General features: G+C 44.6%; 1 protein-coding gene across 1 annotated transcript; it reads left to right on the top strand.

Annotated features, from left to right (window-relative positions):
- Positions 1–64,533: 64,533 nt before the first annotated feature.
- SMO (smoothened, frizzled class receptor) lies at positions 64,534–137,347 on the top strand. Its single transcript, XM_069229353.1, has 12 exons — positions 64,534–65,940; positions 85,328–85,533; positions 87,240–87,449; positions 89,310–89,482; positions 103,419–103,638; positions 104,184–104,307; positions 104,951–105,043; positions 105,288–105,396; positions 111,682–111,867; positions 117,876–118,024; positions 132,529–132,663; positions 133,843–137,347. Exons 1-12 carry the CDS (start codon positions 65,571–65,573, stop codon positions 134,448–134,450), a joined length of 2,583 nt encoding a protein of 860 aa, XP_069085454.1. The 5' UTR covers positions 64,534–65,570; the 3' UTR covers positions 134,451–137,347.
- The last annotated feature ends 6,832 nt before the right edge of the window (positions 137,348–144,179 follow it).

Below are 144,179 nucleotides of genomic sequence, written 5' to 3'. Positions count from 1 at the left end.
TCACTCATGATGTAGCGTAGGCTTAATCAGTCACTGGAGTTGAAACTGAAAGTTGATGAATATCAAATTTGAACAGGCATAAACCAATTATGGAAGCCATATGAAGTATGAACCACTTGTCTGGGTCATAACAGTTGTCACATGGCACAATATTCTCAATGTGAACAGAAGTTAGGAAAGTAAAGTGCGATACTAGGGGAGGTGACTGAGTGGGCACTGGGGCGGAAGAGAAAGACACCTTGTTTTTGTTTCAGTTTGCAATCCATTGAAAGTGTTGTACATGCTACATTAAAAGAAGCAGACACACATTGCACAGCAACACTGCAGCGCCAGATTGAACCATGGCGGAGCTGGCTGGGGTCATCATCAGCACGTCATGGCCCATGGTCCGGACTTGCAAAGTTTCTTGGGCAGGGAGGTCATGGATGATGATGGATGGGTGGGATCTGCCTGACTTAACAAATACAATGGGTATACTAGTAATTGTCAATAACCAAGCAATGTGACTTACAATCACCCCTTCAACTGCTGCATCTGGCGTACAGGTGTTGGCCCGACCCTGGTGGTCTCTGCGGCTAGGAAAAACAACATTGCACATTTTAGATGCCACATACACCTCCTCCTTTTTTCTTTAACAAAATACAACTGTAATACATATCACTACAGTTGAGTTTGCAGTATCTCCTCTCTCATTTAAAATATGACTTTGGGCATTTTGCTGGTTTACGTTACAAAAGCCAGTAGTCATACCAACCGTAATGGAGGGTCAGAGACAGGATGATGACTGGAGTCATCCGAAGCACAATGAAGGGGTAGAATAAATTGGTCAATGAAAGACATATGGTTTGGTTTTGATAGGCAATTATGGCAATGGGACCGTCCTCATACTAATTTACTGCCATGCTGTACTGTCATCGAAACTGCTGGGACAAAACAGCACAGCATTGGGGGGGTCACCATAACCTTCACCACTCTCTCATCATTTGAGCATGAGCAGGAAATAGAAAGCCTTCTCAACAAACAATCGTAGAAGAGCTTGCTTGGGTCTGCAAACTCTGCATTCTTCACAGAAGACTGCCTAATCTAGTGGCTTAATCTTACAGTACCAGTCCACTAGGTATATTAAGGTTAGGGGAGAGGGACAGCATAACCAAGCAGAAGAAAGCATAAGCCACAGATAACAGAAACAGGAGGAAGTCATCTACAGAAACAAGAAATATAGAAAAAAGGATAAAGCAGGTTGGGATAACATGAATAAATACTGAATTGAATGAAAAACATTTGTAAAATAAAGAATCACAGCATAAAATATGGAGGAAAATTAACATAATGAGGTAGAGTTCGAGAAATAAATATTAACAAGAACTTACTGGGGCCAGCAGAGCCATCTGCTGCAGCAGCAGTGCTGCTGGTGGAAGTTGAGCTTCCACCTGCAGTGGCACTGGTGGTGGCACCCTCCTCAGCTCAACCCTCTAATGCCCTCTTCTTGCCCTTGGGTGCTGATGTAAGAAATAAAGAAGATAACAAAAACAGATTAGTGGTATAGTTAATCTCCTAGAAAAATATTTTGACAAGCAAACGCATTGACATTATAGTTTTCTGAATCAGATTGCCTAGCACCTACATGATTGAGTTGACCTATTCCTAATTTCTGACACTTACCTAAGCCCTATTTCAAATTTCCTCAACTACACTTGGAAATACCAATGCATTGCAACAAATGATCTTTGCTTCACAAGTCACATTTGCAAACCCCTTTTCATGGGCCAATTCAGTCAGTTTCCATTTTCAATGTATAAATGCATGCATACATCAGTGGAAGAATGCTTTGTACTGTACCAGCTACATAAAAAGAAAGACACAGAGAACGCTAACTCATTGATATATATTACTTACCTCTATTACTACTACCACAGTACCACTATCTTACTGACAGGAAGAGAGAGGAGTCAGCATAACCAGCATAATCAGCCCAAGCGATCACCTACAGCAACAAGCAGAACTAGGTAGCAAAGAGTTCCTGGCTCGCTCAAATTGCATCACATAATATTTATAACGTTACATGAACTTAATTTACATCTGAGCGTGATGCAATTAAAAAAAATATTTGCATTATAGGACAGGACACAACAAAACTAATAATAATTCATTACTCGTACTCACCAAGCCCGCAACCTTGACGCCCAGCAGGTTGATCAGGTCCCTCTCTCAGTCAATGATATCGGCCCAGTGGTGCTGCTGGGTGCGCTGAACTCCAGTGCATCGGCGGATCCAGTGGCACACCCTTCCCCACAGCAGCCATGCTCCCACAGGCCAGACCCACTGCCAGGCGTGCTGTCTGCTGCCAGCATGTAGGGGAGGTGGCGCTGCACATTAAACAGTGAGGCCACCTCCTCCTCACAAAAAATGGCACGAGGCTGCACTCCTTGGCGGCACTGATGCACGCAAGGTGTGCAGTTCACTGCACCCCTGAAATGGCATGCCTTGCCTCTCATGGTGCTGGGGGTGATAATCAAAAAAAAAAAAGACAGGGTGGAAAGAAAGAATAGAGAGGGAGAAATTAAATTAGGACAAGTTAGAGGACAACTAGTAAAGGGACAAAAAAGTCACAAAATTTAAAAAAAGAGGTAAAAACTTAAAATACACAAACACAAATACACACACTAAAGAATAAATGTAAAACAGGGGAGGATTTGTTTGATAAAGACAGGATAGTTAACATAAAGTAGGGATTGAAGTAGGTCCAGCACCACGCACAGAATAGGAAAAACAAGATGAAACCGCACCAGTGACGTCGTGGTGCCATTGGCGCTCGCATTTGCAATGCAGAGCAGGCAACTTGCACCAATCAGGGTGAACGGTCAGCAAACACAAATCCACCAGCTTGTGCGGAGTGTTTTCTTTACTGTGCAGAGTTCCGCTGCCCAGGCTTAATAAAATGGCCTTTTCCCATCCCCTGTAGCCTTTTAAAGATTAGGGTTTTACCATTTTGAATGGATGGGCTTTTGCAACTTCTCAATAGTTAATGGATAGAATCTTGACCCCACGCCATACCTATGCAGTTTTCTACCTTGACAATGTTGTTATTTATAGTTATGACTAGACTTCCCCTCTGCACCATTTGGAAGCAGTATTGAGGCCCCTTCAGTTAACCGGACTGAATTCCACCACTACCAAATTATCTTGGCCTCTGCCCATGCCCCGTGCTTACAATAGCCGATAGACAACGGGTTAAAAGCCCTGGATGCTATTCAAGAGCACCAAACTACCCACTGCAGCCTTCTCCTTAAGTCTCTATTAAAGAATGCCATCCCAAACAACATACCATGGAGGCCTAATCAAAAAAGCTTTTGTTACCATCCAGAAGGTTTTACCTTCACCTTCATTTCTCAGCTGGCCGGATTGTTCCAAACCTTTTATCCTCCAGACAAATGGCCCTGAGGCCAAGCTCAATCCTGCCCTTTCTCAAGATCATCTTCATCTGGTACTTTTTAACCATGATAAACTGCTGTTGCACAAAATGGCTTATGCCACTGCTGTTTCACTGGGCTCTTGAGGCACTCTGTTATTACCTGCTGGGTTGCCATTTTTTCTGTTAAGAATACCAAACTGAAAGCGCTTTGCTCATTCCTGACACTACATCAGTATTCTTTTACAGTATTACATAGTCCAGGAGGACCTGGCCTGGCAGTTCGGGTTTGACTGTTCCCACTGGGGCAGGGTCAAGACCTGATTTGCATGTGGCTGGGTCCAAACTGTGGTGGCACAGTGTGCAAAATAACGATGGACTGAGAACTTGCACCAGTGGCTGAGCATTCCATTCATCAATTTTTGTAGGCTTCAGTGGGTCGCCATGTGTGGAATGGATATGGCCAGACGTGGGCCCCATGCATGGTGTCCCTGGAACAAAGCAATACCTAGCTGATGAAACCACACCTAGAATGCTTGTATTCTGGTTCTGGGAGGACCTGGCCTGCCAGTTTGGGCTCAACTGCTCCCATTGGAGCACAGTCAAAACTGATTTGCATATGAGTGGGTCCAAACTGAGGTGGTATTTACAAGTACCAGAGCACATTGAAATGGTAATAATAAGTCCATCAGTTAATAGTTCATGATTCATAGAAATTCTGGTCTATTTCCCAGACCAGAGTTTGACAATATATTCACAGAGCAGCAGCCAACACTTGTTTTGCCTTTGGACATTCTCAAGGCTGTTAAGTCTGATGTATCAAAAGAGTAACAAAGTATCCAGGTCATAAAATTGATGAGTGAATTGTCTGTTTGCATGCATGGAGTCGAAATCTGTTGATTCAGGACCTTGTGTGTTTGCAAAAGGCTAGACATTACACAGGAAGGAAGGCCATGATAATGTTTGTAGAAGTAGCTAGAATATGTGTCAGATTTCTCTCGTACTCACTTGTACTTGACCTGACAACTTTGTTACTCTTTTGTTACATCAGACTTAACTGCCTTGAGAAAGCCCAAGGGACGAAACAAGTGTTGGCTGCTGCTTTGTGAAGATATTGTCAAACTCTCATCTGAGGAATAAACTAGCACTTCTATTAATCATGAACTATTAACTGTTGGACCTGTTATTACTACTATTTCAGTGTGCTCTGGTAATTGTACATATTAGTCTGCCCGTTCTGGCTTGTCAGAAGCGATATCTTTCCCCTTAAGTGGCAGGGTGATCTACACCAGACTAGCACCTGTTTCTACTGTGTTTTTGGATGTTACAGGAGTCCTTCGTTTAATACTAAAACTCACTATACTATGCTAATCCTGGATGTGCGAGCACTTCAGCATTGCTTCTAAACTGAGGTGTCATGAGGTGCAAAATAAAGATGGACTAGGATGTGGCCCCTAGTAATTACCAGTGGCTGAGATTAATTCAAGAATTCCACTCATCACTTTTTGTATGTGTAAGAGGCTGTATAGTGGCAGGGACTCTGGTTAGAGAAAATGCTTGTATGGAGCAGCAGTATGGAGGATCGGGACACGATTTTCATTTGAAGATCAAAATGAGTAGGAGTATTCCCTCATAAAGGGTACCCTGGGAGGAAATCAAATTACCCAATCTGGGAATTGTGAGTGACCACAGGGTGAGGATTCCCTCACACACAGACAATCCCATGTCGGTTCTGGTGGGAGGGAAGGAAGTTGGTCCTAACATTTACCTATTTAAAGCAGATACACAAGGCCATCAGTGGAGAGCAACTGTAAGCCATGTCAGCCACTTGACTGATCTTTTTAACTCCAGGCAAGTGCAGCACTGATACAAGATGTGCAGTGGAACTGTAAACTTCGTACTTGCATAGCGCACTACTCACCCGTTAGGGTCTCAAGGCGCTGTACACAAACCGCTGTGGAACCCCTCCTGGCTTTTCCCTGTGTGGTGTCCAATCCTGGACAACCTCCAAGGTGAAGCCAGGTATCCCAGCGCTGATGGGGCCGTTGTGAAGATTAAGCAAGCTATTGCCCAGAGTTACAGAGTGGGACCCATGAATTAGATTAGGCACCAATGCGAGAATTATCAGGTCAGAGGAAATTGAGCCCCAGACATGCCGAGGCAGGAATTGAACCCTGGTCCCAGGCCAGATTTCTGCATCAGGGTCTGCCGCTCTAACCATTAAGCCACACTTCTCCTCCACTGTCCAGTGGAACAGACCTAAGGGGAGGTGTGAAGAAATTGAGGCTGGACTAGACACTTAATTGCTCTTTCCTTCCCCTCTAAGCTTTTGTCCTCTGTCGGCAACATCACACTAAAAGACTAAGATCATACAAAGTGGAATGTTGAAGACTTCCAAAAGGGACTAGAATGTCTGGAACTGAATATACTTACTCAAAGGGCTAAGGGCCACATGTACAAAGGCTTTTTATGGTTGCAAACTGGATGATTTGCAAAATCAGTCCATTTGCGGACGCAAACTGGCTTTTTCACAAGTACAAAGCCCTATTTACGATTCCGTAACCCATTACCAAATCACAAATTTGGTTTGCAATTTGGTATTAGGAAGAGACGTGCTTAGGGCATCCCTTCCTAATACCGAATTGCAGTGGTATGTGTGAATGTTTTGCGACCAAAATGCAGTCATAAAACATTTGCATTTTACCACCTACTACAAGTAGGTGGTAACGTATTCGCAAATGGAAACATTCCTCTTTGTGAATGTTTATAAAAACATTTTTTAGGAGCAAACAGTGGTCTGGGGTCCCATTCCTATATGCAAATGTTTTTTAAAATATTTTTTAAGAACAGGCAGTGATCCCACAGACAACTGACTGCTCTTACAAAATGTTTTTACAAACATTTGAAATGGGAAAGGGTTCTCAAGGGACCACTGCCTACTCTTAAAAAATTAAAAGAAACTTTTCTTTTTGAAACGGACTGTGTTTTCCTTTAAGGAAAACGGGCTGTATTTTAAAAGAAAGATTGCTTTATTTAAAATCAATTGCATACATAGTGGTCTGCTGACCACAGCAGACCACCATTCGTGTGATTTTAGTGATTTCTACTGGGTCGCAAACCGAGGCCTACCTAGTTAATATTCATGAGGTAGGTCTATTTGAAGTCCACTGGGAACTGCCAAATGTCTCAAAGACACATTTGTACATTGGTGTTTGCGATTACCAAGGAGCGAATCGCACAAATTTGATTCACAATTTGGTAATGGCAAACAAATAGCTTTGTACATGTGGCCCTAGGTCTTGCAATTTGGAATCAGCCCTCAATGGCAACACTAGCCTAGACACCAAATGACCTGTTCTTTAGCAAAGGTAAGAGACACATGTCTTGCTAACAAGTTGTTATATTCTTTGTGAAGTAGCAAAGCCAATTAAAGGATTTCTTGCTTCACAATATCAATAGAGAGAGTACTCCTCTGTACCCAATTGTTCCCATGTAAGTTCCGTTGATGCTATAGCGCTCATGTCTCAATCATCCCTCTTGGTTTTTCACAGCTAGTCACATAGCTGTAAGCGCAGTCTCAACAGTGTCTGTCTTTCTAGAGGGGACTCAGAAAGTAAGACCCGCCAAGACATGTACTGAACAATGAGCTAGCCTGTAACTGCAATGTGAGTGCACTCAATTGAACCAGGAGTTAGACATGTCGTGTGTGGCAGAAATCAGGTCCATTTTATTTCTGATACATGTGGTATGAATCCAATGACTTTCAATACAGCAATGACCTGGTGGAGGTGCATGCTCCTTGAGATGCCAGCAGCATGTCGATCTGTGGTCTGAAATGTTGTTGGTGCCAGGATGTGCAAGAAAGAATAATGTGTGGGTATATCCTCCCTTTTGCAGGCTGCTGGTGGTTTCTAGACCTCCAGGACTGCCCTACTGAATTATCCCAGTTTCAAATTTATGGAGCAGATGAATCTGACACAGTACTTCTTAAACGGAGGTTTCTGGCTCTGCCTTCCACTTGGCACTATTTGTGCTCCTGTAGAAAGGTTTAGACATGGAAATTTTCCTTCTGCTATGTGTGGTGTGTAATGTTGTTTTGAAGCTTCCCGGGTATTGATACAGCTGTTTTGTGCCCCTTTTTATGACCAACTTTCAGCCAGCTGTTTTTGCTGATTATTCTGCATTTGTATAGTATGGCACTTGCACTGGGTTTTGGCACAAACGTTCTGTAATTAGGGTCACACTGTAGGGTTTGTTCTTTAAAACTAGATGAAAAAGATATTCTGGTACTTTATGTGCTCTTGCAGTGCTTTTTTTTTGCTGTTGGCACTGGTGTAGCGCAACTACAGAATTGCCACCATAAAAAGAACGAGCACTCTTTGGAAACAGCAAGAGTGCATATACCTCCCACGTTGCTGTTTTTTCAAAGCATGCAATACTTAATAAGGTACGGTGGAAATATCGTATGGTACATTAGCTGAAACTTCCCTTTCTGCTTGTTAACAGAGAGGAACTACAGAATGGAATGGTGCGCTTTTTAAGTTAAGGACGCATTGCAACAGGAATACGTCAGGCTTGCTCTTTGAGATCTAAAATAGATTTAAATGCCTGTTGCAGTTCAAACACAAAAACCTGTTCTCTGTATACAATGCATCTATGAGACAAAGCCTTCCTGTATTGCAATGCAAGCACTTCTTAGAAGTGGAATGATACACTAAGCAGCCAATACCATGAAGTGAAAGGAGTATACACTTTAGAGAGGAGTCAAAACCCACACAATTTATATTTTAAAGAATTGGTTGCAATAGCTATGTAGGTAGCATTGGAGTTCTCTAGTAGCCAAAAAAATGAAGATACGGTCACCCTGAAAACAAGAGGCTTAAACTAGATGTGGGGGAGATAGAGGAGGCGGGGGAGTAGGACTTTATCCTTGGCAGAATGGCCTGGAGGGTGCTACCCCTAGGGAAGAGTACAGCTGTTTGTGTTATTTTTCTGTGACTTACCTTTCTTTTTTCTCTGCTTATTTGGATAATATGTTACTGAATCTTATTTTTTGTTTGTGATTCAGTATTTGGAAGGTGCGTTTTTAGGACTTCCCTTTCAAATATCAAATCTGAATGGGATATATGTCTTGCGACTGAATTATGGTTGCAAAACATTTATATTTTACTGACACCTTGAAGGAGGTGGTAATCCATTTGCAAATGGGAAGGGGTTTTTAAGAGCAGGCAGTGGTCCCACAGACCACTGCCCACTCTTATAAAATAAACTTCAAAGTTTAATTTTCCTTTCTTTAAAAGATACCCTGTTTCCTCTTTCCTCTCTCCTCTTCTTCCCCCTCCCACCCCCAATAAAAAATTATCTCATACATTTCTAATCTTGTCTTTAAAGTTGTGATTTTATAACACACAAGATTTGATATTTTATAGGCATGCCTCTATCATGTTGATGTTTATCATGTCATTTTGTTTTCCTTATTTAATAAAGTATTTTTTAACTTAAAGGCATCCCGTTTTCCTCTGAGGAAAACGGGCTGCATTAAAACAAAATTGCTTTATTGAAAAATCGCAGACATGGTGGTCTTCTGACCCTAGCACGCCACCAGTCCTGTGATGGCCATTATACCTAATGGATCGCAAATGTTGACCTACCTCATTAATATTCATGAGGCAGATCGATTTGCGAACCATTACGAACCGCTTGTGGGAAAACTTTCTTACATTACGAATTGTGATTTCCTAATTGTGATTCGGTAAGAACCGCAATTAGGAAACTGCAGCTCCTAAATTTTGGACATGTTGCATTAAGCTATCTAAATATAATGGATGATCTTGTGTTACGTAATCTGGTGCCCTCGACAAACGCTTTATTGCCACTGGGTCTGTTTTGCGCTATATAACATTTTCAAAAAATGATTGAAGTTTAAATATGGGACGTTGGTGTTTGGAGCAGTTAATAGAACGATTTCAAAGTAAAGCATAAGGATTGTGAATTTCGGGATACTAGGAGTACCGATTTTATCCACTACATCTTATCGTTTGCGCTAAGGTTTTTCTTTCACAATCACACATTTTGCAAACTCTTCTGATAAAATCATGTCCTGAAAGCCAACAAAAAAGGCTTTCTTCGAAGCTCTCCTTTATAATAGTTTCTTCTGGCGTGTTCTAAAAACCAGTGTTGTTAAACTCGCCACTCAATATATTCCAAAAAAATACAGCATCGCCGGTGTTCCAATTTCCTGGCTGGTGCTTTTCAAAGTCGTTCTTGCAAGACCTCCTGGTTCTACCGTGGGTCTCGTGACGCTTTCCCAAAGCCCAGGGAGGAGTTGAGGCCTCCTCGGGCACCGATCCAAGCAGGAAGCCGCCAGCGTGCAGCGGTGTGTGTGGTCCTCCTGCGTGTAACGTTGTCTCCCCCTGTGAGGCCCAGCCTTTCCCGGCCCCACCCCGGCTGCACCAACAGGGGAGCGGTTGGGCGGGCGGCTTGGGAGCGCACCAGGCCCGGCGGAGCCGCCTGCTGTCTGAAGAACTCTGCTCCTCTGAGAAGCCTGGGATGTAATCCTAAAGCTAAAGAACCCAGTTCTTTTAGATAACCCCAACTATTCAATACTGTAGCCCCTCCCCAAAAGCATGCCTTAGCGCCAAGAGGCCGTTTGTGGTATAAGAAGTGCTTTCTTTACAAGACGTGTAACAGTAAAGTATGGGCAGCATGACAGGTCTGAGGAGAATTTACTCACGTGCCACCATGGGCGAGGAGGTGGAAGGCCTTGAGCGCTCTAACGCCTCGTCAGGAGTAGTGAGCGCTATATACATGAAATTACGATACATTAGAAGGAGGCACTCTGGGATTTACCTTTTTATTTTCTTTGTGCTCGGTGTTGAGGGACACAGTTCTGGAACGCGTGTATGGAGCCTTTCCCCTAGCCCCAGAGGATAGGGCAGGCTGCCAAAGAGTATCAAATGACTCATGTCGTTAGGGATACTGTGAGTCCAATTTTACCTTTTGCAAAATATTGTAAACTAGACCTTTAGTGCCACTGAGTCGAAATAACACGACAAGTACCAGAATGCATTTGGATTGTAAAAGCCCAGACTCCAAGCTGGACTTATCTGGAAACCATACTGCTATCTCTGAACGAGATGACGTCTCGCTCATTGGTTAAAATAAGCATTGGAAAAAGCCAATAGATCGTGCCTATGGGAGAGCTAGTGGCTTCGTCAATTTCTTTTAGCCATGGTGTACAGCAGCCTGGCTGAAAGTTAGAGAAAAAGGCAATATGATGCCTTCACAAAAAGTTTAGTTATCTTACATCTGAGCTGAAGTATGGCATTTTGGCCCTGCATGAAAACAGCACCTAAAAGACCATGCAGAGCAGGGATCACAGTGCCATTTGCATCTTTGTAGAATCTTGAAACCTGTTGGTGTGACTTTTGGGTGTTTTTTTTCCTCGTAGGGGGACAGAGAACAAGCAACAAAGAGGGTGGGATTAGGTGATGGATTGGGTAAGCAACAACAGGGAGTGGGCAGATAGAACAAGCAACAGCGCAGGGGGAGGGTGCGGGGGAGGGCAAGCAACAATGCGGATGGGGTGTAAGTATAAAGAAAAAAAAGTGCTGTTGAAAGCACTGAGCAGCGAAGGACACTGTGAAGCAGTACTTAGTCAGTGCTCCGAGGAAGGGATAAACAGATGAAGAGGAAGTGAAGCCGGCACTCGCTGACCAAAGAGAAGTATTTAAATGGGTGACAGTGAAGCCAACCAATTATGAGCAATGCACTTGCTCTATTGCACCAATAAATAAACAAAATATCTTAGGTGAGGCCTAAAGTATAGGGTATGGTGAAGGGAAGTAGGAGGGGCAAACTATCAGCGGCAAAGATGCCCACCAGAGATACTGAAGGGCATAAAACAACTGAACATGCCCTCAAACCATTTATAGATGCTAGGCTGAAGGCAGTAGAGTTTAAGCAAAGGGTGGGGATGGGTCCTGCCTGAGGGGAAACACTCTTTACCACGCAGGTAAAGTTTTTTTAAACAACATACTTATTATGTTTTAAAAAAAAATGATATCAGGGTTTAGGATTGGGTATAGGTAAAGGGAGGTGAGGGTGACTTGAGGGTTCATGGGTGAGTAAAGATAAAGTGAGTTGAGGGTGACTTGAGGTCTTAGGGGTGGGTAGCGGTAAAGGGAGGTGAGGGTGATTTCAGGGCTCTGGGGTGGGTAGAGGAAAACGGAGGTGACGGTGACTTGAGGGTTCAGTTATGGATATAAATAAAGGGAGACAAGGGTGACTTAAGGGGTATGAGATGTGTAGAGGTAAAGGAGGTGAGAGTGACTTGAGGGCTCAGGGTGGGTATATGTAAATGGAGGTAAGGGTAACTTGAGGGTTCAGGGGTTGGTAGAGGTAAAGGGAAGTAAGGGTGGCTTGAAGCCTCAGGGGTGCATAGAGGTAAAGGGAGGTGAGTGTGACTTGAGGGCTCAGGGGTGGGTAGAGATACAGTGAGGTGAGGGTAACTTGTGGGTTCATGGGTTTTTAGAGGCAAAGGGAGGTGAGGGTGACCTGAGGGCTCAGGAATTCGTAGGTGTAAAGGGAGGCGAAGGTGACTTGAAGATTACAGGGTGTGTAGAGTTAAGGGAGGTGAGGGTGACTTGAGAGCTCAGTGGTGGATATCAGTAAAGGAAGGTGAGGGTGACTTGAGGGCTCTGGAGTAGTTAGTGTAACACCGCGTGTAGACGCAGCGTCTCTTTCTGTCCTCGAGGATGGAATGCGCTTCTGATACTCGGAGCGCCGTTCCCCACGTTTTTTGATTAAACATCCTGGGAAGCATATATTTCGCTCCCGGTCGTGCTACACTTACCTGTAGCCCTTTTTTCTTCTTTTTTGTTGTTAGTGGTGGGTTTGTCTGGGCTTTTTTTCCTGTCTCTGTCCATGTTGTGTCCATCTTGTCTTCTTTGTATTTTTGTCCCAGCATGCTCTGTTTTTCTTTTATACTACTTTCTTTTTCCTATTCTGGTCTGTGAGCTCTTCCCAATTCAAGATGGTGTTCTTTCCTTTTCCTACGATGTCACTTCCCTTTTCTCAGTATATAAGTCAGTCAGTCTTGTTCCACCTTGCGTTGCAAACACTTCCTTCTGGTTGTGCTGTTCGCTCCTGTTCTTTGCTCCTGCATAAACCTTTTGAAATTACAGAGTGATTCTAAAAGAGGTAACCAACAAATAAGTAAACTTGACACAGTAGAAAACGGTAATTCAGAAAAACACACACTGTATGGCAATAGTTTTAAATGTATTGCGTATTTTAACAGATTCATGATCAATAAAAGTGACAGATGGCCCGAAATGTATGTTTCAGAAATTGGTCACATTCCATAAAGTTTTTATTATTGCTAGTTGTTTGCTTCAGCTCTTGAAAATGCGGGATAGTGCAAGCTTCAACTATGACGATTTTAAGTTTTCCTGCAAGCAAAAGCAACATAAAAGTACCACAATCCAAGGGCAAGTAGTGCGGAAGAGCACTAATCAAGAAATCATTCAGCACATGGTCTATGCTCCAGGGAAGAAAAGAAACACAGGGAGACAAATTGAAGGAGACAAGCACTGACACATGTACACCAGCGAAAAGGAAGAAAATAGGATTGACAATGAAGCCAACCAATGGTTAGTAATGGGTGGGCTAAAAGCGTCTTTTTAGAGGTTTTCTTTTCTAGAATCAGTAGACCATCACAAGCAACAACACATACATTGTCTCACGTGAGATCTAGAAAACTATCCAATCACTATTTTGTGAAGGAGATTTCCTGAAATTGACATGTATCACTTGCGCCACAGAAACAGAATAATCCATTCTGGAGTGGCTAAATTTGGTCAAACTTTGTTACGCTTATTGCAAACCTGGGAAAGCGAAGGATATTCTTAGTTGGTAAGATTATGTAAATAGACTGTAGGCTTCTATCGCTCATTAAATCCTCTTCTGACAGAACTAGAAAAGTGTATAGGTAAACATGGCTCTAGGGCTGAAAATCTGAGTCTCTGTAACGGTGTGGCAAGGTGCTCAAGTTTTTTGTGTGCAGGGGACTTGTCACAAACCTCATAATAAGTGTTCTACATATATTAGAGGTTGCTCATTAACATAGTGCTGGACCCTGCTGGGTGAGAGAGCTCACCTATCCTTGTTGACTGCAACCCCATTAGCCATGTCTTATATGACTAACTGCTGGTGGCAGCTTATGAGAAAGCTATTCTTGTACTTTTATGTGCTCTTGCAGCAGGCCAAACTTCTTTTTCTTATTGGCACCTTACTAATAGTTGAACAACACAAGAAGCATTTTGTTGGGTGCCCAACATGCATGTAGCCCCTGACATTGTAAGATGTTCCATAGGGCTAGTTGCAGTCAGGGGTTCTGGCTCTTATTTAATTGCCTGTCCCCATCCACTGCCTTCTTTTCAAGAAGATGGAAAGAGGTCTGGAGTGCCTTGTGTTCCCATCCAGATGGGATCTGGTCTGGCAGTTTTGGGATAGACTGTCCCTATTATAGCACAACCAGGTTCGATTTGCATATAGGTGGTTCAGTATGGCGTGATATAGTGGGCAAAAACATGATGGACTAGAAAGCAGCCACATAATTACCAACATCTGAGACTAACTTAAGCAGCACACCCGTCACTTTCTTGTTTATATAATTGAGAGCAAGTAAATGCCTGCTCTGTTTTTGTCGTGCACAGTCTCGTTGGTGTTTAGGTGAAGTACCAAGTCATTGGCCTAGATGGCTATGCCTATCTAACTTTGAGGGAACGGAGGGGGACCTGATCAAACATTTTAAGTTTTCTTCTACTTATGGAGAAAATATTCTTTCTGGCCCCTGGTGTCCGTTGTTTTCTTAACAACATATTCATAAAAGGTAAATAAAGACTAACCTTTCTTAATTCCACTTAATGCCTAATTCAGCATAAAGTCTAAGAAAATGTATTTTCAAACCCACTACTCCAAAATAAACACTGCCTTAAAAAGCATAAAGTCTAGCATGTGGAATATGGTGCAATGCTGTGTCTCCCAATAAACTAGTAAAACAAATTCTGACTGGAATCTATGGCACTTAGTTTGCACTTAGTTTGCTTCCGTTTCAAAAATCGTTATTTCCAAGTGGCAATGAAGCTTTTTTTAAAAATAAATTCCATTATCGCAGGGGGTTCTTTAGGGTTCCTCTCTGAGCCCAACTCTTTTTAATGTCTACAGCCTGCCCCCAGCAAATATAATTAAATCTTATAGTTGCATCTTACTCACATATGCGGATGACACCCAACTCATTATTTCACTCACCCAAGATTGTGGTCATAGTGTGTAGCAAATTAAAATCTGCCTCTCAGGAGTTGTTAGGTGGATGGGCCCTAATTGCCTCAAGCTCAGTGGTGGACAAATCAAGGTTATGGTAGTAGGGAACCACTCCAATGTTTGGTCCTCTTTGGGCATGTTCCCCCATGTGAAAACAAAGTTGAAAAATCAAGGCATTTGACCCAACCAAATCTGAGCGTTGACCATTATTAGCCCAAGACTGCATCTGCCAGATGCTTTAGAATTCTGGGAAACTTGAAGAAAGGTGTCTGGTTTCTTCCATCATTGGCCCAGAAAACCATAGTCCAGGCTTTGATCAGCTCCTGCCTGTACTACAGTAAAGTACTCTGTCTTGGTGTATCACAGACACTTCTTAAACAGCTTCAGACAATTCAAAATTCTGTTGCCCACTTACTTCTGAACCTCCCCAAATTTGTCTCTGTTAACGGCTCACCTTAGAAACTTACAATGGCTGCCAATTGGCAAGCGGACCCAATTCAAGGCCTTGTGTTTTGCCTATAAGGCTTTCTTGAATATTAGACTAAACTATCTCTGCTGCCTGCTTGCACCCTTCTTGCCTGTATGGCTTCTCCGTGCTTTCAGTTCTCTATTGCCCATGGTTGCCAGAATCAGTAAAGCATTCCTTCAGATATTTAGCCCCAAAACTGTACAACAGCTTGCCAATTCAACTTCGAAAATGCACAAATGAAGGAATCTTCAGGAAAAAAATAAAAACCTGGCTTTTTAAATTTATGTCCCTCTGCATCTCTTAGCGCCTATCTAGATCCAAATACCGAGATGCTACATTTTGTAGCAGCTATACGCTTTACAAACTTTAAAGATTATAAATGACATATTTTTATGTCACCAGAACCCCTCAATGGCAATATTGTACTATAAATATATATGTGTGTGTGTGTATATTTGTCACCCAATGGGTAGTTTAAGCTTGGATTTTCTTTTCATGAGAAATGCATTTTGTTGTGTTGCTAATAACTTTGGTGTCGTTTGACAAATCTCCACAAACCTTTCCAAAAAATGCTCTTTCTTACCAAGTTTGCACATGGAAAGTTTCATGGGGATCCATCAAACGGGGGGCCCTCCCCTTTCACAAATGCAGCCGTGCCCCATGGAACAAAATCAGCCCAGGGAGGGCCTTCCATACCCCCTTAAATATATTGCCAGGTCCTGGGGATGGGATTCCGGGGGCCAAACTTAAACTCAAGCCCTAAGGTAACTATAATTCCCACCCTCGCTATGCCATGCTAATTATCCCATTTATTACATAACTCATGACATCTTTCATAACATCATTGTTAACTTTCAATATAACATTTTCAGTAAAATTATTGATGGGAAAACTGTGCATGGAGGGGGCGCAAGTTATATCTACCTTAGGGCGTGAGTTATAGTTACTTGAAATAACTGTAACTATAACAGCTGAATTTCAATGGTTTTGTGCATGTGAATCCAGATCCTAACTGTAACGTCCATCTAACCTTTGTTAGAGGGACGTTAGATGGATGTATTTATATTACTTACTGGCGATAGCCAGTAGGTATTATAGTTAGGACCTAGTTTTCACAGGAAAAGCATTTTTTGTTTTGTCTAAAACTTTAGCGCCGTTTGATGAATCTTCATGTTATTTTCAAAAGTAGTATGCCAGTCATTTTTGATGCTATGTGGAAAGTATCAGGGTGATTCGTCAGTCGGGGCAGAGAAAAATGGGGAGGGGCCCAAACTGTGTTTTCCTCATGCAATTTCCCTTAGGGATTTTAGACACAACTACAGACTGAACTGCTGGGCAGAATTACAACAAATTTGGCGGAAAGCTTTCTCTTAGTCCAGAAAGAACGCTTTTTGTTATTTAGTGTAAATTCATTTAGAAGTAGTTTTGGAGTTACTAAAGGAAGAAGAAATGTGTATATCTAGGGACACAGATCCTTCTCAGATCTGATTCTGGGGGATCCGCGGAACCTGGGGAAAAGGAAGGCCCAGATTGGCTGGCTGCAACCTGCGAGGAATGCTGTAGCCACCATTTTCTTTCTTGCATCGGTTTGGGAGAGATGGAGGGGTCCCTGAGGGACACATCCTGGGCAAAAAATGGGCAATTTTTTGGGGCCAATCCATGGATCCACCGCGGGGCTCAGCGCAGCCCCCATGTAAACTTGCAAAAGATCCGTTGATCCAAAAAACAATGGGGAAAAAACCTAATCACCAACATCAAAACTTGCTGCGCACGGTCAAAGGCTGTGCACAGCGTGGGGTTGTGTGCATGAGGGGGGTTGGTTGCAGGGCCTGGCCACAGGCCGTCCCCTGCAGCCAAACCTGGCTGTGCACGGCAGTTATTGTATTAACATGTTGTAATTAGATATTACTGTACGCTAAAAAACAAAATCATAGAAAAACCAAAGGTTTCAGGGACTTTATATCTAGGTTGATGATTTACCCATACAAAACCATATAAATTCAGCATATTGATAGTTTTACTTATCTGAAAAAACAATACCTTGTGCCACTAAGTAACCTTAGGCCACTAGTTATAGTTTCTTAACAAAAGTATAACAATAAGTATAACTGCTGAATTTCTTTGGTTTTGTACGGGTAGAAAGGCAATCTAACTATAATATCCCTGTAACCTCTGGTTTTGTCAGAGGAAAAAAAAATATATATATATATATATAAACAAAGGTTACATGGACATTATAGTTAGGCTCACATTTTAAATGTACCAAACCATAGAAATTCACCTGTTATAGAGTTATCTCAGGTAACTACAACTCTTGTCCTAAGGTAACTATAACTCTCGCCCCCACCATGCAAGTTTTTTAAGCAGAAAACTTACTGCAAATATTACATTGATATTATCAATGATGTTATCAAAGATGTCCTGAAGGCCATAATTTATGGGGTAATTAGCTGTGCACGCAGGAGCGCGAGTTATAGTTACCTCAGGACATGAGTTGTAGTTATTTGAGATAACTATAATTGGTGATTTTTTATGGTTTGGTAATTTTAAAATGTGAGCTATAGCTATAACATCACTGTAACCTTTGATTTTTTTAATTGAATTTCTATGTTTTAAACAAAATTTATTTCCTAACTATAACGTCCCTGAAGCTTTGTTTTTTTCAGTGAATTTCTTTTTTGTTAATTACTGTACATTAATCTAATCACCACAGTGCACAGTATTCCCTGAGGCACACCCCCTATAAGCACCCAACCCCATTCTGCGTACGGTCCTTTGGCTGTGCGCGGTGGGAGTTGGCCATGGAAGAGAGAGAAAGAGACAGTACTGCAGTGGGAGCCTCGTGGCCCCTGCGGTCCTAGCCGGCTCCCCACATCCTTGCGGCATTGCTCCCACAAGCAGGGAGCTGCTTTAAATAGCAGCTCCCTGCTTGTGGGAGCAATGTTGTCATCTGTTTCCCTGCACGCATATTTGTGTGCAGGAAAACAGAGGAAAATCAGCTTTCTCACAGTGTGAACGTGGACTTTGTTTGCTTTTGCTTAGTGTTAGCTGTGCCCCAAGCTGCACTCTAGGGTAACTATAACTTGCACCTTCACCATGTACAGTTAATTCCTCCACATTTTATATCACTGATTACACCTCGTATGGCATCTCTGATATTGTCGCTGCAAAATCTGCAGTAAAATTACTGATCTAAAAGCTGCGTGGCAACGGCTCGAGTTATAGTAAGTTGCATTTGTATTCATCGATGTGGAGTTAAGAATAGTAAATCTACATGTACATACTTTGACAACACAACATTTTGATCTATTTGATAGTCAATAATTTGCCCACAATATTCTTTAAGAAAAGTTTAGACATACAATCCCTGTGTTGTGCAGACCTGTAACTGAACCCTAAAAGCATTGCCTGCAGCGCTTGGATTTCTGTTAGACCTGTCAACTCTTGCCGTGGTTTCGCCAGTCTTTTTAGCTTCTGACCTCCTGTTTTTGATCCTGTGCTAGATTTCGGTTGTTTTTGCTGGCTTTAGGACTCTGGGTACTTTACTACTGCTGACCAGTGCTAAAGTGCAAGTGTTCTCTGTCTAAATGGTATTGGTGATTGGTTCATCCATGATTGGCATATCTGATATACTAGTAAGTCCCTAGTGTAGTGCACCATGTGGGCCCAGGGCCTGCAAATCAAATGCTACTAGTGGACCTGCAGCACAGATTGTGCCACCCACATGAGTAGCCCTGCAAACATGTTTCAAGCCTGCCATTGCAGTGCCTGTGTATGCAGTTTCAAACTGCCATTTTGACCTGGCAAGTGCACCCACTTGCCAAGCCCAACCTTTCCCTTTTACTACACGTAACTCACCCCTAAAGTAGGCCCAACCAAGGCAGCCCCATGGGCAGGGTGCAGTGTATTTAAAAGGTAAGACATGTACTAGTGTGTTTACATGTCCTGATAGTGAAATACTACTAAATTGGATTTTCATTATTGCAAGACCTATCTGTCTTATAGGGTAACATGGGGATTGCCTTGAAATATCTTGCAAGAGTAATATCCCTTTGAAAGTAGATAACGATATGTAGTTTGGGGTCTCTGAACTCACAATTTGAAAAATACATATTTTGGTGAAGTTGGTTTTTAAATTGTAAGTTTAAAAATGCCACATTTATAAAGTGGGCATGTTATTGCTTAACCATTCCGTGCCTCTAGCTGTCTGTGGAATATACATCTGGGTTAGGATGACAGTTGGTCTGTTTGTGAATTCACTCTAGACAGTCACACAAAGCTGAGGTGTGTCCTGCATTTCCTGATGATTCTACCTGAGCTAGAGTGGTGGGAAGAGCTGACGCTTGGACCTGAATAGGGCAGTGCCTATCCTTACACAAAGTAGTCTGCAACTCCCTGGGGTGTGTCTGAGGACAGGGCAGGAAAGGCAGGGTCTTGTGTACTACAAAGACTTTTCTTTGAAGTTTGCCTTCTTCAGGGGCACAAATGATTATAAGTGCTGGACCTCTGACCCCACAAAGTTAGATTACGTCTGGACTGAGGACATTCTGCCAGGAAGAAGAGCTAGATGCCATAGGAGGGGCTGCCACTCTGCATGTTGCTTTGTTGTGCTGGCCTGCTGCTTGCTGCTTCTGTCCTGAGAATGAAAGGACTAGACTTTGCTTTCTACATCCTGCTTTCCAAGGTTCTCCAAAGGCTTGAACTGAGCTTGCCTCCTGTTAGGAAGTCTCAGGGACATCAAGTCTTCATTTGCCAATGCTTGGGCTCTTCTGCTGAGAGTCCTGACTTGAGAAGTGGTACCTTCTCTAGTCGCTGGGCCCTCTGAAGTATAAGCTGGTGACCTGAAGGAGAAAATCCATGCACCAACACACCTGGCAGAAAAATAGACACAGCGCCTGTCTCGCGGTTGGAGAATCGATGCATCGCCTGTCTCACAGCTGCAGAATCGACACAGTGCCTGTTTCACTGGGGCTCTGTCAACACAGCGCATCTGGATTTTCCACGCATCATCCCCATGGCGTCAATTTCTCATTGACTCCACACCACAGTAAGGAGCCGAGGCTGTGTGTCAGGAAACAACACATTGTCGTCGTGCTAGGAGAGAATCAACACATAACCTCCCCTGCTAGTAAGGAACCAATGCATCAGCTTTCCTGTGAGGAAAGAATCAACTCATTACCTCCCATGTGCCATACGGAACCACTGCATTGCTTTACTTTTCAACACCTCACCTCCCCTGTGGCCTGCATTGACTTTGGATTTGACGAATCCCATTTACTTTGTGCTAAAAAGATCCAATCGTTGATCCATATGCATTAAAATTAATTTCCAAAAAGTGATATCTTAACTTGTGTATGTTGGATTTGTGTCGTTTTGGTCTTGTTTAATTCAGATAAATACTGGCTATTTTTCTAAACTGGTTTGGAGTACTTTGTTGTGATGTTTTCACTGTGTGATGTGTGTGTGTGTGTGTGTGCGTCTGAACAAAATCTTTACACAATGCCTCTGAGATACGCCTAACTGCTCATGCCAAGCTACCAAGGGAGTGAGCAGGGGTTGTCTTTTTTGTGTGACTCCCTTACCATGACTAGAATGAGGGTCCCTACTTGGACAGGGTCCAAACTGCTACTAAATAGAGACCCCCATTTCTGACAGTTTCCTTTTAGGAATAGGTCACATAATTGTACTAGTGGACAGACATATTTTGGGATCTGGTCCCTGGGAGTTTTAGAAACCTGTGTAAAAATTGAAACTAAGAAATCCAATGTGTTATATTATTTTGTTTAGGCAACGTGGATTGCCCACCATTTCTAAGACCTCCTAGGTTTTGTTTGTGTTGGATAGATTACTAATGGGTTTTTGCGGGCTGATTATTACTCTTATGGTGAATCATCAGGTTTCTCACTCAAGTGACCTGTGTTTCCCAAACATCTTAGCATGTTGCCTTGGGGATCTGGAAAATGCTCAAAATGTTGCAGATTTGAGTGTTGTTCTGGGTCACGAATCTTGGAGCAGTGCTGAGGTTCCATGAAATTATTTGATGGGTGAATCTAAAAAGCATAGGCCTAATTCTTTATATTTCAGCAGCGTGACAAAGATTAATTCAGAAGATCGACTCAATGTGCTCCAACATTCTATTGTATTTACCGACATTTATAAAGTGCATGGCTACCTAAGCGGGCCTCCTGGTGCTAAGGAAAGCAGACAGGTCTTCCCTCTAAAAAAGTAGTCTTTAAAAGCTTTCTGAATATGGATTATGACTCAGATTTCCTTTCCAGCAGTGGGAGAGTGTTCCAGAGTTAAGGAACAAGGAAAGCAAAAGCACGGCCACCACCTCTAGCCCTCTCTATTCTGGGAACTGTTAGTACTTTCTGGTTTGTGGATCGTAATGCTCATGCAGGGCATTAGGGTATTAGCAGTGTCTGAATCGACCTGAGTCTGTTTTTTAGGGTTGAGCGCTCAAGTGCTCTCGCCCCTGTTGTAATCTCTCTGTGGGCTTTTAACCATGCCCATGTCACGCCCATCAGTTTGGTTGGTTCGTGGGATGGCCTTTTAAAATTCCCTTGATTTCATTCATGAAAGGCATGCATACGTGTTGCCTTTTCCAGTGTTTAGCCCTCCTCAAGCGCACTGGCCAACTTCTGAAAACATACGAGGTTCCATGTTTTCTGCATGGTTTCTGGACTACTTTTTATTTTTATTTCCTACGCAGCATGATCTTGCTGAGCAGTAATCGAGTGCTTTGCATGACTACCAGTTTACTACTATTGTTTATCCTAGAGCTGCTTGGCGAATTCAAGGTTTTACACAGCGTGATTGTGCTCAGTTTTTTCTTTTATTACTATGCAAAGGCGGAACCGGACCGGTCTTTTTTGTTCTAATTAGTCTCCTTCTCGCACATGGCATGGTGCTTTAAATCTGCTCCCTTTTGGAAATTGTATTACTTTTCATTTTCAGTTGATGTGGCAAGAAAAGTCTGGTTAGGACTTTACAGCGCTAATAGCTCTAACTCGAGCAAACGCGAGATCCATTGCATTGCAAATGCTTGTATATATTGCTCTATGAGCGATACAAAGTGCCTTGAAGTGTATTCTTTTTGGTACTGGAAGCCAGTGCAGGATTCCTAGGGATGCAGATACCGAGTGTGCTTTGGGGTTTTCAGCAATATTCGGGCTGTGGCATTTCGTAATACCTGAAGTCTTTTTATGACTGATTCTTAGGAGCCAAAACCCAATTCCCTCTAAGATGCACCTAAAAGGCCTCCATTTTAATACTGCTTTTCAAACGTTGCCCTGCAGATATGGTATCACAGGATACAGTACCACATGCCTTTGTACTACATATACATGCAAGCACCCCAGTGGTACTCCAGATGTGTACTAATAAAGCAACAATATACCAAGGAGCTAAAAGAGTGCCAATGGTACAGAGAGCATAATAAACACAGGAGAGTGCTTCCATTAGTGTCTCAGAGTACCGAGTGCTGCGCAAAAGTATCTAGCAGCAATGGAGAGCCTGGCCCCATGGACTGCAAAGCTAATAGGGCCTCGTTGCCAGTAAGCATCCCCTGGCCAGGGGCTTTAAGAAATGATACAGAGCCTTTTCTCCTGTGATATTCAACACGACTTTTTACATGTTAACTGTGTGTCTGACTCCAAGGGTGCCACAGACATTTGAAATGTATCTTGGAATAGAGGAGACTAAATAGAACGTCTCTCCCTCTGATCACAGTTTGGAAATTGGGGTTCTAGACAAGCTAATCTTCATATCCTCAGCAGAGATTACATTTAAGGGTCGGTTAACACTTAGGGCCCCTTAGTCATGTGACAGCCTTCTTGGTGGCTTTTTCACTCTACAGGGCTGCTGCCTGTAACAAAAGAAATTACATTCTTACCCTTTTCATGAAGGTCCTTTATCTCTTAATGAAATCAATAGCGCCTTGCCTCTTAATCTCAAATAATGAGGTTAGAAAAAAGAACTCTTGTTCTTGAAGTTATGGCCTGTAGACACCTAGGCATCTACGACAAATGTTGTCATCCTAAAGTGACTAAAATATAACTGATTTGAAAAATGTATAGCAGCAAATAGCTCTGTGCAGTAAATGGCCCCAATGTTTTAGATTATTCTTCAGGGTTTCTATTGTGTGCCATAATAATTATTAATGGTTCCGTTTATACATGAATATGTATAAAGGTTAAATTGAGTAATTGCAGTTGAAAAACATGTGTGTGATGTGTAGAAGTGTGTTTATTACTGTGTTTTATCTATGCCACATTTTCCTATAAAACGCCATTTTAGACAAGATGGATATCATCTCTGTCACTTCTGCTTCCCGCACTGAATACATCTTCTCCTCACAGGCTCTGCAAAACACAGTCAATCTGATGTGTGTGTGCTATTGTATCTCCACTGTTTTGATTACGGTGCTTTCAATGTACTTTTCCCTGTTCCCTTTGGCTTGTAGCGTCTGTCAAGGTCCCTTCCGCTGCCCACCGTTGTGATCACTAATATATTTAGTCGCTGAAAGTTTCACTGTTCAAATGTTTCGTATTAGAACATCTGCATGGCATTAGCATACAGGGTGTTGGTAAGTTTTAGTAATGGCATGATGCGTTTGTGTTAAGGTAATGACGTGTATTTTTCTTGAGTTTTGATTTGCTAAAGAAATGAAACTTTTGCTCAAACCTCATGGTTTCGCAGTTACTCTAATTAGGTATGTAAGAATTATGTATAAGAACCCCCTGATTTAGGGCTTGGGCCATATTTTATGCTGCTAGGGATGCTGTCTGATTTCCTTCTAATTTTGCTGTTCATTTGGGATTTTGGCTAATTTCTAATTTTACATGCTCTGTATAATGTTGTATTTCGGAACCTTTGAGGCATTGACTCTGTACCGCTTATTTTTTATTTTTTAATATAATCATTTACCTTTTATTTGATCTAGGACTCATTTATCTAGAAGGCCTCATTACTTATCTAAACTGTTTTAATCTGCTAAATTGATGCTTAAGGGGGTGGCCTGATGCGCAATTGAATCTGAGGGAGAACCTTGTGAAGTAAACTTTAAGACTGTTTAATTTTTTGAGATGTCTGAATTTGGGGTACCCATACATGCAAACAACTCGAGAGTATCAAAGTAGTTTTTATCATATGCCCTGGCGAACAGGAAGAGATTTCCTACTCCACCCAAGGCAGAGTTAAATCCGCCAGGCCTGGTGCAAGGCAGGTTTTTCTGCGGCAGGATGTCCTACTATGGACAGAGGCATCTTGTGTGAGGAAGGCATGTGGAGTTCTGAACCATGTCCCAGCATCTGTGAGGTGGGTGGAGTGAATAGTGGACTGTGTGAGTGTGATGCTGCAGAGGGCAACTTGGTGGTGGGCTACAGGGGTGGTGACAGAGCTTGGGACTTTTTCTGAACAATGGAGACAGGAGACAAGGAACTCCATCTGCTGACATATGCATCTCTTCACTGTAATGGGTCGGTTTCCCAGTGCAGTGAAGGACTGCTAAACCGTCCTTTTTTAAGCTTTGGACTTCATGAATTTCACTAAGAATAAAAAGTGGGAAGTATCGAGTCACCTTTGCACAACCACACTCCGTATTCCAGTAACAGGTTGTTCTAAACAGACTCTTCTTTAATAGTTATGAGTCAGATCAGACTTGATTCACCAGGAGCACACACCTTCCAAGCTCAGTTTCCCTTGGCGGAAAAGCAGACCGCTTGTTGCCTCTTCAGCCCTCTCACCACCTTCTAAAGCGCAAGCCCTGACACATGTGGATGGATAAGACATCAGCGGGGTGTCTCGGTGCGCGCCTCAGGATGTCATAATCCTTGTCATTCACATTGGGAAAGTGGTGCCTCAACTCACGCTACTTTCCCAACTAAATTGTAATCAGTGTTCAATTCACAATAAACAGGCAATCGTACGTCGTACTTTAAATGGTGTAATATTGTGTTGTAACAACTATAATGTGTCTCATACCCCTGACAAGGCCTAAAGTACTTCTGAGTGTTCATGTATTAGGGCATTTTGTTTGCTGGTTTGGTTGGTGTACTCTGTGTTAACAAAGCGGCTTAAGTGTGAAGATAACGAGATTCAAAGACATGTTGTGGCTGTGCTTTTTCATGGAATGAGGCAGAGAGACGCAAGAGGTAGGGCCTGATTTCGAATTTGGCAAACAGGGTGCACTACAAGTGGTTTCTGCCAGTGGTGCCCCTGTTGGCTCCACCAATGGAAACCTTACACCAACAGCTGGACTGACTTTGTTGCAAGTATATCACAACATCTGCTCTATTTAGAGCAGACAATCTGATCTACTTTATTTTCTCTTTAAGACTGCCAGAAAAAGGCAAGTGGTCTTGGAGAGAAAAAAAATGACCCCACACCCAGGAAGAAAGCTCCTAGGGTGTGAGGGTCATTTTTTATTACTTAACAGAAACAAATTTCCGCTTTGGGAGTTTGTTTTTGTAAAAAAAAAAAAAAATCTGCAGAGTAGCTGCTTGAAATACAGTGGCCCACAAGCAAACTTTTAATGCCTTCAATGGAGCCGTCATGGTAGCAGCTCTTCTGAAAGCATGGGGATCTCCACCAGGCAGATGGTGATCTATAAATGTGGCTGGCAGTAGTCCCCATGTGCATTGGAGGTCGTTACCTCTGCTCGTCTGGGAAGCCCACCAGAGCTTCAATCAGGCTGATAGTCACATTTCTATATACTTACCATCTTTGTGTAGTTAGAGGCTGTTCATAATGGGGTTTCTGGTTGCCAGAATATGCATCCTGTATAAGCAGGAACCACCACTCTAGTCAGGGTAAGCTAGATACACACTTAGAGATAACCTGTGCTCACCCTTTGGTAGCTTGGCACAGATCAGTTAGGCTTATCTAAAGAGGCAATGTGTAAGGTATTTGTGTAGCACACACGCACACACACACACACACAGTAACACAATGAAAACACCACAAAAAGACTCCACACAGATTTAGAAAAATAGAGAATACTTATCTGAGTAAAACAAGACTAAAACAACAAAAATCCAATCAGTAGAAGTCAGCAAATGAATTTTTAAAGAATAAATCAAAAATAGTGCTTAGAAGTCAATAGCGCTAAAAGGTTACTCGAGGTCATGATAGACCGGGGTAAATCCAAAGCTCAGGTCGACCGCGATGAAGGGCAGGTCGGCTACAGAACTCGCACAAAGCCCGCTGAAAGAGTTCCTAGGGTGGAGTAAGCGTCGGCATCGAAGACTTGATGTGTCGGTACCAATCCACACAGTCAGAAAGATGTATCGGCGTCAAGCCTTGCAGTCGGGTCCTGCGTCGGCATCGAACCCCTCATGATGCGCTATCGTCAAGCCATGCATCAACGTCCTCGCCGCTGAGTCGGCGTCAAAGGGCACTGGGTCAGTTCTGAGCGTCATAACGGCCTAGATATATCAATTCTTTCAGAGAAATAGCTGCAAAACCCACTTCTGAGGCCCAGGTCTGGATTGGCACCTTGAGCACATATAGGACTCAAGAATGGCAGAGTCCAGCATTAGAAACAGAGTTGTAAGAAGTCTTTAAGGGCCCTGAAATTTTAGAAACAGGAAGCAAGCCCTTGTAGTCACTCTGGGGGTCATTACAACCCTGGCGGTACAGGACCGCAAGGGCTGAAATGACGGAAGCACCGCCAACAGGCTGGCGGTGCTTCCCTGGTCATTACGACCGCGGCGGAAGCGCCGCGGTCGCACCGCCGGGGCCGGCAATAGTAATCCGCCAGGGCAGCGCTGCTAGCAGCGCTGCCCAGGGAATTACGAGTCCCCCTACCACCAGCCTTTTCCTGGCGGTTCGAACTGCCAGGAAAAGGCTGGCGGTACGGGGAGTTGCGGGGCCCCTGTGGCCACTGGCATGGGCAGTGCAGGGGCCCACTGACAGGGCCCCATGCGGCTTTTTACTGTCTGCTATACAGACAGTGAAAAGCGCGACGGGTGCAACTGCACCCGTCGCACGGCCGCAACACCGCCGGCTCCTATGCTGTGGCCCAGCGGGGGTGCAGCCGCATTGGCGGCCATCTGGCGGTCAAGCCAAGGTCACAATGAGGGTCTCTGTGTTCAAGGGATAGGGACCAGTTCTTGTCATCAGCAGGGCAGAGATCAGCAGGCAACAGGGGCAGCTCAGCAAAGCAGTTCCTTCAGAACAATCAGTCAAGCAGAGTGGGAATCCTTGTAGCACAGCAGTTCTTACTTCTGACAGAGTTTTTCACAGGTCCAATAGTGTACTGTTTTGGTGGGGTCAGAGCCACAGAACTTATACTTAAATGTGCCTTTGAAGTGGTGGTGACTTCAAAACAGCTCCTTGAAGTGCACAGGTCCCTCTTTCATCTCAGCCCTGTCTCCAGACTATCAGTAGGGGGTAATTAGCCCTTTGTGTGGGGCGGAGGTCGTTGCCTGTTGAAGTGTGTCAGCTCCTCCTCCGTCTTCCTGCCCAAGAAGAGCTATCAGAATGCTGATGAGTTCTCATCACACCCACCCCTCCTGTATTTGTAGCTGTCTAGAGGCAATGCACAAAGTGTAGCTGTCACCTACCCCAGACTTATTTTGTAGCCAGGCTGCAAGGCACACAGAGCAGAAAGTGCAGAGAAATAATCAGTTTCTCAAAGTGGCATTTCTAAAATAGTAATGTTAAATCGAACCCATTGAATATAATCAGATTTAGATTTTGGTGGACGGGACATCTGTCACCATTGTGACAGAGTAATCTGTCTGCTGAGTTATAAATCATGCCTTTAGTGTTAACATGCCCTTATAGGGTCTAGCATCCAAAAGCTATTTTTCACTGTGGCAGGCCTAGCTGTCATGTCTAGGAAACCAGAGTACAGATTAAAAAACCTAATACTGTATCTCGGGGATAGCACTAGCTATAAAAATAATTAAACAGCTATTTTATCAGTTATTTAACATTCAATTGTCAATACTTTAATAAATATTAAGGAAAGGTAATTTATTGAAAGTTTCCTTTCCCCTTCCTGAAGTTGCTAGAGGCTACATTTGCTCTCCTACTTCTGCCATGCAGTGACTACCACTTGAAGGGATGTGAAAACTGTTTTTAGAGAGGAATAAAAAGGCCTGGGTATGGGGAGGTATTGTTGTTCCCTTGACAGGGTGACCAGTGTGCTTGTGCCCAGGAACTGGATAAACTTCAAAGAGGCCTTTCCTGTTACAGACAAATGTTAGCTGACACCTGGGCAGGTCCCTTCCTTTGTTCCCCCAGCCAGACAGGGTCCGATCATGGTGGGCCTGTTTTTGACATGATAGTGTCAGATCCTACTGGAGTGTCAAATCCTGCAGGGAATGCTTGACAGGTCTGCTGGGGTTTTACATATAAACATTGAGAGCACACTTGAAAGGCAGGGAATCAGATGCCAAAACAATTCTTGTGTAGCTGCTGTCTGGTTGCTGGAAAACCCTGCTTTGTTCAACAAGACTTTTGCCACTGGGTTTATTATTGAGGGGGTACAGTGACTGCCCCAAACATGATTGTTGTGGCAGATACAGGAGTGCACAGGATTTCCCACACAGACCCCTAGCCCTCTGAGTCTGTTTAGTGTGGCTGAAAAGATCCACTATTTTGAAAATGGCCAAATTGGGTAGGGTTGGCCCCGGAACCTCTTACCCCAGTGGTTAGGACATGTAAGGGAGTCATTCCCACCTACTATCTCGTGCCTGGTATAAATGTGGTATGTCCAGGCATTCACTTCAAAACAAAACACACTTGGACCTGAGGAACATCCAAAGAAGACTGACCCTGCTGCCTGCGACCTGAGAAGAGTCCTGGAGGACTGGACCTGCCCTTTCCTTTACCCAGCAGAAAGACGTGGACTCCAAGGGTCATAAGGCTTATCTCCTGTTAAAGCTACAGGTACACAACAAACTACAAGAGGCTTTTCCTGCAACTGCCTGGCTGACTAGTCCCTGCTGTTTGGTCTCTGCCTGACTCCCTATGAGTCTTAAGTGCCCCTCCACCCTGCCCTCACCCCCAAGGTCTGGTGGGCTTTAGAAGTGCACTCCTGTATTTGATTGAAACTAAAGGACTACCTTCAGAAGGTAAAATCTTTGACAGGATGAACCCGGTTGGTGTATCTGACCTTTGTACCTTCACTATGAATGTCAAACTGCACCAAGGTCCCGGCCTCCCATGACAATTGACCATCATTGGCACTTTATGCTTTTTGTCTCTATTCCTGCTTAAAAATAAAACAAAATCATATCTTTAGTACTCCTTATTGGATTCTTGACATTTTGGTGTCATTTTGTTTCCTAACTTTTCTAATTGGTGTTGGTGTTTTTAATTGTGTTGCATTTCAACTTTATTACTGCTTTCATACTGAATAAATATTTTACACATTGCCCTACGTTAAGCCCGTCTGCTCTATGCCATAGGTACCACGGGAATGAGCTCAGGTTAATTTAGTGGCTTTGAGGGTTCACCTTGATAAAGGTTGTGATTATTCCTTGAGGAGGGTAATAATCGTATTTCTCATGTCTATCCTTTTGTGTAGTAGGAATCATATAGTTTGTTGTCTGATATGAATAGAAAACACCAGATTTTGCGCAGAAGGTTCAATAGGGGTCCTAGTTGTGGTACATCAATCTTGAAGCCACGTGTATGCCTCAAGTTCGATGATAAGTGTAGAACGTTGACATTATTTGAAAAGCAGCCATTTGGACTACTATGCACACATTCTGTAAGTATTATTATTGATTTCAATGTTAAGGCAATGCTCATGTCTGTCAGACATTTAGTTTTTGGGGGGCTTATTTCATTTTAGTCATTACAGTTGACACATCTGCTTTGCTATTTACTATTGGAAATCATGCCATGTGCTCTAATGGAAGAGGGCATGGTGATAATTACTACAGTGACTCCTAATTTCTAAGTCCATAATTCTCCACTCCATTCACTACACACCACACAACATCCCTCTGGTTCATTTCTATAACTGTATCTTGTTGGACATCGGTGCTGGTCACGAGAGAGATGTGTATGCATACAGTTCCTGCCCACTAAGAGCCATTTCATATTTTGTGGAGGGGCTTTAGGACCAGGGGTACACGAGTTACCTTGGTTAGTACTGTGTTCAAGTACTTTTTCTGCTAATTACAATTATCTTGTCCAGTGCACTCCTCCATCTTCACTTACTATGACACTTTAAGTTACAACAATATGTAAGAATTTGAGTGAATGAAGGGATGATGTCACTCATGCTTTTACCAAAATCCAAACTCTTTAACATCAACATGAGGCTACTGAGAGATGGTAAAAGGAAGTTTCTGGCTACATGGAAAATTGGGTAGTGGAGGGACATGCTGAAAAGTGTGATGCAATTCAGATATGATTCTATGGTCTTGCTTGACAGCACACCTGTTTGCCAGACCAATTGTTAATAATTCTTTAAAATATTGGAGTGAGATTTGGTTCTACTCAGAGGAGCATTTCTTTCTCACCTCATGTGATTGGCTATTTGATGTAGTACAACACCTGCATGAGGGACTATTTCCCAATGGAAAGGTACATAGAACCATCACACATTAAATTCATCCACACACTATGTATACAGAGAGCAAACCTTTTTTGTTTTTTGTTTGGTTGTGTCATTTCTACAAGCTTTTTTAAAGCTTTAGCTATGGATTGTGTTAAATTCACATATACAAGTATGTATATATATACAAAACACACACATTTATATGGGTGCACAATCCAGCTGCTTAAAGCAAGACATGCACTGGCATAGGTAACAGGGCTTGTTTAATTTGGCAATAGATAGAAACACAGGCATGCACAAAATGCTGTTTGCATATATTAGCATTTTAAAGTCAACCTACTTGCATTGCCATTGCTTATTCCCCTAGTGGTAGTCTGTGGGAATCATGCAATTGTGAATTACATATCCACCTGCCCCAGGTGGAGAATGTTTTACATTTGGGGTGATTATTAGCAAGTTGTGGTGGCTCTATTCTGCACAACATGAAAGGATGTAAATAGAGTATCCAGTTTTTTGTTTTTTTGCAACCATAGATATAGTTGCAAAGTTCAACATTTTTGTCTGGGCACGTTATGTGGGTGAGGACATTATGTCATGAACCAGGGTATTTTAGTCTCAGGTAAAGCTCATTCAATTAATAATGTTTGTGTTTGGATCCTTAGACGCTGGCTCGTGTATTTTATGTGGGGAGAAAGTCTGATTCTAGGGTGGAGTGTGATGTGTATCTTCAGGTGGAATCTACCCTGTGTCATAAAGATGAAGTGTTAGAGCGTTTAGCTCAATGTCGTGTTCATCATTCGGGTGTAGTATTTTAGTCTTAGTTCCAGTATTCTTATACAAGGGGGGTAGAGTGTTATAGTTATAGACAAAGGATTGTGTACAACTTGAAGGAAGCCCCAGGTTGAGTCTCATGTATACCACAAGGGTATACAGGGAGTGCAGAATTATTAGGCAAGTTGTATTTTTGAGGATTAATTTTATTATTGAACAACAACCATGTTCTCAATGAACCCAAAAAACTCATTAATATCAAAGCTGAATATTTTTGGAAGTAGTTTTTAGTTTGTTTTTAGTTTTAGCTATGTTAGGGGGATATCTGTGTGTGCAGGTGACTATTACTGTGCATAATTATTAGGCAACTTAACAAAAAACAAATATATACCCATTTCAATTATTTATTATTACCAGTGAAACCAATATAACATCTCAACATTCACAAATATACATTTCTGACATTCAAAAACAAAACAAAAACAAATCAGTGACCAATATAGCCACCTTTCTTTGCAAGGACACTCAAAAGCCTGCCATCCATGGATTATGTCAGTGTTTTGATCTGTTCACCATCAACATTGCGTGCAGCAGCAACCACAGCCTCCCAGACACTGTTCAGAGAGGTGTACTGTTTTCCCTCCTTGTAAATCCCACATTTGATGATGGACCACAGGTTCTCAATGGGGTTCAGATCAGGTGAACAAGGAGGCCATGTCATTAGATTTCCTTCTTTTATACCCTTTCTTGCCAGCCACGCTGTGGAGTACTTGGAGGCGTGTGATGGAGCATTGTCCTGCATGAAAATCATGTTTTTCTTGAAGGATGCAGACTTCTTCCTGTACCACTGCTTGAAGAAGGTGTCTTCCAGGAACTGGCAGTAGGACTGGGAGTTGAGCTTGACTCCATCCTCAACCCGAAAAGGCCCCACAAGCTCATCTTTGATGATACCAGCCCAAACCAGTACTCCACCTCCACCTTGCTGGCGTCTGAGTCGGACTGGAGCTCTCTGCCCTTTACCAATCCAGCCACGGGCCCATCCATCTGGCCCATCAAGACTCACTCTCATTTCATCAGTCCATAAAACCTTAGAAAAATCAGTCTTGAGATATTTCTTGGCCCAGTCTTGACGTTTCAGCTTGTGTGTCTTGTTCAGTGGTGGTCGTCTTTCAGCCTTTCTTACCTTGGCCATGTCTCTGAGTATTGCACACCTTGTGCTTTTGGGCACTCCAGTGATGTTGCAGCTCTGAAATATGGCCAAAATGGTGGCAAGTGGCATCGTGGCAGCTGCACGCTTGACTTTTCTCAGTTCATGGGCAGTTATTTTGCGCCTTGGTTTTTCCACACGCTTCTTGCGACCCTGTTGACTATTTTGAATGAAACGCTTGATTGTTCGATGATCACGCTTCAGAAGCTTTGCAATTTTAAGAGTGCTGCATCCCTCTGCAAGATATCTCACTATTTTTGACTTTTCTGAGCCTGTCAAGTCCTTCTTTTGACCCATTTTGCCAAAGGAAAGGAAGTTGCCTAATAATTATGCACACCTGATATAGGGTGTTGATGTCATTAGACCACACCCCTTCTCATTACAGAGATGCACATCACCTAATATGCTTAATTGGTAGTAGGCTTTCGAGCCTATACAGCTTGGAGTAAGACAACATGCATAAAGAGGATGATGTGGTCAAAATACTCATTTGCCTAATAATTCTGCACTCCCTGTATTGTTGCACCCTCTGACTCATGTGTCCACTCTCAGGGTTGCATGCTTTTGCTACACATTGAGTTTTACATACATCACAGGGTTGAGTGTTGTAGCCCTATGTCATATCTTGTGTTTATCATTCATGAGGTTGAGTTGCTCTAGTCTCCAAGTCTTATAGACAATATGAGGGTTTGGTGTTCTCTTTTAGCTCTACGTAGAGTTTTATTTACATAAACAGAGTGGAGAGATGTAAACTTAGATTACCATGCTAGTAAGATGGGTCAGTATTCTGCTCTACTTCAGACTGAGAGGGGATAAAAGAAATGCCAAAAATGCAGCATCTTAGTCTGAGTAATGAATTTTTTAAGACACTTCTCAAGTCTCATGCACAGGAAAAATAACATGAGCTTGTATTTCAAAGGCTGTAATGCAAGTGCAATTCTGAAAATAATAATCACAGCAGTGACATAATAATGAGCACAGAACTCAGCAATGGCATATATATATATATATATATATATATATATATATATATATATATATATATACATACACACACACACACACACACACACACACAGATCTACGTATTCATGCATGCACAAGACAAAGCTAAACATAAGAATTAAAAATGCATCACCATGGGGCTTGACATCAACATCATCCCTTTGTTTGCCAGCATCAGGCCGTGGAACCCAGACGACCGGAAAGAGAGAACTACCCACAATGGGAATAGGTTCTGAGCAAGTCGTCCCTCCTCAGATGAGCACTGCCTATCCAGTCATCAAGCTCCCACTAACTTATATACTTTAAACTAACTGGAGAGGAGAATTATAGAAACTCCCACTCCCATCCAGTAAGTTATTGTTCAAACGCCAGCTGTATCAGGTCAGTGTTGAAAAGAACACGCTAGAGACTGGCTTAATCTCACTGTGTTTTCCAAGACCGAGCTGTTCCCTGCCACACCATAAGCATTCTGTGCCTGTTACATCTTATCATCATTGCTCCTCACTCCCCTATGTTATGTACCCATCCTTCAGAGAGTGAAAACAGGTTGCACAAGCTGTGCACAGAAAAATACCTGCACCTGCCATGTGACGGTGTGTGAAGCTAAGCTAAGCACAAAATAGAGTCAGTGGTCAAGATGGAGCTGGTGGTTAAATACAAATAGCATTACAGTCAGTAAGTTAACTGCTCAGTGCTGACATTTAGGGCCACATGTACAGAGATCCAGTTTTGCAACTCGCAAACTGCGAATCTTCGAGACTTGCAATGCAAAACCAGATGTACAACAGTGTACTTTACACTGTTTGCGATTCCCAGTGGTGTCACAAATGACCCACCTTATGAATATTCATGAGGTAGGTCGCAATTTCCAACCCCATTGGGAATGGCCACCCTCACATTGATGGTGGCCTGCTGGAGACAGCAGACCACCATGTCTGTGACTGCTTTTAAATAAAATAGTTGTTTTTTTAAATGCAGCCTGTTTTCCTTAAAGGAAAACAAGATGCATCTCAAAAACAAAAATGAAAAGTTTTCTTTTAATTTTTTCAGAGCAGGCAGTGGTCCCTGGGACCATTGCCTGCTCTGAAAAAATATTTTCCCTCCCATTCACAAAATATTTTCCCTCCCATTTTCCCTCCCATTCCCTCCCATGGGGACCCCTTCCCGTTTGCGAATGGGTTAGCACCAGTTTGAAACTGCATTTGCTGTCACAAAACAATCATACATACCATTTGGATTCGGTATTAGGAAGGGATGCCCTTGACACGCCCTTTCCTAATACCGAATCGCAAAACCCAAACTGTGATTCAGTAACAAGTTACCAAATCGCAGTTTGGGCTTTGTACATCCCAAATAGCATTTTTCAAGTCGCAAACGGGCTGATTCTGTGAATCGGCCCCTTTGCGACTTGAAAAATGCTTTGTACATCTGGCCCTTAGTGTACTATGCTTAGGTTGTATGTCATATTATTGAGTCCTCGTGCGTGGCTTAGCTGAGAATGGAGTGAGAGTGAATCGACTGAGATCCGATCCCCGTGGGCCATACCACTACCAGAAAGCACACTACCTGCCCTGAAAGTGCCTTTAGCAGAGCCACGCTGCTCCTCACTAGTGCCTCACTCTCTCCAGACCTGAGTGGTGACTTCAAACTGAAACTAGGAACCAGACAGCAGCGGTGGCCTCCAGCATGCCATGAACACCCGGCGTCATTTTGTGCTAACGGAGTTCTCCCAGGGTGATCACTCTTCTCCTGGGGAGAGCTTAGACACCCTGTGGCGGCTGAAGACATCCAGTCGAGTGGCTTCCCCTGCTCCTACCCTCCGAGCTCAGAAGTGCCACAAGGGGCAGACTGGTGGCAGCGGTGACAGACGACTCTGTGTCACCTGCGGGGTGCACGATTGAGGCCGGGACTATACGGAGGCAGCCCACCTTTGGGCGAGAGTGGGGGACATCCAGCGCTGGAGTTAGTGCTGCTGGCCAGAGTTGTGCCTCAGAGGTGGCACTGCCTCATGTACCAGGGACTTGAGAGGTGCCTGGCTTGAACCCGCAACCGCAGTTCGCAGGCCTGGAGGCCCTATAAGCACCTCTCTGACCCCGCATCGCTTAGAAGGGCCCAGGTGCCAGTAGAGACAGGCAACTCCTCATGAGTGCCGAAGAGGCTCAGAGATGGGCCTCCTTCCTCCCCAGCTCACTTTCAAGGGCCCCAGGAGTGGAATTGTGCACTGGGCTGCCTGACCTTACCCCTCCCCCAGAGACAACATACCTACGTGACCACCGAAAGCTGGAAGCCACAGAGGATCCATCACCCCTTCATGATCTGGAGACCTGGCAACTTCAGCCCCAACCATCGGGCCCCATTTCACCCACCTTCCACTGGGATAAACTCCGAACTGGGACGAGTGTGAAGCCCGGAGGCCAGGCCAGTTAGCGCTCTCAGCAAACTGAGACTTAATACACAGCCGATGGGCCCCCATTGGAACCAGTGAAGCAGCGCCTGTGGAGACATCTACTTCTGCGACACACCAGGTGAGGGGCATTTCTCCCCCATCTGGAACTGACTCTCTCAGGGCCTCAAGTCTTCTCCTCTGCATTGGACCCCCCCCCTCACCTGCGGAGGGCAAGTGCTGCAAGGACACACCCAATACACCCTTTCCAGCTTTGACAGCTGATCAGACACACCCTTAACACTGGTGGCATTTTGGGAGAACGCTTGACCCTCCGGGGAGAGCCGCGCTCACGTAGGCCACTTCAGCATAGCCTGGCAATCTGCCGCGCCACTTGCCCTAGGGACACACCAATGCCTCTTGCACCCTGCTTCTGTGAACCTCAAGATATCTTTATGCATCAGGGCATACTCCTGCTTATTAGGCCCAGAAGCAAACCCACGAAGGACAGTTCAGTAACCTCCTTCTGGGGAAAAACCTCATCAGCTGCTATGAGCAGAAAGGGAGACTCCGCCTACCAACTGGTACTGACTCCTTCTGCCCTCTCCATCACGCAGGACTACATGGAGAAATTCCTGGCTGACATTCACCAGGAAATAGGCTCTCTAAAAACAGAAATTAAAATCTGCCTTAACGAACTGCGTCAGGATGTAACAACAATAGAGGAGAGAGTGGAGTCTCTAGAACGCACCGTGGACTCCCGAGCAGATGACCAGGAGAAGCTCTGGCACCGGCTTAACACTCTGAAAGAACAACATATCGGACTCCGGGCAAGGCAAGAAGACCTGGAAAACAGGTGCTGTCGTAACAACTTGTGTATCAGAGGTGTCCTGCGGGGGGGGCAGAGGGGAATGATGTTATGTCATTCACCAGAGACCTCTTGGGGCACATCAGGGGTATGGCGGAGGGGACACCTTTAGTCTTAGATCGAGCACATAGATTGACCTCAGTGGCTGGGAGGCCTAACATGCCCCTTATAATCAACACCAGGGTCTACTACTTCCAGATTAAAGAGGCGATTCTCTGAGCTGCAAGGGGGAAAGCTGACATAACATTTCAAGGACACTCCTTCCGGATATTCCAGGATTTCTCCCCACTGACTCTGAGGAAAAGAAGAGACTTTAAGCCTGTAACCAAGAACTTGTGAACTCACAATATTAAGTACCAATGGCTCCACCCCTTTGGACTTCTCTTCACCTGGAATGGATAACAACACATAACTTGCACCTTAACAGAATCTCGGACAATCCTGGGACTGGCGGAGAATCCCACCTTGCAGAGATCACTCACCCCCTCCTGCATGCTCTGATCCCTGGCCACCCCAATGGCGAACAGTCCAGTGGCACACCAGTGGCCGCAAATGCACAGCTGTCCAATCCTCCTGTGTGGCAAAGGCTGATATCATCACACACTTTCAAAAGTTAAAGGCAGAACTTCCAAACTCCTCGGCAGAGGAGAACTAGCATGGTGAGACCTATGCTCCTTCACTTCTCGGACACGTGACCTGGCTCCTGATGGCCTATAAATCACCCATATTTACTGCATGGCCCATGGCTTGGGGCTTGGACCTTTACGACTAGCAAGATATCATTTATATCTTTACTGCTTAAGCTAATAGGCTATGCACACTCTATGCTGAGAAGGCAGGTACCATTCCTGGCCTCCTCCCCTCTCTACTGAGCTGCATTTCCACTGAGGGGTACCCCTGACTGGGTCAGAATGTTCCTCTGGCCCCCTTTGGATTGTCACTTGGTTGCGTCCTGTTGGCCCTTTGCATTCTTCCTTCCCTTATATCTCCCAGATCTTTACCTGCCAGATCTCCAGCCTTCTTTTACACCTGTCCGGGGCAATCACTGCAACGGCTTGGGCCACCCTCACACACTCCCTATCTTGATGGCGAAAATACATCTTCTGTATAGGGACTGTGTCTGTGCCCCTACATGACCAGCTCACCTGATCTGAAGTTACTGTCCCTCAACGGACGAGGGCTCAATTCCCCCAGTAAGCAGCTTCACATCTGGCGTTACCTTCTACAACAACACTGTGATGTAATTTTTGTGCAAGAAACGCATCTGCTTACGTTGGACTCGCACTGCATGGCTTACCCCATATACCTGCAAAAACACAGGGCATACACAGATTCCAACACCCTGTGAGTCACTATCCTTTGCAAAAAAGTGTTCTGCACTACAACTGTTAATACAACCAAATACCCTGATGGGCGCATCCTCACACTAACTATACGAAGGGGAAAAGACACACTGACACTTCTTAACGTTTATGCCTCTAATCAAGTGCAGGACACATTTATATGACAGACACTCAGGGGGCAATATGATTGTGGGTAGGGACCTAAATCTGGTCAGGGATCTAGGATTAGATAGGAACACTGTACACACACAGGGCATAGGGGCCATGTCTAAATTGCTCAAAAAAGAGCACTCCGATGCTGGACTCTTGGTGTTACCTCTATCCTGGCACGAAAGACTATTCCTTCTACTCCCATGTCCACCTTTCTTATTCTCTCATTGACTACCTTTTTGTCACCCCTTCTTACTTACTCACTTTAACATCTGCCCGAATTTCCAATATTTCTATATTGGACCATACACATGTTGAAATTTCTTGGGAACATTGCACAGGCAGAGCTCCCATCCCTCCATGCTGGTGCCTTCGCCCCCCCCCCAGCTACTGTGTGACCCACAAGACAGACAGACCACACGAGAGGCTGTCTCTGAATATTTCAGACTTAATGTTCTCCCCGCTACGACCCCCCACACTCTATGGGATGGTTTCAAAGCCACTGTCCAAGGAGTCATCACATCTAATACCATAGCTAGAACTCGAGAAGCTCGCCTGTTTGAGGCAAAGCTTACAGAAAATATACTCACCCTAGAGTGATGCGACAAACACTATCCTGCATGATGCATGAAGCGCCAACTCGCTTTTCTGTGGGGGCAACTTGGAGCATACAGAGTCAATAAAGCAGAAAGCTCCCTCCTGGTGCTAAAACAGTGATATTATGTGGGTGGATATAAAGTGGGCACTCTCCTAGCACACAGGCTTTGTCAAAAGCAAGCAAGGGCCCTCATTGCCAAACTTCGGACACAGAATTCTGTGTGGGCTATTCGAAAATCAGACAAACAAGAGGCCTGCATGGCCTTTTATCAACACCTCGGGAGGGGAAGACCAAGCCACAATAGATTCCTATCTTCAGCCCTGTCATTGGCAGACATTGCCATCCAATCTGTTCGAGGACTTGGAGGAGCCCTTTACAATAGCAGAGCTCTAAGGGGCTGTAAAAGTCCTTCCCAAGGGCAAATCACCCAGCCCAGATGGCCTCATGCCATCCTTCTATATTAGCTTCTTACCGCAGCTCCAAGACCAACTGCTTAAACTTTACAGTTCCTTAACACATCCCATGGGCCGCACTCTGACCATGTCAAATGCGGAGATTACACTCATCCCCAAATCCGGCAAAGATCCCACAGTTTGCTTCTCCTACCGTCTGATAGCCATACTAAACATGGAAGCTAAGCTTTACACCAAAATGCTGGCTTATCGTCTGGTGCCTTTCTTACATGGCCTAATCGACCTTGACCGGGTGGCTTTCATACCACACAGACACGGGCCAGACAATGTCCGGCACCTGGCCCACTTAGTTGAGAAGGTACGTAGACATGCCATCCCTGCCCTCCTTCTATCTCTCGATGCCGAAAAGGCCTTTGATAGGGTGAGTTGGACCTTCTTGAAGTCTGTCTTGCAAAACCTGGGACTGCGACACGTTATGATCAGTAGAATCATGGTTTCATATACAACACCCACTGTTTCCATCCAAGTTAACGGTTGGACTACTCGATCATTCCCTCTTGTCTGAGGCACTCAGCAGGGATGCCCCTTGTCCCCCCCACTTCTTTCTGCCCTTTCAGTTGAACCCTTGACTAACTCTCTTTGATTATTCCCCGAGATCAAGGGCATTCCATTTGGCGGACAAGAACACATAGCTCTCCTCTATGCTGAAGACCTACTCCTCACTTTAATAGAACCAGACACTTCCCTCCCTGCTGTAGTTCATGCCCTCCACGTATATGAACATCTCTGGTTACAAAATTAATCTGTCCAAATCCCATGCACTCAACCTCACACTAACTCCACTACATCTCCAACGCTTGCGGGTGCTCGGCCCCTTTTAGTGGTCCTTGCTCTCTATACAATACCTGGGCCTCACCATCACAAATTCCCTGATCACGTGGACTAAAGTCAACTGATCACGCTATTGTAAGTCAGAACTGGAAGATCTCCAATGTTGACAGCTTCTCCAAATCTCTTGGCTAGGGCGCATTAACATTATAAAAATGAATGTTCTTCCAGACTACTGTACCTCTTCCAATTATTGCCCACCTATATCCCTTCTGATGATATCAAACAGATGTAGGGCGACCTACGGTCCTTTATCTGGAAGGGCAAAACCCCTAGGATATCCACCACACTCCTAATGCTTCCCAAAAACCGGGGCAGCCTTGCCTGCCATGTCTTACATGATTATTATTGGGCATCCTACTTGCGGTACCTCTCATCGTGGGTGGTGCGTGAAAGTGAGAAGCATTGTATCCACATGGACAGAGCTGTGGCTTGCCGCCCACTATGGGACCTTTCGTGGCCACCGAAACAGCATCGTCCTCGTAGTGCGTGCATAGCCACTTCCACACACACTGTCCTGGAGTTATGGGACAGACTAGCCACAACATGGGGATTGTCCACATTTCCATTTCCACACACCCCTATTGCCCGCAATCCTGATTTCACACTAGCTCTCCCCCAGGAGTCTTTCCCAGATGGAGTGTGAGGCGAATGCAGGGTCCTCCAAGACTTATTTCAAGGTGAAACTATTAAATCATTTGACCGGTGTAAAGCTGAATTTCACCTCCCCAGTTCTGCCCTACACCAGTATTTCCAACTAAGGCACTGGGCTTTACAACCCCTCAACACAAGAACTGCCACTCACCCCCTCACACCTTTTGAAACACTTGTTAGAAGCTTTGATGGCACAAGGGGCTTAATATCCAAAACATATGATGTCCTCCAGCGATTACACCATCTACCTTCTCACCCTTATCAGTGAAAATTGGCCTATAGTGCCCTGCCAGATATCTCCCAATAACAATGGGACCAATTATGCAGAGACATCCTGTGTATCCATAAAAGCTGTTCCCAACACGACACAGCATACAAGATTATGCTGCAATGGTATTATACCCCTGCTCGCTTACACATTATCTATTCTGCGGCGTCTTCTCTGTGCTGGCGTTGTGGCATACAAGAAGGTGACTTTCAACATATTTGGTGGACTTGCCCCTCTCTCTCCAAATTGTCGAAGGAGATCTTGAGTCATAACAAGGGCATACTGGGATACCTAATACTGGCAGACTAGCATACAATCACACTGGGACTCCGCCCAATCTCCTCACTGGACATGATACATGCAGACTGGTACCTTGCAAGCCACATGACCGGAGCAGCTAAGCAACTCATAGCCCAAGCTTGGAAATCTCCCACAGCTCCACTGGTTGCATCCTGGTTCACACAGCTTTGGCATACCATAGCCATGGAACAAATGACACATAAACTAACTTTTACCAATCAGAAGTTCCTGCGCCTGTGGACACCCTTCATCACTATATGCAGGATGACCAGATGTTTCTAACAAAAAAAACGGGACAGCCATTTACATAGAAATAGGACTAAATGTTGATATATATCAAGACAGCCATATGGAACACACCACACCAAGGGCAAGGAAATCTAATTTTCATGCTACAGAGGTGTGTGTTTTGGTAGCATGAAAATTAAAGACTCCCTCGGCCATGCTCCAGTCTGTTGCAGTGAGAGCTTTGTTATTCTGGCCTTGGGTGATGGGCTCTGCCGCAGGGGTTTATTCACCTCCCATTAAATCCTGCAGTGCTGCTTGAATTAAGCCAGGCAGCACAGCAGCAGATCTTTTAAACAATACTCTGTCAATTATGGCATTAGAGGGCCGGTGTGAACGCAGTGCACAGTGATAAATGTGCGTGCTCACCTAACCCTCTCCCAAAACTGGACATTTGTATATTCTTGAAACAAGTGTGGGGACACTTGGGTCAGTCATCGGAAAAACGAGACTGTCCGGGCAGTTCCAGGACATCTGGTCACCCTACCTATATGTCCTGCCTAGATTACCTATGTTTCCAACCCACTAGGCTCCACACGCTGCACTTGTTTGACACACCAGATTAGAAATACCCACTCCATTTCCTGATGGGCCCTCCCGCGCCTCCTGAGCTATAATGCCTCAAACCCCGGTCTCTCTTCAAAACCCCCCTATTAGAGGGGATACTAGCCAGAGACCCTCCCTCCTCCTCTCTCGTTCCGGTTTTCCCTTCTACTTGTTAGTTTTACCCCCATTTACCATAGCCTGCTTCTCCCTATATGCGCGAAGAAGCTTAGACGCAGCATAAAGGTTTCTACGTAGTACTTTGCTACCACTGCACTGACAGCGTACAGATCTGCTACTGAAAACTTTTCCTCTTTTTCTTCTTTTGCTACATTTGAGACAGTATGAACCACTTTTAATGTCACTCTGTAGTACCGTTTTGTTGAGTCTATTGTTGTCAACGTCCCATGGACCACTGCCTATTCTGAAAAAATGAAAATCTTTTCATTTTTCTTTTTGAAATACATCCCATTTTCCTTTAAGGAAAACGGGCTAAATTTGAAAAAGAAACTGCTTAAACTGCTTTATCGATAAGCAGTCACAGACATGATGGTCAGCCATTCCCAAATGGGTAGCAAATTGCGACCTGCCTCATGAATATTAATGAGGCAGGTCCCTTGCGACCCATTTGGGAATCACAAACAGTGTACTTCACACTGTTGTACATTTTGTTGTGGGACTCGCAATTTGCGATTTGCAAATGGCTCGAATTGCGAGTCGCAAAACAAAAGGCCATGTATTGGGTCCACAGTGCGATACTGGGGGAGTGCCATTAGACCTACAATATATTGAAGATAAACTGATGCATGCAGGCAGTGGGGTGGTATATCGAGCGTGCCTTGCGTACATTTGAAAAGGTGTGGGGACCATGGAAAGGGATCGGGAGGAACTCAGAGCTTGATGAGGTATCCTAAGAGGTCTGGACATAAGGCAACAGCATGACCATATCTGACAGAGGGAGTCCTGTCTGGCTGCGTGGAAGAATATACTTAGACTGGCCGAGCACTCTGAGGGTGTGTTGGAGAGGGGAGAGCTGATGCACGGCAGGGGTAAGTGCTGCAAGGGGATTGTCTGTATAGGTGTACTTTGTTTTAAATCCTAATAAAAAGATATTATGAAAAAAGTAGCACCACCCTTGGATTTCCATCATCAGCCAAAGGTGCAGCTGAAAAAAAAGGAAAGCAGCTGCCAAGCAACATGCTCCCAGCCCTCCAACCAGTGCTTAATTTGTGCTTGTTGTTTCCGGTGCTGAGCACCGGCACTTATTTTTGGGGGTGGGGCTTATTCTTCTGCCTAAAGCATTTGCTGTGAGCAAAAGTCACAAATGGGAAAGACGGAGGATGGGAAAAACGAAAAAGCGTCACAAAGGGAGAATATAGAAATCTGCAAAAGTGAGCTGTAGGTGCAGCGAATGGCTTTATATGGATTGAAGAGGCCCGAGATGGCTTCAGGATTACGCCGCGTCAGTATTCCGTGTTCCCACATTTAATTGCAGTAGCCGCGTGTTTAAGAGGAGGGCTTTGAGCACCGACACGTTTTTATTTACAAATTAAGCACTTCCTCCAATGCTGCAGAAACTATACCACTGTACAGAAAGACTCCCAATTCCCCCATTTTTAACGAAATTCGCTAGATTAACAAAGCTGACAAAAAATCTCACAAACATGGTTATTTCAGAACTTCCCAAATGTTTCCACCCTTAGTAATCTGAATAAGGAGAAAAAGGATGAAAGAGATTCAAAATGTCGGCTTGCATCTGGTAATTGTTTTTTTTTGGTGTGTGGGAATCAAATTACTAGTAGGCCAAATCAAGGTTTTTCATCATACTGTTTGTTTAGATCGTTTACATTAATGCACTGCCTTTCTATGCAGAATATGATCTCAAACCTTCTGCTATTCACTTTTCTTCTTTCATAGTTCTTCTGTGACCGAAAATGAGGCTTTCTTTTCACTCACTTCCCTCAATTGGTGTGAATTTCCCTGCTCTGTAGCTCTCTAAGCATCTTGAAGAGTGCCACCTGCTAGGCAACGGCCTGTCAGGCTATATGACAGGCTTAGGTGTAGAGATTACCCTGGTAGCTATGTTGAACGATCTAAAGAAAAAGTTGGATGATGATATTTCCACGTGGTTCGGGTGGCTTGTTCCCATAAGAAGCAGGTTCAGTACTGATTTGCATGACGGGAGACTCTAACTAGAGTGGCACGATGGGTGAAACACTATGACTTATAATGCTACCCATAGCGATTGTGGTGGTTCACATTATACACAAGCATTCCTTCCATCACCATTTTGTGTGTTTGACATTTCCACTTGCCTCATTTTGCATGATCTGTCTACTGCTTTTTAACTGGTGGACAAAGCTATAATAGACTTGCATATTGAAGAGGAAAATCTGCGGGGAAAGAATGTTAGGAAATGATTTGTCATCTTCCCGTCCTGTAGAAATCACAGGCACTCTCACACTTTTTGTTCAAAATCCTATCTGTACAACAATGGTGTTCCATGAAGGTTCTCCGTATCACCTATTCTTTCCAACATTTATCTCCAGCCTCCCGCCAACCCAAGTGGGTCTTTTGGGGACAACAACTTTTTTTGTGCCAATCACCCAACTGATTTTGAGGCTGATAAGATCACCTTGGAGATTCAAGATTAGATTTCAAGATGTCTAACTGCATCCTATGATGGATAAAGGGGAAGTTTCTCAGGCTTGATGCTTCTAAAACCGAGGTTATTCTCCTGTGAAAGGATCATCCATGGTCAACTCACTGTCAGCCTACCCTACTTGTATGGGTGATCCCCTTCTCCCCCACCCACTCCTGTAGCTCACCAATGTTAATACTGCACTGTTATCTTGCTATTATCAAATTAATATCCTTAAAATATTCTCCCTTTCTTTCAAGCTTCTGTTGCCATTGTTCTAACCATTTCTTGGCTTGACTATGAAAATGCCTACACTCTAGGCCTTGTAGAGGCAGGCATATGCAAGCTCTGAGGAGTACAATATACAGCAGAATGACTTGTCATGAACCTCAAGAAAGTAGATGGCCTCCGAACTGACTGTAAGAATGCCAGACGCTTAAAGGATTCGGAATAAGACACTCTGCCTAGCCCACAAAGCCTCCTATGATACAGAGCCAGGCTGTTGCAGTGTTTGCTATCAAGACACTTGTCACAGTAATTTCACCATTGTGGTTTTTCTCATCTTTTGTCGGATCGCCTCATTAGAAGGTGTTGGTGCAGGGTGTTACTTCTCTTTTATTGCCTCCTCCCTTAGGAATGCTATTCCCCTTGTCCTGTGCAATATTTAGTAAGGCTCTCAAAACCCATGTGTTTTTCTTGTGTCCTCTGTTGTCGCTGTCATTTAAGTTAGCTCCAGCGCCAAGATGCCTTGGGATGAATGCTGCAGTTTATATTTATTGTTTCAACTCAAGTAGGCTAGTGGGGGCTTTCCTTAGTAGAGGTATTAACATGTACCAGACACTATCTTGGTTATCCAGGTAAAAGCAATGTTGAACTGGGAGCCAGTATGAGAATGGATAATAAGATCTGATATCAGCATGGGTTTTTCAGAGTTCTGTATAATCTTTAGCACATGGTGTCCACTTTCCTGGTGGCTTAGCCAGAACAAGATACAGGCTTGTCGTAGCTGCTGTGAATTCAGGTTTTATGACTAGTCCAAAAATATACTCTGTGCAGGTAATGATTACTAAGCAAACGCAAGGTGTATATCAGTATTACAGATATGTTTTGTGATATTTAGAATGGCAGGGGTGTTCAATTAATTGGCCTCTTGGTGCAGTTGGGCTTGGAATGGCAGTATGTGAATTGTGATTGAAGATTTTTCTACAGAAGACTACCAAAGATGGGTTTGGGTGATGCAATCTTTGTGTGACCTGGGTTTGTACTGGTGATGTGGTCTGCGGGTTTCTCTGATGCTTTTTAGAGGTGATAGTGCCTTCCAATATTTTACCTAACCCAGGCCAGAGTGATCTGTGCAATGGGTTTCCTTGTTAGGTGTTACTTGGAAAGAATGTGGATCTTATGGTTCTCTATTTACCCTGTGTAAGTTATTACTGTTTTATTTTTTAAAAACATGTAACACTTTTCCAGATACTTTTCTGAAATTATGAGGCAGAGAGACTTTCCCATTCTTGTATATACTATTTGAGTCAAAACACAGGTCTATGAGTTTTAAGGTGTAGCTCCACAGCGCAGGTGTTTCCAGCCGAATTGGCTATAGGGCGGTGCGACCGGTGCAGCTGCACATGACGCTGACCAGAGCTCTATGTTTAAAATAACTTATGGGTTTAAAAATCCGTGCTGCAAACTTTCTTAATTGTTTAGCAGTTTTCAGGCAACAATAGAAATGTTAATATAACTCTGGTGAGTAATGTTCCTGCTGGAGAGAGATCGGAGTTTTGTCTAGTGGCAATTCTGACTCACCATAAAGTAGTACAGAAGATTAATATGCCTTCTGCAGATCACAGAACTTTGTGTAAGGGAACGATTAGTAGTGCTATGAAAAAATGAAATGTACATCAAGGAGGAACTATGAAGTGAAGAGGGGCATATTTGGAGGGTAATAGTGAGGGAATTCTTGGAGAAGGGAGTCATGGGGGTGGCAAAAAAAGATTGTTGCACCGGGTGCCACCAGCGCTAAAGCCAGCCCTGGTTGCCAGTTGCTATTTGCTTGCCAGAAAAAGAGTTTAACCAAGCATCACTGAGAGAGGGGCTTATGCGCTGCCCACATGCTGATCTTTTGCTCTACACCTTTTTGACTCAGTGGCATAACAAAACTGGAAAGGTCACCCCTGCTAAGTACCTGGAGGGGGCCCCTCTCCCTGGACTGAGACATGGGCCTGCTTCCTGTGCACACTTTACCATTCTGATAGGGCCCCCTAGGGCTCGGGCCCCCTAGAGCTCGGGCCCCCTGGCACACCAGGGGCTGCTGGAGCCTTTGTTATGACACAGTTTTGACTGGGCAGAAGGTGTATGCTTCTGCTGAAGAAGTGTGTATTTCACTTTTGGCCAGATTATGACCAGCAAAGTAGAATTGAGTTGGGCAAGGGGAGCAATCAGAAATTTATAGAGCATGGCTAACCACCAGCGAGTGTATCCAGGCACTGAGGGCCTTGCTGCTTTGGGTGGTTCCAGTTGAACAGTCAGGTCTTGAGTACCTTCCTGAATTTTAGAAGAAAGGATGAGGTCCAGAGGTGAGGGAGGAGTTTGATCTAAGACTTAGCAGTGAGGAAGGATAAGGACTGACCTCCACTGTTGTGCAGCGAATGCAGGGTGGTGAGTGTGAGGGCGAGGGAGGCGTAGCGCAGGTGGCTGGAGGGTTGGTGGAAGTTCACACGGTGGTTGATGTATGCTGGTCCTTGGTTGCGAAGGCCTTTGTAGGTGTGAAGTTGCATCTTGAATTGACATCTCTTCTGGATAGCAAGTCAGTGGAGTTTTTTGAGGTGGGGGGTGATGTGTGTCCATTTGGGGAGGTTTAGGATGAGTCTGGCTGCAGAGCTCTGTTTGGGCTGTAGTCTCTTAACCCCTTCTGTGCCTTGGACGAGATGATCTCGTCCAAGGCTACAGTTCCCCTGTGCCTTGGACGAGATCATCTCGTCCTAGGCACAGGGGAACTTGGGGGCGCGCTAGCGCGCCCCCATGCACCCCCCTCCCCCCCCCCAAGTCGGGGATGGAAGGGGAAGACCTGGGGGCAGAAACCTCTAGGCACCAGGGACCATTTTTTTTTTTTTTCATTTTTTTTTTTTTCATTTTGTTTTTTTTTGGGTGGGGAGCGACCCCTTAGGCAAGGGTCGCTCCCCTTGGGGTAAAATTATATTTTGGCCATTTCTGCCCCCCTTGGGGGCAGATTGGCCTATTTTGATGAGGCCAATCTGCCCCCAAGGGGGGTAGAAACCACTAGACACCAGGGATTTTTATTTTTTTTATTGTTATTGACAAAAGGGAGCGACCCCTTGGGCAAGGGTCGCTCCCAGGGGGGGCATATTTTCGGGAAGGCCTTTTCTGCCCCCCCGGGGGCAGAAACCTCTAGGCACCAGGGACCTTTTTTTTTGTTTTTTGTTTTTTGTGTTTATATTTTTTTTTTTTGGTGGGGAGCGACCCCTTAGGCAAGGGTCGCTCCCCTTGGGGTAAATTTATATTTTGGCCATTTCTGCCCCCCTTGGGGGCAGATTGGCCTATTTTGATGAGGCCAATCTGCCCCCAAGGGGGGTAGAAACCACTTAACACCAGGGATTTTTATTTTTTTTATTGTTATTGACAAAAGGGAGCGACCCATTGGGCAAGGGTCGCTCCCAGGGGGGGCATATTTTCGGGAAGGCCTTTTCTGCCCCCCCGGGGGCAGATCGGCCTACTATTAGGCCGATCTGCCCCCAGGGGGGGCAGAAACCTCTAGGCACCAGGGACCTTTTTTTTTGTTTTTTGTTTTTTGTGTTATATTTTTTTTTTTTTGGTGGGGAGCGACCCCTTAGGCAAGGGTCGCTCCCCTTGGGGGAAAATTATATTTTGGCCATTTCTGCCCCCCTTGGGGGCAGATTGGCCTATTTTGATGAAGCCAATCTGCCCCCAAGGGGGGTAGAAACCACTAGACACCAGGGAGTTTTTTCTTTGCGTGAATTTCACGCAAAGGGAGCGACCCCTTAGGCAAGGGTCGCTCCCTGGGGGGGAGGGCAATTTATTTTAGGCCATTTCTGCCCCCCCTGGGGGCAGATCGGCCTATTATTAGGCCGATCTGGCCCCAGGGGGGGAAGAACCCTCTAGGCGCCAGGGCAATTTTTTTTTTTGTGTTTTTTTTTTTTTGTTGTTTCTTTTTTTAGAGATGGAGAGCGACCCATCAGGCAAGGGTCGCTCCCCTGGGGGGCAAATTGTATTTAGACCATTTCTGCCCCCCTGGGGGCAGATTGGCCAATTTTAGGTCAATCTGCCCTAAAGGGGGCAGAAACTACTAGGCACCGGGGATTTGTTTTTTGGCGCCAATGTCACGCAGGGGGAGCGACCCCGTAGGCAAGGGTCGCTCCCGGGGGGGGGGGTGGGGGTTGGGGGTGCAAATTTATTTTAGGCCATTTCTGCCCCCCACGGGGGACAGATCGGCCTATTATTAGGCCGAACTGCCCCCAGGGGGGGGCAGAACCCTCTAGGCGCCAGGGCAATTTTTTTTTGTGTGTTTTTTTTTATTTTTTTTTTTTTTTTTTTAGAGATGGAGAGCGACCCATCAGGCAAGGGTCGCTCCCCTGGGGGGGGAAATTGTATTTAGACCATTTCTGCCCCCCTGGGGGCAGATTGGCCAATTTTAGGTCAATCTGCCTCCAAGGGGGCAGAAACCACTAGGCACCGGGGATTTGTTTTTTGGCGCCAATGTCACGCAGGGGGAGCGACCCCGTAGGCAAGGGTCTCTCCCGGGGGGGGTGGGGGTTGGGGGGGCAAATTTATTTTAGGCCATTTCTGCCCCCCCCGGGGGACAGATCGGCCTAATATTAGGCCGAACTGCCCCCAGGGGGGGGCAGAACCCTCTAGGCGCCAGGGCAATTTTTTTTTTTGTGTTTTTTTTTTGTGTTGTTTCTTTTTTTAGAGATGGAGAGTGACCCATCAGGCAAGGGTCGCTCCCCTGGGGGGGCAAATTGTATTTAGACCATTTCTGCCCCCCTGGGGGCAGATTGGCCAATTTTAGGTCAATCTGCCCCCAAGGGGGCAGAAACCACTAGGCACCGGGGATTTGTTTTTTGGCGCCAATGTCACGCAGGGGGAGCGACCCCGTAGGCAAGGGTCGCTCCCGGGGGGGGGGGGTGGGGGTTGGGGGGGCAAATTTATTTTAGGCCATTTCTGCCCCCCCGTGGGACAGATCGGCCTATTATTAGGCCGAACTGCCCCCAGGGGGGGGGCAGAACCCTCTAGGCGCCAGGGCAATTTTTTTTTTGTGTGTTTTTTTTTTGGGTTGTTTCTTTTTTTAGAGATGGGGAGCGACCCATCAGGCAAGGGTCGCTCCCCTGGGGAGGGGCAAATTGTATTTAGACCATTTCTGCCTCCCTGGGGGCAGATTGGCCAATTTTAGGTCAATCTGCCCCCAAGGGGGCAGAAACCACAAGGCACCGGGGATTTGTTTTTTGGCGCCAATGTCACGCAGGTGGAGCGACCCCGTAGGCAAAGGTCGCTCCCGGGGGGCAAATTTATTTTAGGCCATTTCTGCACCCCCCGGGGGACAGATCGGCCTATTATTAGGCCGAACTGCCCCCAGGGGGGGGGCAGAACCCTCTAGGCGCCAGGGGAATTTTTTTTTTTTCTTTTTTTTTTTCTTGGTTTTTTTCTTAGAGATGGGGAGCGACCCATCAGGCAAAAGTCGCTCCCCTGGGGGACAAATTGTATTTAGGCCATTTCTGCCCCCCTTGGGGGCAGATTGGCTGAGTTTAGGTCAACCTGCCCCCAAGGGGGCAGAAACCACTAGGCACCGGGGATTTGTTTTTTGGCGCCAATGTCACGCAGGGGGAGCGACCCCGTAGACAAGGGTCGCTCCCGGGGGGGGGTGGAGGTTGGGGGGAGAGAAATTTATTTTAGGCCATTTCTGCCCCCCCTGGGGGCAGATCGGCCTATTATTAGGGCGATCTGCCCCCGGGGGGGGCAGAAACCTCTAGGCGCCAGGGCAAATTTTGTTTTGTGTTTTTTTTTTGTTTGTTTGTTTGTTTTTTTAGAGATGGGGAGTGACCCATCAGGCAAAGGTCGCTCCCCAGGAGGGCAAATTGTATTTAGACCATTTCTGCCCCCCTGGGGACAGATTGGCAGAGTTTAGGTCAATCTGCCCCCAAGGGGGCAGAAACCACTAGGCACCGGGGATTTGTTTTTTGGTGCCAATGTCACTCAGGGGGAGCGACCCCGTAGGCAAGGGTCGCTCCCGGGGAGGGTGGGGGTTAGGGGGGCAAAATTTATTTTAGGGCATTTCTGCCCCCCCCCTGGGGCCAGCTGAGCTACAGGCCAAACACCACAGGTAGGCACCTTGCAAAAAACACCTCTGTTTTCTGTGAAAAAATATGTTGTGTCCACGTTGTGTTTTGGGCCATTTCCTTTTGTGGGCGCTAGGCCTACCCACAGAAGTGAGGTACCATTTTTATCGAGAGACTTAGGGGAACGCTGGGTGGAAGGAAATTTGTGGCTCCTCTCAGATTCCACAACTTTCTGTCACCGAAATGAGAGGAAAAAGTGTTTTTTGGGCCAAATTGTGATGTTTGCAAAGGATTCTGGGTAACATAACCTGGTCAGAGTCCCGCAAGTCACCCCATCTTGGATTCCCCTGGGTTTCTAGTTTTCAGAAATGCACTGGTTTGCTAAGTTTCCTGAGGTGTCGGCTGAGCTACAGGCCAAAATCCACAGGTAGGCACTGCTTTTTATAAAAAAATGTGATGTGTCCACGTTGTGTTTTGGGCCCTTTCCTTTCGTGGGCGCTAGTCCTACCCACACAAGTGAGGTATCATTTTTATCGGGAGACTTGGGGGAACGCTGGGTAGAAGGAAATTTGTGGCTCCTCTCAGATTCCAGAACTTTCTGCCACAGAAATGTGAGTAACATGTGTATTTTTAGCCGAATTTTGAGGTTTGCAAAGGATTCTGGGTAACAGAACCTGGTCCGAGCCCCGCAAATCACCCCTCCTTGGATTCCCCTACGTCTCTAGTTTTCAGAAATGCACAGGTTTGGTAGGTTTCCCTAGGTGCCGGCTGAGCTAGAGGCCAAAATCTACAGGTAGGCACTTCGCAAAAAACACCTCTGTTTTTTTCCAAAATTTAGGATGTGTCCACGTTGCGCTTTGGGGTGTTTCCTGTCGCCGGCGCTAGGCCTACCCACGCAAGTGAGGTATCATTTTTATCGGGAGACTTGGGGGAACGCTGGGTGGAAGAAAATTTGTAGCTCCTCTCAGATTCCAGAACTTTCTGCCACAGAAATGTGAGGGACATGGGTTTTTGTTAGCCAAATTTTGAGGTTTGCAAAGGATTCTGGGTAACAGAACCTGGTCCGAGCCCCGCAAGTCACCCCTCCTTGGATTCCCCTAGGTCTCTAGTTTTCAGAAATGCACAGGTTTGGTAGGTTTCCCTAGGTGCCGGCTGAGCTAGAGGCCAAAATCTACAGGTAGGCACTTCGCAAAAAACACCTCTGTTTTTTTCCAAAATTTAGGATGTGTCCACGTTGCGCTTTGGGGTGTTTCCTGTCGCCGGCGCTAGGCCTACCCACGCAAGTGAGGTATCATTTTTATCGGGAGACTTGGGGGAACGCTGGGTGGAAGGAAATTTGTAGCTCCTCTCAGATTCCAGAACTTTCTGCCACAGAAATGTGAGGGACATGTGTTTTTTTAGCCAAATTTTGAGGTTTGCAAAGGATTCTGGGTAACAGAACCTGGTCCGAGCCCCGCAAGTCACCCCTCTTTGGATTCCCCTAGGTCTCTAGTTTTCAGAAATGCACAGGTTTGGTAGGTTTCCCTAGGTGCCGGCTGAGCTAGAGGCCAAAATCTACAGGTAGGCACTTCGCAAAAAACACCTCTGTTTTTTTCCAAAATTTAGGATGTGTCCACGTTGCGCTTTGGGGTGTTTCCTGTCGCCGGCGCTAGGCCTACCCACGCAAGTGAGGTATCATTTTTATCGGGAGACTTGGGGGAACGCTGGGTGGAAGGAAATTTGTAGCTCCTCTCAGATTCCAGAACTTTCTGCCACAGAAATGTGAGGGACATGTGTTTTTTTAGCCAAATTTTGAGGTTTGCAAAGGATTCTGGGTAACAGAACCTGGTCAGAGCCCCGCAAGTCACCCCTCCTTGGATTCCCCTAGGTCTCTAGTTTTCAGAAATGCACAGGTTTGGTAGGTTTCCCTAGGTGCCGGCTGAGCTAGAGGCCAAAATCTACAGGTAGGCACTTCGCAAAAAACACCTCTGTTTTTTTCCAAAATTTAGGATGTGTCCACGTTGCGCTTTGGGGTGTTTCCTGTCGCCGGCGCTAGGCCTACCCACGCAAGTGAGGTATCATTTTTATCGGGAGACTTGGGGGAACGCTGGGTGGAAGGAAATTTGTAGCTCCTCTCAGATTCCAGAACTTTCTGCCACAGAAATGTGAGGGACATGTGTTTTTTTAGCTAAATTTTGAGGTTTGCAAAGGATTCTGGGTAACAGAACCTGGTCTGAGCCCCGCAAGTCACCCCTCCTTGGATTCCCCTAGGTCTCTAGTTTTCAGACATGTACAGGTTTGGTAGGTTTCCCTAGGTGCCGGCTGAGCTAGAGGCCAAAATCTACAGGTAGGCACTTCGCAAAAAACACCTCTGTTTTTTTCCAAAATTTAGGATGTGTCCACGTTGCGCTTTGGGGTGTTTCCTGTCGCCGGCGCTAGGCCTACCCACGCAAGTGAGGTATCATTTTTATCGGGAGACTTGGGGGAACGCTGGGTGGAAGGAAATTTGTAGCTCCTCTCAGATTCCAGAACTTTCTGCCACAGAAATGTGAGGGACATGTGTTTTTTTAGCCAAATTTTGAGGTTTGCAAAGGATTCTGGGTAACAGAACCTGGTTCGAGCCCCGCAAGTCACCCCTCCTTGGATTCCCCTACGTCTCTAGTTTTCAGAAATGCACAGGTTTGTAGGTTTCCCTAGGTGCCGGCTGAGCTAGAGGCCTAAATCTACAGGTAGGCACTTCGCAAAAAACACCTCTGTTTTTTTCCAAAATTTAGGATGTGTCCACGTTGCGCTTTGGGGTGTTTCCTGTCGCCGGCGCTAGGCCTACCCACGCAAGTGAGGTATCATTTTTATCGGGAGACTTGGGGGAACGCTGGGTGGAAGGAAATTTGTAGCTCCTCTCAGATTCCAGAACTTTCTGCCACAGAAATGTGAGGGACATGTGTTTTTTTAGCCAAATTTTGAGGTTTGCAAAGGATTCTGGGTAACAGAACCTGGTCCGAGCCCCGCAAGTCACCCCTCCTTGGATTCCCCTAGGTCTCTAGTTTTCAGAAATGCACAGGTTTGGTAGGTTTCCCTAGGTGCCGGCTGAGCTACAGGCCAAAATCTACAGGTAGGCACTTCGCAAAAAACACCTCTGTTTTTTTCCAAAATTTAGGATGTGTCCACGTTGCGCTTTGGGGTGTTTCCTGTCGCCGGCGCTAGGCCTACCCACGCAAGTGAGGTATCATTTTTATCGGGAGACTTGGGGGAACGCTGGGTGGAAGGAAATTTGTAGCTCCTCTCAGATTCCAGAACTTTCTGCCACAGAAATGTGAGGGACATGTGTTTTTTTAGCCAAATTTTGAGGTTTGCAAAAGATTCTGGGTAACAGAACCTGGTTCGAGCCCCGCAAGTCACCCCTCCTTGGATTCCCCTAGGTCTCTAGTTTTCAGAAATGCACAGGTTTGGTAGGTTTCCCTAGGTGCCGGCTGAGCTACAGGCCAACATCTACAGGTAGGCACTTCGCAAAAAACACCTCTGTTTTTTTCCAAAATTTAGGATGTGTCCACGTTGCTCTTTGGGGTGTTTCCTGTCGCCGGCGCTAGGCCTACCCACGCAAGTGAGGTATCATTTTTATCGGGAGACTTGGGGGAACGCTGGGTGGAAGGAAATTTGTAGCTCCTCTCAGATTCCAGAACTTTCTGCCACAGAAATGTGAGGGACATGTGTTTTTTTAGCCAAATTTTGAGGTTTGCAAAGGATTCTGGGTAACAGAACCTGGTCCGAGCCCCGCAAGTCACCCCTCCTTGGATTCCCCTAGGTCTCTAGTTTTCAGAAATGCACAGGTTTGGTAGGTTTCCCTAGGTGCCGGCTGAGCTAGAGGCCAAAATCTACAGGTAGGCACTTCGCAAAAAACACCTCTGTTTTTTTCCAAAATTTAGGATGTGTCCACGTTGCGCTTTGGGGTGTTTCCTGTCGCCGGCGCTAGGCCTACCCACGCAAGTGAGGTATCATTTTTATCGGGAGACTTGGGGGAACGCTGGGTGGAAGGAAATTTGTAGCTCCTCTCAGATTCCAGAACTTTCTGCCACAGAAATGTGAGGGACATGTGTTTTTTTAGCCAAATTTTGAGGTTTGCAAAGGATTCTGGGTAACAGAACCTGGTCCGAGCCCCGCAAGTCACCCCTCCTTGGATTCCCCTAGGTCTCTAGTTTTCAGAAATGCACAGGTTTGGTAGGTTTCCCTAGGTGCCGGCTGAGCTAGAGGCCAAAATCTACAGGTAGGCACTTCGCAAAAAACACCTCTGTTTTTTTCCAAAATTTAGGATGTGTCCACGTTGCGCTTTGGGGTGTTTCCTGTCGCCGGCGCTAGGCCTACCCACGCAAGTGAGGTATCATTTTTATCGGGAGACTTGGGGGAACGCTGGGTGGAAGGAAATTTGTAGCTCCTCTCAGATTCCAGAACTTTCTGCCACAGAAATGTGAGGGACATGTGTTTTTTTAGCCAAATTTTGAGGTTTGCAAAGGATTCTGGGTAACAGAACCTGGTCAGAGCCCCGCAAGTCACCCCTCCTTGGATTCCCCTAGGTCTCTAGTTTTCAGAAATGCACAGGTTTGGTAGGTTTCCCTAGGTGCCGGCTGAGCTAGAGGCCAAAATCTACAGGTAGGCACTTCGCAAAAAACACCTCTGTTTTTTTCCAAAATTTAGGATGTGTCCACGTTGCGCTTTGGGGTGTTTCCTGTCGCCGGCGCTAGGCCTACCCACGCAAGTGAGGTATCATTTTTATCGGGAGACTTGGGGGAACGCTGGGTGGAAGGAAATTTGTAGCTCCTCTCAGATTCCAGAACTTTCTGCCACAGAAATGTGAGGGACATGTGTTTTTTTAGCTAAATTTTGAGGTTTGCAAAGGATTCTGGGTAACAGAACCTGGTCTGAGCCCCGCAAGTCACCCCTCCTTGGATTCCCCTAGGTCTCTAGTTTTCAGACATGTACAGGTTTGGTAGGTTTCCCTAGGTGCCGGCTGAGCTAGAGGCCAAAATCTACAGGTAGGCACTTCGCAAAAAACACCTCTGTTTTTTTCCAAAATTTAGGATGTGTCCACGTTGCGCTTTGGGGTGTTTCCTGTCGCCGGCGCTAGGCCTACCCACGCAAGTGAGGTATCATTTTTATCGGGAGACTTGGGGGAACGCTGGGTGGAAGGAAATTTGTAGCTCCTCTCAGATTCCAGAACTTTCTGCCACAGAAATGTGAGGGACATGTGTTTTTTTAGCCAAATTTTGAGGTTTGCAAAGGATTCTGGGTAACAGAACCTGGTTCGAGCCCCGCAAGTCACCCCTCCTTGGATTCCCCTACGTCTCTAGTTTTCAGAAATGCACAGGTTTGTAGGTTTCCCTAGGTGCCGGCTGAGCTAGAGGCCTAAATCTACAGGTAGGCACTTCGCAAAAAACACCTCTGTTTTTTTCCAAAATTTAGGATGTGTCCACGTTGCGCTTTGGGGTGTTTCCTGTCGCCGGCGCTAGGCCTACCCACGCAAGTGAGGTATCATTTTTATCGGGAGACTTGGGGGAACGCTGGGTGGAAGGAAATTTGTAGCTCCTCTCAGATTCCAGAACTTTCTGCCACAGAAATGTGAGGGACATGTGTTTTTTTAGCCAAATTTTGAGGTTTGCAAAGGATTCTGGGTAACAGAACCTGGTCCGAGCCCCGCAAGTCACCCCTCCTTGGATTCCCCTAGGTCTCTAGTTTTCAGAAATGCACAGGTTTGGTAGGTTTCCCTAGGTGCCGGCTGAGCTACAGGCCAAAATCTACAGGTAGGCACTTCGCAAAAAACACCTCTGTTTTTTTCCAAAATTTAGGATGTGTCCACGTTGCGCTTTGGGGTGTTTCCTGTCGCCGGCGCTAGGCCTACCCACGCAAGTGAGGTATCATTTTTATCGGGAGACTTGGGGGAACGCTGGGTGGAAGGAAATTTGTAGCTCCTCTCAGATTCCAGAACTTTCTGCCACAGAAATGTGAGGGACATGTGTTTTTTTAGCCAAATTTTGAGGTTTGCAAAAGATTCTGGGTAACAGAACCTGGTTCGAGCCCCGCAAGTCACCCCTCCTTGGATTCCCCTAGGTCTCTAGTTTTCAGAAATGCACAGGTTTGGTAGGTTTCCCTAGGTGCCGGCTGAGCTACAGGCCAACATCTACAGGTAGGCACTTCGCAAAAAACACCTCTGTTTTTTTCCAAAATTTAGGATGTGTCCACGTTGCTCTTTGGGGTGTTTCCTGTCGCCGGCGCTAGGCCTACCCACGCAAGTGAGGTATCATTTTTATCGGGAGACTTGGGGGAACGCTGGGTGGAAGGAAATTTGTAGCTCCTCTCAGATTCCAGAACTTTCTGCCACAGAAATGTGAGGGACATGTGTTTTTTTAGCCAAATTTTGAGGTTTGCAAAGGATTCTGGGTAACAGAACCTGGTCCGAGCCCCGCAAGTCACCCCTCCTTGGATTCCCCTAGGTCTCTAGTTTTCAGAAATGCACAGGTTTGGTAGGTTTTCCTAGGTGCCGGCTGAGCTAGAGGCCAAAATCTACAGGTAGGCACTTCGCAAAAAACACCTCTGTTTTTTTCCAAAATTTAGGATGTGTCCACGTTGCGCTTTGGGGTGTTTCCTGTCGCCGGCGCTAGGCCTACCCACGCAAGTGGGGTATCATTTTTATCGGGAGACTTGGGGGAACGCTGGGTGGAAGGAAATTTGTAGCTCCTCTCAGATTCCAGAACTTTCTGCCACAGAAATGTGAGGGACATGTGTTTTTTTAGCCAAATTTTGAGGTTTGCAAAGGATTCTGGGTAACAGAACCTGGTCCGAGCCCCGCAAGTCACCCCTCCTTGGATTCCCCTAGGTCTCTAGTTTTCAGAAATGCACAGGTTTGGTAGGTTTCCCTAGGTGCCGGCTGAGCTAGAGGCCAAAATCTACAGGTAGGCACTTCGCAAAAAACACCTCTGTTTTCTCCCAAAATTTTGGATGTGTCCACGTTGCGCTTTGGGGCGTTTCCTGTCGCGGGCGCTAGGCCTACCCACGCAAGTGAGGTATCATTTTTATCGGGAGACTTGGGGGAACATAGATTAGCAAAACAAGTGCTATTGCCCCTTGTCTTTCTCTACATTTTTTCCTTCCAAATATAGGAGAGTGTGTAAAAAAGACATCTATTTGGGAAATTCCCTATAATTCACATGCTTGTATGGTCACCCCGGAATTCAGAGATGTGCAAATAACCACTGCTCCTCAGCACCTTATCTTGTGCCCTTTTTGGAAATGCAAAGGTTTTCTTGATAGCAATTTTTTACTCTTTATATTTCAGCAAATGAATTGCTGTATACCCGGTATAGAATGAAAACGCACTGCAGGGTGCAGCTCATTTATTGGCTCTGGGTTCCTCGGGTTCTTGATGAACCTACAAGCCCTATATATCCCCGCAACCAGAGGAGTCCAGCAGACGTAACGGTATATTGCTTTCCATAATCTGACATTGCAGGGAAAAGTTACAGAGTAAAACGTAGAGAAAAATTTCTGTTTTTTTCACCTCAATTTCAATATTTTTCTTTTTCAGCTGTTATTTTCTGTAGGAAACCCTTGTAGGATCTACACAAATGACCCCTTGCTGAATTCATAATTTTGTCTACTTTTCAGAAATGGTTAGGTTTCTGGGATCCAGCATTGGTTTCATGCCCATTCCTGTCACTGACTGGAAGGAGGCTGAAAGCACAAAAAATTGCAAAAATGGGGTATGCCCCAGTAAAATGCCAAAATTGTGTTGAAAAATTGGGTTTTCTGATTCAAGTCTGCCTGTTCCTGAAAGCTAGGAAGCTGCTGAGTTTAGCACTACAAACCCTTTGTTGATGCCATTTTCAGGGGGAAATCCACAAGCCTTCTTCTGCAGCCACTTTTTCCATTTTATTTTAAAAAAACGAAATTTTCACTGTATTGTGGCCAATTTCTTGGCCTCCTTCAAGGGAACCCACAAAGTCTGGGTACCTCTAGAATCCCTAGGATGTTGGAAAAAAAGGACGCAAATTTGGCTTGGTTAGCTTATGTGGACAAAAAGTTATGAGGGCCTAAGCGCGAACTGCCCCAAATAGGCAAAAAAAGGCCTGGCACAGGAGGGGGAAAAGGCCTGGCAGCGAAGGGGTTAAGGAGGTGAGTGGTGATTCCAATGTAGAGTGTGTTCTGTAGTCCAGCTGGCTGGAGATTAGAGCTTGAGTGACTGCTTGTCTGGTGTTTACAGGGAGCCATTTGAAGATTTCCCAGAGTATGCGAAGAGTAAGGAAGAAGGCGGAGAAGACAGCATTGATCTGGCTTTTCATGATGAGCTTGCTGTCCAGGATAATGCCGAGGTTGCAGGCATGGTCTGTCTGAGTGGATGATGGTCCTACTTTGGAAGGCCACCAGGAATTGTTCCATGGGGAGGTGGTGTTCCCGAAGATCACCACTTCTGGTTTGTCTGTGTTGAGTTTTAGGCATTTGTTTCTCATCCAGTTGGTGATGAGCGTCATCCACCTGTAGAAATTAGCACTTGTGATGAAAGGGTCTTCTGATAATGAGAAGATGAGCTGGGTGTTGCTGTGTAGGATATGATGCTTAGTCTGTGGGTTCTGATGATGTTGGCCAAGGGGGTCATGTAGATGTTGAATAGTGTGGGGATAGGGTATGAGTCTTGAGGGATGCTGCAAATTATGTTCTTGGGTTCCGAGGTGAATGTAGGTAGGCGGATTCTCTCTGTTCTTCAGGTGAGGAAGGAGGCAATCAATTTGAGAACAGTTCCTTGGATTCCGATGTGATGAAGCTTCTTGATATTGGTGTGGTGGAATACGGTGCTGAACACTGCAGAAAGGTTGAGGAGGATCAGGGCTGCCATTTCTCCCCCCGTCAAGGAGGGTTCTGATGTCATCTTCGGCAGCAATCAAGGTGGTTTTGGTACTGTGGATGATGCAAAATCCAGATTGGAAGGTGCTGAGCAGCTTGTTTTTCTCTAGGCATGCTGTGAGTTGACGGTTGATGCAGAGACCAGAGAGTTTGGTAGTTCTTGAGTTTGCTAGGGTTGGCAGATGGCTTCTTGAAAAGGGGTTTGACTTCTGTGTGTTTCCATTCTTTGGGGAAGGTGGCCTTGGTGATGGATGAGTTGAAGATAATGGTGAGCTTGCTGCTGATCTTCTTGCTTAATAGATTGAAGATGTGGTGGGGACAGGGGCCGTGGGTGCTCGTGAGTGGACAGAGTTCATGATGGCTGTGGTGTTCTGTGAGGTGAGCTGGTCCCAGGAGCTGAGTAGGTGGTTGGGGTTTGTACCTATGGGAGCGAGTACTCTGTACAGGTTGGAGGTGGTGAGTTGATGTTCAAAGATTTTGGAGATGGTAGAGATCTTGTCATGGAACAAATATGCCATGGTGTTGCAAAGTTCCTGGCGGTGGTGATGTTTTCAGTGGCAAAGAGGTTGGAGACTTCTCTGACAATGTTGCAGAGTTCTTGGTTGGTCTGTGGTTGGAGTTGGCTTGATGCAGTCAATCAGGGCGCTTCTTTTTGTCTCTTTTAGGAGTTGGTGGTATTTGTTGAGGGTAGCCTTAAAGGAAGCTTGGTCTGTGGGATCCTTTCTGGTGTGCCATTTTCTTTCTAATCGCTTGCAGTTGCGTTTCGAGGTTCTCAGTTCCGTGGTATAGCAACTGGACTGTTTGTTGGATCTTGAGTTTGATGGGCTTGCCTCTGTCTGCGCAGTCAGTTATCCAGTTCTTGACATCCTGTACTAGGTTAGTTGGGGTGTCAGGGTAGGGAGGTGTTGAGGGTGTCAGTTCATTGGATCTATGACAACTTGTTCCAGGTGCGGTGTGAGGTGGTGGGTGGCTTGGTGGCAGTGCCCGGGGATCCTGTGATGGTGAAGTGGACAATGGCGTGGTCTGTCCAAGTGAGCTTGGTGACATGACTGTACTTGACTCTTGCTGGCTGTGAGGATGGGGTCAAGTGTGTGTCTTGTGTTGTGTGTGGGGTTGGTGACTAGTTGGGTGAGGCCAATGTTGTTCATGCTTTAGAGGATGTTGGCGGTGTTGGTGTCACTGATGTCGTCTAGGTGGAAATTGAGGTCTCCGAGGAAGATATAGTGTTGGGAGTCAATGGCAAGCGGGGCTATGAAGTCAGAGTTGGTGTTAAAGAAACTGGGGTGTCATCCTGGAGGTCTGTTGGCATGGGTGCCTCTGATGGTGGTTTTGCTGTTGGTTTGAGTTGGAAGTCGAGGTGTTCCATGATCTGGGTGGTGTTGTCTGTAGTGGTGGTGGTGAAGTAGAGGGTTTCTTTGTGCATGATGCTGATTCCTCCTCTGGGTTTTAGGATGCAGTCCGGATGTGATCTCTTGTAGCTGTCTGGGTTGCTGTGCCGATGTCGAGAGCAGAAGCGGGAGCTTTGAGCAGGAGGCAGTGGAGTTGTTTTGAGGCAGTCACGGTTGGTGGTCGGCGAGGTGGTACCATTGATCAAAAATACAGGACTGTTTGTTGGGAAAAGTTTTGTCAAATGTGATAGGGCTGCTCTGTTTATTATGAAAAGTTTCAACATAGCTGGTCGGCCTGACATAAATATTGTGAAAAGTGTGTCAGTGCAAGTATGTCTTTATAAATGGATTGCATTTTGACTGAGATACACTGGTAGGCATGTTGTGTTACAGGGAATTGCACAGATCACTATAGTTTTTAAGGGTTTTTCTCTTTGGTTGCCCCTTTGACAAACTCGGGGGTAGAAGATTTGCATTACGATAAACCTTGATTGGCCCTTTTAGGAGGAAGTGAATATTGTTTTGCCAACTCTAATTTTGAACATATTTGTATTTTCAAGCGTAGAATGTAATACTTTTTAGATCCTTCCTTGGAACTTTAACTGCTCCCAGGATCTTGTGATAAAAGAAATATTAAAACGTACATACATATGATTCAGCCATTGGTCTGCTTGAGTGCCATTCAACATTCTGCTTCCTTTCATGCTTGCATATTGTATGGGGCAATGAGTCATTCCATTTCGGCCATTTTCTGTACATCCCTGTGAGTCATGTTATTTCTTTTAATCACATGTGCACATCTGCCTGAAAATTAGTATGCTTTATTGCCAGTTGGCCAGCACTTTAGTTGTCCATGTTCTCCTTTCACAGGTCCATTTCATTTATTTTATTTATTTCCTTTTCCATTTTTATTTTGTTTGTTTTTTCAGAGTGCCAAGCAGTGCTACACAATTGCTTGCTTGCCACTCGGTTTATCTGTGGTCACCTCATTCTATACGGCCACTGCTTCTCAATCAGGTGGCCATCTTTCAAGAGTCCTTGTGTATTGTTGTTTTACCATTACAAAATGGCACACATTGCTTCTAGATGAGGCAGCCAGGTTGGAATTGTAAAACAATGAAACACTTTTCACAATGTCAGTCCAAGATGGCCACTCACAGCTGTCCTTCATTGTTGTTGCTTTTTTTAAAGCAGGCATAGGAGCAACATGTTTAGGTGGTACATTTTATTTCTTTTTTTCCTCTTTTATTCTTTTAATGTATATTCCACATACTTGTTAATTTTGTATGTATGTTTTATTGTAGGTGAGTGAATGCATGACTGAAGGAGTCAGAGATATGTTCAATTGATGCATATGAGGGTAGGATGCATATGTGATGAGGAATTGAGTGGCTAACCCCAAATGACTGACGAGACATTTTCAGCAATGAGCTGGGCCTGTTGGCATTGCCAATGCTTGTTAAGGGTTGTGTTGATCGCTGATGACCACCTCTAAATTTGGCTTGGCGGGTGATTTGTGGTGAATTTCAGAACAAGGAAACGGCTTGGATCATGTCTTGCTGCATAAACGGTCAGCTCTGAGTCAGGTAGCCATGTGGCCCCTGCACCCCTCGTTCTGGTCCTGGGGTTCATGTTATTGATGTTATGCTTACCAGGAATGCCTTGGATCCATCACACTAAGTTGAACTTGTGTCGAGGCATGGTCAAGGGTGTTTAAGGCAGATGAGTAGCTCTGCTGCACTGCCATCCATATAAAGAGGCCGCACCTCCTCTGCAACATTTATAAAGGTATCTGCAGCAAAGGGTTGCGAGGTTGCAATACAAGGCGCACTCTGCACTAGAGCGAATCCTGTGTTGCTGAAGTATGCTGTGGACTTTTCTGTGAATTGACCATATGTACCACAAAATCCACCACCCGCTGCATAATTCGAAGATTTTCTTTAAAACGTGTTCCAGGCATAAATCGATTACAATTTACTGATAAAAAGCACCACGCGCCGTGCCATACCATTTACAAGGGTGAACTGGTTACATTTTAGTTAGTGGTTGATGTATTCCGGTATTAAACTAGTGCTAATGATTTGTAGCATTCGCGTGGATAGTAATAATGTGTATTAAATCGTGCAGCACATCAGTGGCAGACTATACTGACACAGGGTGCACCGCATAATTTGGCGTTTCTTGCCGCATAATTTAGCCAATCTGACGGATAATCTGTTCCTTCGTGTCGCTTAATGCTAATGGGCCTGACTATGGAGTCGGGTCCTCGTGGAATCCGCTCACTCCGACAAAATAATTAAAAAGAACTGTATTTATATATACAGCGCTTACTACCCCTGACGAGGCGTGTGATGGATGTATACAGGATCCGGAATTTACGAATTATTTAGGGAGAAAAAAAACACCCACACACATATTGAGGCTGAATGTTCCTACAAAGCACGTGGGCCTTCAAGGGAGGTTGCGTTCAAAACAACGATGCCATAACTTTAGGGCGGTTTGTAGATGTAAGAGCAGGGCACCCGCCTTTAAAACTATGTGGCGCTCTTATCTGCACTGTATTTATTAAAAAATATGTTGTTTAATCATTTTGGAGGCGTCTTTGGGGTCGTCAGTGTTTAAGACAAAATAAACAAGAGATAACCTCAGGGGCCCGCTCTGTAAAATAGAGTATTTAGTTTTTATTTACTTGTTTATTTAAAAAATACGCTCGACGCTGTGAGGCTGGACCTTGCTCGTCTCAATGTTTTGATTTTTTTTCTCTCTCGCCCCCCACTATTCCCCGGCTTCTCCTAAAGGGGACGGGGAGGAGCGTCGTTAGGGGGAGGGGAAAGGCTGTGTTTTTTTGTCTTTCTTTAGTCTGCCTCCAACATGTTGCATTCCTGAGAGAATCTCGCCAAGAAGTGAGGGCGGGGGGAGAGGGGAAAAAAGCACAAGGAGTCACAAAGAGCGCCGCGGAGGAGGACGAAACTTACTTTCCAAGCTTTAGGAAGAAACTTATCTTCAGAAAGTTGGAAATTCACTTTTTTATGCACCAGAATCAGAGGATGCGAAGATCGAGGGAACTAAGGTCGAGGTAAAGCGACTGTATCTTGAAGAGAAAGTTGGACGGCGGAGCTGTTTTCTTTTTTTTTAGGGCAACGGAGGGAGCGTGGAGAGGCAGCCCGCGGGGCATTGTCCCCTTCTGGACAAGGGTAAAAAACAGCGGCGTGGAAGATTTTTGTTCAGTGTGCTGGGAAAAGGAAGGAGCAGAACGAGTGATCGTTTCTTGGCTCGTGAACGCCGTTTCTCGCTCCCTGGACGTGCCCGCGATGGGACCTGCGAGGGCTGCACAGAGAAAGCTCTGTTTGGCCATGAAGTTCCAATGAGCCTGGAAGGTGGAGGAGGGGGGAGCCTACGTGTGAAGGGATGGCCGGAGCCCCCCGTGCTGCCCTGGAGGGGGTGTCCTGGCGGGGAGAAGCCTTGGAGCGCCTGAAGTTCTCCGTATTTCCCAGGCCGGCCTGTTGAGGATTGTTTCGAAACGTTGGCATCAACGAGGATGAGACTCGGACCACTGGTGTGGAGCGGGATGGAAGCCCAGCAGAGTGCAGACGGGTTTGGGGGCTCTCTGGGCTCTTTCTAGGGTGAGTGAGGTGGTATGTACTGGACCAGGTGGGTCTGTGGGTTCCTTGGGCTCCAGAGAGGAGAGTGAGGTTACCAGAAGGCAGAAGGGTTTAGGGTCTCTCTGCGACATCTAGTGGGTTTTGAGGTGATGCGACTGCGGATGGCTGGATTTGGTGGTTTCATCAAGCCTCGATGGGAAACGAGTTGGGCGAACACCGAAGGCTGCTTGGGTTAAGTGGATCCTGGAATCTTCCCAAAAAGAACAAGGTGGGACATCATGTCAAGACCCTCTGCTGCCCTCCAATTTAGAACAGGGGTGCCCAAAAGCTTGATGGATTTCGGGGTTCTTCAGCAGGAAACAAAATGAGATGGTGGGGGCCTGCGGTGTTTCTGGGTGAGATGAGTCAGAAACTCTGTACTTTTGCAGTTGTGAGCACCCAAGATCCTGCCTCCGCGAAGAGGAGGAGCCCCAAAACATCTAAGGGCGAACAACTCATGATGAGGGGGCTCTGGCTGTTGTGGGTGTTGGTGCTTTTGCTGCCTCGACCAGTGGATGCCCAAGGTGGCAACGAGACTTTCTACTTTGACCGGTGCAAGAAGACGGCCACCTGCGAAGCACTGAAGTACAATGCCTGCCTGGGTTCCCACCTGCCGTACAGCCTCACCTCTACCGCCCTGGCCGAGGACTCCAGCTCTCAGGAGGACGCCCACAACAACCTACTGCTCTGGTCAGGTGAGTCTTCCAAATCAGTGCATGGTATGTGGGGGGAGAAGGCCATAACCGCTGAGTAGCCTTCTGTGGCACTTGCGCTTTCAGCCAATCCCTGGTTTTCACCCACTGACAGCTGCATGCTGGGTCTTGTAGGCCCTTCCTGTGTGCAGCCCAAGGGTTATGAGTCTGATTCTCTGCTGGTCACTAAAGGATTGCCTCTGAGTAGTGTTATCATCAGCTTATTGCCGATTCTCATGGCTGCACTTTCTGGAGTGAGCAGTGTGGGCTAATTTACTAATTATTAGAAGTCTGCAGTGTAAAAGGCAACAGAACCAATGTTGTGCCAAACAACGATTGTATATGTGGGTACATCGTGCTACAAAACAGAAGTGCCCAGTGCCCCCTCACGTGACTTTCAGATGTACCCTCATGTAGTCCTGTTCGGCAATTCCATAGCCCAGCCCTACAGGCCCTCCCTTTAACCCCACTCACAGTGCTTCATGTTGCTGCTCATATCAGCACCAACATTCCTTCCTATAGCACCCAGAAGATGCCCACAGACCTCCACTTTGTCCACAGGGGCCTTGATATAACATCTGACAGCCACAAAGTCTCTACCTGCCCCTCACTTAGCTGGCATAAGCCCATTAGATGCCAACAGATGCTTGTCTAGCTGCCATCATCTCCACAGCTCCAATGAGACCCTCACACACACCCAACTTAGAATAGCCCCAAGTAGATCCCGACACTCTCGTGATGTCTCGCGGTGTCACAAGGCCCCTTGCAGGGTGGCTGTTTCTGTTTATCCAGAGACTCAGTGTCCCACTTTTCCGAACCTGCTTGGATTAGGATTAACCACCTGCAATTTCTTTGGGCAGCATTGCTTTACTTTGTGTTTTTGCTTATTATTCCCCTGTTTTGTACTTTAGTCATGATCCCACTCCAGACCTGCCTCCAAGGCCATGTTTATTGGGACTTGGCAGCGAGGTGCATCTGAAGTCCCTCTGACACAACCATCTCTGGATACCTCAGTCACTTACGGCGATTCACTGACCAAGAGGTCTGGCCTAGGCAAGCCTGCAGTGGTTTTGTACTTTCTCAACAGGAATTAAAAGGTTATAGGTAATAAAATATAAAAATACAGTTGACTAAGGGTGGCCTGCATATTCCGTGCCCTGGCACTGAAATGGGCTACATCTTAAGCGGATGTGCACATGAAAAATGCTGTTACACACAGTAAAGAGCCAGAAGCTGAAGTGGGCTGACCCACCCGCACGTGCTGTATGCTTTAGTCCGCGGAAGTAAAATCTGAATGACAGTTGAACAGACCAATGGGTCAAGCGGTCTGATGGCAAGTCTTTGTATATTATAATGTTTTTATTGTTTTTTTTGTTCATATTTTTATTCATTTTGGAAAACATGACATTGGTTAAACAGCTAAAGTGCGCCTAAAAGAAAAAGGTGGTTGAAGGAAAAGCTTGAATTAATTCTTGAGAACTAAGTAGCTGGTTTGGGAAACATTCTTTCCAAGCTGGAATGAAAAATACTTTTTTGAAGATATACCGGTTTGAAGAACGAGCTATAGTCATCAAAACGGAAGTTATATGTAACATTGGATGGGCTACAGTAACAAAACGTCTACAGCGATATCCGTTATGCAAAACAAGTGCATTCCACCAGTCACTACCCATATCTCCTCTGTCTCTCCAGACTCTAGTACTAAATCTTAACCACTTATGCGAACGCCGAATCTTAATCAAACCAGTAATTCAACTTTAACCTTTCCCTCTACCTTAACCTTTCCCTTCAATAACCCTTACTGTTTCCATATTTACCTCTCCATTTTTGTGGCACTTTTTTTGCTGCGGATAACTTGAAACATAAATTTCCAATGTTCTTTTTTTTCGTTATATTGACTTTAAAAGTAAAAGTTACCTAACACTTTTTTCTTGATACTATTTTCCCCATAATAGTATTTCTTCGTGGTAGGATAACGGGGACATACATACTTATAATAGACCATAGCGGCTCCCTCCCTATTTGTGAAGGGTTGTGGGTACCGCTTCTGTAGGCTGCCTCACTGTGTAAGTGATCAGCGATTAAGTTTTTTTTTTTTTTTTTTTTTTTTTTACCCGCAGCAAAAAGGTAGTTGCCATGGGTTACGAACAGCTTGCGGTGCGTGGGAGATTGTATGTTGAGTTTTACGAAAACTTTCTTGGACACGCGGGATAATTATTCTAGGATTCCCTGAACCTGTGCAGCCACTTCTGCTTCGAACTTCCCATGTTGTGTTTTCTTTTCCATTATGTTACATAGAAACACAGAATTAGATGTCGGCCCAGACCCTCCATTTCCCGTTGGCCCGGAAGGATTTCCCGAACAGTTGCGTGCTCTAACTTTGATTCCATGTGTAAGGTTTTTTTAAGCTGTGGCCTTTTAAAATGCCCTTTCGGGCGCATCCTTTGCATTCACAATATTCAAAAAAATTGCTTAGCTACTGAATCCAAACGTAGGCACATTTACATTAATTACGATCACATGGGAACCAGTGGTTTGACCTGCATGGTAACGGTTGAGCCCAGTTGTGTGAAGCCATCAGACTGTGGCGGCAGCGGCCTCGCCGACGTCTCCAGTATCCTGCCAATCACAGCCTCCGCGCGGCGGAAGAAGAGTCGGGCGGGCACAGAGGGGACTTCAGAAGGGTACCGGTGGCCCCAGAGGTGCCTAGGGCAATAGGAGGGAAGCTAAGTTGTGGCATAGGGGTAGTCTTCTCTTTCTAAAGCATGCCCAGCCATCGGCCATCAGTCGAAGAGGCGAAAGGGACATTTTGTAAGAAGGGCTCAGTTGTTTATGTAGCTGGACATGTAGGTCGTGTTGTAATAGTTTCGTTGTTTGCGTGGAAGATGCAGTAGAAGCACTAGAAGAAACTTTTTTTGAGTATATCAGTGATTTTGTTGTAATATTCTGGGAGGTGGTGTGGATTCAGGATCGTACGAGATGTGGTCAGATCAGTGTGTCAACAATAAGTGATGTGAGGAGCGGTGTGTGGAGTTCAGTTGGAAATTATTGGGTATGGTGGTGTTTTATACACTTGAAGTAGTAATTTTAAGGGGAAAGGATATATGTGGTTGCATCGGCTCGTCACCCACTGAATCTTCCTGCCTGTCACCACATCTGTCAACCCTTCTCATTTCCCAGATCATTGGCTTGTCCTTCCCGTCACCCGCTGTACTTAATGCTGTTTTGTTAAGTGTTGCACTGACTCTTTTAGGTGTGTTTTATCTGAGGTTCCTATTCTGTGGTTGTTGGGCTGCGCCAGGTGATTGCCAAAGTTGCTTTGAGTGTGTATTGGTGTGTGTGCCTACAGTCTCAAACTTATTTATTTTTTGTGAGCTTCATTCTTATTTGGGTTGAAAGTGTCAACTCTTAACAATCTCCATTTCTGCTCGTCAGACCCCACCTTGACCCACCATACCGGTCACACACAGTGTGACTAATCCTACCTGTCACCCACAGATGCATCCAGTTCTGCCTCTCACAAGATGCTGCGTGTTACCAAGAACTTGCCTTCACGTGCTGTAACCATTATCTCACTTCCAAGCATCAACCAGGTCTGCTTGCTGCATGGAATGCCATCTTGTGCTGTGTGTTACCCAAAGCAGATGTCTTTCCTGCCAGACACCCACAGGACCTTCCTGCGCTGCCTGTCACAGCGTCAGTTTATCGTTGTAACCCAAATCAGGGCCCACCCCGTCCGTGCACTGCAGTGCATCACGCCTGTAATAGCATCACTCGTGTCTTCTTGTCACCGTCCTGCCTGTGACTCAGAACACGAGTCTGTCGTGCCTTCCACCCGGATCACTGACATATCCTGTCAGTGGTGTGAAGTTCCATTGTTGTAGTAATCTGGACCTGAGCAAGGGCAGACAACATCATGACCTAGACGGCAAAGTTACGTGTATGGACCGTGGTATATGATTATAACCAAGATTACCATTAAGTGGTGTAGTTTAAGCACTACACATGTGCCTACAAAGCTTTGACAAACTCCCCAGTGGGTTTAGCACAGCGAAACACATGTCAGGCTGTTGGCGGACTCACAGCAAAGAAACCCGTGAGACTACTGGACATGGGGTTAGTGGTGCTGCGTCAGGATTCCCATTCTTCACACCTGTTTATAAATGACGTCAAGCAGCACCTTTTCACGATTGCCAGTTTCCTTGCGTTTATTGGTCTTTACATCTATGTTATGACACCCAGACAGAATGTGACCATGTTGTTCATGAACCGTCCAGTGCCAACAGACACTTCAGCACTGCACGCCATGTAAAAGAAAATAAGTCAGAGATATGGTCTCTAGAAAGTACGTACCCCACTTCGGAAGACCCCACAGTAACTTAAACGGAATAACTAATGGGGGCGGGGAACCGGACCTTTAATACAAGGAGACGTGTCCCCTGTGTTGTAATTTATGCCATCCGAGTACCACGCCAATCTTATATTAATTCTCAAGTATTGTAAGCCTCCAGAAATCTTTAAGTTGAGACTGGATTCTTGTACAGTTAATTTACTTTCTTTTATTCAATGCGACTATTGTATGATTCCTACCACATGTCTAAAGGAACGGCTCACTGCCATTTTGTTTGCACAAGGAAACTTTTCAATACCAAGTGTAGGAACGTTTTGTTCATCACGATTAAGTGCCAGCCCAGAAATGCGAGGGCGTTAATTCATGAAAGCATTGGTCATAGCCCTAATGTCGTCAATTTAACGACATCCAATAACCAAACCAAGGACCATAACCACGCTTGAGTGAACACGTGCAAACAAAATGATATCTCGAGACATGTTAATATAGTGCACACTAAAAGGTTTGCCAAGGAATCCATATGCCAGAAACCGTAAGATGTAAAAATCAATGTGCCCGGAGCACAAAGCAAGTACGTACGTATTGGGTCGGACTGGTCTGTATAGGGCAGCCTGGCAGTGCCAGAAGGGCTGATCTGACAGGTCGTTCCGTGGGCTTGTCTTGGGCTTGTTTTGGGCTGTTTCTGGGCTCGTTTAATGGCCTGGGGACAGGTTTGCACTTCTGATTTCCCAGCTATGAACAGTAACATTGCCTGCAGCAAGCTCAGACAGATACAGACTCCCACACCGTGGGTTACACCGCTGCGGTGCAGGTTCAAAACTGCCCTGATTTGCAAATGCGGGCCACCCTTTTAACTATGTGATTCGCAATGCAGGCCACATGTATGTCCCACTCCGACCCTGCTTACATAGCATGTCACAGCAGTAGTGCAACAATATAAATAATACCTAGGTCTGGGTACACACAACAGAGTGCACACTTTTAAGTGGTGTCAACAACTCTCTACAACGTGGGTCTGAGAGGAAGTGGTTCCCAAAGTGCCTTAACGGAACACAAAGGTGCAAAATCATAGCGTTAATGAGAGCTAAAAAGAGGGAACATATAAGCAAGTTGGGAAGCGGGTCGGCCCTGTGTGCCCAGGTGTTTGCACACTCACATGGGTTACTATAGACTTGCTAGTTTGTCCATTTCAAGAAAAGTCCTTCTATGTAGTATATCAGGTGAGCCGGGGAGTCCGACATATTACAGAAAAAATAACGCGAAGTTAATAGTAAAGCAGTGTATGTGCAGCTCGGAATCGCCAGTCCGAGACTACAGTGCACTCCTTTTCAGGTGGCTGTGCACATGTGAGCAGGCCGAATGTCTCCTCTCAGAGCGAGTCTGCCAGTGGACGAATGAGCTCACCCATCGCCAATACTACCTGCTGTGCTGGGTGGAAGCAAACTGTGAATGGCGCTTGAACAGACCAATGGATGAAGAGGGCTGTCTGCAAGCTTGCGTGTTTGTGTATACGAAGGTACTTTTATTATTGTGTGGAAAGCATAAGATTGGCAAGTTGGTTCAAGTGCTTCTAGGCCCAGTCTAAAAAAGGAAACGAGACTAAGACATTTTTAAAAAATATAGGTTGTATGAAAAAATCCATCAGTAACTCCTCACAAAAAGTTACATCAGTACTGGAAACAATTTATTTCACAGTTACCTCCGATATAGTAACGGCGCTGTGTGCCGAGAAAGTACCGAGAACACCTAAACAAGTATGCCATTTTGGGGCCTTTGATGCAAGACGTGGTTTGTCATGCATGCATTTAATACTGGGTGTGCTGAGTGCATGAATTCTGACACTTTCTTGGTGGGCATATTGTGTATGTTGCATATTAGTGAGTGTAGGGAGAGGACCTAGCACTGGAGGTGTGGCTTGCCTACTACCATTAAATATTTAATCTGTAACATGCCCTGCAGTACTGCAAGAACAAAGCAGGCAGTACGGAGAGGTTGGCGAGCTGTGACGTAGAAGGGAAGCATTTCCAAGTAACCTAAAGATTGCACTGAAATGAAGATCACCCTTTAATCCCAGATATCCGAGGGTTGCAGGATATTCAACTATGTGCATTCTCTGCTCTATTGTCCTGTCCCTTGTTAAAATAAACCCCGTGTTGTGGACTCGTTTATAACGATGCTCCGACCCTGACGTTGAGAGCTGGGCTGAACGAGCCCGTAGTGTTCCTTTGCGGTTGTAGATTTTATATTTATTTTACAGCAATGCAGATAGGTGATACAGAACCTCCGACCAGGCCTGCTAGCATCTCAGCCCGTCTCTTCCTTTCCGTTCTTGAAGGCAGGTCCCTGCATCAAAACCTCCTGAGGTAGCAGTTCTTTGGACGCGCTGTTGTTGTGAACCAGGCATCAAGGTTTCCGAGACTTGGCTTGCCACTGGCTCCAATCCTTCCTGGTGATGTGAGGTACTTCATTCTCAAAGCTCCTGGGAAGTCTGTCCTCTGACAACAGGTCCTCGACTACTCCTTCAGGTGTTAACAAACTAACACACTCCGGATTGGGAAAACCCGACATGTTGCATTGTGTACTACAGGGTAGCACTTTAGGGGATGCTGTAGCCTGTTAGTGATCTGCATTACAACTGTATGGAATGAGTCTATATATTTCACAGTATCCAGAGCATGGTAGGCACAAATAAATGAATAAATAAGTATGCATTGCTGGGTCTCTCACCAACCTCCCCCAGCACTACATGTATGGATGCTGCAGCGCTTTCTGCACCATTTGGGGAGCATGTGTCCGAACCTCCGCCATCACCCGCATGCGTGAGTGCATATATGACTGCATCTTTTTTAGGCATGGATGATGTGTGGCGTTGCTTCTCGCGCACATGGCCATCATTACTACTATATAACCTTTTGCAAGCCCTGCCTCTCCTCTCTGTCATGTATTAGTCATGTAGACTTTGCATTGTGGAGGCCCTAACACTCACCTGCAGATGTGTGCCTGTGTTCCTCATGCATACAAGTGTCTCTGCAGCGCGCCTTCTCCGAAGGCTATTGCTTGCACCTCTCATGCTTGAGTGTGTCTGTCTGGCTCAGTGTTTTTTCCCCAGACCATTGCGTGGAGCTAAAGCTTTCCCCTCCAGCATGGCCAGACATTGATTTGCATGAAGCGGGCGCCTGTGCCCTGGTAATACCGATGCTCTGTTCAGCATGCTGTCAAACAAAAGGAAGCACTCTTCCGCAGAGCAGGGAGGTATGTGAAACTCCATATGCATGTTCTGACCACATGGTCCCTTCTAGGTCAAGCCTACAGGTAGCTTTCAGCCACCTGTTTGCATAAAGAGCTCTTAGCATAAAGCAAGAAGCAGTGGCAAAGCCAATAGGTGTCCCCTTTGTTTTTTCTTTTTATCTAACTGTATTACAAAATGTTAGAAATATGTTATAATAATGTTTGTTTTAAATTTGATAAACCGTTATTTATGTTATTTGTTAATTCAACATACATCACAACCTAAAAAAAACTATTAACGGTTTATCAACTTCAAGACAAACATTATTAGAATATTTATAATCCAGTTAGATAGAAGACAGAGAAAATGGCAGCAAAGAAAGACAAAGAAGTCGCATGTGGCGAAGAAGAAAGAAGACAGCCGCAAAGGAAAGACAGAGAAGACAGCAAGTAGCAAAAAAGAAAGAAGACAGTAATGAAGAAAGAAGATGCCACAGAAGAAAGAAGACAGACTCAATGGGAAAGCAGGAGTTTCCTTGCTCTCTCTCGTGTGCTGCTTACTCCCGCAAATACCCGCCCCCCTTGTTTCTCCTTCACCTGCTCCTCACAAGTTCCTCCTGCTCCCCATCCCTCATGGTAATAAATATTTTTAATAAAAAATTGTTTGTAGGACCTGATAGCTACCATTTGCTGCCTGGCCATTCAGCTTTTCGTAAAGCACTTTTGCATGCCTTTGTTGCTCCCTTCCCCCCCCCCCCCCCCCCTCCCCCTCGATGCTTCACTCACACCCTCACCACCCACTTCTCCATTGCTCCCCCACCAATCCCCACCCCTCATTATTATTATTTTGCATTTTTGGGAGGCTGCAGGACCTATCATTTGGTTTTAGGTCACTCTGCTACCCAAAAAGTGACTACTACCAAATAGCATTTTTATTAATTTGCTGATGTAAGTGGCGCCTGTCATCTATTGGCTAATAAAATAAAAAAAATGGCTCCCGCATGATTCTGCATGCACTCATGATGACACATGCGCAAGCAGATGACCCACAGCATGACGCAGCTGTCAGCAGTGGCTGCATAATTGTCTCTTTCTATTTCCGTTTTCTTTACGATGTGGAATAGAAGGGGTTTTCATCGTAACTGGCCTGGGCCCTGATGGAAACAGAGTATGGCTTAGATGGGAATAATACGCGGTTGATATTCATCAAAGGCCTGCTCAGGATTGATAGACTGACGGGGAGGTACTTATTGGGAGAACCTACTTACCACACCTATTTTAACTAAAATTGAAACACCTGTATTGATTCCGAGACGGTTGACATCAATTAGTCTGCTACCAGCCTTCCTTGTACGTTTGTATTCGGTGAACAAGATTGTTGCTGTTCTCAAACAAGATGGCTGGTATCAGCTACTGTAGTTAGAACATCTGCATGCGCTACAGCCGGGTGCAGGTGGGGTTTAGTAACACATTCAACATGGATGATGTATTTCCTTTACCTTTAGGTATGATCCTGATAGTGAGTTTCAGCAGAGACCCAATTCACCTATGTGTTCATTTGTTCCCAGTGGGCTGGTTAGGGGCAGCTCACTGACAGGTTTGAGCTACAAATGGTCGCAGGACATGGTTATGTGCCTCCTACAGAAGACCGTGGATTTTCAAGTGCAGGGTTGAAGTAGATCATACAAGACCATAACGGGCAGCTGGGTAAAAAGATAGACACTATTAGCATAAAATATTTCAATTACTAGCCAAAACATGGAAACATTTTGCAATCATACCTCCGAGGCTGGAAGCATGATGGATCAGTAGAGGGTACTGTGGGAAATTATACATGGAATCTTGATAACTTGAGAGCAGGGTAAAGCATCAGGCCCTAAAATTGACATATGTGGAAGACCTGTCACACCAAAACAATATCCATGTATGGCAGAGGGCTTCCCAATGGAGAAATTCTGCTAAGCATTGATACCAAAGAGTGTGCGGGGAAGGAGCTGGACAGAACCTGCTGGACCTCAACGGCGTTAGGCCCTAGGGCCACTACCTTTCGCCATCGCCTGCAGAAGTATGGTGATAATGTTTTACAGGTGTCAGAGGTATAGAAGCAAGGAGGACGACATTTTCATGGAAACCAGATATTGTTGTGTCCCAGAATACAGTTTAGAAACAAAGAAACAACGCAAAACCTTTGATAGAGCAAAGAGCACATTGCATCCCTTCTGCCTTCCTCCCGCCATAGATGTTGAATTGCTGACAAGGGAGCAAGGTGTGTTTTTTACTATTCTGAAGTAACTGTGCACTGTATGGAAACAGTCGGTCTAAAGAGGGAGGGGTTTGAGAGATGAGGAATGGTCCACTCATGGCGTTGCTGGTCAAGTCAGGTATACAAGAGGCACAAAAGAGGATAATCACAAGTTCAAGGCCTACATATCAGTGTTTCCTGGAAATTCTGGGTAATCCAGGGGCCGGAGAAGAAGTAAAGGATATGGACTTACATAGGTCATATGCTGCTAAAGGTGCATTTGAATAAAGAGGAGAGTGAAACACTGGTTAAAATGGAAGAGTAAACATAATTATTCCGCATTTATTTAATCTGCCAGAGGGATAGTGCTATGGGTTAAGGATATAATACCCGTAAAAAAAAAAAAAAACTACACAGATAATAGCAGATATGTTTCAGTGTGAAGGACCCTATACAACTGTGATTGGCGGCTAATAAACGTGTAGAAATCGAAGGTGGATGAATCCCTGTTTCCCCATGCACTAGAGGAGTATTAATTGTAAACATTAATTTTGTGTTATGGGACGGGAGTTTCAATACAGTAGTGAATGTTGATAGGGACAATCCGAGGGAGACTGCAGACTGGCTTGAAAAACAATTTTTCTTTTTTTGTCCTTTTTTTTTTTTTTTTTTTTTAAGTGACATTTTATTGGGATTTTGCCCAACAATGACGAAACACATCTCATTGATTCTAATAGGAACACTCCACTGCTGCTGAGAAATAACCAACACATCCCTGCACAGGCACAAGGTGGAAAAGCAGTCATAAATTTGCAATGATTTTATACGTACTAACCAATAGCAGTAGTCTGGTATAACGGTCGTGCCATTTCGCTTCTCATTTCAGCGTGGTCTCACTATGACATTCTTAGGTGCAATTATGGATTTATTTGATAGGAGCGAGAGTGCAGTAGATTTCCCAGCAGTGCTGTGGGAGGATTTTAAGCACACCTTACAAGGCGTTTGTATAGGAAAATTGTGAGTGTTTGGAAATCACTACTAAATGTGTTGATAATGCATGACATCACATTTAAAAAGCTATAGAAGGCTGTGATAGAGGACCTCAAGGGGGAGGGGGGAGAGTAGGTAGAGTAGGGGACGCAATAGGGTACCATGACTTGGGGTACACTTGAGAAGGCTGCATGGTGAAGAGGTCAAGGCCAGAAAATGCCTTGCCTTGTTTATCTCAAGAGTTCGCTAATATGCGCTGAGCACGGTGACCAGGCCTCCAGAATCTCTAAATGAAGAATTTGCAACATTGTCTCAAGCATTGTAAACACAACAGCTCAGACCTGACCAAGATCCAATGCCGTCAGTCGCCAGTCGCCTAGTAGGGTAAAGACATGCGACCTCAAGGTTATACTCAACGTGAATTACACTGACACACCTGACCATGCTGATGGAAGTGTACAGTGAGGCACAAGAGAGGGAGGATAGTTTCCACACACAGAGACAGCAGTATCAGTGGTAGGTTTGTTAAAGGATGCGAAAGGCCCGCTGGACTGTGAATCTTGCGAGTAGCTTTCCATGATTAAAGACGATGTTAAGATTCCTGCTGCCAGATTGAGACTAATGCAGGTATAGGAGAAAGCGAATCGGGTGTTTTTGTAACTCAAAAATTACTGCTTCGAACGTATGCAGGTTGTTTCTTTTTGTTGGATCGGTCAACTCTGACTCAAGGGGCTAAGATATTATGGGGCTTGTTAATGAGACGGTCTTTGGCTCAGTGGGCTGTTATTTCCCTAATGCAGGTGCTGGAAGGCTCTGGGCTTGGCTCCAGCTTTTGAAAGGGAGAGCTGCCACATGCCAGCCTGCAGGAGTGCTTTAGAACCAACGAAGGAATAAAGTTGGCCCATGTAGAGGGGTGTTCATTTTACCTTTGGGTTTTGCCTTGGGGGCCAGCTGACTTAAGTGGTTTCTAACCAGAACCTCATCCCTCTACATGAAGACTTATTGTAAAAGGTGTGTAAACTCGGCCTGTTGAGTCAAGAAATAATGGAAACTGTTGAGGAATTTGTGTGGTCTCTGGGGTGAAAGTGAATTCTGACAAATTAGTTGTGTGGCCTTTGCCAGGATGTTCAGATGAGAGAGCCTGGAAATTCAGTAGCGACCTCCTCTCCATACTATCTGGGTGTTCAGGTTCAGTCAAGGCCCGTTGTATTCCATAGTTTAAATACCCAAACTGAATTGTATTGCTTAAATTGAAGACTTCATTAACCTCTAGGCCCAAAAAATGATGTATGTGAATGGTGAGAAAGTGTTGGCCAAAATGACTACTCTACCGAGGATACTCTGATTTTTAGGTGATACCAAAAATTGTATCTTGCAGTCGGCGCTCGCCCAGTGTGGCCTGCAAGACACTACAACATACTCATGAAGACAGTCTACCTCGAATTCCTGAATTTCGAATCACAGCTATGCAACCCTGCAACACAACTAGTTGCATTGATTATTGGTGCAGCAATTCGGCATTCTGCTCACCCTTGTAAAAGTGTGAAGTATGATTGGATGTAAACTGGCTTACTCATCTATGAATAAAACTGGATATCCTGAGACTATCTCGCTGTCGGGGTAGAAAGTATTTGGTAAAACATGTGTTGCTTGCGGTTGCTTGCAGGGGTTAAACAAAGAATGCTCGGTATTGGGGGATCTCTACCTGAATCAATGTTTTAGGCAACATGCTAATTTCTGTGAGGCATAGGCCTTGGAGTGTGTCATCCCTTTGTGTATATCAGCGCTTCTGCTACACGTAGAAAGGCAAAGTTGAGATTTTTAATCCCAACAATTTGACGATTAGGTGACTTCCAAAATACCGAATTTAAGACGGTGCAAGGAAAAGATTACTATTTTGCATGAAACTTCTTTGTGCTCTAAATCCTAGGAAAGAAAGACCAGAGATAAATGGTAGTAGGATCGTGATAGAGCCATTGCTGGCAAAGACAGGAGTAAGATGTTTCTGCACACTAAGGCAGTGTCCAGTCATCATTATTTCAAAGTAATTCAGTTACAATTTTTGACCCACACAGACATCACGCTTAGTGTGATGTATTAAAAAATAAAATCCTGAAGCAGAAGCTACATTTTGTAGGCATGGAGGTCATGGTGCAGGCTTCCTTCACTTGGCGTGGGGCTGCTCAGTGATCGTGGGCTGTTTTGGGAAGAGTTTTCAAAATAACTATTTGGGCATAACTAGGAAATTTTAAGTCCGGAGAAATGGTAAACAGATAGTCAACAGCACTAATAACATTAGCTTGGGAGGATCCTTGGGCCCTGAGGAACAAAAATGACAGCGAGTCTTGAGGTTGACAACAGAGGAGCGGGATTTGCTAAGGGCTGAAGCCCTAATCTAATTTACAAGTGCAGGTGGTTTACCTACTTTATGATCCGCCTCCTGAAGGAAATTTGATAATCTAAATTCTTAATATACAAGTTACACAGTTTAGTAAGTAGAAGAGGTGTTCCCATCAAGTAGTCATTCTTCATTGAAAAGTACGAGTGATTGGGATGCAGTTGATGAGTGTCAGATATCTTTGATGCCAGCAGTGTAGGTCACCGAATGCTTTGATAAGCTATGAAAGATGTAACCAGGGATAGTGATTTTGAAGGAAGCTTGGATGGAATAAGGTGCTGCTAGTTGGCTTGGATGATATTAATCCCCCCTTTATGCTGTCTTGGTATTATTTTCTTGGTGTTCCGAGTTGTTGTATAACATGTGGTCTCGCCATTATAAAGCGTTTGGTTGAAATACTCACTAATGGTGAGTGTTATGTTGTAATTGTTGTTTTCGAGGATGCAATAAAATAAATAAGAAAACCATGGATGTCACTCTCCTTCAGGACCAACCGTAATCCTACTGGAGCTCTCCTTAAACCCACCCTTCCTCCTCGTCAACGCCATTCCTTCCACCTCTCTAGGGCTTCTTATGGGTCTGTTAAGGTTCTGCCTCTCAAACAAATCATTTAGGTGATGATTGCCCCTTTCGTTTCTTACCATTTCTACCCATCTCTTGGAGTCCCTTCCTGAGGCCTACCCTTCAGGTAAAGTGTAATGGATCATTAGGTGCGACTTTTGAAATGCACTGCCCAGGCACCAGCCTTCTTGACTGCATTGCTACCTCTGTGATTTCTTCCATAAAGTGCCTTCTTTTGATGCATGATCATGTCAGTCACCCACAGCTATAACTGGCAGCCTGTGCTTTACTGTTGCCAGCTCTTAGGAGATGTATGCCAGAATTGACAGATCTTTCTTTATCTACAACAGTTAAGTGGCAGGAGTAAAAGGCAACAAGTTTTCAAGTTTACTTTGTCCTTGGGAGAAGTAGTCCCAATCTCCTGCACCCAAACCAGCTTGCAGTACCACATTATGGATCAGGGAAGGGCATTTGTCTGCAGTTGAGTTAATGTTTGTGTCCATATATAAGTGCTATTCGAACTTGTTTTTATGGTTTATTAATGCAAAGCCTTTATTATTAGAGGGTGCGCTGTAAGGAAATGTTGTAAGCTTGGACTACGCTGCTGAAAGTGCTCCCAGTATCAAAATGTGTACACATTTGCAACGTTTAACAATATGAGGTATAATGCTTTCAGAATGCTCTCTGATTAGACGCAAATATTTGCAGAAGCTTGAAAGCAAGAATGGTGAGTCTTTGCTTTCAAATTAAATGTTCGAAAAAAATGCAGCTTGGAAAAAACGTTTTGCTAAACTACTGTGAAATTTTAGGCAACGTTTATTTGGAACATCATCTACTAAAATATGTTGATGCATGCTAGTTTTTCCCCAAAAATATTCTTAATGGAAAATCAGTGCATCCAGTTTCAACAAGGTTTTGGGAAACGTGAAAATAAACAATCATTGGTAAAAACCAATGGGTTTGACATTGGTGGCCAGCCTTTTGTTTTTTTCAATGCATGTCTTGTTTTTACACTGTTTTTGTAAACCTATGATGTTGTGGAGGCTGCCAGGCCCTAACCATTATAACAAGCATTGGGAAAAAGCAATAATATGTTTTGGTCCCAAAAAGCTGCAGTAGTCTGTGGCACGCAACCAAACTACTTTGTGTGCCAATATGTTCCTTGTAGAAGAGCAGTATGCTGTCACTCAAAGTGAAACCAGTCTGTATATATGTATGAGAGAGAGAAAGAATGTATGAATATGAATTTTAATAAACAGAAAAGGTCTGGTTAACCCAAAACCTAATTAGGGTCAAATTTTTAAATAAAGTCAGAAAGTGCACTTATGGTATGTGCCCTTTAATTAGTGCAGATGTATAGTTTTCATGAATTCACAATAAGTTACAGAAGTAGGCCAGGAAAGTGTACTACTAGAAAATATTTGTGAACTGTATTTTAGCACAAGCAAGTATGCATGTGTAGATTCCGCTCATAAGAACATCTGTTGAGCATTTACAAACTCACTTTCTCTCCAACCACTTTTTCCCCAAACGTGTGGAATTTTTATCTCTGCCCTTGTGAGTAGTAAATTTCCAACATTTCTCAGTATGAGGAAAGATTAGAAAAGAGTTGGTGAACACCTCTAAAACATGCAAGTTAGTAGATTTGCCCACACTCGAAAGCACATTCCAACCTTGGAACTACTGCTTAACGCTTCCTATAGCCCCATTATGTAGATCTGTGGAAAGGTGGCAAAATGCTGGAATTACTATAGTATGAGAACTGGTATAGTCAGAGAGGCCATATCAGAACTCTTATATTATTAGATTGCTTACATAATTTATCACTGAACTAAGTGGCACCAAAGGGACAAGTGATTTTTATAAAGGACAAGTGTTTTTTTTTTTTACAGGACAAGTAGACATATGTAGCAAACTGCCCCATGGACTAGTAGATATTGTATTAAATTCCATATCCCTAAAGTGGCATAGGCATTCATCATTTGTGCACACCCACCCACCAGGAACATTTTACAATGTTCCCATTGTAAAGCACCATATTAGTTCTCCAATTTGCAATGTTGACATTGCATTCTGCACTGGATATCGTCTATTGCTTTTAGATTCACGTTTCAGGTCTACATATGTTTATCTAGGATGACCAAATAATCTGTGTCCTAGACCAGTTTTTTTGGGACCGTCCCCATCATGTTGGGAACCCCTGTACCTTTACCATTTCTGCCTGCAGATCAGCTAACAGCCTGATCCGTAATGGAGCAAAGACTTGGGCCTGAACGAGACTGTTCTCAGCAGACATAAGAGGGCTACACCGACCAGCCCAGCTAGACCTCGTCAAGGCCTGGGTGGACTCCTGGTCTCTCCAACTTGAGCCATGATGTAGTTTATTCAATACTGTAAAAAGAAGAGACTTTTCATACTTCAGTCCTTGTTCCTGGGGAACACTGGCACGTATCGACTCCAATGGGTTTCCTTTAGGTTTTATTTCTGAGTTTCACCTTCTAAGCACAAGTGAACCCTTGCATGACCAAGATCACATTAGGAGTCAATTGGGAGTGCATAACAAGGCAACTTCTTTAGTAAGCAACCAGGAGAGAAATGCAACTATTTTACCTTGAAGTCTCATCAGTCATCAGGTGAGTTCTCACCCTTTCATTAGGCCCCAATTAGGAGAGTCCAGACTTTATTCTTGTTGTTTGGTGGCCATTTCAAACATCAAGTTGGTGGATTGCGTGGACTTGTGTCCCTCAGTGGGAGAGTTTGACGCAGGTGGCACCCTCATTTCTCTTCATATGTTTAATAGTTTATGTGGGGAGGCTTGCTTCCTAAGGGGCCACAGGATTGACTCTTGTGCAAATTGTGCCTGCCTAAATGACCAGGTCTTGATAGCAGTGCTTAATTTGAAACAGTGGTTGCAGGCGGGGCTCACCAGCACTCTTTTTTGGTGACCGGCCTTTATTTATCCTCATCAGACTTTGGCCCAGAGTAAGAGAGAGAAAAAGACATAGGTGTAAAAGGAGATAAGAGAAATACTGAACAGCAGTGACCAAGAAAGAAACAGGGATGAGATAGAACCTGAAAAACTAACATAAATGGTCAGGGGGCGTCTGTTGGTGGGTGAAAGAGGAATTAAGTGAAATCAAGTGTACACAGTCTTGGTATGAGACACTCTCATACATTGGATAGTGCTAGCTTGGTGCTTCTGGGCAAATCTGTGGGCCCTGGCTCCTATTATTTTACAAAGTAGGCACTGTGTGTTCTGTATTTGGACGACTTCCCTTCAAGGTCCAATCAGCAATGTGTTCCTTTGGTGAAGGTGAACAGAGGGATCCTACCAGGCACTGTCCCCTGCATTTCCAATATAACCCGGCCTGGGTGGTGAGCGGGTGGAGGGAAGAACTTGCTACACTTGCAACCCAGGGAATTCAAGCAAGTTAACTGGGTGGAATAGAATCGGAAAAGGGATCAGAGAACCGCATGTAAAAAGAGGGCTCAAAATGTAGTCTTCTAGAGGGAGAAAAGCAGGCCAACCCCTGGTCTTGCGTACCGCACCCTCCCCCCCCCCCTCTCCCCTGCGACTGCCCCGGGCACATAGCCTTCGAGACCCTGCATCTGCCACGGCCCTGGAGGCCTGCGGTTCTGGCCTGCCCGCCTGGAACGCAGTACTGTTTGGCTTTCATTTACTGGGTCCAAAAAATATTACTTTGTTGAGTTCGAAATGTAACTAAAAAGTAGTGAAGCTGTTACTAGCGGGATGAGGGCGAGAGAGGGGAACGCTAGTGTGTTGGGACATTAGGAGGTGGATAGCACTCTTATAGAAAATATTCTGTCACACAGGTCACAGTGTAACCGACGGGAAGGAGAAATGTGAGCAGCAGTGCTGGGGTAGGGCAAGAGTTGGTGGCCGAAGTGGGAACACTCATAATTGTACGATTGGGAAGTGTGGCACTGTGGCTGGTTGGCGGGCGTCGGCATACACTGCGGAGACGGCTTCTGAGCCCAGCAGCTGGACCTGAACAGCTGCCATTTATTTCTGAGCAAAGTATCTTGTCTTCTTGTGCCTCTAATTGTAAATGTATTCAATGTTCTATAGCATTGACTGCGCCATCATGCACTGTCACATTCACACTCTCTCTACCCTAACATTCTGCTGCCAATGACTACATGTGCTTCCATGTTATTGCATATGGGCAGTGTCCCTGGGTGATACACTTCCTACATAAATATTGTGTTTATTAAAAGGGTGGAGGTGGTCGGCATGGACAGGGGTGTAGAGTATTTTAGAGAGGCCGAAACCTGGGTCATGCCCAGTTGTTTTGCATTTTGGTCTCTTTGGTTGGAACAGACCAGTAAAGTATGTATCCAGCTCTATAAGAGGGAAGAACTTATGACCAGGGCAAGAAGTCTGATTGTTGCAATAGGAAAATATAAGGTTTGGAATTTGCTCTCTTTAGTTTCTGCTCACTCCACCCTCCCATTGGATACATGAAAATGCTAAACTAATAAAGGCAGGTGTGACCTGCATGTCATTCTCTGGAGTTTGGTGGTGATCTGCAGAGTGGCAGGCAGTGGGTTCTGAACCTGGGAATGCCCATAGTCCAAAGGGCCATGACATTAGGACCACCTTTCTCCGTCCTGACATGAGGTTTCTGGGCCCCAGCGTTTAAAGAAAAAATAAATCTACAAGCTGCAGTGTGTGAAGAGCATGGGCTTAAATCCAGAGTTGGATGAAGGCGTTGCCAGGGAGATGGGGCCTGTTGCATCTCTGTGTGAAAACCGAGCCTGTGGCTGTTGTAAGGCAAGACATTGGTTGGTGTGACCTTTGTAGAATCTCTTCTGGGTGGTCTTGCTTGGCCACAGCTCCCCGGTGGTCTTTCAGAAGACCTCAATCCAGCTGGTGCCATAAATCCCTGGTGGACCCCTACAGGTTTCTTACTCCAGGGACGGGTTCACAAGGAGAAATACTTGGGAGTAGGGTCCATAAATCCCAGGAGACAACAGGTGTATCCGAGGGACCCCAGGGAGCACAGGTTTGTGGAGCGCCTTCCAGCTGGCGAGATGTGGGGCTGCTCCTTACTCCCTGCGTGGCATGCACTGGGGACCATCGTATGTTTGTGGAGCAGGAGAGAAGGCAACATTTCCTAGATCAGATGGGAGTTTCCATGATGTTTTCACCAACCTGTTTTAGAATTGGGTCGACTCTGTCAAGGGCAGCTAAAACGGTGTGCGAGAGCATGTTTGGAGGAAGAGGGTGAGATGAAGTGCAGTGGAGGAGAGGAAGGAGGGAGGGAACATTAGGTAGAGGACGAAAAACGAAGCGGAGCTAAACCTAACCGGAACGAGGGATAGGAATAAACAAAAGATCAATTTTCTCCTCGTCAATAGATTTGCAATGAAGGTTGCCTTGGGACAATGCTATCCAGCGGATGACGTTGTAGGATATTCAAGGGTTTTTATTGTCGCCCCTGGGATCGGACCATTCCTGCTCTTGCTGGGGAGGGCTTGGTCTGTCCGATGCGTGCACAGCTCAGGGTCCTTGGAGGATCTGAGTGTAGCTGCCCGCGGTTCTGACAATGCGCTCTGATGACCGACGTGTAATGACGTTTTTTCTGTCTCTGTGCAGGTCTCCGGAACGCCCCCCGCTGCTGGGATGTCATCCAACCCCTTCTGTGTGCTGTTTATATGCCAAAGTGCGAGGGAGGCAAGGTGGAGCTGCCCAGCCAGGGCCTGTGCCAGGCCACGCGAAGGCCCTGCGCCATTGTGGCGCGCGAGCGCGGCTGGCCCGACTTCCTGAAGTGCAGCACGCCCCGCTTCCCTGAAGGATGCACGGTAAGGGTGGCAAGGGGCAGGGCGGAACCTCTGCTCCTTGCCTTACAACGTCTTGGACGATATTCACTCACAAAATGCCCTCGGCGGCTCAGTCCCGTTGTTGCAACCGTGAGAAAACGATCCACTCATCTGTCCAAGTTTCTTTGTGCAGATAACAAGTTGCTTCAATGGCATGCCCATTCTTAAAATAAAAAAATGGTACAGGCGCTATGTATGCATACATATGTTTTTATTTTTTATTTTGTCAAGCGCTGCATATCTCCTTTTATATGCGAACAAACCTGTGATGTTTTCAGGTCAATATAGAAGAGTTTTATTTTAGTGGTCAAATGCGTTGTGCCAGAAGAAGGAATTCACACAAACTCATACAGACTTATAGTACTAACATCAAGGAAGAAAGCAGGGACCCATGGGGAGCATGCCATCAAATAATTGTTATATTTGAGTTAAAGTAATTCAAAAATAAGGCGCTATAAAGGAACAATTGAAATTCATTCCTTATAAGCTAACATTCCCCAAGCAGAATGTATTAGTCTCATTACTGACAGTTTAAACCCCAGTTGGTTATTTTCATGTTTAAATCGTATTTTTTGTGTAAAACACGCATCAGTGATGTTTTGCCTAATGAATAATAGCTTGTCCTTCCCAAAATAGCAGTTTTATCCTTGTATATTTGCTAATGTTCGGGAGAAATTAGTCATTGAAGCGCCAGAAAAAGCTACCAGACTACACAAATCCTGGAATGTGATATCTGACAAAAGTACGAAAAGTACTATTTCATGGCAGGAGATGGTTTTGGTTATTAGTCTGGTGATTAATCTGCCAAGGTCAGGGATGTTTGATTCGAGATAGTTTTTTGATGAGCTCGTCAAGATAGAACATGAAGAAGATTGGGGCAAAGTCGCTGCATTGGAGCCCCATGTTGTTGGCAGAGAATAGGGAGGAGTGTATTGTCAATATTCACAATTCTTGTTTCTCAGAGAGTTAGCATATCAAAATGTTATCGCTCATCTAGTGTAAGACCTCAATGTGGGCAATGAGGTTTTACACCTTATGAGCTGATGTTGCCTCTAGTTGCAGCCTTGATCCTAAGCAATTTCAAATATCTTCTGTCTGATGCGGTTTTAAATAGGAGTGTTATGACATCTTTTCAAAGTTAGCTTCTCTTCGTTTTAAGGGTAATGCTGCAGTGACTTTTATGACTTTAAATGACAGGTGACACCGTATCTTCAATTAAAATACTGCAAATTTGACTGTTACTTTTCTGTTGATTTGCATTAGGAAAGTGTGGAGAAAAAATAGATGAAACACTGTAACTCACATATTTGTTTAACTGCCAGTAGGGCCTGTGTAGGCAACACTAAAAAGCTAAGGAATCACAACAGTATTGTAGATTAAATATGGGACTACCAATATATCGACCCAACAATATCAACTAAGAAGACAGAATCAAGGTAAATTGATGTTGGTCGTAAGAATTGTAAAGCTATGATTCCCTACGTATTCTTACTTCGCTGACATGTTGTATGCGCACGTTCATTTTCTTGACCTTGATATCATGATATACAAGCTGTTAACAATAACCATGTATATATATAAAGTAATGAGAAAGGTATGGCTGTGATGGTGGGTGTTCAGCTTTTTGCTGTTCTTTGGGTGTGCTAGTATAAGAATTATCTTATAAACCTTTACCTTGGTTCCTCCAGAATGAAGTGCAAAATATCAAGTTTAACAGCTCAGGCCGGTGTGAGGCGCCTCTAGTGCGGACGGACAACCCCAAGAGCTGGTATGAAGACGTTGAGGGCTGCGGAATACAGTGCCAAAACCCCCTGTTCACCGAGCGGGAGCACCGTGAGATGCACGACTACATCGCTGCGTTCAGCTCCATCACAGTTTTTTGTACCTTCTTTACACTGGTGAGTCCAACCTAAGATCAGGAGTGTGGCTGAGGTCCTGTATGATAAGTAACCACTGTCCTTATTTTTAGAGCAGTAAGCCTCCTTTTATTTCCTCTTTTTTAGGTCTCGCCTACCAGACAGCGCAAGCTGTTTGTTTGCTAAAAGACTCATTGTCAGATTACAGTGGGCTTAGTGACATTCCATTGCTTTTCACTAGTTAGCTTTATTGTCACTCTCATTTGCTTGATTTTTCTTCCTTAGCTTGAGCGGGCTTTCCTTCTTGTTTTTAACTCTCATGGAGCATTGAGTCATTACTTGTGTCCTTTCACTCCTTACCTTTTAAGTGCTCCTTTTTTGTGTTTGGTGCTTGTGTTTTCCAGCTGTATCCCTCATGTACTTCTTTATTCCACCCCCACTGCCCCTCATTGCACTTGTCCTTGTGTGCTTCTTATGATGGCCCCCATCGGCTGGTGTTGCTTTCTCCCCTGGGTGTGTCCCCCTCTGCTCCACATTGTTCCCTCATACCATGTTCTTCTCTCTCCCTCAAACACTCCACATTGCTTTCTCTTGTTGTGTTTTGTACGTCTCCCTTACCCTCTGTGTTGCTTCTGCCCCCTCTGTTGCTTTGCCCCACCCACGCCCTCCATGTTGCACCCATGAAATCTTTGTTGCTTCCCCCACTTACCTTTGGGGAAAAAGCTTCTGCACTACTTCTTTTGTTTGTCGTCCCCTGACCCCCTCTCCTCACCACCCCCCGGAGCCTAGCCTCTACTTCTTACTTTTTGAGCACTACCTTCTTTTTGGTAAGCATTCTAGGAGAGTGCATGTGTTTTCCAGCTGTTTCCCTCCTGTACTTCTTCCCCCCCACCTCCACCATACTCCATGTTGTTCTCTCACCTCCGTGCTTCTCCTATATCTCCCTCTGTTGCGCTCGCCCTCGTATACTACTTATGGCAATCGTGGCCAGCGTTGCTATCTCCTTCATGTGCCCACTCCCATGTAGCTCTTCCTCACCCATGTCATGTACTTTTCCCTTGCCGTCCGTGTTGTTTCCAGCCCCTCCATGTTACTCCCCACCCCACACGAACCCTCTGTGTTGCACCTACCACCTCCATGTTGCTTCCCTCACGCACTTTTAGGGGGAAAAAAATATTTTACGCTACTTTTAAAAAATAATTACCGATCCAACTCAGATCAGTGAATAAAAAAAAGCGAATGAGTCATACCACCTTTTTAGTTTATTTGCTTTCTGTTTATTTATGTTGTGCATCATTGTGTATGTAGTACAGCATTGCTAAAATTAATTGGCAAAGCCAATAGCTTCTGAAGGCGCAACTTATTGCCTTTGCAAATGCTTGCTCTTTTTATTGTTTTATGATTTTCCCACTTTGTGTTTAGTATAAATGTATTTATGCAATGTACAGAAGTGGGAAATGGAAACCTCTTCAGCTTGTGAGTCCAAATCTCACAGATGAGAGTTCACTAATGTTACCAAGAGCATTCTACTTGTGTTCTCAGGGTCACTATAAAATTAATGTCTCAACTGAGTGATGTTTTTGTTCTACTCATAAACACACGATTCAGTTTACCTTTTGCTCTTTTGTTGTTTGTTTTAGTCATTGTTTATTTTTTGTTTCTGGCTGAGGTCTGGACTATTCCATCTGCCTTCTATATTTTGGGGGTACAGAAAGAAAGAAGCATAAGTGCTCTGACCACAAGACTCACAGAGATTATTCAAGTTTTATTTTGGAAATAACAATACCTGTTTGCGCACATGCCTGGGTCAGAATAGGTGCATTTTCAAGGAATGCTTGGTCAAGCCCTGCCAGTTCGATTATTGCCCTTCCTCTAATTTCTGGTTGCCCTCTCCTTCTGCAGGCCACATTTGTCTCTGATTGGAAGAACTCTAACCGCTATCCAGCGGTTATCCTCTTCTACGTCAACGCCTGCTTCTTCGTGGGCAGCATAGGCTGGCTGGCGCAGTTCATGGACGGAGCACGCAGAGAGATTGTCTGCAGGGCGGACGGGACCATGAGGCTGGGGGAGCCAACGTAAGTGCTGCCTCTTTAAGTACTTGACTGAAGGGGAAGAACCATGGAATCCCTAGAACCAACTGTTGATTTGCATGTTATTCTATAACCTACAGTCTTCTTGCTAAAGTCTGCCTTCAACTGCAGTTAACAATACTGTAAAAAGAACATTTGGTGAGATAGCATATGACTGAGTTGCTCACATGGTGTAATGTAATGTATTTTCTATTGCTCATGCTCCCCAAGCTTTACTTCAAAGCCTAGTCCCCAGATATTCTCTCTTCACTTCCACGTTATGACTTTTTTTCAAATTCTCCTTCCGATTCCCTGAGATCCAACTCTCATTTCCCTTACCCTGACATTCCTGCATTTTTCTTGCCTGGCTTTCTCAGCACTTCCTAATGCCATGGACCAGTGGTGCTCAGTGGCCTCTGATTTCTGAAATCTGCTTTATCACATAGCAAATCAGTGTTATTTGGACCTTTGAGCCTTCGCCCATGTGTAGAGCCACCACTGTGCACCACCACCTCCATCAAGTAACATACCTCCTTATGCAGAGAGAAGGCACCTATGTCACGGTTTCCATGATTATGAGCCACAAAAATAAAGTCAGATACTTCCTTCATCTCCAGTTAGTGTCTTTAAGTTGTCATTAATTAATGTATATTTAGAAGAGTATACCCTCTCAAGCACACATGGTTATTATTATATAAATTAGCAATTTATTTTTGTCTAGTGCTGTTCCCATACAACCAAAAGGGCAGTAGAGTACTTTACCTCGAGTTGTCAATAACAAAGCCCTCAGTCCTGGCTTCGGTTTCAGCAGCCTCCTCCCGCCTTGCTGTAGAGGCCATAGATACCAGCGTCCATCACACAGTCTGTATCTCCAGAGTAAGAGTCACCCTTTAGGGACGGCTGCACTGCAGCTCTCACGTGTGTAAAGGCCCAGCTCGTGAAGGAAGAAACAGTGGGTGGTAGCTGTACACTGATGAACATCCCAGGACCAAAAGTGTACAGAGGTGCATAAATACCACCTGAAGTCTCCTTACTCTAAGAACACACGAGCACATAGGGCGACAAAGAAAAGAGCAGAGCTCAAGAAATGCGCACCAAAAGAGCTCCAGAAGGGGGTGGAGGAGACCGTGGGGTACCAAGTAGAAAGAGTACCAAAAGTGCAGGCCTGTAGGGATTGGCCTGCTGATCAACCTGGTTGAAACAGGCCAACTAGGCCACAGTAAATAATGAGGAATTTTCAAATAAAAGGGCCCTGTCTCTCTGCGGGACTGATTTGAATCCTCAACCTCACAGCAGTGGAGTTTTCCACTTGACAGCATGAAGTTATAATCCCATGGGAAAACCAGGCTAAATGCATACCATCTCTTCAGCTTCTATTTTTTGGGGCAAATCACTGCCATCCCTGGGTGTGACCCTGAAGCCACAACTCTCTGCACCAGCAAAGAGCCACCATACACAACACAGCAGTCACCGGTGCAGCAGTGAAGGGAACGCAGGGTGCAAAGTGAAGCAGTTTGGAAGAAGTACAGTGGCCCAGTGATAGAGGCAACCACCAACCAGAAGCTCCAACCACCGCAGTAAGCAGGGCTGCAGTGAAGGAACAAGAGCGAACGAGGAATGAAACAATTCCAGATAAGTGCAGGCAAACTGATGCAGCCCCCAAGGAAGAGGACAGGGGCAACTATTTAGCAAAGACACTACCAGCTGTGCTAGCAGCTGAAGCCAGTCAAACTCTGCTGGAGAGTGAGCACATTGGGCTTGTAGTCAGCCTATTCTCTTTTTGTACACTAGTAGAGGTGGAAGATAGTCGGCTTCAGCAACATCATGAAATCCCAGAGAGGACAACCCTGATAGTGAGCCTCTTTCCAGAAGTGATCCCCTCACCTGGAGCGAGGAGCCATCCGGCAACAACAGAGGGCACAGGGCAGCAGTGCATTGACTTCGAATGAGAAGGACACGCAGTACTGAGGATCTGTGTCTAGCCTGGAGAAAAGCTATTGACATCAGCACTTCAGACTGGTAAAAAGGCCTCACTCTAGCGAAGCGAAGCTCCTGGAAGACCTCTCCCAACAATGATCTTCAAAGGCAGCTTCAGAAGGAATAAAGTGGCTCACAATAATTGTTTTTTGTGGTGAAAAAGGAGCAGAGGTGTTGTGCCATCGAACCTCCAGTTTATTTGAAGTGAGCCTAGGTGACTTGCTCAGTTGGGTTGAGCTGTACTGACTGGCTAAGTTAGAATATGGTGTTAAGCAACTTGTTGCAGAGATTTTACTGTAACTTGCCAGTCATGGTTTTTTGACAAAGTACTATCAGAACTTACCATGTAGATAAGAGGATCTTTTAGTAGGGAAAGAGTGGCAAGTCTTATTTTGGGTATGTTCCTTTAAGAGATGGAACCCAGATATTTCACTGTTGTTTATTTTGGCAGCTAGGTTTGCTTACCTCCACTCCTCGCTTTGGTTGGTTGTGTGCTCAGTACATGCTTGGATTTTGCTGTGCGGTCCTTCCTGCTGGGTGTTTGGTGCGGGATTGATATCTGCAGGCTGAGCTTCTTTGATTCATTCCTACTTCACATGGGGCTAAATATACCCCACTGTTCCTGACCCTCAGAGTGGACTCCATAGTGGTGTGGACCTCTTGTGACAATGGTTTGGCCTTTTATAACCCTAACTGTAGCATTCCCTCTTGAAGCAGTCCTCTGTGAGGGCTATGGAATATAGTTGCGCCCTCACTTTAGAGAACAATAGCTACTGTTATGGAAACAAATGCTGACGGGAACATGAAAGGTTGAATGGAAACCGAGGTTGACTGGTGGAACCATTCTGCAGGGAACATTACTACACAGGCATATTCGCCCTTCATGCACACCATGCAGTACAACAGAGGTGGAATCTTGGGGCCATGATGGAACGGGTATATCAGGGTGCCAGTCAGCCAATCTTATCAAGTCGATTTCTAAATGAGCAAATGCGTGACATTTCTTGATGTAAGTGCAAACAACAATTTCCCTTTGACAGGCCCTTGGGGCACTCCAAAAACAGGAAACAAAATAAAATAGAAGAAAGGGTGACCATTGAATGCAAGCAAGGGTGCATGAAAAGAGTGCTGCACAGGCTGCTGAATACTTGATCTGTTGTACTGCCTCGACTGTGGATATCCAACTCCGTTTCTCTAAAACTGATTTACAATTGTCACAACACACCAAAAGTATATGTACAACAATTACTTTAATTAGTACATATCATGTAGCTATACACATATGTATTTATGCTTTGGCATTGAAAAGAAATGTGGTCCGATAACAAATTTTAGCGCAATAGTACTAATAAGCTCACATTCACACGTTTATTACTATAGTGCTAAGGTTACATTTTTAATTATTACTATAGTGCAGCAAAATTGACACAAGAAAAAACTCTTGGCTGACTCGCACCTTGCATGTAGCTCTTACTTTACTCAGTAAATAAACTGATAGTCAACGGATTTCTTTAGTGTGATTTCACCATACTGCACAAAATGAACCCTTACATCCTTGTTTTGGTGAAATATCGTTTGTTAAAAAGTACATATGAAAAAATACATAGCATAGGGAGGGGAGGGGCTGCTCGACTTACTTGTGGCTTTGCCTCTAATGAGTCATAGCCCATTTTCAATCTCAACAGTGGAAATAAACAGCGCATGGCAGTCGCCACTGGGTAGTTATAGTTATGACCACATTTCCATAGGGAAAGCTTTTTTAGTTTGCTTATAACTTTGTCGCCGTCTGACAAATTTTCACAAAACTTTCCCAAAAAAATGTTCATCCACCTGCAGCACCTTCCTGAAAAGTTCATATAGCTACAGCCCAAATGGTTGAATGGAAGTACACCAAATTTGGCAGGCAGCAAGAGCATGTGCCTTAAAGGGTTCTTTTTGTGATCTGGTGTAATTAAGTTTGGTAGAGTTAGTCTTTTGTAAAAAAAAAAAAAAAAAAAAATGGGAAAAAGGGCTGCAGGAGAAGGCTTGTGGTTTTTCCCTGAAAATGGCATCAACATAGGGTTTGCAGTGCTAAAATCACCATTTTCCCAGCTTTCAAGAACAGGCAGACTTGAATCAGAGAACCAAATTTTTCAACACAATTTTGGCATTTTACTGGGATATATCCCATTTATACTATTTTTTTCTGCTGTTAGCCTCCTTAGTTAGTGACAGAAATGGGTATGGTGCTAATGCTGGATCCTGGAAAGCTAAACATTTCTGAAAAGTAGACAAAATTCTGAATTCACCGAGGGGTCATTTGTGTAGATTCTACAGAAAATGACAGTAAAATAAAAAAAAAAAATTGAAATTGAGGTGAAAAAAACAGCCATTGTTCCTGCTATGTCAGATTTTCTTTAAAGCAATATACTGTTACGTCTGCTGGACTCTTCTGGTTACGTGGATATATAGGGGTTGTGGATTCATCAAGAACACCAGGTACCCAGAGCCAGTAAATGAGCTGCACATTGCAGTGGGTTTTCATTCTATAGCGGGTATACAGCAATTAATTTGCTGAAGTATAAAGAGTGAAAAGTAGGTGTCCAGGAAGGCTTTGTATTTCCAAAATGGGCACAAGATAAGGTGTTGAGAAGCAGTGGTTATTTGCACATCTCTGAATTCTGGGGTCCCCATACTAGCATGTGAATTTCAGTGCATTTCTCAAATAGACGTCTTTTTTACACACTGTCTTACATTTGCAAGGGAAAAATGTTGAGAAAGACAAGGGGCAATAACACTGTTCTTCTGTTCTGTGTTCCCCCAAAGTCTCCCGATAAACATGGTACCTCACTTGCGTGGGGAATCCTAGTGCCTGTGACAGGAAAAGCAACATGGACACGTCACATTTTTACATTGAAATCTGACTTGTTTTTTGCGAAGTGCCTAGGTGTGGATTTTGGCATCTAACTCAGGGAAACCTACCAAACCTTTGCATTTTTTAAAACTAGCCACCTAGGGGAATCCAGGATGGGTGACTTGTGGGGCTCTCACCAGGTTCTGTTACCCAGAATCCTTTGCAAACCTCAAAATTTGTCCCAAAAAAAAGCTTTTTCCTCACAATTCGGTGACAGAAAGTTCTGGAATCTGAGAGGAGCCACAAACTTCCTTCCACCCAGCGTTCCCCCAAATCTCCCGATTAAAAATCGTACCTCACTTGTGTCAGTAGGCCTAGTGCCAGCGAAAGGAAATGCCACAAAACACTATGTGGACACATCAAAAGTATCAAATACAAACTACCTGTTTTTGCGGGGGCATCTGTGTTTTTGGTCGTGGGCTCAGCAGCCATATAGGGAAATCTACCAAACCCAAACATTTCTAAAAACTATAAACCTGAGGGAGTCCAGGGAGGTGTGACTTGCGTTGATCCCTCAGTGTTGTCGTACCCAGAATCCTCAGCAAACCTCAAATGTAGATTAAAAAAATCTCATTTTTGTGTGGGATCACCGCACTGGGACAAATTTCCTACCACCCAACGTTCCCCTCAGTCTCCCAGTAAAAATGATACCTCACTTGTGTATTTGTGGGTCAAGTGCCTATGACAGGGAAGAGCTAAAACATGTCGAAATTGAGGGGGGACCAAAGTGGGTCCAAAAGGGCAGTTTGAAAAAAAACATTTTTAGACTGACAAGTGGGGCAGAATTTTATCGGTATAGATTGGACAATGCTGGGTGTAAGGAATTTTGTAGACTCCTGCAGATTTCGGAAGGTCCCATCACAAAAATGTGGGGAAACTGTGTGATTTTCAGCAAAGTTGGAGGTTTGCAGGACATTGTGGGTAAAGAAATGGTGTGGGGTGCATGTGAAGCACACCACCTTGGACTCATCCAGATGTTTAGTTTTCAGATGTGTCTAGGTCTTGTGGATTTTTCTACATGGCAGCGTCCCATAGTACAAAAAGTGCAGCCCTCACCAGTCCAAGTGGGATGATTTTGAGAGTTAGACAAGCTCTCATGGTCCAAATGTAAAACCAATAGAAAAAGCCTAATAGAAATAGGCTGATCTGCCCCATGGCCTAAAATAAATTTGCAACACGAGGGCAGAGACCCTTGCGTGAAATTGGTGAAAAAAAAAAAACTGGTGCCTAGTGGTTTCTGGCCCTCTTGGGGGCAGGTCAACCTAATAAACATAGGCCGATCTGCCCCCAAGGGGGGCAGAAAAAGCCTAAAATAAATTCCCCTCCCCCCAGGGGAAAGACCCTTGCCTAAGGGGTCGCTCCCCTTGCATGAAATTGACTCAAAACAATAAAAAATCCCTAGTGTCTAGGAAGAATGGCCTAAAATAAAATTGCCCCCCAAGGGAGCGACCCTTGCCTTAGGGGTTGCTCTCTGTGTAAAAATAAAATAAAAACAATCCCTGGTGCCTAGTGGTTTCTGCCCCGCTTGGGGGCAGATCGGCCAAGTTAAAATATGCTGATCTGCCCCCAAGGGGAGGCAGAAATGGCCTAAAATAAACTTGCCCCCTAAGGGGTCGCTCCCCATGTGTAAACAAAAAAATGATTTGTGGTGTCTAGCAGTTTCTGCCCCCCCCGGGGGGAAGATCGGCCTAATTATAATAGGGGGCTGCTCCCCTAATCATAAATTTAAAACCAAAACAAACTCTCTGGTATCTAGTGGGCATTTCTGCTGCCCGATTGCATCGCGATCAGGCAGCAGAAATGCAGAGAGTCATCAAAGGAAAGAAAAAGCCTTTCCTTTAATGCCTCTCTCGCCCCCTCCACGTGATCGGAGGAGAACGACTTTTGCATTTCTCCTCCGATCCGCGCTGGAAGCTGCGCTTCCAGCGTGCTAGGGGCAGCCTCTGATGAGGTCAGCGCGTGATTGTGCGCTGACGTTATCAGACACCACAAGGGGGGCAGGGGTGGAAAGGGAAGCGATTCTCCTTCTATCCCTGTCCTTGGGAGTGGGTTGGGAGGCCATCGGGTGGAGTGATAGCGCTCCACCCCCCCCCCCCCCCCCAAGTGCCCATACCCAAGCGGTGCAAACGAGAAAGTAACTGTTACGTCCTGGGCACCCAATGGGTTAAATAATTCCTAACTGGAGCTCAATGCTCTTCAGCTGGAGTGCAGAGTCTCCCTGTGGTTGGTTCTGTGCCTGCACTTTGTAGTTTGAAAATTTTTCATAAAAGACTTAGGCGGTCATTCTGACCTCGGCGGTCGCCGCCTGCCAAGCGGTTCCCGCCGAAAGACCGCACCGCGGTCAAAAGACCGCGGCGGTCATTCCGGCTTTCCCGCTGGGCTGGCGGGCGACCGCCAGAAGACCGCCGGCCGGCCCGGCGGGACAGCCCCTTCAACAATGAAGCCGGCTCGGAATGGAGCCGGCGGAGTTGAAGGGGTGCGACGGGTGCAGTGGCACCCGTCGCGATTTTCACTGTCTGCTAAGCAGACAGTGAAAATCTTTGTGGGGCCCTGTTAGGGGGCCCCTGCACTGCCCATGCCAGTGGCATGGGCAGTGCAGGGGCCCCCAGGGGCCCCACGGCACCCGTTCCCGCCATCCTGGTTCCGGCAGTGGACACCGCCAGAAACAGGCTGGCGGTAAGGGGGTTGGAATCCCCATGGCGGTGCTGCAAGCAGCGCCGCCATGGCGGGTTCCCTGGGCCAGCGGGAAACTGGCGGGAAACCGCCGGCTCCCCTTTTCCGACCGCGGCTTTACCGCCGCGGTCAGAATCGCCAAGGAAGCACCGCCAGCCTGTTGGCGGTGCTTCCGCCGCACTCCGCCAATGACCCCCTTAGACATGTTGATGCTTTTTTAACAAAACTTTATTACTATTTTAACGACAATGAATTTTATTAGTCATTGCAAGGGGTTAATTAATCAAACATACCTTTAATTGTAAATTTTGGTGATTTTATGACAAAGACAATATATACGCTTTGTTTATGTTGATATCCTAACCCCTTCCTAAAGCCAGTAGGCCCACATTTTATATTTTGGTATCCTGATCCGCTGACAAAGTCAGTAGGTCTTCCTTATTAAAAGTGACACCCTTTATATTCAGCCATGTGAGCCCATGGGATTTGGGCATCCGGCCCTCTGCTCAACCTCTGATGCACATGGCTGAATGAATCACTGAATTTCTAAGATTTCTAAGGATTTTTTCAATTTGAAGTAACATATTATTACTATTCCTATCCTAACTACATCAAATTCACCTTTGGTTTATATATATGACCAGAACACTCCTACCATTCTGAAATAAAAGGACGCACACTTTACTGCTGATGAACCACAGTGCAGTTTATTAGCTGCCAAAGGTGGGGTTTGATGCAGAGCCTGTGGCAAAATTGGCTGAATAGGATAAGGTTAAAAGAAATTCACTGAAGAAAACCTAAGATTCAAGTGTTGTGCTATAGTTGGGTACGGTAACAATATCTTCCCTTACATTAAAAAAAAAATCATAAATTCACTGAAAAGTGACGTTATAGTTGGGTGTTGAAATACAATAAAAACTAACATTTTTTTTAAAACACTGAAATTCACCAGTTACAGTTTACTGAGCTAACTATAACGTGTGCCTCCACCATGCACTTACCTCACATATTACATCACTCATGACATGTAAAATGATGTCATTGATGTTGTTACTGAAAAAATTACAAATTACATTATTGATGACTGATGACCTCATGCAATCATTGTGACATCCTCCTATAGAGTTAGTGGGCTTGAAGTAATTCAACACACTACACCTGTGGCCAATTTTCTGTTCACCCTAAGGGTATTACCCTCTTAAAAACTTTGCATGACCAGCAATTTTAACTCAAGAGGTTGACAGGCATACATTTGTCCCTAAATTGACCCTTCTGCCAGGTCCTATGGAGAACCCTCCGTAGTTTACTAAAATACACTGCACACATTCCTGAGATGGGTAAAGTGGCACGCAACCTTATAGCCATGCTTATAGCACCAGCTTGAGATAAAACACCTCTAAGTGAGACACCCCTACATTATTTAACAATCTGCATTACCACTATTTAATATGGGCACATGCCCAGATATCAACAGGTGAACAATCTGTTGTAAACAGTATCACTGGCCTTTCTTACAGAATTTTTTTAACAGACTTTGCCTTTAAGCCGTAATCAACTTTCAAACATTCCCCTGCACCTCACATCAGGTACACTCAGCCTTTACCATGTTTAACACTTGCACTTTGGATTTTAGTGATTTGTACATGGTGCACCATATAACGTTCATTCCTTCAAGGTGTTTACTTTTCCTATGCTATGGCCCCACACCGGTACACTGAGTAAATCTACGTTGTATGTTACTATGGTGTTATCAATGATGTCATCAGTGTTGTCATTTTGAGATCTCAACAGTGTCATCAATTATGTAATTTAATATGTCATGATAGGGATGTAATTTGTGAGGTCATAAGCAGTAAATGGAGGGTGCAAGATAGTTAGCTCATTAAAGTATATCTGATGGATTTTTAATACCTTTTTATGTTATTTCAATGCCTAAATTTGACGTCACTTTAACCTTTGTTTTTTCGGTGAACTTCTGATTTTTTTTAAATAATTTTTTTTTATTTTATTTTTTTATTCAAATGCGGGTAGATCTTATTACTAAACCAAATTATGTCACTTACCCCAAACAGACGCTGCAAGCCTTCCACTGTCACGTGCGAGTAACCTTTTCAGGTCTGATATCTGTAGTCCTCCCTTAGATGGGGGAAAGTAAAAATATAAATGCAGTGTACGACTGTGACCTCAGAAACGGGTAACTCCAGGCTGCTAAAAAGAGAGTTCTTCCAGAAACATAACAATGCTCATTAAATTCAGAATGAACTGAGATCCGACAGCAGTCCACCACAGACCTCAGTTTGGAAGGTGGAATTATTTAAACAGTCAACCACAGAGAATGGACCAGCCACATCCAGTTTAAGAGGATACATGGTAACCCAAATGTCAAGGAGTGTGTAACCCCTGAGCCCGGCACCAATATCTGACGTCCTCCGAGCATGCATATAGAGAGGGAAAAGTCTGATGTTTATGCAGTCGCTAAATTCAGCTAGAGTTCTTGATTACAAGGATACAGGCATAGTTCATAGAAGCAATCTGGAGAGGTAAGAGGATGTGTTCTCCTTGTCGGTCCTACAATTCCTTCTACCACTCGCGTCGTCTAAGCCTCCATTTCTTCCTCGTCTTTGCCTTCTCACATCATTCCAGATAGACTTTCTCATTTATAGTTTAAGGCCCCCAGACCTGTCCGCGTTAATGGATTTTTTGAACGTCCGGGGTAATATAATTTATATAATTGTCATGTCCTTGACCGGGGTAATGGACCACCCCATGCCCCTCAGTGTCTGTATGTTCATGCTGTTATGGTTGTGTTTTCACTCTTATTCCTTATTACAATTAACGTGTTATTTTATTTTTTTGTTCAATATTTATTCCATAATTACAGAAGTGAGTTTAGATTTTTTTTCTCCATTTTTGTCAACATATAAATTGTTAAACTCGGTGGATATTTAAAAAAACAAACACCAAACGATAAGGAAACCCAAACAAACCTCTGATCTTCATCCTTCTGGCCGTTATAAAAATTAGAGTATATTCTACATTCTCGTGCTTTGAAAGTCCAGACTTATTACTGGGCCTGAAATTATGGGATGGCAAAAGTCTAATCTCTGACCTCTGTGGCAGAGACTGCATGCCATGGTACACGGTGCACCACCTAGCCAACCAGAAGCCAACCCCACAGGCAGCTCGGTCTAACTCATGACAAAGAGCTAAGATTCTGCCAGGGCCTCATGCGTGTCCCTGGAACAATGCTCCAGCTTCTAATGGCCGCAGGTCTTCAGGGCCTAAAGGGCAATTTGGCATGCCCATCGCTCTCTCCTGAGCTAGAGACCTCCAGCTTCATGGGTACATATTTATTTATTTATTTCGCTGACGGTGCCCGATGGCGTTAGCGGTCTTCGCATAAGAAATGACTAGCCGAGCTCCGCATCCCAGTCCTTCCAGAATTCATGGATAAACCCCCGAGACTCCACCCACCTGAGCGATTCCAGTTTCCTTATGGGAGAATGTGTAATCCCCACTATTGCTTGGTTGTGGTTGCACATTTCTATGTGATAGTATTTGCGTTAATCCATAAAGAGTGTAAACGTTGTGTATGGATTAACTCAAATAGCATTACAAAGAATTGTGCAATCTTAATCAAGGCGATCCCTTTGGAAATTAAGAGAAACAAAATGATGGACACAATCTACAGTCACGAATTTTACTCTTTGTTACTTTCATCCCAAAGAGCGTTTCTTTATTGTTTTAATGTGCATAGAGCATTGTTGATAATTGATAGTTTAAGGGTAATATAAATAGCATACGTGCAGACAGTATTGGGGAATACACCCTCTTCCATAAGTAAAGTGATAAGACAGGAAGTGTAGTTTGCCCAATCCTTTCTAAAATGTATTCTTTCCCACCCACAATCAAGCCAAAATTATTGGGATATTGCTGAGTGGAAAGAGTATGAGCACTTTCATCGTCACTATCGCAACAATCGCAATGAACAGTATTCTGGCACCACCTGCTGGCCAACTTCCATGTAGTCTGTAACAAGATCATTCGAAAAATGAACTAAATCCAGAGCTTTAGTCTACTTGGTCAGTAGCTGTTTTCCAAGCAGAATAATTTGATGCCTTAATCAGCAATTGATAATGACCGAAAATGCTGAAATCCAAATTACTAGTAAAGGAAATGAATACATTTAATGTCCAGTGTGCGTGCTGCCCTGAGCGTGAGGACTAGTACTAAGCAATTTTCGAGGCCACCCATGTTGATCACATCAGGATTATGCTATCTCTGGTTCATCCAGACTACACCATCACCTGGGTTGGTCCCAGACAAGAATGATGCAGCCGCTCCCGTTTAATCAATCAAATAAATTTCTCAAGCGCACGAATCACTCGGTAGGGTCTCAAGGCGCTGGGGGGGCGTTACTGCTCGAAAAAGCCATGTTTTGAGGTGCTTTCTGAAGGTGAGGAGGTCCTGGATCTTACATAGGTTGGTGGGGAGGGAGTTCCAGATTTTGGCGGCGAGGTGGGAGAAGGATCTGCCGCCGGAGGTGGTGCGTTGGATGCGGGGGACTGTAGCGAGGGCGAGGTCGGCGGAGCAGAGCTGTCAAGTTGGTCGGAGCGGAGCTGTCGAGTTGGTTTGTGGAAGTTGATTTTGAATCAATTCTCTCACGTGCAGCATGCAGTCGCTTTGGTTGGTCTCCTCCTAATTTCTCTCCAGCATTGTGCTTCCTGAATATTTGTTGCTTTCACTTGGTCTTTTGACAATATATGAACTAGCCCCATGTCCTTCAAGCGGCTAATGACCGGTTCTGTGGTCTCTCCTTAAAGCAATGGTAATGTTGCTCATGAAGACATCGTGAGGACTGTGCGTTGGTGGTGTAGCCGTTTAGCTTAGGTGCGCAGTTTTATGTCTCCGCAAACATACTCCAACACAGCCTGGTAGCCACCAAAGTAATCAAGAAGGGAAACAGCATGAACGGGACTCCAAGACTAGAACAAGTGCTTCAGTAATCATGATCCAGTCGAGGACTTGAGGGGCCATATTACGCATCGTGCCCAGGTGGCACACAGGCATGAGCGCCGAATTTATGTGCCGCTTGTGGCACCATGGTATTACAGAAGGGGGTCTCAGATGCTTCTGCAGTCCCTCTGTAATACTGAGAGTACTGGCACTATCTTGAGAAGGCTGTTCCTCATTTGCATGGGTGAGTGGCCCCACGCAAATGAGGAAATCACGTTGCCTCTGTGCCCTATTAGGGACATGGGCGCAGAAGCAATCAGGCCTTTAGGAGCTGCATAAACAGAAAAGGGGCAGACCTCTGGTGGGCGAAGGTAGGACCCATGGACTCCCCAGACATCCCCCTGTAGGCAGGTGTAGTCACTCACTGTGCCTGCCCGCAGGGGATTCTTTGTCACCTCTATAAAGAGCAGGTGAGTTGCCGCCTGCACTGTGAAACACGCAGCGACTTCGACGCAGACTCTCTGTATTTTCCTGAATGGACCTCCGCCTGGGCAGTGCAAGTTTGTGAGTTCTCAGGGACAGTCTGCTCCGTGACTGTATTATACATAGTACCCACAACACAAGGGACATGCACATGTGTTTTTTGTGCCCTCAGGGCTTTGTAGTATTACAGAAGGGGTTGCAGACACTTGAGCGGCCCTGCTGTAATACTGATAGAGCTAGCGCACATATACCACAAGTACTAACTTGAGAGGACATTCCCTCGTTTGCATGAGGCATGGCCTTAGGCAAATGAGGGAATCACTTTTTATCTGCGCCTGTTCTCTATTATGGATGTAGGCATAGAAGCAAGCAGGCCTTCAGAAGGTGCGCTGACAGTGCACCGCAAAGACGTGGTGCATTGTCATTGCACCACCTGAAGGCAGCGCTCTGGAGGGGAGCAATCATGTCCCATGGACCACTCTAGGCATTCCCCTCCAGACAGGTGCAGGCCCTTACTGCCTGCAAGGGATCTTTATCCTCTTCATAAACTGCATGCAGCTGCTGCCTGCACTGGGAAACACAAGTGATCTGTAAGTAGCCGCTCTGTCTTTCCCTAGCCTAAGGGGCCAAAAGAGGATAGTAGGGCGCACTATCCCAGTCTGTGCCAGGTGCACCTTTTGAAAAGTGCACAATGGTGCAAACTGGCACAGTGCGCCCCTTGTATAATACAAGGCCAGGTGTGTGTTTGTTGGTACGTGCCAAAACCCATATAGATGATAACACTTGGATAATCGAAATTCAACAAATGCTATTGTCACAGAGTAGTCTGTGGTTAAATGCAAGTGAGGAAGCATTGGCGAATGCTGATGCTCTTGCCTTGTTTGTGAATGGAGTATAGGGGTTGTGATGTAGGCATTGGGCAGCTCCAAGTTCAATAATTATTTCATTTGTTCTCCACAGGTCCAACGAGACCCTCTCTTGTGTCATCATCTTTGTTATCGTCTATTACTCCCTGATGTCCGGGGTCATCTGGTTTGTTATGCTGACCTATGCCTGGCATGCCTCATTCAAGGCGCTTGGCACCACCTACCAGCCATTGTCTGGAAGGACCTCCTACTTTCACCTCGTCACCTGGTCCATCCCTTTCGTCCTCACGGTTGCAATCCTCGCTGTTGCTCAGGTAAAGAAAGTTTCATCATATAAACCATCTTCAGTGGCGTGACCTGAGCTGGATCTGCTCTTTAGTCATCAACATAGGTCAAGCTATTGAGCCTGCATGAGATTTGAAGCCACGTCAGCTTTTAGGGGTAGATTGCTCATCGTTTACTCAAACATAAAAGGTAGTACTGCAGTATTAAAAGGGGCCATCCTGTGAATGATGTCACAATGCATCTAAGTTCCCAAGCGACCTCCTCAAATAAAGCAACGTTTTAGAACTTCTACTAGTTGGTGAGAGTTAGTTAACCAAGCTGCCTCCTCAAATACAGCAACGTTCTATCACTTCTATTGGTTGGTGATAATTAGTGATGCAAGACTGTGCAAATGGAAATGCAAATTATCACCATGCCGGACTCATTCTCCACAGTTAGACCGGAAGTGAAGCCCAGGCTCAATGAAGTCAAGGGTCGGGAGGGTAGATGACATGTAGGAAATAAATACATTGTGGTCTAACGGGGATGCAGCAGATCAATAAATAGATAACGCTTTTGTTTTTGCCGTGTACAGGTGGATGGGGATTCTGTCAGCGGGATCTGCTTCGTTGGATACAAAAACTACCGCTACCGCGCAGGCTTCGTTCTGGCTCCTATCGGCATAGTGCTGATTGTGGGAGGCTATTTCCTGATTAAAGGTAGGGTTACTTTTCAATCGCTGACCTTTTCCAAAATACGGCAGCTGTTATCATCTCCAAAATAGCCACGATGAATAGCATTAGGTGCTCTAAGGTTATATTTCGTGGGTGAATTTGCTCCGCCATATCTTGTATCTGCCCCCTATATGCATTGCCCCCATTGTGTACTGCACGAGGGAGGGGAAAGCACAGAAACAGGCCTTTGTGAGCGACGGGTGCTCCTGTTATGTGCCTTAGTGCGCGTTTTTCTGTGAAAGCCCAATCTCTGTGTGTACTACAGAAGAGGGTCATGCACAGTGAACCGAGTATAATTGCATCTGCACTTAGTGAATTCATGTCTGCACAATTGTTTTTTCCAACACGAGCAAAGAAGGAGTCGTGACTTGGACTGAAAGTTGCCATTTCAGTATGTTTGTCTGTTGCTAATGTTTCCAGCCCTGAGGGGGTTAACCAGATATAATATTTCATAAACTGTCCCTTTAATTTTAACTTGGCGCTTCAAGAAACTGAAAGTAACACGAGGGAAAAGTTCAAAGTAAATAGAACCCTGCAAAATGGAAATATAACTTATGTTATCGTGGATACTAACACACTGAGTCACGGCATTTGAGTATTTATTTATTTGTGTATTTATGTATTTTAGGTGTAATGACCTTGTTCTCCATAAAAAGTAATCACCCAGGGCTGCTGAGCGAAAAAGCCGCAAGTAAAATTAATGAAACCATGGTACGGTTAGGTAAGTGCACAGCTTCTGCATCAAAGAAACCCAAAGTACTCTATTGTGAAATGTTAAAACATAATCCAGGTGCCCCTGCCCTTACAGTGCCCATCTGCTTGTGAAACTATGTGGCGCTTGTGTGGAGCGGCGCGTGTGCTTCCGGAGAGTGCTGTCGTGTTGAAAAGTACCAGTATTTTCCTTGATAAAGAAACCCCCCATTTTGGGTTGGGTTCTGCTCACACGCTGTCCTCCTCTCCTGCAGGTATTTTTGGATTCCTCGCCTTTGGCTTTGTGCTGATCACATTTGGCTGCCACTTCTACGACTTCTTCAACCAGGCTGAGTGGGAGCGCAGCTTCCGGGAATATGTTCTGTAAGTGGGCTGGTCGGAGCATGCTCAGTACTCCGTGTTTAATTTGTAAATAAAAACGTGCAGGTGCCCAAATCCCTCCTCTGAAATTCTCGGCTAATGCAGTTAAATGTGAGAGCCCGGAATACTGAGGCAGCGTAATCCTGAAGCCATCTCGAGCCTCTTTTATCAATTTAAAGTCACTCCCTGCCCTTCAGCTCATTCTTGCAGCTTTCTGCTTTCGCCCTTGTGATGCTTTTGCATTTTTTGATTCCACCGTCTTTCCCAGATGTGTCTTTTGCTCCCCAAAAAAACTTGAGGCAGAAAAATAAGTGCCGACCCTTAAACATAAGTGCTGGTGCTTCGCACCGGAAACAACAAGCACAAATTAAGCACTGTTAGTACTGCGGAGTAACCTAACCAAAGAGCAGAGGAAGGAGAGTTGTTGGGAATCTTCAGTGAGATTTTGCAGTGTCCACTTGATTAAGGGTGTTGGCATTGTGTTTTTCTCATCAAGCCTATTACAGACCTGGCCCTGTATATATCCAGTGAGTGTTCCTTCCTTGCATGTCTGCTTGGCATCTCCGGTCTGCATATCTACACCTCCTTCGCCTGCCTAAGGTGAAGAAGGCCCAAAGCGGGGTTCATGCTATTTTCTGCTCTGTCACATAACTCTCGAATCCGCCCCCTTTGTGAACAAGATGCTCTTCAATCACTTACAGTACCAACAATCTGGTTATTCTCTCAAGGCAATCTTTTCTTTCTTTTACTGGTCTTAAGTGCCAGAACCCCCCTCCCTTTCACCCTGAAGTAACTGCTAAGCCTTCCATATGAGCATAGACATGGTGATTGTGGGATAGCTTTAGGAAATGAATCCTTACCACAACCATCTTTGTTTATGGGCCTCTGTCTCTCCTCTCTCGATGCACTAAAGGACTCTGGGGGTCATTCTGACCTTGGCGGACGGCGGAGGCCGTCCGCCAAGGTACCGCCGTCAGAACACCGCACCGCGGTCGAAAGACCGCGGCGGTGATTCTGACATTTGCCCTGGGCTGGCGGGCGGCCGCCAAAAGACCGCCCGCCAGCCCAGGGCAAATCAACCTTCCCACTAGGATGCCGGCTCAGAATTGAGCCGGAGGAGTGGGAAGGTGCGACGGGTGCAGTTGCACCCGTCGCGTATTTCAGTATCTGCTGGGCAGACACTGAAATACTTTTTGGGGCCCTCTTATGGGGGCCCCTGCCGTGCCCATGCCATTGGCATGGGCACGGCAGGGGCCCCCAGGGGCCCCGCGGCACCCCCTACCGCCATCCTGTTCGTGGCGGGAGAGCCGCCATGAACAGGATGGCGGTAGGGGGTGTCAGAATCCCCATGGCGGCGGAGCGCGCTCCGCCGCCATGGAGGATTCAGACGGGCAGCGGAAAGTCGGCGGTACACCGCCGACTTTCCGTTTCTGGCCGCGGCTGAACCGCCGCGGTCAGAATGCCCAGCGGTGCACTGCCAGCCTGTTGGCGGTGCTACCGGCGACCTCCGCCATGGCGGTAATTACCGCCATGGTCAGAATGACCCCCTCTGTGTCTTTGCTGATCTCTGGTACATTTGACTCCCGTGTCTTTTCTGAAATCAGTTACACTTGACTTTCCCTGTGTCTTCTTCGGTCTCTGTAACTTGGATTCATGGAGTTAAACGAGAGATAAGTTCCCCTGTAGAAAGAAAGTCCCTACCTCAAAGTATGGGCAATCATTCCTTTTTTTATATTATATTCTTCAGAAGTTTTTTTTTTTTTTTTGGCAAATGAAAATATATATATATGTTTTATCTAGATTCTGCTTTCCTGTTGACAACGGTGCTTTAATACTTCGAATGATTTATTCTGTCTCTTTAGGATACCTCTCTGTATTGTGTTATCCTGGTGTATATTTTATAGGTATAATTGAATCCTTAAACCAGTACCTCATATAGTCTCATAGAAGATGGCTGGAGTTTTTATGATGGAGAATATTACGGCAGGTGGTACGAGGTATGCGCCTAGGACGACTCCTTCAGATATCTGATGCAATGAGCTGACTTATTAGACGCAGCACGAACATCCTTCATGCGTTCCAGTTAGTTGCAGTGGACACCAGTGAAACAAGATGTCATGGCCATAAAGAGTGATTTGTCTGAGAGTCACGTTTCTGTCCTTCCCCTTCGTACATTTTGAGAGGAAGGTATAGTAGGTTAAATCGTGGGTGAGTTAAATTGGTAGTTTTTGAACACAGAATCGATTACATTAATAAAAGAAAGGTAGGAAATAATGTTTTTTAAAAACATATTTTATTGGTATTTTCCCAGTATACTACCCGCAGTTCAAACTGAATCCCCTCCCACACCTTTATAGATACATCATAGTTGGCAAGCACAGACTCTGTACACAAAACAGCATGTTAGTTCAGCTCCAGACCTAAAAGAATCTATACTTGTAACCTTCAGATTCCCATGTGGTGGCACCCTCAATATTCTTTACAGAATTACTACCACTTATACTCTCATTTCACCTAATTTAGTGTAGTAATTATAGCTTGACCTTGACAGCAAAACCTTTCTCTGAGGGGGTCTCTCTTCCACATTCCCAAGGAATGACTTCTGCTCAATCTCCCAGGCCTCCAGTCTAGCTCTTGTGGCCACTCTCGCAGCAATAAATCCGAGTCACACTTTCTGCCATGGAACACTTCACCGCATTAGAGGAGCCTCAGTAGACTTCCAGCACATGGCCAACTTAAGCTTGACGAGTAAAAGCACCCGATCTTCCACCCCACTCCTGTGTATTATTGTACCCCCGTGCTGGAAGGCCCCCAGCACACAGAGCTGTTGTGTACTAGTAAATTACAGTAAATATTTTTATGAGCGTATACATATGTTTTGTGAATAGCAAAGTGGCTACCTTCATAAAATAAGCATTAGCAAAGTCAATAGGTCTGGTGCTGGCTGCTAGTCTTTGTCATGGCTTCATTTGTTTTATTATGTTTTTTGCTAATTTTATTGTTGGGAAATCTGCCAGGTCCTCATCAATATAAAAATAAAAACATTGGCTACAAGAAAAAATATTTTTTAATCACATTGCCACACGAGTCCCTGGCACACAAGGAAACTGCTTTGTGTGTCAAGTTAGCCAGTGACTAAAGTGAGCCTACCCATTTCCCCATGTTGTATGTTGTAATGGGCAGAAAATACATGTGAATGACAATAATAGACCAATTGATAGAAAGGGTGGCTTAAAGCCCCTATAAGTAAGCATATTAGACTTGTGATTTTGTTAAAATCTAATGATCGTGGCTAATGCCAGACCTAAAAAGGCCATTTCAATATATGGACTGAACTTCCACATGAAAATAGTGTGAAAGAAATCAGACACTCAGGAAAAGGTAGCAAGTTCAGCAGACGAGAGCTCTGCAGTCTGATCAGCTGGAGCACATAATGCTAAAATGTCTAAATTTCTAAGCATACGTTTATTCACCTTTCCCATTGAAATAAGTGGAGGTCAGAACATCTGACAAAATTGAAACTTCAGATAAACACTAACCGGAGGTAACCAGCATGTGCTCTGCTGTTCTTGTAGGACGAATGGGAGATCCCTTGCACAAAGATAGGATAAGATATCACATAAAGGGCTGAGTTCACAAAGCCTGCAGTTCTTCTGTGGTTAAGCCAATTTCATAATGTGATTACCCTTAGTCATACAGGCAGACAACATCTGCCACATACAGCATGGTATGACAAAATTGAAGTACATTTAAAATTCATAGTAATATGCAATAAGATTAGAGCTCTGATAGTGCTGTATAAAAATGAATTTGCAAACGTAATTCCAGGCTGCTAGGTATATAGATATGATCAAAATTCCGCTCTCAATAGCATTGAGAATTTGGCCTAATATATCATCCAGCATGGTACTTTCCTTTAGTGCAATGAAACAAATGGTAAGGCAGATGATACACATGCATATCATTATATTACATTTTTACTTTCTTCTCAATGGATACCATATACCAGGGAGCATCATTAGAAAACGTTAAGAAAAGCCTTATCACAGACACAACTCGTGTATCGCTACACCCTCTTTGTCTAAGCCCCATTGGTAAACCTAACACTGTGATAGCAACTCTTTTTTGATGATCCGTTTTTATTGAGAATTTTGATACCATTCAATAAAGTGCAGTGTTACATTAAACTAAGCACACACATCATATGGTCTTCATAAAGGTACAATTCTTGTGGCTAATAAAATGCACATATAATGCAGGGAGGGAATACATCTGTATATACGAGCCTTGACAGACGAAACAGCAAGTACTTCCATGGACCCAGTATTCTTTGGTGTTTGTTCGGGCATTTCCTCGCTTGGTGAACTATTTCTTCGGTTCAGTCACAGCAGTCAGTATTCCTCAGCCATTCTGTAGAGGGAAGGGCTTTGTGAGAACACCGGGATCATTTATTTTATTTTATGTTATGGGTCTTACACAGCACGTGTTAACCCATTGTGGGTATTTTGGTGCTAAAAACACACAAAACAACGACCATCCAACTAAAAGAAAAACTGCTGCAAGGAAAGATGTGTACCAAGATAAGATATTAGGGAAACAGCCACGTTTTGAGCATTTGATGGAACTTTATTACATTTTCTTCTTTGCATAGGTAGCAGGAAACCGATTCTAGAAAGTGGCCGCAGCAAATGAGAAGGCGTGTTCATCCATGGCCTTTGAACAGATCTTGGGAATCATGTGTTTGTCCTGAAAGCAGAGCTCTCTAGCAGACCTTACCACTGAAAGTACTTGCTGAGAGGAGACAGGAAAATTGAACACTGCCTTTTGAATTAGGCACCTAGACTTAAAAAGACTATGTTTTTACAGGCAACCCGTGCAAAGATGTCTAGGCTGATGTAATATGGTCCCTTAGACAGGGGCCAAGAGCCAATCTGGCCACATTATTCTGGATTAGCTGCAATGTATGACCCAAAAATCTGGGAGGTCAAGGTAGATACTGGTGTAGTAGTCTATGCAGGAAGATTCAAATGCGTTAAGCATTTGTATCTTGTGAGGAAACAAAAAAGAAGTATATAATCCATTTTAGCAAATAGAAATTGAAAAAGCATTATTTAACAACTGCACTTCTTTGAGGGAATCTTGTTAAAGCGGAGTCTGTTTTCACTCCTAAGTTTTTCACAGCTGGCACTGGCACTCTACTGCTTTTGGACTTGGATGTGAATGCCAGAAACTTAGCTTCCATAAAAGTGATGGTTGTAATGTACAAAGAATGTCTGTTTTATCTTTTCTCAGTTTTAAATCATCCAACAGTTAACTTTAGAAAAACAATCAGAAAGTTGGTTCTCTGCTGTCTGAGATTATCAGATGATTTTGACGGTGTAGTTGGCTAAAATGTGGTATCAGTTGTCAAACTACACCGGTGGCAAGCATATCTTTTCCATGGCTTGCTTCAGAGATGGGCGAGAAGGACGTATGTGAATTTACCGAAAATCACGAGACAAAACTATTTTATCTTAAAGACCCTAGCTCTGTTCTCAGGGGACTGGAGTTTTTAAAATGATGAAATCAACATAACATTTCCTACTAGCTCTTTAATTGGTGTAGTACAAACAGTAAAAAAATAATAGGGTGCAATTTCTAGATTTAATGAAATTTTAATCAAGTTACATTTAGTATGTTTAAATTTCTGTTATCAATTCAAGGGGAAGCAACTGATTCACCCCCTTTTTTTAGCACAGAATTGTGCTTTCTGTATTTTTCACACCACATGTCCGTTGATTGCGTCCTCTGTCACAAGTGGGCAATGGAAGTTTTCAGTTCCACACATAGCTATTTTTGTTCATTTAGTTTAAACTAAATGCCATTTCCATTAAAACAGTATCAAATTACTTGTGAATTTCGACATCCAATGTGTTTTTTGGAAATGGTATTACATTTATGGCCTTGTGTTTTTGTGTTTTCTAACCTGTCAAAGAAACTGGATCCTCTAGGCTCTCTGAGCAAACCATGCAAATCCAGATGATTACATTATTTCGTCAAAAATTTACATTTTATTTTTTAAAGTTTGTTCATTAGAAAGCCCAAAACATATTTTTAATCTTAGTTTGACTGCTGTTAAAAAAAAAAAAGAGAGATTAATCGAATACACCAAAGGATCATGATGATTATTTCATTAAAAATGCATGATGGCAGAGGAAACTTTTCCTACACTTAAGTGTTTTTTACTTCCATTAACTTTGTCAATGTCTGGCACTTGCCCGTATGTGAAACTGTGTCCTCTTTTCCCAGATGTGAGGCCAACGTAACGATTGCCGTCCAGACGAACAAGCCAATCCCTGACTGTGAGATCAAGAACCGTCCAAGCCTGCTGGTGGAAAAGATCAACCTTTTTGCGATGTTTGGCACGGGCATTGCCATGAGTACCTGGGTGTGGACAAAGGCCACTCTTCTTATCTGGAAGCGAACCTGGTGCAGGTAAGCACCCTTTAGTATCTTCCACCCCTGCAGGTCTGTTCCTTAGCTCGAGCCCGTCACTTCTACCTCAAATGTATCCCTAATTGGAGCGTCTAACTCAGGTATGCTGCAGGAGTGGCGCATCCAGTAGAATAAGCCAGCTGGGATTTCCACCCCTCTTCAATTGTAGTGTACCAATCTGTGTCTTTAAACTTGAGATCACTTTCCAGACCTCTAAAGAAAAGCAAATCCTCCCCAGACACCTGTCCGATTTAGCTATCTGTAATAACCACCTATTTTACAACCATTGAGGAAAGCTCTGATAACCTTCTTAATACCTTCAAATATAACTTGAACCTCACTAGATGTCTAGTACGTTTCCAGACAGCCCTATGCTTACACATAGGCCAGATAAAGTCGGGTGAAGAGGAAGTTACTAACTAGGAAATCTATATTTGTCCTGCTGACTATGAGATTAAATTGCCCTTATCCCGCACAACAGAAATCATACATTATCTTCTGGTATCTCAAAGTGCCCTATTCACAAAGGGACTTGTAAAGTTACAAGTGTGTAATCTCCATACTTGTGGCGGAAGCTCCCCACTTGGGAGGGAATCTCTGCACTGTAATACTCAGTGCAGACATTCCCCTACAAGTGTGGAGATTCTGCACTCGTAACTTTACGAGTCGTAAGTCCTTTTCTTAATCGGACCCTAAAGGGGGAAATTCCTCAAACTATACAAAAGGAATGTAAGCGCTGGCCTGGTGATAGTCAACTTAGATTCTTTCACTGTCTTATGGGAGGGAGTGCTTTTATTACTTCATTGCTTACACTGTTTTGCAGGGACATGGTTATTTATTTTCCCTGGAATGCCAAGGAAGCCCAGATAGTACATTTAAGATGAAGATTGTGGCCCCTTATTTTCACTTAGTGAAATAACTGCATGACCAATTGACAGGTTGGATCCAGTTGTACTGACGAAAGCCCCTGGAGGCACTTGTCACCATGGAAGAGCTGAAACATGTTGGCCCCCAAAAGGATAGTGAGGAAGGTATCCTAATTCTACCCAGTCTCTCTAACTAATTTCTTGCATCAGATAGGGCTACAATAACACACTAATTTATTTATAAATTTTCAAACCTATCCTAATGCAGTTTTTCAATGGTTCACAGTAAAGCCCTCCATTGCTTTCACCTTACTTAAAGAAAGGAAACAGGAAAAAAGGCTCCAAGAGCTGTGGGTGAGCCCCTCTAGCAACATGAAGGTGCTGAAGAAGGAGAAACCCCAATAACAAAGCAAGGCACCTAGTGTGGGTGAAAGGTTCCATCCTGTTTTTAAGGCATTTCAACCAATGTGTCGGAAAAAAGATTGAGTCTTTACACACCCACCATGGACATTGTGAGAATCCAAGATGATTATCACCAAGCCAGAGCATTCCACTCCTGTCATGTTCTGTTGGCAGGTATGGAGGCAGTACTGGTTTAGATTCTATTGTCTGTTTCCCCGCTGAAAAGTAAGTTTCTGTAAATGGCCTAAACCTGTCTAGGAATTCATACCAGTCAGTGGGGTAGCCAGGAAAGGCCTTTCCCTGCTGTACATACCTGACATAGCCTCACTCTGCATACTTCAAGTCTATTCAGCATGTGTATGCCATAAAACTATCCATGCTGTAACTTATATGCAGAGCCACTGGAATTACAGAATTTTGCAGCAGTTGCAGTTTTTTTGCATAATTATGGATTTGCTGCATTTGCCACTTAATCCATCAACTGCTGCATGATCTGCAGATTATAACAAAAAAACATGTTTCAAGCTCAAATAGATCAAAAGTTACCATAAATGCAGCAAGAGGTGTCGCACAAAGTAAAGTCCTTTGTGTGAAGGCTGATGGGTCACCTTTCTGTTTTTTATTACTGTTTGGGTGTTAAACTGGCACGAAAGAAGTGAAACTTTTGTTCAGACAGTATTTCATATGAAACAACAACCAAACAAAGGAGTAATGTTCTCACAAATTGTGCCACATTATGTCACAAAACCGGCAATTTCTTACCACACAATTTAGTCAACACTGCTGCATAATTTTGTCCTCCAGTGTCGCCCAATTCCAGTGGCTCTGTTTATATATTTAACCATTCAAGTTATGTATAATGTAGATCTGTCCTGGGTATATATACTGTAGCCTTGTACTGCATACTAAATACTTATCCAGTGTGTACATACTACTGACTTAAATCATTTATAATTACTACAGACCTTTCCAGGGTGGACATATTATAAGGCTATCCAGGCTGTGATCAATAAAGTCTTGCCAAGAGTGTGTGTATTATAGTCATATCCCTGGTGAATATACTAATGACCAGGTTTGTCCAACATACACCTATTGGCAACAGTGTGGCTCCTCAGTGCATTTTATGGGATCAGTGGCTGCTGACCAGCGCCTTGCTCAGCACACCAACAGCTGGATGAGCTGGTCACTCATGTTGGCCTTAACTTTTTTCCACCTTTCCAGCACCCACTGTTACATCAATACTGACATATGACAGAACTTTTTCTTGCACCTCTGTTCTCAACTGCATTGTTCCTTCAGAAATTCCCTTAAGCAAAACCTATACCTTCTTCATCACTTACTGACAAATGGAGTTGATAATGCACAATCTGAAATGTAATCCCAGTATTTAATCTTTTCTGTCTCTCACAAGATCTGTTGACTCACAAAACACTGCAACTTGCCCCTCACCCCGATTTAAAGAGGTTTGAAATCCTTTGTTCTAGATCTATTTTGAGCACACATACCATAGATTTATCCTGGGTGTTAAAGTATAGACATATCTACGGTGTGTGCACAAAATACTTATTGAGGAAGTACACATGAAAGACTTATTCAGTATTGACAAAGTGTAGACCTAACCTGTGTACACATGCTAAACCATGTCCAGGGTGTACCACAGTGTATGCACAAAAGAAATATCCAGAGTGTTCATTAGGTTGACCTCACCTGTGTGCACATGCATGTGTGTATTTAGTTGATGGTATTTGTGTAGAATAAACCTGGCTGGATAGCAGTGGGTTGTTGAACATTAGTTGGGGACCCTAGTGTATGATTCAAAATTGTTTACAGTTAGACTGCTACATGAAAGTTTGTGTCATTTAGGGTGGTTGTTCCTTTTTGAAAAGATTCATCTTCAGTTTCTTAATTGTAGAAAGATGAGAGCAGGTCTGGCGTTGCTCCACAGCCTCAGTACTTAAACAGAGTAAGTCTCTGTCTCCTTACTGTTTCGTTCTTGAGATTTAGTCCCTAGTGTGACAAAGTACTGGCCCAGGTGATAAAGCATGTCTTGGAGATAATGTGGGCCTACAAGGGCCTTTTGGTATTATGGGATTAAACTTCAGTCCCTTGATGAGTCATGCCACAGTGTGTGAGATGCCTTTAAAGGATGCCAAATTAGTGTCATGAAAACCATTGAGCAAATCTTTGATTCATCCAGGTGGGAGGAAACCAGCGTTTTTGCTCAAGTTCTAAAGTTTGTTTCGCGTAGGAAAAGATTTGTTTTCTTTCAGGAGGGAAAGCTGGTACCATGCTGTCTTGGTTTTCCTGGAAACGTGTTATTTGAGGGCGAGGTCTGTGTTAGGTATGAATATGAGTGATGTTTATTTGTCTGTCATCTGTTATTTTTTATAGCCAAAGTTGAATCAGTTTTTCTTGTTGCTGGCGAACAGGAAGAATAAAGACTTCCATGAGTTGAGCTTTAGGTAGGCACATGGCAATCCATTTTTGGATTAAATCAAGACCGGTTTGGACCACTGAATTCCGTGAGTGGGGAGATTTCAAGGTAGAGATGTGTGTAGGGCAATATTGATGGATTTTGATGTTGCCCGTGGATATTCATCCAAAGGGCTCCAATTGGAAGCTGAAGATGGTGGGTGAGAGTATGGATCAAGTAAGAGGTGTGAACTATTGCAGGCCTGTGTGAGAGAAAAACATGCCTGATTCCAAAGTGTAAATCAGTGCGTGGTGGTCAATTGTGTTGAAAGCTACAAAAGGCAAGCAATATCAAGTGTCAGGCTTCATTTTTGGTGTTTGAGGAGGGCATTGTCAATTAATTAAAGATTAGCTGTCTGTTGTGGCACAGTCTGGAGCAAGCTTTGTAGTGCCTGTAGCAGGGTGTTATTGAGATCTGCTTCTGCAGTTGGATGAAAAGGATGGAGTAGTAGTTGGCGAGCTGGTGTGGGTCCACAGTAGATTACCTTAGAAGGGCAGGACTTGTCATATCTTGTCTTGGGAGCATCTGATGAGGATCTTTGGTTGAGAGTTGAGGTTTATGGCAGCGTCTCCTTGGAGGACTACTTTACTTCAATCTTTTGCTTCCTGGGTGGGTCATCTAGAAAGATGGTAACGTTTCAGTGATGAGGTGTCAGCGTTTCTAGTGGAGTGATTTGAATAGGGAGAGATTATCAAGGACATTGGTCTATCTCGATTTCATTTCTTTTCTGTGAATGGCATGCTTGAACTCTTGAAACGTTTTGGTGTACCATGGAACTCAGGTTCTAGATGATCAAGCTGGGATTATTACATTGGGTTCTATGTTTTTCACAGCTGTGTTGTATTGGTCAAGGAAAGTGTTGATATCTAGTGTGAGCTCTTAGGGGTTAGATAGGCTGATGAGATCTTCTTAAAGTACATGCACAATAAGGTATTTGAAGGAACAGGATGAGTGTTTTTCTCTTTATGGTTGACCTTGTTGCATAGTTGTTGTGTGAAAGATGGTGACATAGTCCCTGGGTATCAAGGTGTGAAATAAGGTGACATGGACTGAGGTTGAGGCTGACAGGATGTGGTTGATGGTGTCTCCTTCAGAGTGGGTGATTTAGTGTTGTGCTAGTGCTTAAAATTGTGTAGAGTGTTCCTTTCATTACCTTTGTGCTTCAATCACCAGGGAGGTTAAAGTCTACTAGCACCATTATAGACATGGTAAATGCCGACCATAATCGGCCTTTCTTGGATGTACAAGGGTGTTGCATTGTGCATATTTTAGACTAATCTAAAGGGTACATGTTGTAGTATATTAAACATTGATAGGTCTAAATGGTTATCAAGGTCTTACATAGTAGAAATCTATCCAGGCTGTACGTACATGAGATCAGTGGCTGTTGCTCAGTATTAGGTTTATCCTTCAGACCCAATACTATAAGTACTTCACACCCAGCACTACTCAAGTCACATCCGGTATAGATTATTTCCATAATAGCCATGAGAGCGACCTATGAGTTTGGAAGGCCCTCAGGATGTTCTACTGCCCCTACCCACACCTCTGCTTCTAAGCCCCGCATCTAAATAACTGTGATCAAAGCTGGCTAATAACCTACCTAGTAGTTCACTGGACGGCCTCAGATTTTTTGCAAATGGCCAGAAACATTGGCTGTCGTGTTTTGTTGTGGTTACAAAATGTGAACCGTTCTGAATAGAAATCAGAGGTGTTCCGTAAGTAACAAGAGAAAGTATAAATGATGCTTTGTTTTTAAGGCAAGGCACAAACAACAAGTTTCTTTTCTGGTATATAAAGTGCTTGCTGTAGTACCCACAGGTGGCAGCTGAGCTCAGTGCATCTTACGAAGGGTGTTGATGTATGCAAGAAAAAGACTTGTTGCAGGTACTTTGCCTAAGCTCTGTAAGGTGCCCAGCAATTACTTTGCCATATAATGACTAATTTCTTGCACAACCATGTGCCAGGCATGACTGTGTACAAAATGAACCATATCTCCACTCCCTAAAGTGTAGAGTCTTGGGAATTTCCTCATGTGAACTTCAAATGATTGGAGCCCACCACACACCCTTTACTGGGAGCTCATTAGTTAGCAGGCATGAAGGACACTGGTTGATCTTATCTTTAGTCCTTAGTTTTATAAGTTTGTTTATCTTTTACAGTTAATGTATAAATAGCAGTTGGCCAGGATGAAATTTTGTCTCAGGAAATTAAGTTGGAAGTGTATGCTCTATTAATGGATTAAAAAAAATGTAATATCTCCTCAGGATCATTGGGCGCAGCGACGATGAACCCAAGCGCATTAAGAAGAGCAAGATGATCGCCAAGGCTTTCTCGAAGAGGAAAGAGCTGCTGAAGGACCCTCAACGTGAATTGTCTTTTAGCATGCACACTGTGTCTCACGAGGGGCCTGTGGGTGAGTTTTGGGGGTGCCTCATCTCCCTTCTTACCTTTCTCGTGGCATAGCAGTCCAAAAATTTGTGTTGCAGGGAGCACATATATATCTCCGGTCATTCTTTCTTATATTCCAAGTTAGTAGATGAAAGAAAATTCATACTTTAGAGGACTTCCTGATGTCAGAATGTGTTCGAACGCACCCTCTCTATGCAAAAATCAAAGCTGTCCGCCTGAAACACATACAACATACAATAAAAGCACAGAGGAGAAACCCAGAGTGGTTCCATCTTCTCTGATGGGCTTATCAGTAAAGATTGCACGCAGTCCATTGTTATGAATGTGTATGCATTCCTTCTGATTGTTGACTATTGTAACAATGTATTCATTAACATTACATAAAGCCTGCGTAGCACTTGATACCCAGTTTATCAGCGTGGTAGGGGGCCATTCTCTAGTTGCTCAGGATTGGTCCAACCCTCACTGCCGCTAGGCTCGATTCCAGCCCTGGTGGGACGCTTCCAAGGCAAGCTGGGTGAAAACACTCATGACTGTCAAGCAGGCTCACCTCTCAAAGGCTCTCAACCAACTTCTGACACGTCCACCAAAACATCCAGGTGCACCCCATCACACCAAACCCAACTGTACTCTCAAATCATTCACACTAACAATCGGAGCCAGACGATTTATTGCCTTTATAATGTGTGTGATGTAAAGTGCTCTGACACCCTACACTTGGATAAGTAGCGCTACAAAACAAATAAAATGCATGTGAGAGAGTGGCTATGGCGAGATGAGGGGACTGGTGAAGGTCATTGGGGAGCACCAAAAAAGAATGTCGCCCTGGGCACCACCAGCGCTAAAGCCACCCCTTCAGATGGTACCTAGGCAAGCGAGCCAGTCTACCTCGTTTGTTAATGTGAAAGTAACCCCTGCCTCGTCTCCTCCTAGACTGAGTTTCACACAGCATGTCATTGGCCAAGCAGTGAAGTACCCATCATCCTTCTGATTATACTGCCGGAATGAGACTTGATCACAGCATACTTTACAAAGAGGGACTCTTAGACATGTAAAAGCATGATATAAAAAAACGATTTTGCATTTTGAGCATGTTTCCTTGTATTTCACTGTGTTGCATCAGGCCCACGTGCTGCTGCGGTTGGATCATCGACAAAGTACCAGTTTGTTACCTCAGAACCACACTGAGGTTTCTGGGCTGCGTTAACAGGACAAAAACTGATCCTTGGAGCTATATTAGAGTTTTGATACAGAATCTATTCGTCGACTTGTGTTATCCTTCCCCAGGTTCAAAATCGCCATTTAGCCTAGTTTTCAAATACCGTTTTAAGTACTGTTGGACATGGAGGCAAGATTAACTGTAGGAACCTTGTAATACTATCACAATATGCAAGGAAACGAGAAAGGAATGTTGTTGTGGGTTACTTGTGAGTGTTAATTATTTGATAATACCAAATACCTGAGAAACAAATGCACATATATGGGTGTCAGAACATGAAATCAGAGTTTGAGTTTTTCTTATTATCATCTTCATCGATGAATCAACTCGTACAAACTTCTTGCTACTGTGTAAACTGATTTTATTCATACCATGACGCCTCTTTAGTATGAAGTGAGTTATTTTCACATTTGTTTCATTTGCTTACGCAGTGGGTTTTCTGAAGGATGAAATACATCATTATGTTAATTACCATAACATCATCAGTAGCTGTTGCATGGTTCATAAAGAAATGGTGTACACACACACTTCTTACTAGACACATTAATTAGGGACACTACACACTATACAATGAATACATTTTGTTTATGAGAGATATTGTGATGCGGGTGTGTGTTGTACTGGCGCAATAGCCTAGACAGTAATATATGGCAAAAGGCCGTGGGAAGGAGCCTGGGAGACTGGAAGACGTCATCTTTAGCGAGTAGCGTTGAAAGTGAAGTCAACTTAGAACGTGTTGCAGGAGAGTAAGGGGGTTATTCTAACTTTGGAGGAGGTGTTAATCCGTCCCAAAAGTGACGGAAAAGTGACGGATTTACCACCAGCCGTATTACGAGTCCATTATATCCTATGGAACTCGTAATACGGCTGGTGGTATATCCGTCACTTTACCGTCACTTTTGGGACGGATTAACACTCCTCCAAAGTTAGAATAACCCCCTAAGTCTCATGTTCTAGCGGGCCAGGGCGGGGACTATGTAGTCAGTAAGGCATCACCAGAGTGACCATACTTTCATCCGCCGGTTTGATTGTTTCCTCCTGGTGGTAGCAGCCATGTTGAAGTGGTGCAGGTTTAAGGTGAATGGTAAGCAGGGGTGTCATTAACCCCACACTTTAGCCGTTTGAGTGGGATGGTGATATTGACAGATCTGTGTAGTATGAAACATTTAAGCTCTTGTTTTTGGCTCCTTTGACTTTTGTTTTGAGACTCGGGTCTGCAAGGAGCTCTTAAATACAACCTCTTGCCGTGGGAAAAGGGAGGAAAGATTGTAGAGCTGTGAGGAAGATGAAGAGAGGATGGATGGATGAATGTGGAGGTAGATATAGAGGAGGAAGGAGGCATGGATGGAGAGAAGGATGGATGTTGCGAAAGATGGAAAGAATATGGGTGGCTGGAGAGGAGTATTAGGAGATTAATGGAGAGAAATATGAATTACGGATGCATGGAAAGAAGGATGAATGGATGGAAAGAAAAGAGTGATGTAAGAGAAGGAGGAAGGTAGGATGGGTGGGTGAATGCTGAGAGACGAATGAGGAGATGGATGGATAAATAGCAAGAAGGAAGGAATATGGGTGAAATGGTATGGGAGGAGGAAGAAAACAGAAGGATAGAGAGAAGAAAGGACAGAGGGAAAAGGCAGAAGGATAGATAGAAAAAGTACAGAGAGAATGGAGAGAAGGACATACCAAAGCCTGAAAGAAGGAGGGAGAAAAAGAAAGAATGACATTTCAGAATTTCTTCAGTGGAACCATTTGACCAAACAAGTGCCAGGTTCTTGTGCGTCACCTGCTCACTTAGAGCCATTATGGACTTGGTTGAAAGTGGGAAGTATTCTTTTTTTTTTTAGGTCAAAGGCGCAAGCACTTTGACCTGTTTAGGTATTGTGGGCTTTTAATCATGCAGACCTCACGCCCATCACTTTCACTTCTTCCTGGGTTTGCCTTTCAAAAATCCTTAGTTATCATTGGTAAATGCTTTACGTTTGTCTCTTCTTGGGGAGGTTTTGTTACCGCCTTGCAGACTGACCCTGTTATATGGATAATTGAACGACTGCCAATGTGTTTGATGTGAGCGAGCTTCTTTTTCCTTTTGTGTGTCTCCTTCGCGATCATGCTTATGGCATCCATTGCGCTTTGAATCGGCTTGCACATGTCAACTAATGTTTTACTTTTAATTTTCAATTTATGTGGCAAGAAAAGTCCAGTTAGGAATTTACAATGTTAATAGCTCTACCTGGAGCAAATGCGAGACTCGTTGCATTGCAAATGCTTGTTCTGGATTCTCTCTTGATGGCGAGACTGAATTGTGTGGACTTTTGTGGCGAGAAATACTGGGGTCTATAGGATAGGTGTGGAAGAAAGGGAGAGGAGTCCCGCACGGGACACAGTTACACAGGTAAAATATGTACCAAATAGAACATATTCCAAAGAAATATTTTGCATGAAAAGGTGGGTTGGCAATAAAAAGAACAAAGCAATGAATGATAATTGGAGAGACGTAATTGTACAACTCACTCCGGATGAAATGTGTGAAAAATTCTCAATCGGATAAGGAGTCCACCAGAGTACAAAATTACAATTAAAATTAAAATCAAACAGAATAGGTCAAATTAAAAAAAAAAAAACATTCTACGTGAGAAAGTGGGTGTACAATACATGGAATAAAGTAATATGTATAGGAGACGTACTCGTACAGTGTACCCGTGAAGTAGTATGTCAATATTTCTCGAGCCAGTCTGAAAACAAACAGTTAAATGGCAATGTCAATAAGCAGTCATTCCAACCCACGTGTTTCTAGGCAAAGCACTTTATATGGTTCTCCTATGAAAGTAGATACTATCATATGGACATATTGGTGGGAGGCCGCAGGGGGTAAAGGGAGGGTGCCTGTCCCCCCTGGATTTAGGTACAGCCTGGTGTGCAGGCTCACAAGTGCGGCGTAACACTACCGTTACACTGCCTCAGGAAAGATGATGTTAAAATGATCCCCCCCCCCCCCGAAAAAAAATCTGCGGACCCCCATGGACGTATTCAGATGCAAAATCATCCGAATGACGGAGCCATGGAAAGTCTGTCATAGTGCGCTTTATATGGGCAAGATCACAATATTACAAGACAAGATGGCCAGCCGAAAGGTGTCAAAGAAGGTAGATGTGTAATTGTGACTCTTGAGTTAGTAATGTAATTCTGCCTGTTTCTTGAGTCCCTACTTTTTGGAATGTGTAGTTTTGGCATTGCATTCCAATAGCAGCCTTGTTAAGCTCGAAACATTCGAGATAATGATTCTGCATTAAGGCTGTGAGCTCTTAAAAGCTTTGTGTCCTTGGGTGAGTGTGTTGTACCACTGCATACTTCTCAAATCCAAGAGCAGAGCCTGAACTGAATTTCGACCTCTTATTGATTAGATAAACACGTTTTTCAAGTGGGAGTTTTATTCATTCATGGAAGGTGCAGCAGTAACCTTTTAAACATATTAGGCCTCTAATTTTTAGTTCATTTTTTGTATTTATTTGGGACATTTTTAAGGTACGAGTATATTGTGCGAGCCTTAAGGATCTTAGCTGGATAAAAAGTAAGGAACTGGACAGGGCATTTAAACTAAAGTTCTAGCATATAGTCAACATTTCAGTTATTTCCTAAGAGGTTCAGGTTGTCTCTTAGCTGTTGTGGTGGAGGTCATTCCAGAGATTGGCTCCTCTCTTGTCAAGTCATCTGTGCTGATTGAGTAGGATATGCAGATTGTGGGTGGGGGGTGAGCTGTGCCACCAAGTTCATGTGGGGGGGGGGGGGCAGAGCAATCTGATTTCTTTTATTCCCAGCTCTACCCTTTCAGTATTCCAAGTTGGAATTGGCAGCGGTATTGTTTTAAGCTGATTATATTTTTTCGGGGGGTTGGCATGCTCAAGAAATGCTGGGCAGGTGAGCCCCACCACTCAACTTCCCCACCTGTTCCAAAGTTTGTGAAGTGACCTAAACAAGTGTGCAGTGCTTGTACTTGGGCAGTTTGGTTGACCTTAATCTCAGGCACCCCTCAGCATAATTTGCGAGAACTTTCATCATTTTGCATTGAAGGTCTTGATTTGTATATTTGCCATTTAGTAGGAAATTGTCAATCTGTTGATTGAGGTCCTATGTATAGTCACTGGATTAAGTAGTAGTGATGGGTTTGTGTTGCGGTACTGTAGGGTAGTAGTGTCATGCTATGGAGTAGTGTCATGCTATGGAGTAATAATGGTGACAATGCTTGTGGGGACATAGAGCAGTGATACAAGTAGCAGTGTGGTCTGAAATTGTAGTTCAGTGCTGTGATGGAATAGTTGGACTGCACTGGGCTGGTGCAGGTGCAGGGTGATAATACAGTTTGGGAAGGATTCCTTTTTGGAATGGTATTGCAGTCTTGAAATAGATGTTGTGGTTGAGTGAGGTAATTTTGTCTTGAAGGATGACGATACTGTCTTGGTTGGTGTTATTATGGTACTGGGGTGTTAGAAAGTGCACTGTGGGGTGTTGTAGTTTGATAGGTCAGAGGTGATAGTACCTGCATAATGTGGAGGGTCAATCAATCAGTGCTTGTAAAGCGCAACTACTCACCTGTTAGGGTCTCAAGGCGCTGGGGGTGAGGGGTAGCATATACCACTGAGGTGGTTATTAGAAAAGCCATGTCTTCAGTTCCTTCGTGAAGCTGAGGAGGAGGTGGTTTGTCTGATGTGGAGGGGAAGGGTGTTCTAGGGGGTGGCTGCGAGTTAGGAAAAGGAGCGTCCTCCTGTTTTGGTTTTCCTGGTGCTGGGTACTTCTGCGAGATAGAGCTGGACTGAGCGTAGGGCCCTGTGGGTATGTGGAGGTTGAGTCTCTGGTTCAGGTATGCTGGTCCGGTGTTGTGGAGGGCTTTGTGTGCGTGGGTGAGGATCTTGGAGGTGATTCTCTTTTCTATGGGAAGCCAGTGCAGTGTACGCAGGTGTTTCGAGATGTGGCAGTGTCGGGGTAGGTCGAGGATCAGTCTGGCAGCGGCGTTCTGGATGTTTTGTGGCTTGCGGGTGAGTTTCTTTTTGATTCCAGCGTAGAGTGCGTTGCCGTAGAGGGTGGCAGTACTTGATCGTTTTGGGAGTGTGATGATGTGTAGAACAGAGACGTACTGTGATGGGAGTGTACTACAAGAGGATGGTAATGTAAAGGCGTTGGTAGTATCGTACTGTGCGTTGGACTAGTGCTGATGATGATCCAAGGATAGCACCCAATCTCAAGGAAAAGTAATTTGATCGAGAGATGTGGTACTGCAGCCTTATGGGTAGTAGTTATGTGGCAAGAGCTGTAGTGCAGAATTTGTAGAGCAACAAATCAATGTGTCTGTAGTTATTGAGATGGTAATTCGCTAGTTGGGTTGTAGTGCAATGATAGAAGGTGATAGTAGGGTGCTGCGGAGAAGGGTGGTACTGGTGTCACTATTAGTGTGCCATGTAAGTGGTAGTTAAATGCTGTGGATGTGGTGGATATGATGGTACACTGCTTATGGTCCTGCAGAATGAAAGTGCAATCATGTGGTGGTAGGAAGTGGTTTTGGTGGTTGGGCCTTAATGGTGGGTGGTAGTGAGTGTGATAGTAGTGCAGTGGTGAAGGGATGGTAATTCAGTGGTTGGGGATGCAAATGTATTACTGGATACGGTGTTGGAGGGTAGGTCACAACTTGTATACTGTGGGTGTTAGTGAGTGTGCTATGGTAGTGCAGTGATTTGGGGTTTTAATGCGGTACTGTGTGGTGGAGGGTGGTGCAGAGTTTTGGTGCTGTGGAGTGGTAGTTGTAGTTCAGTACTGAAACTGTGGTAGTGCCTTGGTGCGGGGTGTCAAGGCGTGATAGTGTGACCGCATTGCAGGTAAGGGTCCTCTCCAGGCCACTGACTATAAAAGAAGCCCTTATTTAAGCCCTCGTGTCACTCCAGCTATTAAGCTGCATAAATTAACACGTGTGCCATGCTGTTAGTTATGTCCACCCTCTAAAGTGAAGGTAACGCGCAACTCATGCTGTGCGTGCTTTCCTCATTAAGCCAATAATAATGTACCTCCGTCATATATTGCATAAGTATTGGACGTCACTTTAGAATTCTATGTCTATAAAAGCATACAAGGGCAAAGAGCTTCTATCACACCCTCTCCTTAAAGCGAACACTCCGCCACAGTGACGTCACATAAGAACCAATGTAGGATCTGATGTCATCAGCGATGATGTCATTTTCGAACTCCCGATCATCGCCCTTGCTGCTGTGGAAACGGTGATTATTTTCAGAAGTTGCCCATCCACACGGCCGGTCGCAGGCCTCCCCTTCACGGCCGCAGCAGAGGCGCTAGGGCGATGTGGTGAGCGGATAGGATGAATAAATGGCAGCACGGGACTTTATTCTTCTTTTAGCAACTAGACACGGTACATTGAACGCTCATACGTCCCCAGCGTGCTGAATGTAAGCAGGCGGTGGACCCCGGCTCTCACTTTAGGGGGAGTAACTCATTTTCATCATCATTCGACTGCCGCAGAACAAGAGGAGGAAAGCTGTGGTGCGGGGGTGACAGTGTGGCGCTGTTGAGAAGTGCGTTATTTTGGTTCTTTCGAGTTGTAGTTAAGTACTGGAACTGTAGTACTGCGGCGGTGCGGGATGCCCGGCCTAGCGTGTCTGTACTGCTGGTAGAAAGGAGGAGAAAAACAAATATAGGAAACGATGGCAAAGGGAGAAACTAAGTATGGATGAAAAAGAACGTGCACGAATGAAATACGGTGAAAAGGACAGAAAGTGTAAAATGGTGGCGGGGGGGGGGTGAAATCAAATATAGGTATTCTTGCTATTTAGTAACAACTGCTCACAAGTGGGGCTTCGTGCTCCTGCAGTTAGTTTTTATTCCCCAAATTAAGCACTGCGACCACCTGTGCTCTCGGTGCACAAGTCGTTAACTTGATGTTGTCATGGAAACGCTAGCTCCCCCTGCTGGGTCCTCGCAGCTCCTTCTGCAATGCTGCCCCCTCGCGAGTCCGTGTGATACGACAGATGGAAGGGGCAATACAGCACAGAAGGGCTGGGAACAGGGGGACCACCGCGGACACCCCCTTGCGGTGATAGAGGACAGTGGTTGTTGCTTTCTGGAGTGCCCTTTAACGTCATTATTTGTGCACCCCAGTTAGAGCGCCAGCCAAAAATAGTCATTTCAGCGTCTCCCTCTTAATACTTCTCTTTTTCAGAGCACTGCAATCCAGCTCAGCGGGATGGCATGCCTCTTAAATAGTTGGGCGTACAACCTCCAGGTCACGAGTTTCTGTGCCGACATTGACGACTCCTAGTTTCATCATGCTGTGGTCGATTAAAAGGGGACCGCTTTTCATGGGTAGTACTATTTCAGACACGTTCCTCATACACCGCCTAAAGACTTCAAAAAACACTCAGTGCGCCATAGAATTAGAGATATTGTCACTGTTGATAAGTGGAAAGTAAACGTTGCTGGGCTGTCAGAATTTCGTCTGAAGCGGAAGTCTAATGCTGCAATTCAAGAAAGGAGATGCCACACACCTGGGAAAATAAACCTTCCGAGGAACACCCTATGGCAGAGTCCTGCGTAGAGAAGCTTACACTGTGATGGGAGAAGGCGAGGCCCACAGTCTGTGCACTTCCACCCAGCTCGGTGCTCCTATTCCTTACTAGGTCTCCAGCTTTACCCTTGCCTTTTTGTCGCAATGCCAACTCACGATGTTCGGCTCCGGGAATGCAGAGACGGAGGGAGGACGGATGTAGGGACAGTGCCCACGACTTCATTCGAACAACAGCCAATTGCAAACTCCTACACCCAGCTGAGCACCCCACTTATTCACCTGTCTTGAAGCAGCCCCAGTTATATGTAGATTGGTTTTCTGAGCAGAAATCTAGTACGATGGCGCTACCATTGTCTTCAGTGACACAAAAGTCTGCCTACTTTCCTTACTGATTTCTATATCTGTCACATAGCTTCTTAATTGGCACAAATAGTTTCTGAAGGATAGTTCTAACTCCAGATTCTGGATGTTTAGAATTTTCCCCAGGCGCCAGTTTGGATTAAAAAAATTCGCAGCAGCGCTCCATTGTGCCACAAAGTGGCACCATCCGGCTCTGCATTGGCCTCCTTCCGCTCTGGAGCAGGGCCAGATACAAGCACCAGTCCAGTTCATGGTCGTCGTCAGTTCCTTTCTTTTTGCACCTTCAAACGCAGATCCGGAGCTCTGCTTCTTTTTTCATCTGTTGACAAATGCTTTCAAATTTTGTTTTTGCACTATGCAAGAGAATGATATCCCCAACGAAGACTACAGGGTTCAGATCATGCTGTGACTGTCAGAAACAGATTTCAGTGACAGACCCGCACAAGCTGTGCCTCTGGTGTTTGTGCTCAGGCCACAACCCAAAGGGGATCAGGGACCAAGAAGAAAGTTGCATGTTGCAGATCACCGAAAGAAGTCCGAGACCTTGCCCAAGTTCCAGACCCACTCCAAGTCAAGAGTCGCAGTCAAGTACCTGCTCTTGAGATGGTTCCCATTACATATCTTCTTTGTGATTGAAGTCGCCCCGTAAGCCCAAGTCAAAGAAAGACCTTTGGAAGTGAAAGCAGAACTTGACTCCATCTCGCCTCTCTCGGTCCAAAGAGAAGTCAAGAGGGTCTCAAGGTGGCAAATTATCTCAGCACTGATCATCGATCAAAGAACTGTTTCCTCAACTGGTCCTGCTGCGCAAATCTTCCAGATCCATGTGGCGTGTCATAAGGACCCAATAATCAACAGGATACCACGGTCAGGTTACTTCAGGTGAATCTGTCCTTGGTGCCGTCTGAACCCTAGAATCCACCTCGGTTTCCACACCTGACACCCTGTTCAGCTCCAAGATCAGGGCTGTCCCTCATCAACTCCAGGCCCGATGTTGCCAGAGGTTGAGCCTCTGCCGACTCTAATGTCCAACCTGAGCTGACAATCTGATTCAGGCAAAATACTCCTTCTACCACAGAGCTAGTTTCATAGGTTCCATCAGCCTTTTTGGCTTGAATTTTGAGCAGAGTTTGCCAGCTCCTGAAAATGCTGATGCTGATAATTGGGATGATTTACTCCAAATTAAGATGATCGCATATATGGACTTCTAAGAGGCCAGGGAGATTGATACTTTCCCTGATACAGGTTTGGATTTGTCCCTTTGTATCCCAATCGAGGTGAGTGCTTTATTTGCCATAGTGATTAGACATGATGCTGAGGTCATCGACCCATGGCTGCTTTCTGATGAAGTCAAGACAAATCTCAAATAGGTTTACACCCTGGCCCAGCCTTGTTTGAGCTTTTATTTCATTTAATGAAGACCTGGCTGGCACTCTTATGAGCATTTGAGCTTACTGAGGTCCTGATTTAGAAGTTGGTAGAGGGAATACTCCCATCTGCCATATTACAATCTCCATACGATAGAATGGGATACGATAGAATGGGATACAATAGAATGGGATACAATAGAATGGGATACAATAGAATGGGATGACTTCTAAGTCAGACCCTAAGCTTTGATCTTGACCACCGGTTGACAGGCAGGTACCCAGACACCACAAACCGGCACCTCGTGACCTGAATTTTCCTATGCAACATTCTACTCTTGAAATTCTGGTGGTCCAGGTTTCAACCAGCAAAGTGAAGCCTAATGCATTCCTCATGACTCCTCCAGACAGGGAGTCAAAAAAGGATCGAGACTTTCGGGAAGTGAATGTTCTCTTCAGCCAGCTGGACACTGAGGTCAGACAATGTGTTCTGTCTTTTAAGACGTTACCCTCACCCCCTGGATGTGGTTAGTACGATCCTTCTGGAAGTCCCAGAGAAGTTTCAGGCCTCTGTGGATCAAACCATACACGACTGCTAGCGTGCAGCCAAATATTCAATTAGGACTGCCCTGGATACTACTGATTGCTTGGAGTGAGTGGTGGGCACTGATGTGGAACTGTTTCACTATTCCTGTGTGTGGTCCACTGGTTTACCTGGAGGCATACAACATCCCTCACTGATATGCCTTTTTCTTGGTCCCAGCTATTTGACGGAAATGCTGAGTCTACCTTTGAACGCTTTAAGGAAAGCAGTATCACAACTTGTTCCTTTGGCCTTTTTTTTCTATGCTCTACAGTTTCATCATCAGTTTTGCTTTTTCTGAGGCTATGCCTTAGGGCTAGTGTATAGACAATGCCAGGCCCTGCCACCACCACAGCAGCCACCCCAGTCTTTTTGTGGGTAGGGGCAGAGCTCAAGCAGACATTGCTTAAGTCACTAGGGACACCATTCTTCTCGGTCTTCTGCCCCTCCGGCATCGTCCCTCAAGCTGCTTTAGTTTGCCCTTAGTGGCACACAACCACCCAGTAGGAGGCAGGATCAGACCTTTTTCCCAGAATGGTAGTCCATCACATCTGATAGATTGGTTCTCCAGATCATCCAACATATCATCTAATCATTCTATCATCCAACATAGGTATCCTCTCCCTTTCCTTTCCAAACTATACCAGCTTTTTCCCCACATTTAGAGTGGCTTTCAGAAGAGCACTTATCCATCTTGCTGCAAGAGGTGGAGACTCTACTAGCCGAAGGGACCATCAAATCCTGGATCCGAGTACTTGGATGGTTGCCTAGGGCCTGCAAGACACATATTTCTATATGCTTGTCTTGCAGCCCCATAGACTACCTGCATTTTAAGGTCATCCAGAAGCATTTTCAGTTGCTGTTCTCTTCGGATCTACCAGTTACCCTCGGGTGTTCAAGAAAGTGATGGCAGTGGTCGCCACCCATCTTCAGAAGTTTGGGATACCAGTTTTCCCCTATATTAATGACTAGCTGTTAAAGATGAGTTTGCTACATTCAGTCATAGACCGCCTCCAGACAACAGCGAATCCCCTTTTATAATTGGGGTTCTCCATCAAAAAGCCAAAGTCACATTTGATTCCTTCGTAGAGGCTTACTTTTCTAGGAGCTATTTTGTACACGGTTCAGTTTAGGGTCTTCTGTTGCAGTGAGTCCAGAACATTCATTGTATGAGCCCAGTGTTTTGGCCTCAGCCCCAGGTCTTGGTGAGAGCCACTATGAGGCTTCTTGGCTTCCTGGCCTTTTGGACATTGCTTGTCCTTTTAGCCAGGTAGCATTTGCTGGGTCAGCAGTGGGATCTGAAGACTTAGTGGGTCCAGCATGAATGAAACCTGTAATATGTTGTCCATATTTTGGAAAAAAACTGCAGTTGTAGCTGCTCGACTGCAACCTGACCGGCACTAGACCCCTCTCCCTTCCTCTTCCGGATAAGTCAATGCTGGGCTGGAGAAGTCATCTGGGAGAGGTAGAGATCAGAGGACCCTGGTCTTTTGCAGAGACCCAGCTCCACATAAATCATTTGGAGCTGCAGGCCATTCAGCTGGCATTGAAGACCTTCCTGCTGACCATCAAGCGAAGTTTGGTTCAGGTTGTCATGGACAACACCACCTTCATGTGGCACTGAACAAACAGTGCACATTGGATTCCTGGGTCCTGCATCAAAAGACCGTGTGCAACTGGAGTTGGCTGGAGCATCATGCCATCTCCCGATCATGAAACACATGGTGGGATCTTTGAACACCATGGCAAATGATCTCAGCTGGACACCCCCAACAAATAACAAATGACGGTTGCATCCAGAGATGGTGCTGGGTATCGTCCAACAGTGGGGAAAGCCCTGGTTGGATTTTTTTGTTGCCACTTTTGAAAACGTGCAGTGGCAAAACTTCTCCATGTTGGAGGTTTACAGAATACTCTTTCAAGGAGATACCTTCAGGACAGAGCCGAGCACGATAGTCTTGTAGGCCTTTCTGCCCATTGCTTTCCTTCACTGAATTCTGAAGTAGATCAGGAACAACCTGGCCTAAGTCATTTGACTGGCTTAGGATTGGGCTAGGAGAGTGTGGTATCCAAACGTCTGGCTCCAAAGGGTGGACCCCAAACGAGCCTTATGCATTTACATTAAATCACACCAAAGACCAATAGGTGGAAGATCAGCTTTTTGTGGGTTCACTGGGGCAAAGAATGGTAATGTAGTGCAGAAAAGAATGTTGTCAAGGTGGATAGTCCTCTGCCTTAAGACCTGCCTAACACCGGCCAATAAGCAGCTTCTGGAAGGACTGAGCGCTCATTCCACCAGGGCCAAGGGTGCTACCTCTGTGCTGGTTTGCAGAGTGCCTGTTTTTGACATCTATCAGACTGCAATATGGGCATCAGTGGATACGTTTAATTCTCACTTGACAGCCAGGTGCAACAGGAAGGACATTTTGCCCATTCCTTCTTGCACCCTACAGACTCTCCTCCTTGGGAGGTAGTGTTTTGGTATCTGTTCTAAAGGTAAAGAAGCTGCAGTTCAGAGGATCCATTAGAAAAACAAGTTAAGTATCTTCTGTAATGCTCTTTCTGGTGGATACTCTTTTTAACCACAGATTCCCCACTGCCCTTCCACCTCCCTGTTCTGTAGAGTGGCCTTTTTTAGCATCTCAACGGGACCCAAATTAGATATCTGCAACTCGTACCTCCAGTTGTTTTTGTGCTCCACGTCAAAGAACATGGAAACAGTCAAGCAAGAAACTAACATTGATGCACCAGGGTGACAATTATATGCGACTCTGTTCCATTACTTTATGGGGCATAACAAGGCCAACTCGGAGCCCCAGGGCACCACCTAGTGTTGCATGGGAGTAAAGCTGAGAAAATGTACAGATCCAGTATGGCACCTGGGAAATATACTATAAGTGAGGAATCTGTACTTAGGTACAGTATCCACTAGAAAGTGCGTTACTAAAGGTAAGTATCTTTTTCTTTTCTTGGTCCTGGGAACTATAGCTGAACCTGAAGTATTCAAAGCTGCTTCTATACCCTATGTTTTTAGTAAATGTATACAAAAAAATTATGCTGTGATGTGCAGTGTTTGAGACCATTAATTACAAAACTTTGGGACTTGGATGCCTCCCGCCCTCCAACACAACTAGGAGTGTATCTTGCTACACTTGTATGCAGGGCTGGTTATATTTTCCAGCTAGGCTCTTCTTGTCCTGTAAAGACTCATTTAGAAAAAAAAAAACAAGAGAGGCAGTCAGACTATGAATATTAGTTGGTAATCTGGAGGATGTCGCTTGAGATTTGCTCTGCCCAGTCACCCATCTGTTGGGAAGTCTTCCAGTTTCCCTGGCACCTCTGTGACCAACAGATGGGGATATTGTTTACTGATTAGTAAATGTATGTTTTTAATTATTAATATGTTTTCTTGTTGCAGCTGGTCTGAACATTGACCTGAATGAGCCATCGGCTGATGTTTCGTCTGCATGGGCCCAGCATGTGACGAAGATGGTGGCCCGTAGAGGTGCTATCCTACCCCAGGACCTGTCACTCACACCCGTGGCCACACCAGGTAAACATGTGGCCAGAGACAGTAAAGCAGAGCCTACAGCACAATGTGCATGAAATCACTGGAAAAATATGGGCATCTGCTAAAGATGAATAGTAACTTACATTATCATACAGGAAAAAAAGCCTTATAAATTCCCTAAAAAAAATAAATTGAGCAAATGCTAAGGTTATGACCCAAAACCTGAAAACTGAGAAATTGGCCAGTTATGTCTACTATTGACTATGTAGCCACAACCTTTCCTTCATGCACTGGTTATGAAATCACACAACAGCGTTGATAACATCACATATGATGCATCAATGACTTCAGTACTTCACAAGATGTAGGGCACAGAAGAGGTGACCAATGGCAAGACCATGTGTATAATATCAACAATTATGAATTACTTTCCCTGCAGTTATGGACCCGAGCCGCAGGTGAGTGTGCATGACAAAGGGGTAGAATTAACAGCAGTTATTGCTCAGTAGATAATTGTGATAAGGCTATTTATACCCCAGAACAAAAATAAATAGGGCAATTATGGGAGCAGGAGGCTACCTCTTACCTTGAACGACAAGATGGGAGAAAACAGATTCATTCTCCCACATTGCTACTTCAGCCACTTCTGAAGCAATCAGTTGAGACTTGGCTGTCTAGGCTCCTCTCTTGCGTTTGCTGGAATGGAATCAAAAACAAACAAGCATTCATCCTGTCTTTCGGGTAAGATGCATCTCCTGCAGCATTTCCAAGGCCCACAGCGTAGCAGAGGTAAGTTGGGAGCTGGCAGCACAGAATGCTCCCTTTGTGGGCCTGTAAGAATAGGTATAGTACCTAAAGATTTAAGCAGGCTTTAAATATGTGTGGCTGGAACCAAGAGAGAGTGGCTGAATAGGAACTGTATGAATTAGGGTATGATAATGAGGCTGAAAACCATGAAGAGCAAGTGAGTTGTAACCACTTCCTGAGGTTTTCTGATCTTCTGGGTAATGGTATGCACAACTGGTCCCTATGGTTAAAAAGAGGCTTATTGCAGCGATGTTTGTACTTGGTGTTTGCCTGTAAGATTAAAGTGGTCTCTGGTTGACCTTTAATTTTGTTACTTATTGAATGCTATTGATTTCTTTGTTGAGAGCGAGATCTGTATTTTGACATTCTATAATATTACTCTTTAACCCGTGGTAATTCTTTCTGTTTGTTTAGTGCCTCCAGAGGAAAGGGCTAACATGTGGCTTGTAGACTCCTCCATCCCTCCAGAGCTACAATATCAAGGATTCAAGAAGAAAAAGAAAAGGAGACGCAAGAAGGAAATCCGCCCCCTTGGAGCAATGGATGAGATGGCAGACAAGGGCTACGTTGCAGCACGGTCTTCCACAGCTGTTCCTCGGCTCCCAAAATTACCGAAGCAGAAGTGCTTGGTGTCTAAGAACAGTTATCCTCAGGGGCTGGAGGAGGTCCTGCCAGGCTCCTACTCGGACCACAGAGGCCTGCAAATGCCATCAGCTATAGACTGTGATACAGGCTACAAGAGATACACAACATTAAATCTGATTGCAAACCCATGTTCCCCAGATGGGGTGCCACAGGAGGAAGAGGAGCAGCACCGGAGTAATGTTAGAATCCTCCCCCGCCAGAGTCATTACAATGGTTCATACCGACACTCGGGCATGGATCTGGTGCCAAGCTATGTGCCACCAGGCAGCTTCCACTATGGAGAAAGAACTCAGGTTCGAAGGGTGGGCATGGCCCCTATTCACTCCAGAGCAAACCTCGTGGACACTGAGCTGATGGACGCTGACTCAGACTTTTAGTGATCAAGAGATGGGTCACAATGTACGGAAATTGATGAGCTACAGTGAGACAATCAACTGGCTAGAGAATTGCCACAGGCCTTTGCAACAAGCTGTTGTGCCGGTCACACGGGTCACTTGGGCTTAGGCATGCGGCTTGGAAGTACTGGAAGACTTCATCATAAATCCCGTGGCAGAGCCATCCATCTCCTGGGGACTGGAAGATTTTGTTGAAATTTGCATAATTTTCCTTTGTGGAGTATTCACACTCCCGCTGGGTTTTGTCTTTTCTTTTTGTTTCTTTTTACTCAACTCTTACAAAATACAGGCAGTTACATCTGTCCTTTCTCTGGTGTAAAGTCCAGCAGCCTAACCTGTACCGCCCTGAGAACAGACATATTACTACTACAACAAAGCTTTTGCTTAATTAAGTGTTTTGTAGGCATGCCATTGTTTTAGTAAATTCATGGACAGATATTTATTTATTGTTCAATAAGCTGGAACTGTTTTAAACATTTTTTGTTTGGTACTTAGAGAGACGATACTCCCAACAGATGTAACAACAGCAACACCCTCAATTTGGAAGTTGTGCCATGATTGTTACATGACAGTGAACGGTTTCTGCAAACTACAGTGTTTTTTCTTTAGCTTAAATTAATTTCTCAAAGGCGTACGAAGTATGAAATGTGTAAGAAACTAACTTAGCAAGCCCTGCCCATTGGATGTTCATGACATTTATTGGGAGAAGCTTTGATTATTCATCGAGGAGCTGGGAGCCCGGAGTCTGGCCCAGGAAGCAGCTGGTGAGTGGATTAACTCTACCCTCGCTAAGGTGATATTTCCCAAGTAACCCATGTTTGTCTCTGTCGTGATGTTGCACTTCGTTTGTAGATCACGTGTTATTTTCTAAACCTTGTGATGACACCACCTTGTGTAGACAGACACAAAAAAGCATGTCTATCTTGTGAAAAACCAAGAAATGTAAGAATTCCCTACAGGCTGGTGACCACAGCAGGTACCAAATCAAGGTTCCCTGATCTATGTGACAACCTCTACACGGACCCTAAGGAATGGTGAAAAGCAACAGACATTCCCTGACAGACTAGTTACTCCTTGTCAATGTTGTGTCCTTTGTTTTGCCACAGTTCCACTGGCAAATCTGTTGTCACGTCCTGAAACAAAGCAAGGTTTGAGTTTATTGGCCACTCCATTGGCAGATGAACACTTGCTTCAAATAAGATATCCAAAGAGTGAAGATGTCAGTATTGCTAAACACGCTTGTGAGTGTTGGTGACATCCCTAGATTGAACCCCTCACGCCTGCCTCCATGGTAGGTGTCTGATGTGCATTTGACATGGAGCCACCGCTTGCATTGCTCCTCCTCCGTTTCTGGAGGGAGGAAATCAGAAAGAGTGATCTATGATATGAACATAGCTGTGCTGTTCATTTCCCGGCGAGGTGCTGTAATGTAAAGTCTGGGATGATACTCAGTCCTTTGTTTAAAGAAGGGTGTCTTTAGTGCCTTCTCCTGCTCCAGGTTTCTGCCAGAAAATATTCCACCCTATAAAAAGTTGGGGGTTAGCAACGCGTGTTTGACTTGTCTTGGTAGCCCACATCATGAACGAGCTTCCAAACTTACAAGAGGGCCATTGCGTCCCTTCTCACTTCAAAAGTGGAAACTCTGTTGTATGTGAACAATTTCCGTGACGTGAATGGGGACATTTATCCATGTATTAATGGTTCTATGTCTTAGAAGTGGCTAATTTGCGTGGAAGATGCTACATAACGTTTGGAGGATCCTAGGCACGTTTTTGGTAACAAAACGCTACTTCTAGTCCCATTTACAACCTTTCGTTGATGTCCCCGTTGGGATAAATTCTACATTTCCTTTCTTGCTGCTGTTCTCCACTTTGTCATCTTTCTATAGATGCCCTCTAAGGTATGTTAAACGCTCCTTGATTCTACGTAAAAGAAATTACATTGTCTACCCTCCACCTCTTAAGAGGCCAACACCACCCGAGACCAGAACAGAAGAAGCCCGGCCTGTACAGCCTCCATCTTTGCTATTGCAAGACGCGGCTTCTGTACACTTGGAAAGGGGTTGGGCTTGAGGGTTGATACTTTGTGCTTAAATTGAAAATTTTCAAAATGTACATTTTTAATCCTGAAGCATGCACTATTGTTGTCTTTGAATAACGTTGGGATTAGAGACATATCCAGTGAACACTGGGGCTTTATTTCGATATTTTGTGTTAATATTTGCCAAGAAATCACAGTTTTTCTCCTGCATTGGCATAAGTCAGACAGACTTTTGGTTCGACCCTGATACGTTGTTGATGTTTTTGGAAGTCACCTGTGTACACAATGCTCAAGCATGTAAAATATTTGAGCTCCTTACAATATGCTTTTTCAAGAGTGGCAGGGAGGGTTATGTTGTTGCCACGTGATTCACAGATCAGTAGAAAACAAATCATGTGAGTCAGAGGTGCTGGTGGTAGAGCAGCATGGCATGGGCTGAGGAGCGAACGACAAGTTCGGGCCTGCTAGTAGCAGTGAGAATGCGTAATCTACCCTGGCAGCTGGGCAGGTAGGCGTTCCCTCAGAAACAACTGTGGGTGTGCATTTTGTACGCCTCGAAGCTCCACACCCAACTTTCCTCATCAGCTCACAAAATAAATTGATGCAACTGACGGCTTTTGAACTGTTTTCTTTTTCATTTCTGAATTATTTTTTTCCATTTCTATACATGTCATTGTTCAGCAGTGCTATGTTGAAATTGGTTCATAGCCCACACCAAGAACAACAGAAGGCAAAACTGTTTTTGGGGGGAAAACGTAAAAAGCTGTTACCAAATTCTTGTATTTTTGTACTTGGTAAAAAAACAAAAAATAGAAATAAAAAAAGTCACAGATATCTTTCCCTAGCTGTCCATGTGTTTTATAACTGATGGCTTCCCATGTTTAACTTCAGGTTTGATATAACACCCTGTGCAGCTTTCTCCTATGAGGAATCGCCGGAGTCTCGTTTCTTCTGCAGAGGAATAAGGGTTTTTGACTCAGTCACCAGAGCTTTAAAGAGTAGCAAAGTATTGGGTACTAGGATAGGGTTTCTAAATGTGCGTAGTACCCCTCAGTAGCATCTTTTTTCTAGATGGACCTATTGACCCTCTATGCTTTGGTTACTGTGTTGCAGCAGCACCACACAATTGTGGTGATTTGACTTTCCATTGCCATAATACCTGTGCTGTTGGCCAGACACTCGAGATCCAGGTACAAATAGTGCACCGCTGACTTTCCCAGGGTCTCTTGATCTCCTATGGTTGTGCATCCGTGGAAGAAAGGTGTCTCTTGATCTCCCCCAGTTATAGTATTCTGTTCCTGGGCGAACCCATAGTGAGTGGAATCTGCAGATGTTTTTTTTTTTTTGGTGGGGGGGGGGGGGAGGGATTTGCATTTTGCACCTGGATGGTCTTTAGAGACCCATGTATGTATGTTCTCTTCCGGTTCCTTAGGTTTGTACATCTGGGGTGTACCTCGTACCCATGTATGAACGGCTTCTCTTGGTTTTCCTGGGTCATAGCAGCTCCAGTCCTGGGTGAGCCCCACAGATGTATGCATAAATGGAGTCTGATTCCATTGCGTTACACCATTCCTTAGACTACAGTACACGTACACACCACCCCAAAGTGTAATAAAAGGATTAGCCCACCATATGATGAACATAAATGATGTTAAGCATGATGAGGTAAGTGTACAGTAAGTGTATGCAAATATTATTGTCTCACAAGTTTCTGCTTCAGACCATATGTAAGCATAGTCTAACACGTACGGGCTGCATGTCCGACCCTCATGCATCCCACTCAGGCAGCACTATGAAGCATAAAAACTTAGAACCATGCATAGCAGACTGAGCAGGTGCTTGTTGACCCCTCAGAAAGAGCTTTGAGCGGCCTCGTTAGAGATATGTAACCGATATTCAAATGCTACAATACAATACAAACAGAGAACAAAAGGGACCGTGAACCAGGCATAAAGTGTAAGATTGGGTGTCATAGTGGGTGGCAGAAGGATAGAAGGCATAAGGAGACCTTAGGAGAGTGAACAATTGTGATAGGCAAAGGATACAATGGTCAGTGGCTTGACACAATGGTAAAGTGAGAAAGGGGTTGTTGGCTTAATGATGGTGTGAGCATGAATGGGTGGTACAGGAATAAGAAGGTTGTGTCTACAGCCACCATTTGTCACATGGCTGCTGTGTTTTGCTTACCAAGCACAGGTATGGTACTCACTGAGGGTATCCTTGCATGTGAAGATTGGGGTGGGGTAAATTACAATGGCGTAGTTTGAGATAGATTGGATTGGGGTGGAGTGGGATAGATTTGAGTGAGGTGGAGTTAGGTAGCTTGGAGTGGGGGAGATTGGGTAAATTGGAGTAGAGTAAGCTGAAATAGATTGGGGTCGATTGGAGTGGGATAGAGTGGGATAGATTGGTGTATAGTAAATTGGGTAGATTCTAGTGGGGTAAATTGGACTGGGGTAGATTGGGATAGAGTGGGGGAAATTGGACTGGGGTAGATTGGGATAGAGTGGGGGGAACTGGACTCGGGTAGATTAAAGTAAGGTTTATTGGAGTGGTGAGGTAGATAGGAGGGATTAAAAGGAACTGGACAAAAGTCAAAATCAACCCAAAGGTGTCGGTAAAAGGAAGCACTGAACTGTAAAACAAAGTCACAAACTGCTTCAAGAATACATGGAGTTCGGTTGTTACTGTAAAAGGAATGGCTAAATTCCAACAAAAACAAGCATTTGCAATGCAATAGGGTCTCGCATTTCTCCGAGTTAGAGCTATTAGCAGTTGTAAACTCCCAACCGGACTTTTCTTGCCACATTGAATGGAAAAAAGAGCACGATCGCGCTGCTACAGTTCACTCGTAGGGAAACCTATCGGCAAAAGTGCAATTATCTACGTAACCGGCAAAAGTGCAATTAACTATGTAATAGAGTCAATGTTATCCAAAGCGCTCGATTTCTGGCAAGCAAGATCGCTCTGAGAAAAAAGATAAAAAGTAGTCCATAAACCTGACGGGAAACAGCGAGCCTCGCATGTTTTCAGTACTTGGTCGCTACGCTCGAGGAGGGCTAACCACCGGAAAAGGCATGACATATGCGTGCCTTACACTAATGACAACAAGCAGATTTTAACAGGCAAGCCCACGAACCAATGAAAGACACTGACGTGACATGGACGGGGCTCTGAGCCTTTTTCTAACTCCTAAAGCGTCTCGCAAGTGAAACGCATGCGCAAGCGCATGCTACGCAGGCCCGAACATAAAAATTGTAGGAAAGGAAAATTCGGGTCAGAAAAAAAGGGTAATTAAAAGTACCCTTAATTGCAAAGCTAGGACCCTAATCAAATGAAATCCATTAGTACTTGGTCCAGGCTCTGGAGAAAAATGAGGAAGTAACATGAGGCATATGGTGGGCAATAGGGAGGCAGCTAAAAAGAATGACAATGAAAGCAGCAAATGGTAAGTAATCGGCGGGCTACAAGACGTTTACTGTCTACAATAACCCTTGCAGCAGCACCGCATGCGTGCTGTTAGGCAAGACCTAACGTTAACCCTTGCAGCACATGCGCGCTGTTAGGCAAGACCTAAAAATGAACAGAAATTACTTTCACAAGTTTCAGCATAGCCTCCGCTGCAATCTGTGCTCTAGGCTCAGTCATCTCGTCATTAAAGAAGGTACAAGCAGTCTAGCGCTACTATCGAACTCACAGCATAGGGCGGTAGATTGGACTCAGCGGAGATTGTTAGTTCATCGTTGTAGTGTGTCATCATGATTGACTGGACTCTGTGGCGACCTTATTATTACAAAGTATGTTGTTTCGAAGGGCTTAGGCTTGGAGAAGATGAAGTGAAGGAGAAGGAACAGGAGGAGGGTTCAGAGAGGGGGTACAGGATAAGGGGGAGGGGAAGCTGCAGGTAGAGAGCTTACAAGAGTCGGGAGAGATGAGGGAGAGGGCTGGGGGGCAAAGCAGCTGCAGACTTGTGGTGGGAAGAAGGGATCGGTAGAGATAGTCACATGCAGAGAAAAGGGAGCTAGAGGGGGGGAGAGCTGTAAAAGAACAAGTGTAGAAGGGAGGAAAAGGTAATTGCATCCAGACTGCAGAGCTCTGTTTTGGCGATGGCGAGGAGAGAGGAATGAGAAGAGTAGGCTGTGCTACATGGGGCATGGGAAGAGCTTTCACAGCACACGTTTGGAAGGATGTGTTGTGGGATATTAATTGTGAGAAGGTAGTGGTATGATGTTGCATTGAGATGCGTAGGAGGTGGTGTTGTGTCAGGCTAACTGGTTGTGAACTCTAAAAGTGATTGGGGGTTGGTTCTGTGAGACTTACGAGGAGGAGATGTTACTTAAAGTTCTTGGTGAGGTGTTACTGTCAGAGTTCTTGGGGCGCTCCTACACTGGTCAATATCAGAGAGGTTTTATTATGGAGCATTGAGTGCTGATGTGAGTGTTAGGCGTACGGTAAGAGACATTGGGGGGGGCTACCTTGTGAGGCACTCGCGTTAGAACAGAGGTCTTCAACCTTTTCTTTAGTGAGAGCTACTTCTGATCAGTGTAAATCCTCATGAGCTATTAAAGTCCAATCAGCTGGTACATTGTTCCCAGAGACCCCCAACCCTCAGCTTCATTGACTTGCACATACACTGATAAGTGTACAACACCCACCTGAGGTTTAAAATGTTTCTGTTGGAGATAACGCTGTGTGATGTAGAGTGCCCTAGACTGGTAGGACGCCTCAATTGGCTGAGGCCCCAGCCAGAGATTTATAGGAACAGGTTTGAATTTCAGCGGGGCCTACTTTGCCTGCCATCCCTGCAAGATCCATAACATGCATTATGTCCTGTAATCATTACACCTATCATTCAAGCACTTGGATCCAGTCTGCAGAGTTGACTAATTGCTACTGTTCAGGCTGGCACATGCTCCAGGCAATATAAAAAGTAGGGGATCATGCCAGCCTTTTGTCGGAGTGAAGTAAAACCATCAACAACTCCTGGTGTTCTGGTTTTAAAAACCTTGTAAGGCGTGATCTAGGTGAGTCTGGAGAGTTTAAGGCACTTCTCGAAGACAGGATATATGATGCTTGTCAGTTGGAGGTCAGCAGAAAGATCCCTGGAGGGCCAGAGAAAGCTTAGTGCAGCCCTGCCTTCAGGGAGCTCTAGGCATGCTGCAGACGCCATCACCCAAGCTGTGCACATAATATCATAGTGTTAAAACTCTGCCACCCCAGTGGTGCACAATATAACACAGTTTCAGATTGCGGTGTGCTTTATGCTACAGTGTTGTAATTGCAACATCAAAATTGCAGAGCTCCTTGAAAAGCAGTCTGATGCCAGATTGTACCACAGAGTAGAGCCATGGAGCCAGTAGTAGCCATGGAGCTCCTCAAGACCTGGCTCTTCGACTAATAGCACCCCCCCCCCCTCAGCGCCTTGAAACCCTAACGGGTACGTAGCGCGCTTTATAAATTTAATGATTGATTGATTGATTGATTGAGAGTTGCCACTTCTCCACCTGAACTGCGATCCACATAGTACTGTATTCCGTTTCCTCAGTCCCCTAAAATGATCCTTGCCTCTGTTTTTAGTGACAAACAGCTATTGTTCCTAATTGGCTTTTAAAAAACATCCGGAGGTCGTTAAAAGAGGCCAACTTCTAAACTAAGTAATAAACCAAATAAAGCTATGTGAGCCATGGGGCTCCTCAAGACCTGGCTCTTCGACCAATAGCAGTCCCCCCCCCCCCCCCCCGCGCCTTGAAAACCTAACAGGTACGTAGCGCGCTTTATAAATTTAATGATTGATTGATTGATTGATTGATTGAGAGTTGCCACTTCTCCACCTGAACTGCGATCCACATAGTACTGTATCCCGTTTCCTCAGTCCCCTAAAATGATCCTTGTTTTTAGTGACAAACAGCTATTGTTCCTAATTGGCCTTTAAAAAAATCCAGAGGTCGTTAAAAGAGGCCAACTTCTAAACTAAGTAATAAACCAAATAAAGCTATGTGAGCCATGGAGCTTCCCACCAGATATCCACCACTTAATAAATTGAGGATGGGATGACATATTCTTTGATTACCAGCAAAGTCCCTTGTATGCAACTTTCGCCCTAAACTGCAACTTTCGCCCTAAACACTTCCGTTGTCATTCCATTTTGTTTGTAGTGCTATAAAATAATACGTTTAAAAACCAGAGGCAGAAACTTCATTTAACATTTTTTAAGGCTGAAAATAATTGTAAAATGAAGTTGCGAGGTGCACTTTTGAAATGAAGACAGATGGCAGCCTCTTTAGAAGAGAAGGTTCTTCTTTATTCTCTTAAGTTTCAGTTACTAATAATAACAATAAACACCTCAGCCTACAGATTCATCTCTCCCCAGTCTCCTTCTTCCTCTCTCTGCTCCAACTGCTGCTGTCACCTTGGAGACCCTCACATTCCATAGAATGCATACTGAACTTAGAATGCCGCACATCTTCCCCTTATTAACAAAATCAAAATACATTTGTAATGCACATTCCGTTGAAGCAAACAGATAATACAAATTATAATTGCAGTTACAAAGATGAATAAAACACTTATAAATATTGTTACCTAAAGTCCTAAAACATTTTAGTATCTACCTCTTTTCTTAACAAGAGAAATTATATAAGCATTTACCTTGACACATGTGAAATGTAAGCCTCACCCCTATTTATGTTTAAACAAAGTCTTCTAAGAATCTAGGAGGTCTAATGGACCTAAAACTTCTCCTCAGTATTACACCGCCATCCTCCTGTTCACCCTTTTTTTTACAATTACCCACAGATTCACCTTTCCTATCTCTAGTGATTTTGACCACTCTCCCAATATTCCATATTTTGTGATCTTCAGTCTTCACAGCATTCCTCATAACTTTTATCACTTTGAGAGGGGAAGAAAATTTAGAAAAACTCCTGGACAGACCAAAACGGGGATTTCTCACTTTGACAAGATCACCCACACAAATTACAATTTCTTTTACTGCTTTCCTCCTGTCAAAGTTGGCTTTTCTTTCAAAAGCCTTTCTAATTTCTCTGTCCATCTTACATTCCACCTTACTCTCAACATCCGGTTCTAAACCTATTTTATCATTTACCCGTGAAGGACACACTTGTGTGTTGGGTTTCCTGCGTCTAAACAACTCAAACGGCGTAAGACCCGTGCTCGTGTGAGGAGTTAATCTGTAGCTCTTAATTTTATTCAACATTTCCTCTTTCCAGCATTTATTATTAACTAAAGCTAGTTGAATAGTTTCTTTTAAGACCCTGATTAACCTCTCCACCATACCATTTGTCTCAGGATGGTAGAGAGAGGCTTTCTTGTGTATATAATCCCCCTATCACTAAGAAACCTTTCCATGTCTTGAGACACAAGTTGTACCCCATTGTCAGTAAGAATAGAAGATGGAAACCCTTCCCTATCAAAAATCTGATTGAGAAAGTCAATGACTACTCGCGTTTCTACGGATGATGTAATTCCAATTTCCGGCCGCCTTGAATACATATCCATCAAAACTATCACATACTTGTCGGTGTTGGAATATCTGATAGGCCCCAAAATATCTAATGAAACTTCCTGCCAAGGTTCACTTGGTAGTTCCCTCACTTCCATGGGTTGAGTTCTACACATCAACATCTTATCAGCTCTGGAACACTCTACACA

Source organism: Pleurodeles waltl, chromosome 4_1 (genome assembly GCF_031143425.1).
Source record: "Pleurodeles waltl isolate 20211129_DDA chromosome 4_1, aPleWal1.hap1.20221129, whole genome shotgun sequence".
Classification (NCBI taxonomy): domain Eukaryota; kingdom Metazoa; phylum Chordata; class Amphibia; order Caudata; family Salamandridae; genus Pleurodeles; species Pleurodeles waltl.
Note: the sequence above shows the minus strand (reverse complement) of the source record. Positions and strands in the feature narration are given on the sequence as shown.

Bases quoted from the DNA above. Each gene is read 5' to 3' on its own strand.
- SMO (XM_069229353.1), top strand. From the start codon at position 65,571: ATGAGATGGTGGGGGCCTGCGGTGTTTCTGGGTGAGATGAGTCAGAAA. The intron at 87,450-89,309 runs GTGAGTCCAACC...CTCCTTCTGCAG, and splicing joins TTTGTACCTTCTTTACACTG to GCCACATTTGTCTCTGATTG. The intron at 111,868-117,875 runs GTAAGCACCCTT...ATATCTCCTCAG, and splicing joins TGGAAGCGAACCTGGTGCAG to GATCATTGGGCGCAGCGACG.